At 51.7% G+C, this 133,120-nt stretch overlaps 9 protein-coding genes and 2 long non-coding RNA genes across 20 annotated transcripts; 2 read left to right on the top strand and 9 right to left on the bottom strand.

The window, feature by feature from the left end:
- Positions 1-11,577: 11,577 nt before the first annotated feature.
- Positions 11,578-12,939, bottom strand: HOXB1 (homeobox B1). Its single transcript, XM_049858933.1, has 2 exons — positions 12,363-12,939; positions 11,578-11,906 (listed from the first exon to the last, which is right to left on the bottom strand). Exons 1-2 carry the CDS (start codon positions 12,937-12,939, stop codon positions 11,578-11,580), a joined length of 906 nt encoding a protein of 301 aa, XP_049714890.1.
- An 8,974-nt stretch (positions 12,940-21,913) lies between these two features.
- On the bottom strand, positions 21,914-24,096 carry HOXB2 (homeobox B2). The gene is made up of 2 exons (XM_049858932.1): positions 23,712-24,096; positions 21,914-22,942 (listed from the first exon to the last, which is right to left on the bottom strand). The coding sequence occupies exons 1-2, from the start codon at positions 24,094-24,096 to the stop codon at positions 22,260-22,262; spliced, it is 1,068 nt and encodes a 355-aa protein (XP_049714889.1). The 3' UTR covers positions 21,914-22,259.
- A 4,627-nt stretch (positions 24,097-28,723) lies between these two features.
- Positions 28,724-30,378, top strand: LOC126061989 (uncharacterized). The gene is made up of 4 exons (XR_007513942.1): positions 28,724-28,790; positions 29,059-29,110; positions 29,518-29,580; positions 30,202-30,378. It is a non-coding gene; the product is annotated as an uncharacterized LOC126061989 (long non-coding RNA).
- Positions 28,782-83,768, bottom strand: HOXB3 (homeobox B3). Of its 8 annotated transcripts, none has more exons than XM_049858926.1 (5): positions 83,437-83,768; positions 52,830-53,007; positions 34,713-34,800; positions 31,213-31,813; positions 28,782-30,356 (listed from the first exon to the last, which is right to left on the bottom strand). In XM_049858926.1, exons 4-5 carry the CDS (start codon positions 31,658-31,660, stop codon positions 29,512-29,514), a joined length of 1,293 nt encoding a protein of 430 aa, XP_049714883.1. In that variant the 5' UTR covers positions 31,661-31,813; positions 34,713-34,800; positions 52,830-53,007; positions 83,437-83,768; the 3' UTR covers positions 28,782-29,511. The 8 variants fall into 8 exon arrangements, 7 of the variants coding, with proteins under 7 accessions (XP_049714883.1, XP_049714887.1, XP_049714884.1 ...); XM_049858930.1 differs by lacking the exon at positions 83,437-83,768 and adding an exon at positions 82,686-82,761; XM_049858927.1 differs by lacking the exon at positions 83,437-83,768 and adding an exon at positions 61,269-61,556.
- Positions 33,739-38,865, top strand: LOC126061990 (uncharacterized). Of its 2 annotated transcripts, none has more exons than XR_007513944.1 (3): positions 33,739-33,966; positions 36,724-36,867; positions 37,203-38,865. It is a non-coding gene; the product is annotated as an uncharacterized LOC126061990 (long non-coding RNA). The 2 variants fall into 2 exon arrangements; XR_007513943.1 differs by lacking the exon at positions 33,739-33,966 and adding an exon at positions 36,378-36,558.
- Positions 55,574-57,444, bottom strand: HOXB4 (homeobox B4). The gene is made up of 2 exons (XM_049858936.1): positions 56,813-57,444; positions 55,574-55,934 (listed from the first exon to the last, which is right to left on the bottom strand). Exons 1-2 carry the CDS (start codon positions 57,267-57,269, stop codon positions 55,636-55,638), a joined length of 756 nt encoding a protein of 251 aa, XP_049714893.1. The 5' UTR covers positions 57,270-57,444; the 3' UTR covers positions 55,574-55,635.
- Positions 70,324-72,835, bottom strand: HOXB5 (homeobox B5). Its single transcript, XM_049858935.1, has 2 exons — positions 72,199-72,835; positions 70,324-71,533 (listed from the first exon to the last, which is right to left on the bottom strand). Exons 1-2 carry the CDS (start codon positions 72,758-72,760, stop codon positions 71,286-71,288), a joined length of 810 nt encoding a protein of 269 aa, XP_049714892.1. The 5' UTR covers positions 72,761-72,835; the 3' UTR covers positions 70,324-71,285.
- On the bottom strand, positions 74,853-77,540 carry HOXB6 (homeobox B6). The gene is made up of 2 exons (XM_049858941.1): positions 76,760-77,540; positions 74,853-75,740 (listed from the first exon to the last, which is right to left on the bottom strand). Exons 1-2 carry the CDS (start codon positions 77,172-77,174, stop codon positions 75,481-75,483), a joined length of 675 nt encoding a protein of 224 aa, XP_049714898.1. The 5' UTR covers positions 77,175-77,540; the 3' UTR covers positions 74,853-75,480.
- A 2,459-nt stretch (positions 83,769-86,227) lies between the features above and the next one.
- On the bottom strand, positions 86,228-89,643 carry HOXB7 (homeobox B7). Its single transcript, XM_049858942.1, has 2 exons — positions 89,152-89,643; positions 86,228-87,019 (listed from the first exon to the last, which is right to left on the bottom strand). Exons 1-2 carry the CDS (start codon positions 89,549-89,551, stop codon positions 86,766-86,768), a joined length of 654 nt encoding a protein of 217 aa, XP_049714899.1. The 5' UTR covers positions 89,552-89,643; the 3' UTR covers positions 86,228-86,765.
- Positions 89,644-91,809: 2,166 nt separating this feature from the next.
- HOXB8 (homeobox B8) lies at positions 91,810-93,360 on the bottom strand. 2 transcript variants are annotated; one of them, XM_049858938.1, is made up of 2 exons: positions 92,916-93,360; positions 91,810-92,134 (listed from the first exon to the last, which is right to left on the bottom strand). In XM_049858938.1, exons 1-2 carry the CDS (start codon positions 93,337-93,339, stop codon positions 91,827-91,829), a joined length of 732 nt encoding a protein of 243 aa, XP_049714895.1. In that variant the 5' UTR covers positions 93,340-93,360; the 3' UTR covers positions 91,810-91,826. The 2 variants fall into 2 exon arrangements, with proteins under 2 accessions (XP_049714895.1, XP_049714896.1); XM_049858939.1 differs by having other exon boundaries at positions 91,810-92,131.
- An 8,208-nt stretch (positions 93,361-101,568) lies between these two features.
- On the bottom strand, positions 101,569-104,923 carry HOXB9 (homeobox B9). The gene is made up of 2 exons (XM_049858937.1): positions 104,407-104,923; positions 101,569-101,812 (listed from the first exon to the last, which is right to left on the bottom strand). The coding sequence occupies exons 1-2, from the start codon at positions 104,921-104,923 to the stop codon at positions 101,577-101,579; spliced, it is 753 nt and encodes a 250-aa protein (XP_049714894.1). The 3' UTR covers positions 101,569-101,576.
- Positions 104,924-133,120: the final 28,197 nt, after the last annotated feature.

Here is a 133,120-nt window from a genome sequence, read left to right as displayed (position 1 = left end):
ACCTCCCAGAGATGTGGTGAGAAGTAAGGGCTAATAGCAAGATGGCACATAAATGCCAATAATAACGACAACAGTGATGACAAAGATAATAACACCTGCTGCCAAGAAGGGGGAGACCCTGGTGGCATAGTGGTTAAGTGCTACGGCTGCTAACCAGAGAGTCGGCAGTTCGAATCCTCCAGGCGCTCCTTGGAAACTCTATGGGGCATTTCTACTCTGTTCTCTGGGGTGCTATGAGTTGGAATCGACTCAACAGCACTGGGTTTGGTTTTGGTTTTGGCCAAGAAGGGAAGTCAGGGTAGAACACTGGATGAGAAGTAGAATTAGCTGGACAGCAATGATAAGGGGGAACAGAACTGTAATAGCTGCCCTAGGCTGAATCATCTGCCTTCCTTCCCTTGAACTAACAGGGCCTCTCCTTCTCACCTGTCCACATTATTTCTTTACATCGACACTCCTTTCCCTTCTCACAAATGACATAGGCTCCACTCAGCAAATGTTTGCTCCCCACAAGTGGTCTCTGGTCTGGCAGCTTTCTTCCTGATCTTGGGATTTGTGTGGATTATGGCATCAGTGACTGACGCAGCCCTAGAAGTCAAGTAGATGGACACAATGATTTGAAAGAAAGAGAGGATTCCTCCTATCTTTCACCAGTCACCAGCCTGCCCCATTGACCTTCCCTGCCTAGACTTTCTTATCTATGTCAATAAAAATATAGTACTCAGACCAAGGGATGTAATATACCTACTCTACATAGAACTGATCCAATCACACTTCATATTTCTGTTAAGTTCTAGACACCTCATTTCATAAAGATATTAACTAACTAAGGAAGGAAGCTGGTTCCTGGATGACACAAAATATTAAACACTTGACTACTATCTGAAAGGCTATTGGTTTGAACCCACCCAGAGGCACCTTGGAAGACAGTCCTGGCAATCCGCTTCCAAAAGGTCACAGCCTTGAAAGCCCTATGAAACCGTTTTATTCTGCACACATGAAGTCACTAAGAGTTGGAATCAATTCTAAGGCAACTAACAACAGATGGGCACTTGTGAGGTTGAGAAAAGTGAGAAGTTCCCTGCAACTGTCTGCTTTTGTGTTGAGATCTCTTGGAAATTCATTCACTAGAAAGAGAAATAAAAAAAAAGGCTTTTGGGCTATGTTCTGGGGGGCCTGTGGGGAAAGGGAAAAGGGAACAAAAGGGAGTTTAGCAATGCAGACTTTTCAGCAGCTAGATGGTCATCAAAATATCCAAGAGCAATGCTAATCTGAAAGATGATTTAGCATCTCATTTTTGGTCAGAAATTTCTCTCCACATCTGCCAAAGGCTGGATGAAGAACATCTCTCCCTGTCACTGGGAACAGATTAACGAGCAACATGCCCCTCTTCCATCTCCATTTCCTTAAACCAAACACCTTCGTTAAGCTTGCAGGGTTGTGTGTGTGCATGTGTGTGTGTGTGTGTACTAGGAGGAGGGGAAAATCCTTGCTTCCCAGGTGTACTTAGCATCATGGTTCAAATTGTGTCACCCCAAAGTATGTCAACTTGGCTTACATGTATTGCATGATTGTCTATCACTTTGTCATCTGATGTGATTTCCCTATGTGTTGTAAGTCCTATCACTATGATGTTAATGAGATGGATTAGTGGCAGTTACATTGATAAGATCTACAAGATTAGATAGTGTCTTAAGCCAATCTCTTTTGAGATACAAAAGAGAGAAGAGAGCTGAAAGACATGGGGATCTCATACCACCAAGAAAGCAGCACCAGGAGCAGAGCACGTCCTTTGGACCTGAGGTTCCTGCACTGAGAAGCAGACCAAGGAAAGATTGACAACAAGGACCTTCCTCTAGAGCCTACAGAGAAAGCCTTCCCCTGGAGCTAATGCCCTGAATTTGGACTTGTAGCCTACCAGATTGTGAGAGAATAAATTTTTTCGTTAAAGCCATCCACTTGTGGTATTTCTGTTATAGCACCACTAGATGACCAAGACACCTAGAGTAAAACTAAATAACTGTGATTCAGACCCAGGAGCCGTGGTGGTACAGTGGTTAAGAGCTATGGATGCTAACCAAAAGATTGGCAGTTTGAATTCACCAGCTGCTCCTTGGAAGCCCTATGGGGCAGTTCTACTTTGTCCTGTAGAATCGTTGTGAGTCTGGATCAACTTGAGGGCAACAGGTTTGGTTTTTTTAGTATTCAGACCCATCAAGTGAGCTTTTCACTGTCCTCACTCCATTCCCAATCAAGGGCTTCATACCTCTGGTAGAGAGTGCACCCTGGGACTCAGGGACCCACCCTCCATTCCACCCCCCCCACCCCCCCACCCCCTTCCTCCTCCGTTTCCAGGTTCCATTGGGAAGAGGCTCTGGATGCTGAGTTAGACCCTCTGTGACTGCAGGAAACCCATCAGAGTCTTGCAACCTGGCTCACTTGAAAGAAGAGGGAAAAGGACTCCAACCAGACTTCGACATTACCTGAGACAAGAATCTGAGTTATGTCCTAGCAACTGAGCAAACATTAGCACTTGTCACCAAAAATAAAATTGAGAACCAAATTTTAAAGTTCTGGAAAGGAAAAAAAGAAGAAAAAGGAACCGGTCTGTTTTGTTTGTTTCCTGAGGGAGAAATCTGACACTGGGAGCAGCTCAGCTGCTCTGAACAGATCAGAGGACATACTGAGCAAGAGCTTTATCATACTTATTACATTAAATTCAAACCTAAGACCCTGTTTTTGCCCAGGAATTTGTGCACAAGAGAGACAAAAGAAGAGAAAGAGTAAATCAAAATTTACACTGAATTTTTTTTTCCAGTCTCTCGTATCCCTTTGACTTAGAAAGAACAAACAGACTTAGAATGAAGGCTAGTCTCTATTGTGGATAAAGCCCTCTTCTTATTCAAAAAGAGGAATTAAAAAAAAAAAAAAAGATTTTCTGTAGTGAAATGGAGTTCTTCAGAATGGTAAGGATTTCGCAAGACACTGAAAGATGATTTTTGGTAGATTTATTTAAGCCATGTTTGAAGGTTTGGCTTTTTTTTTTATGGATTAGGATGTTGAGGAACTCAAAGTTAGGACTGATATTAGACACTACCTATTTTTCTTCTTATTCTTTTATTTGTCCCTTTGTTCTTCATTATTAAATTGTAGGAATAAAGACAAACTTTTTCTTTTTGCTACTCAAGGCAGGGGGACTCAGTTAAGGTAGAAATCTTACATTCCCATCCTACTAAACTCTGGGTCCAAAATATACAAATGACAACCAGAGAGGAAATTGAGCTCTCTGGGTATTTTGGCATTCTGTGAAGGAAATGTAGGGCACTGATTATGTTTCGGATTTTTAGTTTTGTTTTGCCTTGTTTTAATGTTTGCTTTTCCTGCTGAGGGTTTAGCTACACACCACCCGACCTGGAGAGTTGGCTAATATCCTTACCTGACCCCCTCATGGAATTTTGCAGAGAGGGATGAGCTTTAAGGATCTAGCAAAGGATTTTTCCTTTTTACTTCTATGCTGAGAACTCTTCTGTTTTCTACTCACATTTCTCCAAAGTTTTGTTTTGCACCACATGCAGCCAAAATATAAATTCCAAAGAGTGGAAGAAAAAGAGAATCTTTCCACACAGGTAACAATACCTGTCTCCCTAGCTTTCTTTCTCTGGCTGTGTCCCTGCAAAGCTGTGTACAAAGTCAGTTTGTTTTCTGGTCAGGAACACAAGTAACAATACTTGTTTACAGATATGTCTGCAAAAGTGTAAGGGAGGCCAACATGTTTGTGGGAGTATGCCACGGTGTGGGTTTCACTGCAGGTGGGAGACAGCAAACATACAGACTCTTCCAAAGGCTTCTTTGCAATTCTACATTTCCAAGCCTCTCGATTACTGAATTTGAATGCACTGAATAGAAACTTTTTCCATTCTTCTCTATCCACCCACCAGAAAAGATGTAGCCCCCTTGCCTCCCTCCAACTCTTTCTAGTCAGCTTCAGCTCCCTGGATAGGGTCTCTCCTGTCAATCTCGAGTATGGGGATTAAAAATTGAGTTCCAGAAAATGACTTGGTATAAATATGGGGGACCGTGGAGTAGCTGATGGTGGTAGAAGGGGAAAAGGAAGTTCGCTGTCAGGGAAGAACATGGGATAGCTCTTCTTGCCATCTGCAAGCCTTGTGTTTCCTCACGTACTCCAGATTTTGCCTCTCTAGACTCCTCATTCCCGGAGAGCAACAGCTCCTGGCAGAGGCTTCAGCTGGACTCAAAGGGCAATCAGAGAACTCTGGACAAAATTGTTAGTCATGTCCCACCAGGCCCTAGAACTTTTGCCTTTCCTTCAAGCCACTGCTGAGGAATTCCCTGCCTAAGCTTTGTTCTTTCTAGGAGGCCCCTGATCTAGAAACCTAACTCCAGGGTGGAGCAGAGGATAAGCAAGTGACTTTTCCTCTTCCTTGACAGTTCTTGCCTTTCCTCTGCTGGACTCAAGTCAGGTTCCTGTTTCTGCAGTATCAGGATCCATGTGAGTAGATCTACAGTAGATATAAGCAAGAGTATATCATCAATTCCCAATGATTTCCAGTGGTGGTAACAGACCACGCCAGACTAGGCAATCTTGCTGAAGGCTCTGTGAAACCGCCAACAGGTAGCTGTCCTTGCCGTTGAGTTCCAGTAAGTATTGAAAGTAATGCTTCTCTATACTGTCCCCTTTCTTGATCACAAACAAACACACCATGTACATAGCAGTGTGTGAAATCACTTCGTTGGCCCCAGAAGGAGAAGACATCCCAAACTTTTTTAGAAAAGATAAAATGAAACCTTGGTACATTGGTGTACCAAGTCTAGTATGGTGATACTCACCTTTTTTGAGGTAGGTTGGGAAATAGAGAGGAAGAAAGCTTTGTCTACTATGGCCTTCAATTTTTTTTTAATTTCCTAAGTCCTTTTTGCGTTTACACTTGCTAAAGTAAAGGAAGCACACAGAAAAACTCTGTAGAAGAATTTTGGATTAGAATCGCCCTGAAGCTATAAAATGAACTCTGTGTTTGCCTTAGATGAATACCTTTAAGAGATGAAGAAAACGCTTCTCAATTTCCCTTTTATCTCTAACCTACTTTCATTCTCTTTTTATAAATACATTGATTACGGTGACAATACTGGGCTAATCAGGTATCTGAAACTGACATCATTTTAGAATCTCCCATTTGTGATACCCGTTCTCTAGACAGGAAAATTTTGTTTCAATATTCATTTATTCAACAAATATTTACTAAGCACTTACCATGTGCCAGGCATTATTCCGGACACTAGAAATGGAGCAGTGAATAAAACACACAAAAATCCCTGCCTTCATGGAGCTTACATTCTAGAATGTTAGGAGGCAAAAACACAAGGGTCATTTCTTTATAGCATTAGCTCTTTTAGTGTCTTTGGAGAAAAGAGTCCAAACTGTTATAGGTTTACCAAGATTTTCTACCATAAAACATGGTTTAAAATACTACTAACATGCAGATACATGACACTTCACAGTCCTGGATCATCCTTCTGACCCCAGCAGTTCCATTTTAACCAATCTCCATTCACTCCTTCCCCCAAAAGAAAATCATTTGCAGAGTTGTCTCTCCTCTGGGGGCCCAGGCTGCTGGTCCAGCAAGAGTAGAAAAACCAGGGCATGACCCCGAGGACAGGGGTTCCTTCCCCGCCCTTCTGGCCTCAGCAATCCCCTGGACCGGCTGCTCTGCCAGGACTAAGGGGTGGGGGGCTGAAAGTCATTTCAGGGCTGAACTCTCCATGAACCAGGAAGGGAAGGGAGTAGGGGCGGCCCAAACAGAGTCAGCAGGGGTAGGCTCGGGAGGCAAGGCTTCTGGGCAAACCTCTCTGGCTGAGTAAATATTGAGCTGCCTCATCTCCAAGGTGGGGGTTGAAATGGAGCTGTCAGGCCAGAGTAAACTGAAGGGAACATTGGGCCCCAAAGGAGCAGAGGGTGCATACTTTGTGGGGCTCCCTCCCTCTTAGGTCCTTCTCCAGGCTGAAAGGGCTGCTGTAGCAGTTCAGAATTGTCTGGACCCAGGCAAGTCATCTTGGAAGCTGGAAGGAAATGGGCTGGGGGCTGGAGGGGAAAGAAAGAGTTATTCTAATTAGTTCTAACTAAGCCAGTAGAATACATCCAACAGGATGCTGCCCCAGCCCCAAGTTTGACATTCTTTCTTACCTAAGTCTTCTATTCTCAAAGGAAGGGATGAGTCAAACTACAGTGGGATAATTCAGTGTTATATTGGAGGCTGGGAAAGCAGTCCCAGAGAAGTTAAGTGGCTTACCTGAGGATATGCAAGAGGCCCCTGGTAGAATAAACTCAGACCTCTGGACTTCCTGTAAAATTACTTATTTTATGAAGTATTTGATCCATTTCTTTCCTGATAAAGAGAATAGTAGTGGACAAGTGGCAGGTCAGTGTTCTGAACTGAAGTCTGTAGCTGTTTGAACCTCCCTGTTCCCCCAGAAATGGACATTAAATATTTTGCATCTCCAACCCTTGCCCCAGCCAGGACTCCAATCATGTAAAGAATTTAGAGAGCCAGGGAAATAGTAAAAGCTGAAACATCAGGAATACTGTGGTTTGAGTCATGCAAGGAAGCCCTTAGAGGGATGACTGAGTCATTAGAAAAGATCTGTTACAATTCCAAGGAACACCAATCTCATGGACTTCAGTGAGAATGTGCCCCCTGGTTATTGAATGAGACTGCCTTTGCAAGAGGATCTCTCATTATGGTACTGTACTTTAAGCTAGTATTCTGTGGGACTCCCTTGAATCCTTTCATTCATCATTATTTTACTGCCTGGAAACAAATTCCATGCTTATGGTATCAGGTGGGTCTGCTAGTGCTTCAGGGGACTAGGGCTGGAGGATGTCTGTATCCATCATGCCAAGGCCAAGAATACCTCAGTGTAAGAAAGTACTAGAAAAATATCTTATGTGAATATATAAATTAGGAAATACCTACAGAACACTTAACTACATCCCAGGCACTGCTCCAAGCACTTCTCATATACCATCTCATTTGTTCTTCAACATTCTCCATTTTACATCTGAAGAAAAGGAGGCACAGGGATATTGAATAACTGGCATAAACTCACCGAGTTAATGAAGGGGACCACATTGAAAATTATTACCACACTGGTAAGTCATACTCCAGAACCTCTGCTCTCAACCACTCTAAATCAGGGACTTTAGGTGTCTGCCTTCAATACCTTTGTCCAACTTTACATAATGGAGAAGATGAGGAAAGAATGTGGGAGGCAAGAACAATTTTCCTCTTCTACAGGTGGATGGGCTGAGGTCAGAATAAAAGGAAGGGGGGTGGGGTGCTGAACCAGAAGCAGGGAGATGTTCTCAGCTGCTAAGAAGGGAATCCCATCTATCTCTAGTGATTAGTGTGAGAAGTGAGTGTGTGTGGGAATCCTAAAGGGTCATAATGAGCCCTGGAATAGACTGCAGAGTATAGTAAAGGGAGAGGGCATGTCCCCTTTAATAATGATAATTATTATTATAGCTGACATTTATAAACTAGGGACTATTCCAAGCATTTTTTTATTTATTAACTCATTTAATCCCTACAACAACCTTATGAAATAGGTACTATTATTATCCCCTTTTTGCAGACAATGAAACTGGGCACAGGGAATTAGACAACTTGCCCAAGGCCATGAGGCTAGTGAGAGGTAGAGCTCAGATTTGAACTCAAGTATCCTAGACATTTTCCCCAACCCCTTAGCCCACCTCTCTAACTCATCTCAATCCCCCTCCTCTCAACCATTCAGAGATTCCCCCAGCCCCCCTACTTCCACCCTTTCTTACTCCTCTTCCCACCGGCCCAGGGCTAGGCCTGCCCTCCCAGCAGCCCGGTGGTGCTGGCACAAGAAATGTTCATAACAAAGAAACCTGAATTAAAAGTAAGAAGAACTTCAGAGGTTTTTAAAATCTTTCTTTCTCTCTTGTCTGTCCAAGAGATCAAAGGGCCTCACGTTGGGAGGACAAATGCTGAGGAAAAAGGCAAATGAAAGAGGAAAAGTTCACACTGTGGGCTGAGAAACAGATGGTTCAGAGGGTTGGGTGGGATGGAGGCCTGACCAACCCCCAACCAGAGGGCCTGGGGTGGGGGAGACCAAGAAACCTTGACAAACTTTCAACCAGCCCTAAGAAGATTGTCTTTCTCCTGAAGAATCAAGGCAAAAACAATCTCTTTTAAGGTTTTTATTTCAGAACTGGAGATATTTTTGGAGATCTGGTAAATGGAGAGGTGGGATTGGAGGGCTTTCAAACTTCGCAGAAAATGCACTTTCAGATCTCATGGCAAATACAGTTTTCTCCCTAAGGTCTGTGAAGAAGAAAAAAAAAATCAATTTGAAAGGCATAGGGGGGAATGCCTATGAGTGAAGCAGTTTGGCATCTTTTTCTGCAAAGTTTTACAGTGAAGACCTTCAATTCAGTTCAGGTGGAGTAAAATTTGGTGGTGGTAATGGTGGTGGTAGTGGGTATAATGTGTGTGCATGTGTTATTGTCTTCTCCTTTGTCATTTAATATAGGAAAATGCACAGTGATCTTTTCTTTCTCCAAATAACACCTTCTGGTGTATACCTGTCTGGAGGTACAGATTCAAAACAGGATTTAAGTAGGGGAGTACAAAGAGGGAAAGGGGTCAGATCTTTGCATCTAAGGAAATGGGAGGCTCAGATTCACTGCGGGTTATTTTCAGTCTGCCCCGGTGTTAACAGAGAATTGATTTGCCCCTCACCCTTCCCTGGGGGAATCTGATGGTTCTTTCTGCTGTAATCAAAAATCAAATGGGCCAGCCTTCCCCTTTCCTCCTGGCCCCTCCATCACGCCTTCCCCAGGACCTGTCAAGGCCCTGTTCCACTATCGTTGTGGTCCAGTTCTAACCACTGTTCTTCCCTCCATCTCCTGGCTTTCCTGCCTGCGCACTTGCAGGAAGGTTGGAAGACCCCCAAATACCCCCAAGAGAAGGCTCTACTGGCTAACACTAAATTTTTCCAAGCAAGGGCAGTTGCTCTGTCCCTTCTGTCAAAGTGACCCCTTGGGGGAGCCAACTTTGGTAGCAATTTCAGTTAAATGTAGAAAAGCAGTTAATACATTTTTTTAAACACAGGGGGCAAGACAGCAGCCTCTGGGAAAGCTAGACTTCCCCTTGCCACACACTTCTCCCTCTCCAGCTGGGCTGTGCCATTATTGATAATGTTGCCTCTCCTATAATGGCACCAATTTCATTAGGAAGCAAATGTTCAGCGTTTCTTGTATACACTCCTAGCCCTTTCCGCTGTCTCTTTTCCTTTGAAAGGTCACGAATTAAATAAATCGGGGGGGGGGCGGGTTGGATAAGAAGCGCTCCCCTATCTTGGTGGCCACTGCTCCTCCTCGGACTACCCTGGCTCATGGGCATTAGGGAGCCCGGGGTAACCGGAATCAATCAACCAGGACCCAGGGCTTGGAGACTGGGGTCATCTCGACGGCATCACAAGGCGAGTGAGTGATGGAGGTTTGTTGGCCGCCATCGGGCTTCCTGATCCCCGGCCACCACCTCCCCCTCCCCGCCTCCGCCGACCAAGGGCTTGTCAGTGGGACCTGCCCAGAGACAATAGCTGCCTCTGCGAGCGCGCGGTTGGCTTGTTTGGAAAGCCCAGAGGCGCTTCGAGGTAAAAAGGTCAATGCGGAATCAGGGTTTACCTCGGCCTCCGCCCACCCCTAAGCCCTCCACGGTACTCCAGCTTCGTTCGACGCCTCTCCCCGACCTCTGGTTATCTGCCCCTTCTCCCTCGCCCCCACCCCACACTGCCCTTTCTTGACTTTTGCGGCCGCTGAGCAGAGCGGAGAGCTCAGGGGCGGTCACCTCGAGCCCTGGTGGAATGGAATTCTCCAGGTGGGCAGGCTTCAGGCAGGAGTCTTCCAGTGACTGGGGCTCCCTGATGCCTCCCTAGAGTCGCTGGGTGAAAGGGTACTGAGTTGAGGACTTGAGGGAACCTGTGCACCAATCTGGAGTTTGCTAAGGGCCCTTCCTCCAACTTTCTTTGAGCAAGAAGGTGGGGAGGCTTCACTCTACCTCCTCTACCTGCGTTCCTCTCCTTCAGCCAATATTTACTGAGCACCCACTCTATGCCAGTTCTTGCTCTGGGCTAGAAACAGGGAGGTGGGGGTGTAGGTGGAATCCCTTCACCTTCCGCCACACTTCCTTCTTTTTCACGTCCTCTTCTGTTCTCTTCAGACCAATCTTTGTTGTTCTCCTTTCCTGCCTTCCTCCCAGGAAGTTCCCTGAGCTGCGTACTCCCCATAGCCATCTTCCTCCATGTCTTTCCCAGTTTCCCCAATGACCAGGGGATTGACCATGGTCCTGCCTGAATGCCTGGGGCCCAGTTCTGCTTAGGCCTATATACAGTAAGTCATTCTCTTTATTCAGCCTCACCACCCAGCACTAACTTTCCTCTCCTCTCCTCTAAGGCTCAGGAAGGATGAGGCCTCCCACCCCTTGATGGAGGAACAGATGCAGACAGGAAAAGGTGGAAAACACGGATTTTATTGAAATGAGGTAGTTGGAGGTACACAGCCAACCTGGTTTACTTGAGGCTCAGGTTTCCAGAAACTCAATGGTCCCTTGGTTGTCTCCAAGGTTCAGAGAAATGCTCTCTGCTGCTGGGCCTACCTGGGTTTCCCCCAGGGGTGGGGGTGGAGATGGGGAGGAGGGTCCTGGGTTTTCAAAAAAACCAGGAAGCAATAAATAGGGGAGGATCTGGTGGGGGCATGCCTGTGCCCTCCTGGTTCAAGCTCGCTGTGGGCAGGCTTTGCACAGCTTTCCAGAAGTCTCCAGAGTCCCAAGATCCAAAACACTTTGATAGCTTGGCAATGAGGTCGATGTTGGGAGGAGGTGGGTCTCAAAAAACAACCTCTGGAGGCTGCATTAGTGCAATACAAATGTGCCGGGAAGGAAAGAGTTAATAGGGTTAGATAGGGAAATTTTTGGTCTGTCACAAGGCAGCTGGTGCTATTGTAAGGTCTGTGGTGACTTGAGAGATTAAGCACTGGTAATAATCTACCTGTACCCAAACACCTCCTCTCCCCAAAGAAAATTCAGAGCTTTCCCGCTGTCCCAAGGGGAGGTTAGTAGGATAGGAGTTCGCTGCAAAAGTCCTCAAAGCTCAAAGGCACTGAACTGAATAAACGGAAGTTAGAAAGGAAAGGAGAATCCACAAGGATGTGGACTCCACTCCCATCTCCCACCCCCACCCACGTGATGACCAAGAGCTGATCTCCAGATCAAAGGCAGAGGCCCTTCTCTCCACCTTTGACAGGGTCGGGGTCTCTCCTGCCTCTAGTCTTGTAGGGTCCCTAGCCATCAGCTCCCGGCCCAGAACAGAGAACAGTTACACCCCTCCCCACAAGGGCAGCTCTAAACTGGCGCCCCTAGCCTTGAGGAGAATTGATGGGTCGGTGAAGCCGAGGTCTGGAGTTGGGGAGAGCCAAAGAGAAGGGCTGGACTGGGGTGCTTGAGTGCCAGGAGGCCCCGTTGGGTTAGAAGTTTTAGTTCAGGAGGTGACGGAGCTGGGTGAGGCTTCTGGGGAGGTGCATGCCGACTGGTCCGAGGCGTCTCCAGCCACCTCTTTGAGGCAGCCTGGTGGGGCTGAGGGCGCCCGGCCTCCCTCCCTCTCTCGCTTCTTCTGCTTCATGCGGCGGTTCTGGAACCAAATCTTGACCTGCGTCTCGTTGAGCTCTAGGGTGGCGGCGATTTCTACCCTCCGGGCCCGGCTCAAGTACTTGTTGAAGTGGAACTCCTTCTCCAGCTCGGTTAGCTGCCGCGTAGTGAAGTTAGTGCGGAGGCCGCCGGGTGCTCCCAGGCCCAACTCCGACACCTTTGCTAGGGACGGGGCGGGGAGAAGGGCCACGTCATTTTTCTCACCTCTATCTCCTTCCCCTCCCCTTCTCCCGGGCCAGCTCTGCACCTCCATTCATCACTCTGTCCAAATCCAGCTTTCAAAGTTCTCAGGGATCACCAGGCAACCAACCTCCCCCAATCTCCAAATCTAGAGCAACTAACCCCACACTTCCATCCCCCACCCCCATCCCAGATGCACCAGGTCCTGGGCTTGTGCGGGGCTCACAGATCAGGAAGTGTAGACTTACTCTTGGGGGTGACCCGGCACTCACTAAGTGGAGGGAACCCCACCTGACCTAAGATGCTCCATAATGCTCTTACCTGCCTCTAGCTGGGAGGTACAGAGGGAAGTGCCCAGCCCTGGCCCAGGACACTTCAGTGCAGGGGCAGTGAAGCGGCTTTGGGCCCCTGGGAGGGACGGCCACACCCGAGCCCTACCTGTCTTGGGTGGATTCCTCTTGACCTTCATCCAGTCGAAGGTCCGGGCCGTGGGGGTGCTGGGTTCTGATGCGCAGGGCCGCTGCTTGTCCTCGGAGAGGACATCAGCATAGGCCGGAGCAAAGCTCGCAGTCTGCTCGTTCCCGTAAGGGGGCTGCGGCGGAGGGTAAGGCCCTAGGCCAGCTTCCCCGGCTCCGTAGCCGTCGGACAAGCCCCCCAGCTGGGCCCCGTAGCTTGAGGGGTGAAAGTAGCCTCCATCTCCTTCAGGATGGCTCAAAGGGTAGTACTGAGAAGGCCCATAGCTGGGACTGCAGGCGGCTGGGGCGTATCCCGAGGGCGCGGAGCTGGCGAAGGGCACCCCCAGCGCTGAAGGCGGCTGTTGCGTCGGGTAGCCAGGGTTCTGCTGGAGCACTGGGTTGGGCAGCCCCCCGCCATAGCGGGCCTCGCCTGCGTAGTTGTCAACGGCCGGAGCCGAACAAGGGGGAAAGGAGGTAGGGGCGTTGTGGGCGCTGTAGGCGCTGGGTCCCCGGTTACAGAGTGGGTACTCTAAGTAGGAGTTCATTCTATTATAGTCCATGCGTCGAGGCCGCAGGAGGGTCGGCCCGTTTGGGGGAGATACCCTCTTGCCCTACAACCTTTCCGCAGTATGTCACAGAGCCGAGGCTTGCATCCATGGCCCGGCCCAGCTCGCCTGGGCCAGCGATCCTCTAGGAAGGTGGGGGGGGGGGGCGCATGTGATCTCTCCCAGGCCAATGGGCGCAGTGGGCCAGAGTTTGGCAGCCCCAGCGCCCATCCATCACCCCCCAAGCATTAGCATGACAAAGACACTTCAATCACCCGCAGCCCATCCATCTGAGAGCGACATGGAAGCGTCAAAAACATCTTTCTTCAAAGACTTTTGGAAAGAAGGGACCAGAGGGAGAGGGGGGAAAAGTTAGAAGAATATTCAAGACTTTCCTCTCCTCCCAACCCCCAAAGCCTTCAAGAGGCTCCTGGGTTATTAGATTTGGACAAATTCAATCCAGCTGGCCCCCACTCTTCCCAGCTTCCAAATGAGCCTTCTCCCCAAGGCTGTAAACCTGGAAGTAGGGAATCCAGCCTTCTTTACTTTGCCCAGAACTCTCATTCTGTGCTTCTTTCTACCAATTTGTCTTGGGGTGATGTGCTAGGACTGCTGGGTGAAGTATGTTATCTTGGGCCAAATGGATGACTGTGTGGGTGGGGGGAGGGCAAAGGCGCCTAAGGGTGTGAGGCAGAGTCTAGAATCTAGATGAAGAATTCATTAAGTATGGGTGGGAAGCTGACATTTTAGCGAGCAAGGCAGGACTATGAGGAGGATGAGAAACATCCCATTCCTCTCTCCATCTCTCCACATAAACACTCTCTTCTCATTCATACATCCATTTCTCTCCCTCAGCCTCTCTTTATATTCTCTCTGTCTCAATCTATCTCTCCATTCGTCCATCTCTCTCCATGTTTATATTCGTTCCCTACCTATCCATCAACTCATCTCTCTAGATATATTTATCCTCTCTCTAGCCATCCATAGCTGTAGCTGGCTCACTCACTCAGACTTAAATAACTCCCTATATCTCTCTAGAGAGCTACAATGAGCACAGAGCTAGGTGTTTTTCAGGGGGAGGAAGCAGAGGGAGATTTTTATTCTATTTCTGAAGTGTTTAAAACTAGTGTAGACCCTGGATTCTTCTGGCTCCATCCTATTCCTCTCTCCAGCACTACCTCTATTTCCTTCCAAAAAAAAAAAACCCAAACCTCAAATCCATAAACTCCATGCCAGTTAAGTCTTAAAAGATTATTCTTATTTTCAGTTAATTTTCTAGAATTGATAAGGAGAGTTTGCTCAGCAAATTGGAAAAATTAGTGTGGAAGTCCTGAGACTCTGAATTCTAAGGTTCAAGAGTGGGGTCTCAGTCACCCCTTTCTGCTCTGTATGTCTGTTGGGCTAAGTTTTGGGGTCAGGGGAACAGGAAGTACCTCCTTCACTCTTTCAGACCCTGGATGGAACTAGACTAGAAGCCCATTGATTCTCCTCCTACAGATGCCTCAGACAAGAGCTTGGTGCAATCCAACACCCACACTCATTTGTAACCTGTCAGGGTGTCTGCGTGGCCAGAGGCCTGGGGCCGGGGCTAGGGCAAGTCCAGGAGGGCAAGAGTTCAGGGAGTGATCTCTGTAAACAATTGAGCTCAGGAGAGGAAGGGGAAGCAGGTGGGACAGGTCCAGAGAGAACCCTCAAAACTTCTCAGGTTTCACCATCCTAAAAAAGGCAGGGTGAATACTTATCTCTCTGCAAGGGACCCCAAAATTATCTCTTTGTCTTTGTGTCTCTCCATCTTTCTGTCTCTCATTCTCCCTCATTTTTGCCTGTCCTTCTCTATAGTTGCCTCTCCCGTTTCCTGTCTTTATCACACTGCCTTTCCCTTCTCTAGTAACTGTGAGCCCTGCTTAGCTCCCAATTATGAAAGACCTCAAAGCATTTCACAAGACCCCTGCCCCCTCCCCCTTCTCACCCATCCTTTGCTTCAGACTCTGCTGCAGACCCAGACAAGACGGGGGTGGAAGAACCAGCTGGTAACTTCTTTAAGAGAGAGATGCAATGGGGGAGGGTGAGAGAATGTTCACTGCCAAAGGGAAGAGGGTAGACAAAGGAAAGGAGAATTGAGATGGGAGGGAGAGGTGGTCTGCAGAAGGATTGAAGAGAAAAGGAATATTGAGCTTAGAAAAGTATATTTCTTTCTATTACTCCTTTTTGAGTTTATAGATGCTCCCAGCTTCTTAATCTTACTTTAAGATGTCCTCCATACAGGCTGAGACCTTTGGGGATATTAAAGAGAGGCTAGAGATTTTTTTTTAGAGATTAAGTGGGTAGAGTATTAGTGTTTCTCTTCTAACCCCAAACCTGAGCTAGGCCTATATCTGATCTGGCTGCCCTGCTTCTGAGAGACTTTAGATTTCGTCACTTTCCACAATTCCCTCAGTCCAGGCAGCACCTACTCCACCTCATCCCTTGCCCTCCAAATAAAGGGATCAATGTGAGACCCAAAGGAGGTAAATTCCAAATCACTTTAATAAAACAGCATAAATCTATCTAAGACTTGGGGAAATTCAGTCCCCCTAATAACAGAAATAGTCAAGAAAAGGGTGGGGCAAAAGTTCCTCAAGTCATACTGCCAATTGTAGTGACTGCTTTGGCCTCAGTTCTCTAAATTTGCCATGCTCTACAATTCATCCTTGAGTCTTGCCACCTTCCCTTCTGTAGCAGATATATTAGAACTTTCTAGAGTTCCTACTGGCTCTCTCAGCCCCAGCAGAAAGGACTGGGAGGAATCAAGCAACGTGCTTTCCTAGATACCTGAGTTTCTTCCTCCTTAAAAGAAGCTTCTCTGGCCTCTGGCCTGGAGAGTCTATGGAGCCTGTATTTCTTGCTAAATTCATGACTGAGTGCAAAAAAAAAAAAAAAGATGAAGCAATCCACATCTGGAGTAACCTATAAGCTACAGGATTTTCTGGTTAAACAAACTAAATTCATCAGGGAGATGAAAGTGAAATAAAATTGATTTCCTGGTTTGTATGATCTGCTTTGATGTGTAGAGGAGCTAGCTGAACATCGACATGTTTAGAACTGAAATTATCTTTGAGGGTTGCTGGTCCTTACCACACGGAGAATACAAGTAAGGGAACTCTTTTTAACCAGAGTTGGGTATATTAGAAGTTATACCTCAGATTCTGGCTCTCTCTGTAGAAGCTGCCTCAGCTAGGAGTTGGCAGGAGCAATATGAATCTTTCATTAGGCCTTTAAGTGTCTCTGCCTTACTGATCTCAATCCATATCTCTGGGATACATTTGAAGGCCAAGCCCAAGAGCAAACGTTGACGCTTAAGAGCTAAAAAGATATTCAGGGTTACAAATTTTCTCTATAAGAGGATGGATTCTTATTGTTGTTGGGGATGGGGGGTGTGTGAGTTCAGTGGTGTTTCATTTAATGCAAGTTAATTGAACTATCATTAATCTAATAAAGAACCTTAGACTGTGGGTGGTACACATTGTAATGAGAAGAGTACTAGGTTTCAGGCCAGAATACTTGGGTTCAAGTCCTTGTTTGGCCATTTCTTAGCCCTATGACTCTGGACAAGTTTCCTGGCTTCTCTGAGTCTCAGCCTCCTCTTCTATAAAATTGGTGTAATACTACTTACTTCACCACATTACTAACAACAACAACAACAAAAAAAAACCCTTTGCCATCAAGTTGATTCCAACTCGTAGCGACCCTATAGGACAGAGTAGAACTGCCCCATAGAGTTTCTAAGGAGCGCCTGGTGGATTTGAACTGCTGAGCTTTTGGTCAGGAACTGTAGAACTTAACCACAACACCACCAGGGTTTCCACACTACATTACTAGTAGAATTAAAACAAATAAAAAATATAAACCACAGAGGACTTAATGAATGTATGGTAACATTACATGCACATTCTGAAACAGTATGAGTCAGTCTTCTGTTTTTTAAAAAATATAACTAACATATTAAAATACGGAAACATGTAGTAGATGAATAGCATATGTGCTATATTTTCATGTAACATATCACTATATATTTTACAATATGTACTTTATCAAATGCAAATTTAATTGTGAATTGAGAAAGTTGACTGTTTTGACAAAGGGTTTTCTTCTATGCTAAAGAGTATTTTGAAAACTGAAGCCTAGTATTTTATATCTATAAAAGAACCTAAACTATTTCAAATTGCAGCTGAAAGTTTTGAGATTACATATTAGAAACAACCTGGTTTTTTCCAAATATTTGGGGAACGTTTTCTAGGGAAGATGTTGTCTCTCCTTCTTTGAAGACTTTTGCTTAGCAACCGTCCTTCCCAGGGGTAGGGATTGAACTTAACTTCTGTGATCCAGATAGATCAACAGGATGTAAATTTTTATCTGGAGTAAAAGATAAGTCAGAGAATTGGACCACTTTTTAAAAGGAAAGATTAGAGTGGCACAAATAATTGAAATAATTTTCTACTTAATTGGGCTTATCCAAATGGGATAGTTTGTGGCCAAAATACCCACTTTAGAAACCTTATTGAACACTGATCCACCTGAATTTGAAGCAGAATGACTTGTCCAAACTGTGATTTTTCTGTTTCTTTGGGAGTATGAGGAGGTTTTAATGGGGCTTCTTTGCTTTTCACTCTCTCCTCTGAGAAGGAAGCAGTTTGTTGGGTTTCTTTCAGGCACAAAATATCTATCTGCCTCACTACTGCCTGTGGAAGAGAGGGAGGAAGGAGGTAGGGAGCAGAGCTGAGTTGGAGATCAGTGGAGGATCTGGGCCATACCTGCCAGATCAGGCAGAGAGGGAATTTTGGGGAGCCCTGGAGCCTACCTTCTGCAAACTGAGGATATGACTTTGACTGAGAGCACATTTCAGAAGGATGTGCAGTGGGGCCAGTAAGTTCTTTTCAGAGACTTGGCGGAAAAGTGGGTAGCAGAATTCAACAGGACTATTTAAGGAGACCCAGAATTTGTGCCTATGTTCTGATGCCCTGGCAACCAGATAAAACATGACAAAAGAGTACTTTTCAAGTCTGGAACACCATGTCGAAGAACCTGGGTGACTTTTTGGTATGAAATGGCCTACTCTTTTTAAAGCAAGAATAAACATAACCAAATGTTGGAGAAGATGGCAGAGGGTGAAAACCAGAAGAAAACTGGGCTATGACACCTCTTAATAATAATTTTTCTTGAATACCTTGTCCCTGGCACACAGCACTACAACTAATACTTGCTTGCTGGAAAGATTTCTCTCCCTACTCATTTAAATAATGGTTGGGGCATGATTGTTGGTGTAAAGATACAAATTAACATTTGTTAAATGGCCTAACCAGATACTTGGGAGAGGGGTTATTGTCAAACACCAAGAATCACCACTCCCATATAAGAACATATGACACCAGCCATAGTAAATATTTAATACATCGTGAAGACTAACAAATATACTTTTGGCATATATCATTCCAGAGTACATTAGGAACACTTGCTTCTTCCATTTGTTTTACAGATGGAGAAACTGAGGTCCACAAAGGGGAAGGACTTGTCCAGGCATAACTCCTTTTTTTTTTTTTTATGACTTAAGGTTATTATGATTGCAAGTAATTCCTCACTCTAATGATCCTTTGCTTTCACCATAATATAAATGAACCATTCTTCTTAAAAGAATGACTCACCAAGAGCAGGGCAGACTGACCAGCAGCCTTCTGGGCTGCACTGAAACCTTCCCATTCCTACCACAGCCAATTTATAACCAGTCTCTGCTACAGACCACCCACAGTTGATCCCGACCCAAGGGAAGCCCAGCCTGAAGCCCTGCCCAGATCAGGATGGAATATGAGTGTAGCTGCCTGGCGCTGCCCTCTAATCTGCCACTCCAGGGGAGAAGGATCTACTGCCTTACCTTGGAACCACACCTCTTCCCTTTCCTTCTCCATAGCCAGCTGGGAACACTGAGGCTAAGGGGGTTGGCCCTAGGGACTAAAGGAGCTAATCTGGAACACAGGCATCCTAAGTCTCAATCCTTCATGAATCCCACATTCCTAGGCATCCCCTTGAATTTGAAGTTGGGTGAAGAGGTTGAACAGCGGAGTCATTTCCCTCAGGAAATGCATTGCCTCTTTGTTCTGTTGTGGTGGCCTCAGACATGGTACATTTTGTGAATTTGGGAAAGGAGAGAAAGAGAAAGGCTTATTTCCTGTAAGATTTCCAACTCTTCTCTAATAATCAACCAAGGGAAATACTAGATTCCCTGTATTGAGAGCTTCTGACCCCAGGATACACAAGTATCTGAATCTAAACATCTTCATGATTGATCCTTTGGCTGGAAACTCCTGGCTCCCCACTCATACTGCAGGGAGGAATCAGGACAGTTGCAGCTTCAGGCAGGAACAGAGATTCCCTACCCTTTGGGCCACTGGTTTGGGTAGGGGAGGATTAGAAGGCAGTATTGAGGCAAAGTGGGTCAAAAATTCTTCAGCATAGGAGGAAGGCAGGAAGCAAGGTAGCACTGTGACATAGCTATGCTTCTCAAACCTTAATGTGCATAAAAATCACTTGGGGACCTGCTAAATTGCAGATTCTGATTCAGTAGGTCTGGAGTGAGGACTAAGATTCTGCATTTCTAACTAGCTAACAGATAGGGGACTACCAGATTGAGTAGCAAGGCTTAGAGAACTGAAGCCTCAGAGGTTCCTGAGCATTGCCAGAAGCAATCCATGATCTCAGGGTGTGAATTCTCCCCAGCAGGGCAGATCTTGCACTTTTGGGCATTGATGAAGGATACTATTCTTTTGACCAAAGAAAGCCAGAAAGTGGGCAATTTGCAGAATGCTTTTGGTATCCTTGATCTTTTTAACAACCTTGTATAGTGACGGCAGTGGGGTTTTTTTAGGTTATAGTTGAAAGAGCATTTTTAATTAGACCAGATTATCCAGTTTGGCTATCCATAGAAATCAAAGTCTCCAGCTGAAACGTCTATTTCATTTTGCTAGTGTAGAGATAGTTTATATGCTGTGATTTTTAAGATGTGAAACACTGCCTGGGGGCATATTTTATGGAGAAATAAACACAGAGCACAATGAGATGTATAGCGTGGTTTTAATATATTGTATATTCACTTATTTATGGGGAAAATAAACACACAAGTCAATAAGCTGTGTATTATTACTTTAATATCTTGAATTTATTTCATACCTATATATATTGAGGGAAAGTAAACTAATAAGATACATGATATTTTTATAATAACACATCTAATTGTTCTATATTAATTTATTTATGAGAGAAATAAGTCCAATTTAACATGACATAAGATTATGTAGTGCAGGAGATAAATTCTATACTAAGACAGTTTAAGGGATAAAATTTCAGCTGAATAAGATCTGTATACTTCCCACCCTGAGGGGCCCCTTAGAAAAGTACATGCAGTGGCTTGCCTAGTCCTATATGTCACGACATGTGTTGGTTCCTGGCTTATCCTGACACTTCCTGCCTCTCAGTGCCTGGTGCTCCACGTCCCCGTCCTGCTGGTCCAGGGGAAAGTCTGGCCGGCCCAGGAAATAAACCGTTTTTAGAGAAAGGCAGCATCTGCCGCGGAGGTAGTCCCGCGGCGTCTGTTTCTGAGCCGGAGAAATATTAAATAAACCTAAGGAGGATGGATGGCTTTCTGGGGCCGCTTAAATCTCCACGTTCCCGCGGAACAAACCAGGAGGCAGAAGGGGGAGATCTAGCCTCGCATCCCGGGTTTGCAAGGAGTCGAGCAGGGTGCGGTGGGGCGTAGGAGTGAGTGCTGGGGTGCAAAATGAACTTGTCGGAAAATGCAGGTGGGTCTGCATTTGGAGAACATTCTGGCCAGGCTTTAAGTCCCAGAGCAAAGGATCTAAAGGCAGACCCGGAGAGGCAGCCTCCAGGCCTCAGACCCGCGATCACGCCCTCCCCTTCCCGCACCCACGCAGCCTCTCTTTCCAACTTGCATCCTCAGCATCGGTAGGATTCGTTTTTAAAACAAAACTAAAATTAAAGGGAAGCTCCCAGACTCCATTTCTTCCTTCGGGTCTAGAAGATCGGGAAGGGGACAGGGGACGGATCCCCTGGGCTGGACCCCGCGCATCCTAAAGCGGCTGTCATGGCGGCCACAGTGGCTTTCCTCGCCCTCCCCGCCGCCCGGCCCCAGCGCCATTTTGAGCATCTTCCTTGCTTCCCCATCTCCCACCAGATCTCTTCCTCCTCCTCCGTCCCTCCCTGCAGGCCGCACGCCTCCCGCTGCTGTCCGGGCTACCCTGGGCTTGTCGCGCCGCTGCTCCTCGGAGGCTCGTCCAGCCCCAGCCTCAGGATGACAGGGGACAGAAGAGCACTTCTGACCGTCCGAGCGCCACATTCTCAGCTGGCCTTCTTTCTCTCCCACTTGGAAGCCAGTTCCCAACCCTGGACATGGGGCCCTGCTTTTGGATAAATCCCCCTCCTCCACACGCCACCCCTCGGATACCGACAGACCCCAGGACTCAGGCGGTGCACACAGGCCTCAGGATGCCCGCATTCGGAAAACGCCCCTCCACCCCGCTTAGAGCAATGAAGCAGAAGCCGGGGGAGCACTCCCCCTCCTTTCTGCACACCCCCTTCCGGCCTCAGCATACCCTGTCTGCCCACCCGCCCACCTTTAGGTCTTAGCAGAGGCCCTGGAACACCCACTGAGGGTGAAAGGCCGTCTGTTGCGGGGTGGGGAGCTGACCGAGTTTCCAGAAAACTTCCGACTCTTCCCGAATTCGCAGACAGAGAGACGGTGACCAAGTGGAGCCACTTTTGTACCACCCGGGACTTCACCACTCAGGGGGCTTTGTCGCCGCACTCTGCGGCTTGTCCTGGAGGGGAGGGCTGGCCTTGGGGGTTCTAGGAAAGGGGCAGGGTCCCAACACAAGCACTTCCTTGTTTTCGTATTATAAAGACATTTATTTCATCTATGAAAATAATGTACAATAAATACTTTCCCCTCTTCCTATTATTAAAGAATTCCAATAAATAATCTACAGTCTAAAACTTAAAAACAGAGGAAAATAAGTCCCTCTAGTTCTTTTTAAGAAAGTCCCCCCTAGAGTTTAATTATTCCTGAGATTTCGTTGGAAGGAGTCTATCAAACAGAATTTTTCTGCGTAGGTCTTAAAAGAGGCCCAAGCGCCCAAGAGTTTAGAGAAAAAAGGGGAGTGGGTTAAACGCTAATTCAATAATACCTGAATTTTAGCAAAACACTTAAGTCTACGGGACTTGGGGGAGGAGTGCCTCAGTTTTTCCTGCAGGCGCCTGAGGTGGCCTGGGGTGGAAAGGGCGAGGAAAACGGGTCAGGGGAACTGCAGGTCGATGGCACAGAGCGTGCTGGTAAAGAAGTCCAGCTCCTCCTCGGAAAAGGGAACCGGGCTATCAGGCGAGCCCTGCAAGGTGGGCGAGAGGCTTCCGGAGAGCTGGAGACAAGAGTCAGCCGCGAAGAAGTTGAGGTCGGGCAGGAAAGGCGAATCCTGCGGCTCAGGGAAGGCGTCTTCCAGCAACAGCTCCGGCTCCAGCCCGGCAGCCCCGCGCAGCGCGCAGCCCGGACTTGGCGCCCCCGCGCCCTCCATGCGAGCAGCCAAAGGCCGGGGGCCCGGGACGCCAGCGGGCCCGGGTGCCACCTCGGGCGGGTGACAGCAGGCTTCGGGCGCCGCCCGCGGGGCCGAGGTACGGCCCGGGCTGGCCGCGGGCTCCTTGGCAGGGTCGCCGGTGTCGTCCAGGGCGCTCGGGCAGGCTGGCTCCCCGTCGGACGGCTCTCGATGCTGCGTCTGCCTCTTGTGTTTCATGCGCCGGTTCTGGAACCAGACTTTGACCTGCCTTTCGGTGAGGTCCAGCAAGGCCGCGATCTCGACGCGGCGCGGCCGGCACAGGTACTTGTTAAAGTGGAATTCCTTCTCCAGCTCCAAGAGCTGCGTGTTGGTGTAAGCGGTTCGCAGCCGGCGCGCCCCGCCGCCGCCGACCTCAGGCAGTCCAGGACCATCTGCCGGGAAAGCAGTCTGGGCGTCAAAGCCGGCCGCAACCACCGCCCAGCCTCAATGCAGCCGAGTTAGAGGCTACCCCTCCGCCAAAAACAGGATCAGCAATACCTTTCTCCCTCCCCCACCGCAGCCGCTCTCACTGCTTTTCTGCCGGCCCCCCCCCCCCCCGTCTCTCCCTTCCTGGCCCGGCAGACCCTGCCCAGGTCAGGGCAAAGCATTCAGAGAGCCGCCCACGGGTCGCACAGGGGGCAGGGAGCCGCTTCTTTTCGCCCCAGAATCTCAGAGTTCCCCTCCCAAGTCCTCCGAGTGGACCCCTCAGTTCGATATTTTCCAACTCAACCCGGGGAGAGGGTTCATAAAGAAAGATTATTCTTCACCCCATTTTCTCTCTAGCTCTCAAATTCCCCCTCTTCTCCTAGGACTGGGGGAGGGGGAACCGCGTCTCCTCCTGCCCCAGATGCAATCCCAGCAAGAGCACATTCATTTCCCTACACAGGTACGAGTGAAAACCCCAGTGCAATGCTTTTCTTCTAGCAGAGAAAAAGCTCTTCCCAAACCATCTCCCAGAGTCTGTTGTAAGAAGAAAAAAAAAAAAAAAACGCTGGCAGCGGCCTGGCCTGAACCCCAGAGGGATATTCTACTTCCCCGTCCCTGGAATTGAGGGGAGCAAGGAACCCCAACCGGCTCGCCACCTTTTCTACCTCCCCCCACCGCTCTTTCTCCCCGTCTCTTCTCCATGGCCATCACCCCACCCCCACACCGCTTACCCACCTGCTGGCGATCCGACCCCGGAGGCCGGGACGGAGGAGGCGGCTGGAGAAGGAGACGTGGCGCATTGGCTGGCTTTCTTGGCGGATTTCTTCTCTTTCATCCAGGGGAACTCGGGGGCCGGGGGGGCGACGGGGAGCGGCGGTGGCGGCGGCAGAGCGGACCCATCTTCGGCTCGCTTTTGGCTCCCGGGTCTCTGAAGGGTGGAGGCGCTGGGCTGAAGGCTGGGGAAGGCTTGCTCGAAAGGAGGAGGAGGAGGAATTAATGTCGACTCCTTGATTGATGAAGTTTGAAATGTCTCCAAGACAGCGGGGAAGGAAGTCAAACACTCGGCGAGCGATGGCTGGCTGTTTATAAACCCAATCTCCCTCTCAAATTCAAAATTCATGGCTTTCAATAGTGGGGGAGGGGGCCTGCTGGGGGGGGCGTCAGGAGGGAGGATCGGAAGGGACCCCCCCTCTTGCCCCCCCCCAGGTTTATGTGATGGAGCGATTTTGGGAGGGGGAGATTTCGCTCTCTCTCTTTTTTTTTTTTTTTTAATTTTGGGCCTTTATAATTGTATATTGCTGATAAATACAAGCGTATGGGGACTCTCTCTATTAAACCCAGTACTGTGGCGAAATTGCAGGGAATTCGTGGTCACGGGACCGGCCTCGGCCAATCGCTCGCCTGGGCCTTGTGGAAAACAGAGAGCATTATTTGCTTTAATTGATTCAAAAACTCCAGAGGACCACGACCTGGACACGATGAGCCCCCAGTTATACACCAGTGCTTCACGCCCCCCTCCCCAGTGTCTCCCTTTCTCCAGAAAGCTACAGCAGCCCAACCGCCATCCCTTCCCAGGAGGGCCGATCCTGGGGACCTGGGAACCCAGAGAATCTAAAGAGAAACCTTCCTCTTTTCCATACATTGTTTAATAGAGTAAATTAAGGCTTTATTTACAAGGCCGGCAACAACCCCCCCCCCTCCAAAAAAAAATAACTGAGGATCTTAATGCGGGAGGAAGAGGAAGTTGAAAAAGGTTTCCACTGCCTTGGGAAAGGTCAATGTTAAGGTGCAAATAAGGAAGAGAAGAGATTTACAACTATCAGCACCACTATCCCCATCCCACCACCCCCCCCAAAGCAACAATTAAATCTTGGAAAATCCACAGGCACTCCCAGGCTGACACAGAGGAATGAGATAGATGGTGAAGGACTGTTCAAGGGCCTCTGGCCTCCATAGCTGTGTGGTCTGGATTTCGCTTTCTGCCCAGAGTTTTTGGTGCTGATCGTGCACTTTATGCCCACCTGCCTTCCCCATCTGGAAGCATCTACAGCCCTTTATCTGCCTAAAATGCATATGCACCCACTCAAGCCTCAAGCCTGTATCTGCATCTATCTCCAGGGGCAATGAACAGGAATCAAGAGAGCCACTGGTTTAACTTAAAGCACTCTGGAAGCTCAGCTCCGTGTATTTGCACAAGTGCATGCATGGGGAGGGGTTTCCTCCTGGACAAAGAGACTCCTCCACCCTCATTTTTGCCGTTGTATTAAAAAATATATATATATTCCCTGGCAGTAAAGAATTCCCTATAGATGAAGAGGGTGGAAGTTATGACCAATGAGATGGTATTCCGTTTCTGGCCCCTAGGGGAAAAAATTTGTTGTTTTATTTGTTTTGAGGGGAGTAAGATAGTTTCAACTTTAGAGAGCACTGCAATTTACTGGTGGGGAGAGAGGCACAAGACTCAAAGCCCCAAGCAATTGGTGGGAAACTAGACCTCAAAGCAGAAAATGAAAAGTCGATCTGGGGGAAAATTTTTAAATAAGTGGGTCAGAGGGACCGAGAGGAGATGAGGCGATCAATCTTAGCCCCCCTGACAGCTCCCTCCGATTGCATCAAAGAATTTGGCTCTTTGGGAAAGCAGAGGGAACAGCCCGAAACTCCACAACCCTTAAAAAGGCCCGGGAGAGGGGGGGCGGTTAGCAAAAGAGAAAGGTGATTCTGGGAGAGCAGGGAAACAGATGGGAAATGGGGACAGAGGGAAGGGCGCTAAGTTGGGTGGCAAGTTTGTCTGGAGAACTCCCACGGCTCTGGCCTCCCCTCCCCCTCCTCACTCTGCCGCCCAGCCAGGAGGAGAAGGCCGGCTAGCAGAGAAATGGCAACTCAGCCGGGGCGCTGGAACTAGAAAGTTTCTGTCAATGTAACATCCGCGTGGGTGGTGGTGAGTATTCAAAAAGGACAGCGAAGTCTGAGGAGAACGGTGGGGGTGGAAGGGAGCCAGGATGGAGAAAGGGAAGTTGGAGGTGGGGGCTGCAGGGGCAGGGGGAGGCAGGCTCTGGAGGGCTCAGAACTCGGCCAACTGGTCAGAAAAGGCTGTGTTCAATCTGGCTTCAAAGAAAGCTACTTTTGCCATTCACAGATTTTCTCAGAAATAAATTTTTTTTATTTTTTTTTTATGGATAGGAGGAGGGGTACGCACAGAAGTTGAACAGTAAAGTGAAGTGAGGCCTAAGTGGGGGCTTCCCCTCTGGCCACCCCCTTGAAAAGCCCTGCAAGTTTTAACAGACTCTCTCAGCTGGCTGCAGAGTTGAGCGCTTCTCTTGGCAATTCTGGCCAGCCTAAATTGTCCCTGCAGGAAATACAGCTCTCTGTAACCCTTGCTGACAGATTTTATAGCCAGATTAGAGAAAAGCAGAAAACTTGGGTGTTAAAAGGGGCTAAGAGAGACCTCCTTCCTAGAGACGTGGCTCCGTTGTTCCCTCCCCCCTTGCTGTGCTACAAATGTTACAGCCGGGATATTTCATCCATATCTTTGGCTGCGTAACTGAGAGCCTGGAGAGAGAAGTGTGTGGGGACACCAAGCCACGTCGGCTCTGCCATTCCAGCTTGAGGCCATAGCTCTGGTTTTCAAACTCCAGCTAAATTCTTCCTCTTGGCCTGCCTCTCTTCCGCTAGATAAATAATCAATCCACCCAACCCCCAGAGTCAAGCATGGCGCTTCATCTAGTTACATCATCCAGAAAATGCTATTCAGGGTAGAGGGAGAGAGGGAAAGAAAGACAAAACCCTTGAGCGTTATTTGATCCCAATCAAACCTTGCACGCTCTTATGCCTTTAAATTATAGTCTGACCCAATACTAGATGGCTTGCTGCTAAGATGCCTGAGTCCAGTGAAAATCCTACTTGGTGGCGATGGTGGGTGGGGGTGGAGGGAGTAGAACTCAGGTTGCTTTTTTATTGTTATTTATTGTTGCATAAAGACTGTAATTACTAACCTTGGACTGCCAGGATGCAACATAAAAAATGAAAATCAGCTCGCTTTAAGGCTGAGGGCCTAGAGCGATTCTTAAAGGGCCCTCCCATCACTACCACCAAATATATGTTCCTAATGAAGCAATGGAGCGCATCACTTACAATTAGAATTATGCAACTCTTCAGCAAGCAGCCCCCACTTCTCTTTCAACGAATTAGCTCCATATTTCAGCCGCCCTGTCTCCCCGCTCTTATCGGCTCCAGCGACGAGGCGGTGACATTTCATCTTTGACAGACCCTCTCTATTCTCGCTCCAATGTGATAAAACTTTTATGGAACCACGACTAAGAAATGAAATTTTCCCAAGGATTGTGGAAACAGAGCCGCACATTAGCCTGGGGAGCATTTGATTTACGCTTGGATCCAACAGCTTCCTCCTCATTTCTCTGGCAAGGGAAATCAAATGTGTCTCCTCTCCCTCCACCCCAAGTTTCATTCAGTAATTTCACTTTAGTTTTAAGGTTTGACCCGAGAAGTCTAGGCTTCCGATTTTTTTTTTTTTTTTAGATTAATCATTTTCCTTTGTTTTCGTTTTAGACCCAATAGTGGTTGGGCTTCGGGTCACGTGACAGCTTCTTTGTCGCTCCGGAAGAGGACTGTGAAGTTTAGGTTGCCTGGAAGAAACAGCAAGCAGCCAGATTTTTGTTGTTGTTGTTGTTGTTGTTTGGGGTGGGGGTGGGGGAAGAAGCGCGGAGTTAGTGGCCAAAGGAGGAACAGACAAAAGGTCAATGAGAGAAACTGAGAGGCAAAGAGGCAGAACAGAAATACCTGCAGAGCACGCCCAAGAGCCTCCCTCCCAACTTGTTACTTAAACCTTAGCTAAAGAAGTTGGCAGAGTGTTCCAGACGTGTGAGCGAGAAAAACTGGATTTAAACCTGAGACAGAAAGGGGGAGGTAGGACCTGAGTGGTGCGTAAAAAGACCAGAGTAGGGTCTTTCAATGTCCTTCTTTCCTCAGGGGGAAGTTTGACGGTGAGCAGTCTTGATCTGCTAGCTAAATTGGACCACTAGGACAAGATAAAATTGGTAACAGAAAGTTTATTCAAGAATTGTCAGACAGACAACCCTTTTGAGTGAGGAAAAAAAGTAACCACGAAGAACAAAGAAAGTTCTGAGAGGGAATAACTCTAATTCTACAAATTCAGGACTATACAGTGACAATTAGGAGCTGAGTTCATGCCTTTTAAACTAATTACAATTGCTCATAAGTACAAGATTAACATAAAGCTACAGCTCTTTTCTAGAGTACAATAACTAAAATAGCTGGTTTTACATGACAGGAAACACAACGTCCTTTATAACAAGTAAATACTAAAAAAGTACAATTTTTTTTCTTTTTTCCCTCATAAATACGTAATGTAGGGGGGATAAATAATACAAAAAGAAAATATTTTAACTGGCTATAACCAATAAATATATATGAAAATGTTCACTAGAACACACGCTTTTTGAGCGATGCTGGGCTCCTGCAGGCCCAGGCACCTCTCACAGTTGTTTTTATAGCCATTAAAATGTAAACTCTAAGTGCAACAAAAGTGTCCTGTCAGGAGGTTGAGCAAGGCTCACAGGCCAAGCTGTAGCCCCTGCCAGGGACAGACAGTTTGTTCAAATATACCCTGTTTTCACGTTAAGTCAAGAGAGTAACAGAAGAAAAGAAAAGAATGTAGAACCTCGTGTCGCCGATTGTTTTCTGTGGAGAGAGGGGGATGGACCCGGAGCTGAGATAGGAGGTGGCAGAAGGGGCAAGCCTTTAGTCTCGACCACTTGCCTGCCTCCCAACTTCCATGTAAAAGAAAAAATATATATATTTATAATATAGGCAGCTCTGACTTTCAGGATCTCTCACCATCCCTGAGCCCTCTGAAAACTGTAATCAGTGGGGTGGGGTGTAGGTAATAATGTTCTGAAGCAGAAAATCTGGTGCTAGAAATGGAGGGGGTGCCCCAATAAGCCTCAAGTAGTTGGGAGCAAACTTTGAGGCTTCTGGGAAGCAGGAGGGGAGTGTGTTTTGTGCCCTTGGGTTTGAAATGTGTTTTGTTTTGTTTTTTAAATAGAATTAAGAGGAAAAAAGTCAAGGTTTGGGGGAACTGCCCACAGAGATGGAAGGTAAGTTGGTTGGTGGGTGATGGCCTAGCCATCTCCTCTGTTGTTTAAAATGTGCTTCTCTGCCTTGTTTTCCTAACCCCTCTTGCTCTACCCCACGCCTCATCATGGAATTCCAACTGGTAGTGCTGGAGCCCTGGGGTTGATGGGGTCATCTCCAATCTGCTGTGGATTCCTTTCTGATGGGTTGGCAGGCAGATGGAACGGGGGGACCGGAGGACTGAAAAGCAACTTCTCAGACCAGGGGGAGGAGATGGGGCTCAGGCTCCTTCTTCCTAAGGAGTCTCACTATCGCCTCCCTGCCTCCTCCTTCACACCTCCCGGGTTGCCCTCCAGAGCATCTCAGCCCAACCGGCTTTCCCCGCTTCGCCCCATCACCTCGCCCCTTCGTCCTCCCTCTCCCTTCACAGGTGTGTTAATTTGGGCGCTTCTTGGATTCTACCCTGAGGAGGAGGCGCGTGGTGAGAGGAGAGGTCTGTGTAGGTGGGGTGGGGGTCGCAGGGTCCGTGGTGCTGGCTGGGGGCCATAGGGGGCGCCCCGTTGTAGTCCAGGTTCCCCGAGAGGTGGTGGGAAAGGTGGTTGAGGCCGTAGAGGGAGGGGCCGGCAGGGGGCGGCAGCGGATCTGCGTAGCCGCCCCCGCCCACGTACACCGGGCTGCCCTGCATGGTGGGTGTGCCGTACGCACCCCCGTTGGCTTGGAGGACGTGGGGCTCATAGTCGGGTGCCGGGGTCGGGGGGTACTTCTGCGGGGCGCCGCATCCTTTAAGAGGGGGCTGGTAATTGGAGGGCAGCGCGTAGGCATTCTGGTGGGCTTTGCCGAAGGCGGGCGGGGAGGGGCTCTCGTAGCTGGGAGTCATGGGGTGTAAGGCGTTCATGAAGCCGGTCGTGGACTGCATGGGCTGCGGGGGGCTGCCGGCGGGGGACGGGCCCCCAGACGACGAGGCCAGCCCCTTGGCCTTCTGGTCCTTCTTGTACTTCATGCGGCGGTTCTGGAACCAGATCTTGATTTGGCGCTCGCTGAGGTTCAGCAGGTTGGCCATCTCCACGCGGCGCGGCCGGCACAGGTAGCGGTTGAAGTGGAACTCCTTCTCCAGCTCCACCAGCTGCGCGCTCGTGTACGCCGTCCGCGCCCGCTTGGATGCCGCCGACCCTGGGGGGCTCTTGTCCCCTCCCCCGCCGCCGCCGCCGCCACCCCCGCTGCCACTACCTCCTCCTCCACCGCCGCCGCCACCACCGCCGCAGCCCTCTGCTGGATCCGAGGGGGAGGGGTGGGAAGGGGAGAAAATGAAATAAAAGATAATTACTGAACACGCTGAAATTGAATGCATCGTTTCTTAATAAATCCAGGCCTGGACTTTGAGCGCCCGCCGCCCTCCCCGTCCCGTCCCCGCCTCCTCTCAGCCTATCACACCCCCCCCCCCGCCCGTCGTATTAGCGGACACTCTATAATAGTGGCATTTATTAAGAGACCTGTTCTCCTCTCGCTGCCCCAGCTTATGAAAATTTGATCATGTCACGCAGACAGAGCTGCGAGGCCATTTATTGAGGGCTGTATTTTCTCGCGCGCTTTCTCCCCCTTATCCCCAATTCCAGGTCTGGGAAGACACACTGGCCCCCCATCCTTGGGGGGTAGATAGGTGGCTAAGGAGAACCCTTGGGGGCATCTGGACACTCGTGGGCAGGGTCCGAGGTATGGCGCAAAGGGGACACCGTGCCTAGAGGCCGGGACCCCAGGGCCGCCCAGACAATTATGATTAACGCTCATAGTAATCATACTTAATAATAATCAGTCGTTGACGGGCTGCGTCCTCCCGGCAGCACCTCTTGAATCTGTGGCCTCGCAAAAGGCTCTGAGGCCCAATGCCAGGCCTCCTGGACCCCTCAGAAGATGGGTGGGAGGTGGCTGGGAGGAGAGGGTGTTGGTGCGGTCAGGGGTCATCAGGTGGTGGAGGTAAGGGAAATGTGTTGCTGACGCCACGACCTGATATTGCTCCCAGCCCTGCACCCCAGGCCGCCATGTGGGCGCCGAGGGGCTGGATGCTAGAATAACAGTGACATTCCTGGCCCAACAAAAGCTGACGAAGAGGAAGTCAGAGAGCTGGTACCTGTGCCGGGAGAGCTGTTTTTCAGCTTGGACGTTTGCCTCGACTCTTTCATCCAGGGAAATATCTGTTTGGTGAGGGTGGAGTTGGAGCCGGGGCCGCACTTGGGGGGGCCGCTTTTGCTGGGCCCGCCCGCATTATTGCTCTTGCTAGTGGTACTGGTAGGTGCGGCGCTGGGCGGGGGTGAGCCGGGCGGGGCGGGCAGGGGCTCAGAGGCCAGACCGGGCCTCATGCAGCTGCCGTTGAGCTCCTTGCTCTTGGCATGTGGGGTGGCGTTGCCCAGGGACTGCAGCGAGCACGCCGAGCGCTGATAGTCGCCCTCCAGGTGCGTGGGCGCCTGAAAGGGGGGCTGGGGGGGCCCGTCGTAGCCGAAGCCATTGCTGCCTGGGTACGAGGAGTAGCCTCCGAAGAGCGCAGCTGCGGTGTTGTCGTAGTAGGTGGTTTTCTGCATCGCTGGGCGAGGCCCGGGCAGTGGGTGGCAATTTGCAAGGGCCTGATACCCTCACGACCGGACATTGGCACCCCTGGGGATCATGTGACAGGCCGGACACCCCCCCTCCCTTCTCTGCCCCCCTCCTCCCAGGGTCTGTTCCAAGCGGCTGACCTGCGGGGTAAGAGAAGAGACAAGGGGGAGAAGAGGACTGGGGGGAATCCATCTTAGGAACTGAAAAGGGAACTGACATCAATAGTTTTTTTTCTCCCCCACCCCAACACCTCCAAAGCCAATACTGAGGCTACTTTTCTGCCCTGAAATGGGTTTTCCTTATTTCAATGCTTTAATTTTAAACAAAAAAGCCCACCAGTTTTCATTTCCACTTACAAAATAAGGATGATACTCCTTTGAGCACTGCCTAGGTGTAAAATCTTATTATCAAAAGGGCCACTGCTTCTCTCCTGCCTGCACACTAGCCCCTGACCTCTCCTCCCTCCCTCCCCCCAACTCTGGGATAGGGTGGTTTAAAGGGGGGGGGACTAAGAGACTCCAAAATAAAAGCGCCATCAACAGTCTCCTCCAAGCTGAGAGGCCTCTCTGCCTCTGGCCTCTTTGCTTCTCTCCATGTCCATCTAGCTCTCTCACCCAAGCAGAGTCTAGCCTAGAAGACAACCAGAGGACCACTTCTGAAAGAGGAGGGAGCAGCAAGTTCAGCAGGGGACCTTCTGTGAGGGATCCTCTCCTCCCGCCCCCCCCCCAAAGACAACAGCAGCCTGACCTAGAAACTTCCTGACGATTTTTAACCTCCAGAGCCGGCGGAACCAAGTCTCCATGGCCCTACCACAGGTACCACCACCTCCAGTTGGAGTCTGCTTAGCCAAGTCTGGGCTCCCGGCAGCCAGAGGCCCCTGTGGGGCTCCCAAATGGAGCTGGATTGTTTCACTTTCCCTGACCTGGCCCGGTTGGTGCTTTGACCATTTGGCCCAAGTCTCTCCCTAACCCCCTCCCCTTTTTTTTTCCAGCAGACTTCATTTTTTCCCACCCTCTCCTTGACAATGTGTTTTCTTAGGATTCTCCGAAAGAAGAAAGGATGAATGAATTGTATGCATAATTGCTGGACTTTTCTACCAAGAGTTGGGGAAAGTGCTTTTTAAGACAATATTATTCCCTAGGGGGGGAAAAAAAGTTAACAAAACAACTTGAGCAATGTTATTCCCTGGGCTGAAAACAGAGGATACTCCTGCTTACTGAAGTCCTCCAAGGCAAAAAAAAATAATAATAATACAATCACTATTTTAATGCAGTTTTTTTTTTAATGTGCCAGGAAAATAAAGATTCAAGCTACTGTAGGATTCTGTGTATTGTTCTGAAACTTCTGACAGCATTTTTTCCCCCGGTCTTCCCCAACTCCTCACCACCGGACTGACCCTCTTTTCTGACATGTGTGTTTGGAATACTTAAATCTCATTCAGCCCAGCTGGTCAACTTCAAAGAAAACTAAAAATAGAAAAATAAAATGAAAGAAGTACAGGTGAAGGAAGTCCCTCCCACACATAAATCCCTTTCTTAACAGGCACAGATTTATACTCAAAAGGGAGCCGGGTAGCCCTGAGTTCCTATTGGTTTCTGGGAAGAATTTGTTTCTGGGAAATACACAGGAGTCTGCAAAGCAGCAGGTCCTTCCAGGGAGAACTGGAGTTCAATTGACCAGGCTGACCCAATCCTTTTATTATTATTACCATTAGCCTCTGATGATTTAACCAAAATTAGCTTCCAAGCAGCCCTGGCTGAAGGGGGAATTAATTAACAGGCATCAGTTGAGTTTGTTATTAATAGAGAAGAGAATGAAATAAAAACGTTGGAGGGGGTTGGCTGGCTGGGCCCTAGCTTTATTTAGTCTAGATGATTGTTACACCAATAATGATGATGATGATGATAATAAAACAATCATTTGACTAGACGCCTGGGGCTGAAATCCCTGTCGCTCCCCCCTGCAATAAACCCCAAACCATCCCAAGACCGAGGCCAGTGGAGTGTAGGAACCAAAGGAGCCAGAGACATGATAGGAAAGAACCGAGACTCCTCTGGCGGCCAGACGGAGCCAGAAGGTTTGCGGACAGGGTTCGCCCCTGGCTGCAGCCGCCGGGCTGTCTTGGCCGCTGCTGCCGCGGTGGCTGGCAACGAGCTGCCAGCCGCCGACGCTGGCTCCAGGAGGCGAAGAGAAAACGATCCCGGCGCCGAGACGCTTAGCGGCGGCCGGTTCCAAGCGCACCAGGCCGGCAGAGGACCGATCCCCCAGGCGGCAGCAAGTTTGGGCGCCGAAGGTAACCGAATTAAAAGGCGCCTTAGCAACTCCGCTCCGGGACTTTGCCCGGCCGCGGTCTCGGCCGGTAGGTGCCGGGACCTGGCTGATGGGACAGTGAGAAAAGGAAAAGGTGCTGAGGGGGTCGGAGATCTGGGGATCCAGGAGAAGAGGGGGTGGGGAGCAGCTCTACCAAGCCAAACATGTCTATTTTCCTTGCCTCCATGTTGGAAAAATTCAGGCTCCATATGGCTCCTCGGGAGAAAGGGAGGGAGACGGTGGCTCCCGGCTTCCCCCCAGGGTCTTGCTGGTGAAGAGAGGTGAGCTCCCCCCAAGAACCCCACCTCGCCAGGCACACAAACCCATGAGAACCGGGGAGGATAACAATAGCTGGGGGAACCCCAGGAGAAGGACAGGCCACCTTCCAGGATCTAAAAATATTCATGGAAGTAAGAAAAATAAAAGAAGAAAGGAAGACAGTGAAAGGTTAGGCTCTTCTTAGCAGCCGGGGGGGGGGGGGGGGTGGAATTTAACGCTGGATCTGGCTGCTGAAAGAAAAGAGGGGGAAAAGGAGAGAAGCAGGAAGAGAGGGAGAGAGAGAGAGAGGGAGGGAGGGAGGGAGGGAGAGAGAGAGAGAGTCGCTGCGTGGAAGGAAGCTTAAAGCTTGTGAACTCTTCTTGAACCGAGATTGGAGTCATATGGGCCATAAATCATTGAGACATACTCTCCGCCATTCACAAACTGATAGCCTATTTCAGTCCAGCTTACCTTAGCCACCGACGAGGGGAGAACAGGCAGACATAATATATATTCACATCGAGCCCCAGCGCGAGCGGCAGGCGAGAAATCTCCCCTCCTTGAAGGCAAAGGAAAAAAAGACCACTGTTTAATGCTGCGACGCCCCCCCACCCAATAGCCACCCCGGCTGGGGAGCCTGAGGGGCAGAGCGGCCGGAGGAGCCGCGCGGCGTCCGCTTCAATTCACTCGGCTTAGGAGCGGGGGTGCGCAGGAGGGAGGGGGTGGGGGAGCGGGAAAAAAATAGAAGAAGAGCGGAAAGGTGCTCCAGCGGCTCAGCTTGCCGAGAATCCAGCTCCAGGCTCCCGATCGGCCAAGCCGCCACAGTGTGGTTGCCCTATAAGACTGGTACGCCCTACTCTCCGTAACAATGGCCTCTGCTTTTGCACAGGGAAAAAAAAAAAAAAAACCACACACACACACTCACTCACTCACACACAAGCTTACACACACCCCCACCTCTCCCCCTTTAGCAAGCTTAGATGTCTGATAAGGAAAGGAGGTGATAGTGGTGATGGAAGGGGGGGATTTTAAAATATTCCCCCTCCCAAAAAAACAGAGCAAGAAAGGAAAGTAGAGGGTTTGTTATTTCTTAAAAAAACAAAAAGTAAATGTTTAAATTAAGATTGGGGGGAAGAGCAAAGGCAAGGCAAAGCTGAAGGAGTTCACAGCTCCCCCCAGGCATACTAGTAAACCATTATGCTAATTCGAGAAGTGGCATTGGGAGGCCTTGTCAAAGGTGCTGGCCTGCCTTGGGGTGGGGGTGCTGGGTGCCCCTCTCTGTTCATTGCTAGTGGAACACCAGGATTTCTTTTCTTTTTCTTTTTCTAAAGTAGTTTCGCTCCTCCGGGACTTGTGGCTGGGTCTCCCGCCCTCTGGCTGTGGCTCCCTCCTGCGTCTCCCCTTCTTGTCTCCCCCACACCATCTCTATTCCTCCCCTCTCCTCCCAAATCTCCAGGCTGACTCTCCAACTTCGGGAGGGCGGGAGGCCAGACTTTTTTTTTTTTAACACCACACCAACCCCTCTTCCCTCCACCCCCCACCCCCAGAGCAGACAATAGGCGGTGAGTGATGATTTTAAAAACCCAACACATTTTGCAGGGGAGGGGAGATTGAGGAGAGGGTGACAAAAAGAGGACCTTGTGTTTAGGTAGAATTCCAGACGTGGCTGGCAGTAGAGGGCTAGAGGAACTTCACGGAGAAGTTTGAGATTCTCACCTCCGGAGGCAGAAGGGGCTAAGGGGTGATAAGGCCATTTGTACTTCTAAGAAGATGAGAAGAGCTAGTGAAATGACTTAGAAGACACTGCACTAGCAGAAGAGGCAGAGGATAGTTATGATTCAGAACAAGCCTGTTTGTTTCTCTCAGCTCTGCAAGATTTATGACTCTTGGCACAAGTGTGGAAGGCCAAGAAAGCTAAACTTTTTTAAGGGTGTGTTTGAGAAGGGCAGGAAAAGGCAAAGAGGAGGCCTGTAGGCGGAAGACAGGAGCCAAGAATGTTCGTGTCTGCAGATCTGGGGCGGGGGTGGGGAAGAGCCATTCCCAAAGGAGGAAAAAGACAAAAAAAAAAAAAAAAAATCACAGGACACATCCAAAAGCAAGAGTGCTTGCAACTCTGCCTAACTGCCGACTCCAGGCTTAGGGGATGAAATAGAAAGCAGTCTTTCTTTTTACAAAGACAGCTTGGGAAACTGGTTCTGTTAACCTGGTGTAGACAGAGCCAGCCACTACCCTGTGATTTCTGGATTAGGATACTTGCCTGGCTTTTGCCTTCTGCCATCTGGATGCATCAGGAGAGATGGGGCTTGGGAGAACAAAGGTGAGATGGTTTCCAGCTATTGTTCCCCTCTAGGAGAGGCTGGCTGTGTCTGGCAAAGCTTCCCTCACACCCTCTTGATCCCCGCTCACAGGTTCTGCTTTGGGCTGAGAAAGGGTCCTACTCTCATGAAGAGTGGTCCTTGTGCCCCACCCCCATGTCTTCCAGGGCTCCTGGGCCAGGCTGGATGGGCTGGAGCAGCCAGTTTCCTGGGGCCCTGCTGAAGAGAGGTACTCTTTGGCCTCCGTACCCTCCAGCAACAGGAGCTGCACGCAGAACTGAAGAGGATCTTACCGTCTGCCCAGAGAGTTGGTAGCTGAGGGGAAGGGGGGAGAAGAGATGGGGTTGGAGGATGGGAGCCATTTTTTCTGTATTTATTAGCAGTACAAAAAAAAAAAAATGCCCAGGCCAGCCCCAGTACTAGGGCTTAAGCAGGAAACCCAGAGAGAGCTTTTACGGCTGCCAGAGTATGTGGCTGCAAGAAGTCTGTCCTGAGATCTCCAGACCCGGGTTGGAGACATACAGAGTTAGTTAAACCATGTAGATTTGGACCAGGTCGGGTAGGGGACTCAGGCCAGGGAAGCTTCCAGTGGCTTGGGGGAACCAGCACTTTTGGGTTTCTTCTCTCACTCCTCCCTCCCCCGCAGAAAAAAAGTCAAGAATGCACTTCTAACCCTCCAGCTCTCCTGGCTGTTGATACCACTGGCTAAAAAAGGTCACAGTAAAATTGAGAGAAGAGAACCTGGTTGCTTCCAGAGGACATACAGCTTTGCCTTGAGGAATAATAAAAGCCTGGAAGGCACCCAGCGAGCTGTAGGCCTGTGAGATGGGGGCCTCGGGTGGAGCTGGCCTGTAGCTGAGCAGAGGATAGAGGAGTTTTCCAGAGGCAACAGCAGACTCCATCCCTCCCGGAGCCACCTCAACCCCATGTGGTCCTTTCTGGTTACACAAGGTGGTGGGGTGGGAGTGAAAAGGAGGACTGGGAAGCAAGAAAACTAACCCGGAGAAAATTTTCAGAGGACATGCACTCCCCAAATGCGGTAGGAGATGGAGTGGGGTTTCTTAGTTAATTCTGGAGAACAGAGCCTATTTGAAACACTTGGGAGGCAACTAGATCCCAGTTTGATTTCTGTCTTTCCTTCCTTCTTCCTTTCTCAGAGATTTCAGGCTGGCCAGTTGCCCCTAATTGGGGCTGGAAAGCTGAGAGCTGAATGGTGCAGCCCGGAAGGTGCCCGTTTCGTTCGAGGTCCTGCTGAGGGTTAGGGTCCTTCACGGGACAAGGTGGGCTAATGAGCAGCTGGCACGCACCAAAGGTGTCTGAGGGACGACTCTGGGGTCCCGACTCTGGGGTCCCAGGAGAGACAGGAAGAGGAAAGTTTATCACCCCTTAGAGTGAAGTCATGATTTAGGGGCATACTTAGACAAGAAGAGGTAACAATTTCTTCCTGGGTCCAAGGAAGGAAACTTGGACAATGTGCTGTTTGTGCGTGCGTGTGCGTGAGAGAGAGAGACTGAAAAAGAGAAAGATTAAGAGACAGAGACATTAGTGTAAAACAATAAAGGGAAAAATTAATAGTAAAGATAAAGATTAGAGAAAACAACCCCTTCCACAGATGTCCCTTCCTCTCCGACTCAGTCCCCACAGAGCTGGGGCACTTGCTCTTCTCCCTTCCCCCACTCCTAGCCAGAACCCCAGGAACAAGGAGCGCTCTAAACTCCCTTGAGTAATCCCTGAACGTCCACTCTTCGGGGCCTTGGTGGGATCATGCATGTTTCCCTCCTCTTCCCCCAAAAAGAATCCATCAAAGAGCAAACGAAAATTCTCCTCTTGATAAGGGCAAAACAACTGGCTCCTTTAAAACGATTTCTGACCCCATACCCCAGCTTTGGGATCCTGCAGCCGTTCCTCTAGCGTAAAATCCGCCTGGCCCACGGGCCGAACTGGGACTTGGAGGCTTGGGGCGAAGTGTTTAGTGATTTTTTTCCCCCCTTTCTGATCTTGTCTGTGTTCCCGGCCTCACACTCCTTTCCGGTTTCGCTGCCCAACTCTGTGGCTGCGGCGGAGCCCTGTAAGTTCACACAGGCACCGGAATCTCCATTTCCTCTTAAATATTAATAAAGATTTCAAAGCTAGAGGTTGTAAAGTGGGAATTGCTAATGAGGACAGCTCTTGGCGTTTGGATCCCCAACCCCCACCTCTCTGATGTGCTGGAGCGGGTAGGGAACAAAGGGGCCAGGGAAGGAGAAGATCGCGCCTCAGCGAAGGCCCGCATAGACCGGCTCAGCAGAAGTGGGGATCCAAAGAAGAAAAAGGCCGCTATAGTAGAAGAAAAAAGAAAAAAATTCCAGCTGTACTCTCCCCCCACCCCGGGTGTGTGGGCGCTGACCCCTTCCTGGGCCGATTCGGATTGGGGGGAGATAGAAAAAAAATACGGCAGCCAGAAGGGTTTGCAAAGTTTGCTCCGGTGATCGTGGAGGCCACCTGAACGCGCTCAAGATGGGATGGTGGTGCTGTGCCAAGAAGATGGTAGCCACCAGCAGGCGGGTGCTGGAGCGCCCTGTTGGCGAATGAACCCATTCTGAATCCAGTCCAGCCTGATCTAGAAGCTGAAGCCCTGGTCTAGCAAATCTTGCCCCATGGGTGGTGGGTACTGAGACAAAGGTGGGCAAAGTTGAGAAGTCCTGAGGGCCAGGGAGGACTCCTGGACAGCTTTGGGGGAAAGGGAGGGAAGAAGCAAGCAAGAGAGGAACAGGGCCCAGTAGCTGTGCAGGTCTCTTCTGACAGATTGGATGTCTCTCTAAAAGTGACCTCTGTTTAGCAGACAATAACTCACCGGATTAATGACCAATCAGTGGAAGGCCTTTGGAATTGCCTCCAAACATAAAACTCCAAAGTCAGGCTGGGATAGAGCCAGAGACTGGGCCTGCCAGCTCTTTTGTTTTTTCTCTTTCTCAAAATAGAGTTTGGAGTGAAGCTTTAGGAAGTGGATTCTCTGGCCAGAGCCTCTGATTTCCAGAACCCCCAAACAAGGTTCTTTCTCATTTCTTCCCACTTCTTCCAACAGAACCCACATTCCACACCACACTTTCCAAGGCAGTCTGGAAACCTCCCATCCTCTCCTGGCCTCCTCATAACCCTGATCCTACAGCAAATCCTCCTTCCCACAAACAGTCCCATGTAATTAAGAAGTCCCCACCCTTTTGAATTTTACCTTTCCCTAAAGTGGGGGAGAAATGGAAAATAAGAACAAGGCTGGAGTTCGGAGATATTCATCCACCTTGCAGGATTTATGTCCTGGCTGCCCTGGGAGGAGAGCTAGTGCAGCAGTGAGGGTGCCCCTTCCTAGAAGTAAAGGGCCCAAAAGCCTAGGAGTCAGGGTGGGGGGTGAGGGGCCACCTGCTGTCACAGAATCTAAACTCTGAAACCATAATTCAGCCCCTGAGCTGGCATAGTTCTGCATTCTGAAGAACTCCAGCCTTGGCCCAGTCAATGCCTGGCAAGGAAAGAGCCTTGCTCAGTGAGGCTGAGCTACTTCTCCCTTAGCCCCACCCCCAAATGTCAATCCCACCCCAGCCCAGCCAGCTTGGCCCTCTCCGTTGCCTTCTATCTCCATTTATCTAGGCCTGGGCTCATCTGCTGAGAAGGAGGAAGCCTTTGGAAGGAGGAATAGTCCAGTTTCCCGTGGATTTCCTAGAGCCAGTCTGATTAATCAACCACTCTGGGTGTTAACAAACTCTGTGTATATTGCAAATACATATGCAGTAACTTCTATGACCAGATGCCCACAGAACCCCAGGACACACTGTCTCACCGAGGATGGATATACAGTATGGGGGTGTTAGAGAGGTACCCAAGGTCAGATCTGGGGAGAACCCAGGGAGTGTCCAGTCCAACCTTGCCATTGTTACGGACAGGGAAACTAAGACCCAAAGTGGGGAAGTTATTTGTCCAGTCATACTTGGGAATCAGAGGGCTTAGACTCTAGGCCTGGCTGTGTGATCTGAGGCAGGGTACTCTTTGGGTCTCAGTGTCCCCTTCTGAAAAGCCAGGGTATGTGTGTTGAAGGGAGGGAATGGACTCAGTGATCTCCAAGATCTCTTCCTGGACTAACAGTTTATGGTCATCTATGTGCTGACGTAAAAGTAAATGACAATAAACAGTAATAAACAGAGTTCAGACAATAACAGGCACCATTATGCCCAAACACAAACTATTTCTTGAGATTTAAATGCTTAACTGCCACCACTGAGCTCAAACCCCACTTCTGGTTCATTCACAGTCATACCCACACACAGAGGCTCCCTGTAACTCACTGATTTTTAATGCTCTTCTCTGTATGGGATGAATTGTTCTCTACCCTTGTCACCAAGTCAAAAGTGCTATTTTTGGATGTACCAACCTGAGCAGTAAATAATTAATTTGTATAATTAAATGAGGAAGCCTTCAACCTGGCAATGTTTAACCAAGAGTCAATGCTCCCATTGTACCAGCCTGGCCTTCTCACCCCACCCCCACCTCTGCCCACACACCTACCAGCCTCCCCAATTACCTCCCCCCAGTTGGAGACCAGCATTCCCAAGATGGTCAGCAGAGTTGAGGTAGGCAGGTCAGCTCCCTCCCCAATAAAGTTTAATTCTCTGCCTTGCTCCCCACAGAAAGTGGTCTGCCTGCAGCTGCACCTGCAGCTTGCTCTCCCTACCCCCAAATCTGTGCTGCGCTCAGGGTCCCCACTCAGCTCTTGGGACACATGTAATTCACCTCCCCAGCCCAAGATGCCCCAGCTATGCAGTGAGTTTGCATTTCAAGAAACTCCCATTAATATCAATTTACTTCACTGAAACCTTGGGTTCTTCATCAAGTTGATGATTTATGCTAAAATCAATTAAATTACGGCCACTTAGGGCCCAGCCGCTTCCTCTCAGATTTCATTGGTGCGGGGCCCAAGTGTCTGGTGGAAAATGCAAGTTTAGCTGGAGGCGAGGAAAGATAATTCTGCGGCTGAGAAAATTTAATGCAAAACAATTTCCAGGCAAAGCTGGGCGTCTGGGCAGAAAGGCAAGAGCCACCAGTTGGCCTGAGGAAATACGTATCTGAGAGTCCCAACGTTTTTCTCTCAGCACTCACCCCCCCCATCATCCTGCATGACTCCCTTGCTCTGTTTGCCTTTGTGTTCACTTGCCCCCCCTCCCCAGCAGAGGTTTCAGGGGAATTCGAGCAGTAATGGAGGAGCCCAGACTGCCAAGACCCAGCCTCAAGCCAGTGATCTCCCCCTTCACCCTTTTTATCCTCTCCTCCCCTCTACGCCCCACCCAGGCAGGCTCAGTAATCCTTAAGTCTCCCAAGACAGGGTTAAAACTTCAAAGTGAGGACCAGGCAGCGGGGACAGACAGCACACAAGGAAAGGGCAGAGAAACCAGGGGCCAGGCCAAGTGGGCCCTGCTGCATACGGCCATGGGAGGAAAGAAAGCACAAGCAGAAGGAACACTACCCCCAAGGAGACGGCGCAGGGCAGCTAAGTGTGTCCAGATTCACCACCTCCCAGAGTGCCGGCACCTAAGAACACAAAGTCTCCCTCCTGGCCTCTCAACGTGCCCACTCACAGGGGGATGCTGCAAACCACCAGGCAAACCCCAACCCATGCACACACATGCCCCCTGCCCCAATGTGCAGACACACTCACACAATGCACACCTACAAGTAAGCATGCCTGCACACTCTCCATACACCTCACACAGACATACCACACCCCGTGCCTGCAAAGGGACCATTCCCACCATCTCCCCACATCTGGAAAAATAAATTCCAGCGCTTCAACCTGGCATTGCCTCCCACTCCAAGGAGAGGGGCTTCTCCCGCCTCTCCTCTGTTTGGTTTTTGGTTTCCAGAGCAGGCAGGGAGTAAACACAGCTTCTCCAAAGCCATAAATCACCCCCTCTCCTACCTTCTGGGCTTAACACCCAGCCTCAGCGCAACCCCTTGTAGTTCAAGCTTCAAATAACCCGCTAGGTGCTAAAGCACTGGGCCAGAGTGGCAGCTGGGCGGTGGGAGCAGGGCCTGTGGACCCTCCCCACAGCAGACGTCCCTCAAAACCCACAACTTCCAACTCCCGGGTATAGCCTCTGGGGCCTCCAACACCTTTTCTAAGCGAGCGAGCTCCCTATACCCTAACAACATCTCTGTCCCTCCATCCACGCACACAGCCCCACATTCCTCCACACTCGCCCAGGACCCCTGGATCCCTCTAACCCCTCTCAACCCCTCATCTCCCCTCTCTGAATTGCTCTCATCTTTGTCCTCCACGATTCAGATCCCAACCACTTTCCTAGTACAGAAGACGGGGCGGGGGGGGGGCGTGGGAGATTCAGTTATCCCCTCTATCCCAAGTCAAGCCCCGAGCGCCCAACTCCGCACCCAGCACTTACCTGTGCAGTCTTCCGCTAGGGCGCGGGCAGCTGAGGGCGGCCGGGCGGGGGGGGCGCAGGACGCGCGAGCGAGCCAACTGCCAGGCCCGGATCCCTGGGCCCCAGCTGGGGCTCCGCCGCCGCGGCGAGCCTCATCCTGGTCAGCCAAACCCCAGCAGCCCCGGAAGGTCCCGCCGAGCACGGGGAGAAGCCCGGATGCGCTCGCCCCCACCCCACCCTCACCCCCTCCTCCGCCCCCGGCTTTGTTCGGCCTGGACAGCCGCCCGGCCCGCAACGCGCGGTTTCTGCCCTCGGGGCGACGCCGGCGCCCCCTTTCCTGAGAAGCCCGCCTTCCACTCCCGGAGGGCCCTCGTGGGGCTGCGGGAGGCCGGGCGGGTCCAGCCGCGAGCTGAGGTCGGGGCTTTGAGAGCAGGCCAAATTGCCAGGAGAGGGGAGAAGCGACTGACAGGGGGCACAGCGAGGCACGGGGAGTGCCGGGGGCGCCATGGAGGAAGGCGGGCGCGCGGGCGGCTCTTCAATGTCACCAGCGAAATGGGTTCCATATGTCCGGCTGGGCGAAGAAAGGAGATGAGGAGTTCTGGGCACAACAGGACTGAGGGGAGCGCGTAAGGGGGACGATGGAGGGAGCAGGGCAATGGCGGAAGAGTACGCCAAAGATTGAAGAACTGAGAAGGTTTGCATTTTCTAAAGCTGCTCGGTCTGGTAGGAACTTTCTTTCCCCTTTTTCTTCTTCCTTTTCTTTCCTGAAAGATGGGGGAGGAAGGAAATCAGTGTGAGCGGCAGGCAGCCGTTTGCTAAGGCTGGGGAGTTCCAGGAGGAAGTGAAAGGGAAAGTTCCTAAGCGCTGGAAGACCAACTCCTTCTCCCTAACCCTAAAGAGGGAAAGACAGCCGAATCTACAAAGGGGAAATGGAGGCCAAGGGAGGCTTCCAGGGTCCAGGCGTGAGAGACAGACCCCAACACCACCTTCCACTGCCCTCTTCCCCATGGTGGAAGTCTGTTTGGCAAGGTTCCAGCTTGACTGATTTCCCGATGGTGGAAAGGAGATGGAAGTAGTGTCCAAGACATCTTGGCCATTCCCTGACACTTCAGTTCCTACCCCTACTGCCTCACAGCGAAGTTAGCATCCTCAAGGGCCTATTCTAGAGGCAGTTGCTTCTGAGATGGCCTCTGCTGTGGGCAGCTGCCTGTAAAGAAAGCTGGAAAGGTGAGATGAGCTTCCAAGGCCCTGCAGCCCTCTCCCCTCTGTGCCTGCCCAGCAAAGGGTTTGGACACCGTCTTGTTTCGGTCTTTATTTGTGTTTGCTCTTTTCTGTCTCTTTTGATCTCTCTCTCCCTTTGCTTTTTGTAACCGTCTCTGTTATCTCTGTCCATTTCTCACAGCCCCTTTGTCTTCTCACACTCTGCCTCCCTCAGTGTCTTAAGTGATTTTGAATTGAGCCTTTTGAAGGACTTAGGAGTGTCTCCAGAAATCATTTCTGGGCTTGATCATTAGACTGCCTCTCTTTCCCCTCCTTCCTCTCTCCTTGGGGTGACATGGAGCCCTTGGCTTCAGGACCCTTTCATCTGAGGGGAAACCTACTCTTCTATTATGGAGACACTCTCTTCTAGAGAGAAGAGGGTAAAGAAGAGACTCCAGCTCTCTCTGAGTAATTTCCTTTCCACTTCCCTTCTACTCACTGAACCCTGAGTGAGTGTGTGTGTTGTTCCAAATTGTGGGTCTCCTTCTTCCAGGACAGCCTCCCTTTCCCCTGACTGGTCTTTATCTTCATTCTCCCTGTCATCCCCTCCTTGGGCTCAGCCTGGACTTCTTATTCCAGAAAGGAATCCTGCTGCCTGTTCTATCTCTGTGCCCCTTTCCTTTTCCTTCATCCTCTCGTTCCTCTTTTTTGTATCCAACTCCTCAAGTCATTAAAGCATTGCCTGCCTGGCCTCTTATTGGCACAAGGATAAACACTAACATTATATAGAAAAAGAAGACACCAGCAGGAGGTGTGGGGAGAAGACAGAGCCAGCAGCTTTCCTAGACCCCTTCCATCAAATGCATTCTACCTGGACAGCACAAAAGCAAATCAAGTTGGAGGGTGCAGGATGGTAAAAAGCAGAGGTGCTTCATAGCTAAATGAGCCAAATGTATACATAAAAACAACAACAAAGTCTTTTCAAACTTGCTGATTTGAGAGGCAGGCCTGGTTGCCTAGATGGAAAGCATCAGATCTCACATGGGGGAATTAACGAGGGGCCCAGGGGCCCCTGACTAAAAGATAATGGTGGAAAGGGACAGTCTTCTGCTTTTGTCTCCTGGGGAAGTCTGTGTTCGAGTTGGGGAAAGGGAGGGGAAGAGAGTATCATTGCCACCTCCCCTCCCCAGGGCCAGAGGAGACAAAGGCCTGAAGGGGGTTAAGAGGAAAAGGGGGGAGAATCAGACCTCTACATCACAGGCAAAGGCAGCTGGGGGAGGGGAGATGGGGAAGGGGTGAGAGCGGGAGGAGTTGGACACAGTGGGTAGGGGCCTCTGGGACCGGTTCCCAGCTCTGTCCTACTAGCTATGGTCAGGTCCAAAGAGCAAATCCTTCAGCACCCCCTTTGTTCCCCATTCTCCCAAACAGGGTGAACTCAGAAGCTAAAAAATCCATTCTACCCTCTTCCTTGTCTTCACCTTCCTCCTACTCTCCAAGGAAGAGGTGATCCTTCCTCCCTCTCCCTGGAATTCCAAACCAGATTTTGGCCTAAATTCTGGATCACCAGTTTGGGGGTGAACTTACCCTCTGCACATTAAGCTACCCCTCACCACCCGCAGCCACTTGCCAGAAGAGGTAGAAGAGGAAATGCTCACCTTTCACCCTAAGAGTGTGTATGTGATTCTCCAACATTCAAGGAGATGGGGGGGTAGACAAGGAAATAGACTGAAAGGTTTGGAGCCCACTACCCTTCAGGCCTCTTTGCTTCCTCCCCCAGTCTACCCCACCTCTCCACCATCTCTAGCCCTGTCAAAGCTGCCCCTGAATCCAGGATCTTCCCAGCCCCTTTTATCCGGGTCAGCCTGTGCCCCCACCTATCCTAGCCTAGGATCTCGGCCTTCTCCCTAAATCCTTATCACCCAGACTCTCAAACTGGGAGGCTTTGCCCACCATCCACCCACAAATCTGCCTGCCAAAAAGAAGGGGATCAGCGCCCACTTGGAGCAAAGCATGGGAGCAAGCTCCTAGTTGCTACGAAGACTGGGACCCAAGCCGCCACTTCAGACGGCTGATGCCATGAATAATTAACACCCCGCACGGCGTCACTCTAATTTCCCTGCTCAAAGGTTTACACTAGCAGGCAGAGTTAAATATCACAGCTAATAGTGGCTATAAAGTCAGTTGGCTGGGCTCCAGCCAGGGAATGAGCAGCCCGAGACTGGACCAGACTTGGCGAAGGTGCTGGCCCTCTAGTCCTCAGCCATCACAACTTTGGGGCACAGAGCAGGATGTCCCCAGAAGTCACCTCTAGCCTCACTCTTGACCAGCACAATCTTCCCTAAAGAGGAGAGATGGCGATCTCCACATGATACTGGAGGTGACAATTATCAGCTCTCCCCTTCCCAGTCCGCACCCCATCTGCTCCCTCCTGGGACTGGGACTTAGGGAGAGAAACACACCCCATGTTCTCAAACACACCAAGTTCCAGGGACCATCTGGCTCCTAAAAATTTCTCTTCTAGGAAAACTTAGGGAACTTCTCCCCTTTTTAGATCCAAACACACACATTCCATGTCACAGGAAGACTGCTGGGGTGTGAATTCATTTCCTTGTTTTGTTAGCCAGGAGATGGGGAGCCAAGGCTTCCAGCTTCTCTCCCTGCCCTTCACCCTCTGCCTCCATTGCCTCCGCCAATTTGGGTAGCTCCTTCTCCACTCTCAACACTGCCCCCCCCATACACACCAGTCCTATAAATTAAGCTTTAATACTATAACTGAATCCCTCCCACCCCTCCCTATTGCAGAGGACTTCGATTTGGTCTCGATCCATTACAAAAATCTTTGCTTTCAACTCCAGTAATTTCTTCCTCTGCCTCCACCTCTCTTATCCACAGGTTCCTTCTGCCTCCAGAGTTGGGTTCGGTCACCCAGGGCTGGAGTCAAACTCCTGGAGGGAAGCTGCTGAAAAATGAAGCTCTGTCTGCTGCTGCAGGAATGTTGGCTCTATCAAGCTCACAAATATAATTTTTATATTAGGTCGTGGTCTTTGACTGGGTTTATATGCCAATGAGGCATTTCTGGTTTACCAAATTTATACAAATCTCGACTTAATTGATAATCACAGATGCTGTAATTTAAGACCTCCAGCTATAGAGCTTTCATATTAACTGCTGATATATTACTGTAAATTGTCTGAAATAACCAACTCCCGGGAGCAGAGCGGAGAGGGAGGAAGTGCCTCTGAGAGCGACTCTCTCCCGGCCGCAGAAACAGCCCAGCTTCCACATCATTTTCCATGAGAAATGATTTATCGGAGACATGGCCATAAACAACACAACTTGCTCACAAACACACGCAGACGCACAAGCACGCGCTCACACACACACACACACACACACAATGGCTGGCATGCCGGCCCAAGAAGCTGACACCCATATTGCTATAAATCAAGAAAAAGGTTGGAGGAGAGTGAGAGGGAGAGAGAGAGAGAAGAGGAATATTCCTAAAATCTCTATGCAATGCCTCAATGGACATAAACACACAGAGCACCGTGTGAAGAGAAATGGCAGGAAATGAAGATGGCTATTTGTCACATTTCACGACAATAACATTAATAACAAACAATAAATTTACATGGACATATAAGACGCGGTAGGTAGTGAGAAATCCCTTCTACTTACAATACCCCAGCCCGCGATGTGGCTCCGGCTGCGGGCGGTTTTATTGCTGCCTCCCTCTCTTTTTCTCTCTCTCCCTCTCTCTCTCCCCCTCTCTCTTTTTTTTTTCTCGGGGTACAGGCTTGTTTTTCAAAGGACAGTTGAATTGCACGTCAGAAACAGGGAGACCAAGCCTGCAATTTTCCTGACGAATACATATCTATTCTGCAACCTCGGCATTAATTATTTAATGAATCACGTGACCGGGAGGGGGAAGGGGGTCTTTCGATCTCAGGCTCAAAGGACCACTATGACCTTCCCCTTCAGGAGGAGAAATTTTTCTGCAAAATAGGTTCCCCCCAACCCACCAATGGAATACTAGCAAGGTCTTCTTCTCTCTCCCACACTCACACCCATATTTACTGTATCTACAGCTCTCTAAGCAGCCCCCCAGATAGACACTTACCCACAGCCCACCTCTCCTCTCTCCCTTCTCCTCCTGCTTCTGCTTAGTTCATGGAGGTGCAGAAATAGTCTGCAGGGGCGGCTGGGGTGGGGGTGGGGTGGGCACAGAGCCCTTCTCCAAGCCCCTAGATTCTCAGCTTCCAATTCTTCTCTCTGCATCTTTTAGGATTAAGATCCCCCAACTCAATTCTCCCCCCAGCTCCTGGCATATTTATTTTAGTAGGACCCACTCCCCCGCCTCCAACATAAATAGAATTTCTAAGGGGACCAGCTTGAAAAGAAACACTTTATAAGACTATATATATATATATACACGGAATGGGGGCTTCTGGCTTTAATTCTCTCTCTAGTCCTTTGCGGTACCTTTTGAAGGAGCAGAAAAGAGACAGGGTGAAGAGATGACTCTGGAGCTTCCAGAGTTGAGAATAGCCGCAAGGGGGACTTTTTCTCTCGTTTCCTTGTGAGCACTACGGGGAAGCAGAGCCTACTGACCATTTGAGAATATGCTCTAAAGACAAAGACCAGGAGGAAGGTTTCTACACAAAAGACATGGATACTCAGCCTCTTTCTACCTATGTCATACCCTGTCTCAGCTTCCCCTCCCCATAACGTGCCAGTGAAAACAGCTGCAAATGTGAACTCGAGGGGAGTGAAAGGGAAGAAAGAGGCTTTGAAGTTAGCCTGGCAGCCCGGTCCCTATTTCCCAGGTGTTAGTACCCCTGAGCTTCCAATTAGCAGACAATGGAACCTGATCAATGGGAAAAAGATGGAGGTGGGGGGGGTCCCATATTACAGTCAAACACCAGGGATGGGAGAAATTCATTCCCTAAGCCCAGAGACAGGAAGGTACACAGATGCCTTCACCTCAAAAATCAATAAAACATAAGCCCCAAATCATCACACAGAGCTTAGCCACAGAATGGGCAGACCAGTTACAACCAGCATGGGAGTCCGTGGCCACAACATGTGGGTGGGGGTGCAAAGGGAGGCAGAAAAGACATTCCTAAAGAAGCTCCTGGCCGCACATTCCCGGTCTTATCTTCAGCAGCTCTCCGGTCGCCAGGGACCACAGACACCGAGGCAGGCGGGCAATCGGGAAGAACAAATGCGGTTTGGGGTAGAGGAGCACAGGGCCGGCCGAGGGGCCACCACTGGTTTGTAGTTTGGTGGGATCTGGACCAAAAGCAGATCAATGGGGAGAAGGTTCAGGATCCAGATGCCTAAACAAACCCCAAAGAAACAGCCAGCACCGAGTGGCCTCACAACTTTCCAGCGGTGGCAGCGGCGCCGCCAGTGCCAAAGGCACTGAGCCCGCCTGGCCTCCCCTAAATCCTGCTCCTGCGGCATGGGGCTGGGGCGCCATTGTGGCCCAGACTCTGTAGGGGGGTCGGGGTGAGTTGGCTTTAATTGTCCAGATACAAAACCCAGACTGGTATTGAATTCAGCCTGCTGTCGGTGTGGGTCCTGGCTCCGTGCTGCAGCGAGGACAACCCCGTGCAAGGTTCGGGCCACAAATCCATTAAATGCCCCCCACCCACCCCCAAAAAAACTCCACTCCACTAAAGAAAAATATGAGAGAGAGACGAGTATGAGAAAACAGCAATCTCTGAAACAGAGAAATTCTTCAAGAACAAGAAGAAGAATAATAAAATGACAGGGAAAGCACACAGGGCAGGGTCTGTTAAAATGCCCACACTCTGTTCGGATCCTGGGAATGTCCATGTTCAAATAAACAAGCGCCTGAGCTCGGGCTCCGCGCTTTCTCGCGGCCGATAAAGCGAACGTTTATACTGTGAGAAAGGCGAGATTGATTTACGAATCCGAACGCGCCGGTTTTACGGCCGATCACAAATCCGTCAGCGCTCAATTCACGCTGGGAAACTTCCCAACTTCGTCTTCCAACCAGAATCCCCTCCCCAGCCGCCTCTTCCCAGCGAGACACACCATCGGCGCTGGGGCAGCCCCAGTGCGCCCTGGCAGGACTAGGCAGCCCCAGTCTGGCTTGAGAGGTTGGCAGACTGGTGGCAGTAAGGAGAGAGCGTGGGGAGGGCTGAGGAAACTGGAGGGAAGAAAGGGAAAGAGATCTAAAGATGGGGAGGCCTCAGGTGGCTGCCAGAATTGCCAGAATTGTACAAGGTGAGCTCACAGGGGCCACTGGGCTGAGGTCACCGCCGCCCTGTGAGGGGGTTACTGGCAGCACTCACCTCTGAAAGGTTGAGGTCAGGGAGCAAGAGAAGGGGAAGATCTCATAGTTTCAGCCGGTGGGGCTAAAACCCTTTAGTGAACCCCAACCTTCCCTTTCTATTGGGCCCCTCTTCTTTCTCTTTGGTGGACCCCTAACTCCTACAATGCATGGAACTGCTTATAAAGTCTCAGGTGACTAGGTCTTTGTCACCCGGGTCTATACAGGGGTCCACAATTGGTTGTGATGATTGTACATCTCCCCTGAACTCCAAATATTTACAGCTCAGGAGTTGTTTAGTTTCCCTTCCTGCTCACCCTCTTTTCTTCTTGAGGCCTCCAGCCTTCTATTTATGCTCCTCTATCTTTTCTTTTTTGATCTCTGGCATATTTATTTACACCAAACGAGAGGATAAAAGCCAACTCCAGTTATTTCTTGCCTGACACAGAGTCCCTCAATTTATAGGAAACAATTTATGAAATGCAAACCAGCACTTCATATATATCCCAGCAAGGTTCTAGCTTCCCTAGTCTTCACCAGAGGACAGCTTTTCCTTTGTCCAGTCCATCTGTTTGTCTGTATCTCGCTCTGTCTCACCTCTAAGTGGATAGCTGCTGGCGTGGATTTTTAAGATACAGCAAATAGAATACAGATTTGGAAAGGCTCTATGTTTGGGGTTCACTTCTTTCTAGCAAACTCTCCACTCATCTGTTAAAATAAAAAGTTGCTGAAAACTTTGGTTAGCACAACAGAACTGGCCCCACAAAGGAGGTGGTCAGAACAGCCTACATCAACCTTCCTTCCATTTCTCTTGCTCTTCTGCTGGGCAAGGTGGTCTCTAAGCCCTGTGAATAGCTGGGGTGGGATTGGGGATTTAGAAAAGGGGGTGAAGGCGATTATATGAGGCTTCAGAAAATGGGTGGAGAGGCTGTGGATTTGAATACTGGACCTCGGAGAGATGGTATGTTCTTGATGGGAGCCTTCTCCTCCTTAGGACCAAGGGGTTTATTCCTCTAGCCCTGTGAATCCAGCCTCTCTAACCTCTCCTCTCGCCTCCCTTTGTCCTTCTTCCCTCAGCTCCTTCCAAGCAAAACAGGCAAGGAGGAGAGAATGGAAGGGGGTAGGGTTGGAGCCTGACCTAGGGAAGGGACGCCAAACAGAGAAATAGACCAGTGCCCTACTTTCTTCCCCCCCACTGGACCCCCTGGCTAAAACTTTTATTCCTTTTTCTCTCTAATGGACAGTAATAGAAAAATGATTTAGAAATTCCAAGATAGCAAAGCAGAGGTTGTGAGCAAGTGGGGGATGGAGAAGATGGACACACCACAGCCCAAGGACCCCTCCCTGCGGAGGTGTGACTTTCCCTCCTGGGCAGGAGGCAAGAGTCAGCACAATGTCCAGTCTCAGAGAGGTCAAGGGGCTTCCGAGGTCATTTTGTGGTTCTAATACCGAGCTAATCGCCTAGAAAACGTGGCCTCTCCATGAACTCTCTCTCCTGCCAGCCTCCTGCCTCCAAACCCTCAGTGAGCCCCAGGGAAAAAGGGCCAGCGCTTTCAGGTCTGAGGCAGAGCCCACTGGCTCCCTCACCCTAATCAGAGGAGGGAGCAGAGCCCCCAGTGAGAGAGGGCAAAAGAAAACCAACGGGAATGCTCAGCCTCCAAGAGGAAGATGAGGGAAACAGAGCAGAAAAGAGGAATATCCCAGTGTCAGCAGAGCCACGTCAACGGAACCTCCAAGCTCACTTCTGAACCGAGTAGTTGCCTGCTCCAGAGAGTAGCCAATATTTGTCTAGAATCCCAAAGAAGACACAAAAAGAAAAAACGAACACAGCCACCTATATCCCAGCTCCAAGGCTGGCAGAGTCTAACCAAGAACTAGCTGGATTTTTCAAGGATGCAGCAGAGACATCTCACTGGTAAACTAGCACATGGGACACAAACTCCCAGAGCAGACAAGAGAGTCACAGGAACACCTTGGTCACACGTGTACCTTGCTATATACACGCATGTATACGCACTTGTATATACACACACAGGCGGAGGCTCCCAGGCCCACCTGCATTTCCCCAAACCAGAAAAGCACTTCTGAGCTGCCTGGCAAACAACCTTCTTGTCTGGGATTTTTCAAGGCCCCTGACACCTCCGTCCCAACTAGTTCAAACGCTCTCCAGGTGCCGAGGCCCCTCTCTCCCCCTGACCCAAGCATCAGTCATCATAAAAGGCGGCAAACCTGACCAAGTGTCCACCATAAAAACTCCCAAGAAGATAGTTGAAAAAGAAAAGGAGGAGGCGAGAGAGTGTTTCTGCTTTAGCTTGTGAAAAGGGCTCATAAAAGGATCAAAAAAATGCCAGCCCAAGCTCGGCTTTGTTACCTTTGCGTCTCTCGCCTCCTCTCCACCGAGCTCCGCTGATCCCATTCATGACGAACGGCTTCTTCCAAACTGAGAGAAAAAAGTTTTCAACTTTATGGCTCCAAATTTTTGCCCCCTGGCAGATCCCGGAGAGATGGCTAACACTTTTTTCCCCCAACAGCCGGTCTGCAGAGGTTTGCTGTTGAATAATAACAAAGGAGAGAGGATACGTATTTAAAGAAAAGAAGTGATTAATGGTTTTCTGTATAATTCTCACATTTTTCTTAGCTCTTGTCTACACAGAATGGCTGTGAACTTTAAGCTCCATAGAAATCTTTTTTTTTTTTCTATTCATACCTTCCAAGGAACAGCTTTGATTTGGTTCTATAGAGACATGGGGGGGGGCATATGCTTTTTAAGAACTATTTTTCCCCTCTATTAAGGGCCTCCATCCGCATCCACTTGCAGCTAAACATCACGTTGAGATTCCACAGAAACAAAGCTCACCCGCTCATCCCTCAGGTCCCCCAGGTCCAGCGCAGCATGGAAATGGGCAGTTCAAACTCCCTTTCCCGCTGTGGACACGGCCCCCGCTGGTTCCCCAGCCTCAAACACCGGCGCTTCTAGCCAGAGGCATAAAAAGTAAATCAAAATAAAAGTGCCGGTGGATTTGGTTATTTTTATTTTCTGAGGGGAGATGAGACCGAAAAACAACTTTGAATTGCATACACTTTTCCAAGCCCCGGGCTTTTGGGAGGCAGGGTGGCTGGACCCTGGACCACCACAGGGCTGGAGACCCTGAGGCTGGAGCCCCCAGAACTTAGAACATCTAATGGTGCTGCACAAAGTGGCCCCAGCCCCGAGCGCTTCTGAGGCTCATCCACACCCCTTTTCCCTTCCCCTACCCTATTCTAGGGGTGACTGGGACCTCAGAGACAGAAAGCTATTTGGTCCCCAGTCGCACTTTCGATACTTTCTATGAAAAAGAAAATGAAAATTAATACAGGAGCAGGGCTTCACAAAAGAGGCCATTTGTCTTCTTGATTATCTATTTGCTTGTCAGAGCTTGAGCTATGGCACCAGCTAGCTCCTTTGTAATATAAAAATACTCTGAAAACCTGCAAACACCCAGAAACATCTGTGCAAAAAATTAGACTCATTAAAGCCTTAAACACCTCAGAGGAAAGCGATACCTTCTTATTCGGGAAGGAAAGAGGCCGGCCTCATGGAATCCTCTCTCGGAACTTTAATAACCAAAGAGCAGTCTGTCTAGAAGGAGACAGCTTAACCTCATTTTATTTGCTTATGACAAATAAATCACGATATGAAAGGCTTTGCCATACTTAAGCCTCTTGTGTGCTACAATGAAACATTTTTCCCCCATTAGGGACTGGAGTCAGCCCTCCCAGTCCTTTCAATCCATTTTTGGACTGGAAGAAAAAAAAATGAAAGCACCAGACAAAACACATCCACCCCGAAAGGAAAACAAACCACCTTCCACAATTTGGAGTCCACTGAGATAGAAATTCCCGTTGGACCCTTTGAAAAAATCTTCGACTACATACAATGTGAGGCAGAACCCACTGGGGTGCTTCAAGTACAAACTAGGTGGCATTTGTCCCTATCTTTACATCAAGGTTTCAACAAAAACACGCTGTGTTGGTCACAAGAAACCAAACATTTATTTCTCTATTGTCACTCCGTACAGGAAACACATTTTCACGCCTGCAAAAAATTCTAGACTCAGACAGCCCCAGAGATAGGAAGGGGCCTGGTTTGGAATGTCAGAAAGAGAACAAGAGAGGACGAACATGACATAAAATAATAGTAATAATAATAATAATAAACGACGCAACAAGGATAAACTATGGCAGAGGGCTCTGCTGCAACATGGTCCTCCCAGACCAGGAGGGGCACAACTCTTTATTTCCCAGTTTCACATACGTTTTCAGTCTAGGAGAGCAGGCCTCGCTGTAGCACTCCGGATTGGCGAGAGGGTTGTGCCCGGCTCCAAGAACTCAACCGGCCCCTCACTCTGCCAGGCCCTGCTTGGCCTTCCAGAGGAAGGCCCTCGCCCCGGCCTGAGTCTCTTTTTTTTTTTGCTCTGCCTCAATTTCCCTGCAGGCTCCTGCGTTGCCAAGGCTGCCTGCCCCCCTACCTCACTTGCCCCCTTTCTGCCCCCACCAGCCCCAAGGTAGAAGGGGGCGAGCAGTCAGTGTCCCGGCGAAGGGGCACCGGCACGGAGCGGGAAGAAGTTGTGTGTGTGTTTGTTACCGTGGCCACAACACTGAGCTATCTGGCAGTCAGAGGGTGCTTTCGTAGTAGGGTGTCTGGAGTGGGGGACAAAGAAAGAGAATCCAGGCCTTCTTCCAGCAGCGACAGCAGCAGAGGCGGCGGTGGCTGAGCCGGGCCTCATTTGTTAGCTGGGTGTCGAGGTAATGGTCGCCACCGAGGCCCGTCCTCTCCTCGGCGTAGTAAACAAGACAGATGGGTCTGGGCCTGGAGTGATTAAAGATGAAACGTGGATCCATCTTCGCCAAAGCTGAAAACGAGGAGCTGGAGCCTCTTATTTCTCTGTCTCTTTTTTTTTTTAAGGAAGAAAGCAGGAGACTTGAACCTTGCTTCTGGGGGGGCCTCGCCCGGCTCCCCACGGTCATTTCTATAAATAAAGCTTCCCCTCCCCCTCCTTCTCTGCGTTTATTCATATATAGATAAAGTGGGGGGAGGGCAGATAGGTTTCTCCGGGCCCAAGCCCCGGCCCCTCCCGCCCCCCTCGCGCTTGCCGCCCACCCCCGCCCCGAGGTTCTAGGCTCCCGCATGGGGGGCGCTAGAGCGCGGGGGGGCCTCCGTTGGGCCGGCCAGGGGGCCCTCCGGCTGCGCCTGCTGCGCCACCCGAGCGGATCTTGGTGTTGGGCAGCTTGTGGTCTTTTTTCCACTTCATGCGTCGGTTCTGGAACCAGATCTTGATCTGGCGCTCGGAGAGGCAGAGCGCGTGGGCGATCTCCACCCTCCGGCGCCGCGTCAGGTAGCGGTTGTAGTGAAACTCCTTCTCCAGCTCCAAGACCTGCTGGCGAGTGTAGGCGGTCCGAGAGCGCTTGGGCTCCCCGCCGGCGTAATTGGGATTTACTGGACACACACAGAGAGACGGAGAAAGAGAAAGTTTTATTGCCCCCGAAAGGGAGGAGGGAAAGCCCTTTCTTCCAGCTAACAACACAGTGTCTCCCTCCTTCCCGCCCTCCCTCCTCCTGCCACCTCTTCTTCCCCAAGATTTAAAAAAAAAAGAAAAAGGAAGAAAGAGGGACCCAAGGAAAAGAAAGAGCTCAAAGTTTTGGAGAGTGGTGGTGTTTGTTGTTTGGATGTCATGGGGAGGAGTGGAGTGGGGGGGTGACGATTCTTCATCAGGTTTTAACCTCCCTCTCTCTCCCTTTGGTCTGGGGTCCCAGAATGGAAGAATAGAGAGTGGAGGGTGGAAGAGGGAGGGGGCTTCCCTAAACCTTTCCTCTTCTGTTTAGTTCCCACCCTCCCTGCTCCGATTCCAAGCAGTCTCTGTCCCCAATAAAAAAACTTTTGCCTACTTCCCGGGCCAAGGAGCCTGACTAGAGGAAAGAAAGGAAAAAATAAATACTGGGAGTTGACTCAACTCTCTGCTTAAATACAAATTCCCTCCTCCTCCTTCTCCTCCTCCACTCCCCTACGTCCCACACCCCTCCCCAACTTTAAACTTCACTAAGACTGCATCTCCCTGACGAAAAAGTCGCTGGTGAGAATGGTGAAGAGGATGGGGAACCGACTTCAAAGGCGCGGGGCCCACCAGGCCATAAAAATTTATGGGGGATGTAATTACGTGGCTCTGAAAACAGGCGACCGTAAATCTCCCGCAATGGCGAGTTTACTGCGGGGACAATTGGCTTCCCCCAGCTCTACCCTACCCACCCCCATGCCTCGGAGGTCCCTGGGTGTAAAGCGCCCGGGGCGGGAGGGGGAAGGGGTGCCCACGCACTCACCCGTGCTCACGTGAACTTTGCGCATCCAGGGGTAGACGACGGGTTCTTTGCAAGCGGAGTGGGACGGGCTGGGGTGCAAGGGGTTCTGGGCGCAGGGAGGCGGCGGGGGGCTGCTGCTGATCGCCTCACAGCGCTGGCCGGGCTCCTGAAGGAGGGCCCCGGAGGGCGGCGGCGCAGGAGCCCGAGGGGACAGCCCAGGCGGTGGCGGGGGCGGCGGGGGTAGTGGCGGAGGCGGCGGGGGCCCAGGGTCTCGGCAGGCCGCGTAGCGTTGCACGGTGCACGCCGCGCGCCTCCCGAAGCCCGCCTCCGGCTGGAAGCTGCTCTCTCGCCTCTGGCCGCCGGCGTAGTACCCGGGCGAATGGTCGCTGGGTAGGTAATCGCTCTGTGAATATTCCTCGCAGGGAGGGAACTTGGGGTCGACATAGTTTGAGTTGATCAAAAAAGAACTCATAGCCATTAATTTCTGGGAATTGCCCACAAAATATACTAAAATTTATTCCGACCCCTGACTCGTTTTCCTGTTTCCGAAAGCCCTCCTACTTACTGTCAAGTGAACAAAGTTAGGGACCCACGTGATCTTCGGAGCCAATGGCCGCCCCGCCTGTGATTCCCGGATAAGGAAATCTGCTCACCCGAACCCTACTCCAGCCAAAGAGGTTTATTTCCCCTTCTTCTCTTCCACCCACCCACCCACCCAACCAACCAACACCAGGATTTACATAGTGCTGGGGGGGGGGGGCGGCGACCGACTCCTCTTCTTGATCTCTGAGATACAACAGAGAGAAAGCAGGTTTCAACTGGAGGGCCTGTTGGGGCTCTGGGCAAAGCCCAACGCCTGGCTCCCCTCAGAAGTTGAGACTCCCGGTGTAGCCCCTCCTGTCCTGCTTTACCTCCACCCAGAATTCTCTGGTTCCCACAGTCCCCCACCCTTCCCCATGGCTGGAGGGAGCCCACGCACCGTGCATCTGTGTGAGAAGTTGAGTAATGCGAGGACTAGGGGCACCGCCTCGAGAGGGGAACCCATATGAGGCAGGGGCATTGAGCGTGGGGCTTTTCTCTGTAGCTGGATGGGGAGGGGCAGGGGTGAGAGAAGACGCGTTGGGAGCAAGCGGGCGGGTGCGCGGAGGGACTTGTCAGAGATGAATGGAACTCCGGGCGGATCGATAGGAAATTCATGCACTAATTCGGGGAGACCTCGCCTTCCAAATCGCATTTAGCTGCGCTATTAGCTTGGCTGTGTCATTCAGCCCGTCAGTCCCTCTCTCCTATCCACTCCTCCCCGTACCCCACATGGCCCAAACCGGGAGAAGCGACTCGGTTTCGCACATTTAAGATGAGCGTTGAAGTTAAAAACCCTGCAACTTTTGAGAGCAAATTTAATAGCAATTTGCTAATTCCAGAACCACCCGAGCAATACTAACCGTAGGCGCCTAGACATTCTAATTGCTGCTAATGTCGCCGCTTCTGGAGCGAATAGAAACCTCGCATCCTAGTGATGCTGGGGAAAGGCGCCCTAGACGTGACCCCCACACACAAAAACACCCCTTGATAATCGCGTATTCCCAGGGCATTTCGTTGTGAGCCCAAACAGAACGGCAACCTCAGCATCCGTTTGAAAAGCGAATTTCCTTTGGCCTCGCACACTGAAAACATGTATTCGGGATTTTCAATAAAGCCTCCTTGAGCCGAGAACAGAGAAAAGGCAGACTTGGGGCAAGAGAGTAAATTAAAAATATCATCATCAACAACATTAACCTCTTAAGAGAACGGAAAAAGGACAAAGGCTCCCCGGGGCGAGCGTCGGGAGATTGCAGGTGGAGGATTCCTCTGTCTCTAACCAGTAAAGTCAGGAAAAGAAAAGGAAGAAAGAAAGAGGAAGGAGTCTTCGCGGAGTCAGTCACCGGATCGTCCTTATTTAGAAGAAAATATTTTTTTTCTTCTGGAAAAAAAAATGAGCGGAGTGTTTATGTCAACTACATATTCCCCTAGATACGAATTTGTGATCACAAAATTCCTTACACAAATTCGGATCTACAGGGTATATACAGAAGACAGACAGATCTTCTTGGCCCAGAAATTCTCCAGTTCTCCTACTTTTCGCGCATTCTTCGTTTGGAGTGTTGTTTGAGTGCCTTGCTTTTATTTCGTTTTGTTCTAGTTTGAACTCTGGGAGCAGGAAAAAGCGCTGCACTGAGGATTCATTCTTGGGATTACAAGGTTTTCAATTCTCCTTTCTAATAGAAAGAAACAGAAGCAGCCGGTCTGTGAAGGGATGCGAACCTCTGGGCCGCCGCACAACGCTCGGTGGCGGTGGTGCATGAATTATGAGATGTAAACATTGAGCACAAAAGGAGGAAGGGTCATTCTGAGGCTGCCACGAAGTCAGCATCAGGCCCTTCTGGGTGCCCTCGTGCCCCTCCCCTCCCGCAGCACTTTTATTTATTTTTTTTAAAGAAAAACAAAACCCCAATCGGCTCCTCAGTGCCCCTCGACGAAGCCTTTAGTTTTCGATCAAACGAATATCTCAATATTTTCCACGGCGCCTCTCAGGGAATGGAGGAGGGAGAGGTGGCTGAGTGTGAAGGGGGTGTCATAAAAGTCCTCTTGGAAAAATTCAGTGGTAAAAAGAGAGAAACAGCTGTAAAGAAAAATGCTGGGAGACCAAGCAGATGGGGCCCCGGATATTTAATGACGGGCAATTCCGTTTACAACCTGAGAAAAAGATCAAAGGCGTTTCATTTCCGAATGAAGGGCAATGAGGAACCATAAAAGATCCAGCCAGACGATATGCTGGCCCCTCCCATCCTCCCACACCTCCTGGGAGCCAGAAGAGGGGGACTACCCCGGGAAGGTATAGGGAGGGACCCCGCGGTTCTGCACCTCCCACCTCCCTAGCCCCAGGCGGGTCCTCTCTGTCTAAATGTACACACTGGCCCGGCCTAGCCACCTGCCTGGGTTGCTGTCCATGGGGCTAAAACGGATGGGGGGTCCGAACTTCCTGGGGCTCCCCTTAACGCAAAATTGACTAAGCTGGGAGACTGGGGGTTGGGCTGGAGGGACCTGAGTCCTAGACTGTGAAAGCTGAGGGTCTCCACGGGGTCAGAGGGAGAGTGCTCAGAAGCAGCCTCCTTCCCACTGAGACTCCCTACCCAGCTTCCTAAGTCTGAGAAACACTTGCATCCCTTAGTAAACAAGTCAGAATAATAACAATTGCAAATAGCAATAACGAATACAGCAATAGCACAGAAAACAAACCTCCAACCACCACACTCCAGGCCTTAAGGGTCTTCAGAGGTCTCTGCCCATATCCCAAGTCCTGGAACCCGTGCAGGTGGGTAGGAGGAGATCCCACCTGCTGGTGCAATAAGGTCCAAAGCCCCTCTGATTTTCTATCCCAAATTCAGGCACTGCCAAATTTGGCCTCCCAGCCTGGTTTCTAATACCAACACTCTCTCAGCCAGGCTGGACTGAAACATATTTAAAAAAAAAAAAAAAAAACTATCATATTGTAGTTATCATTGCCAGGAGAGCGTTCACTAGGTAACATCAGACCTCATCTGGGCACCCAGGCAAACTGGAATTTGGCCCTGGGCCCACAGACAAAAGGCCCTGGTAGGATCCACCCACGTCCCAACCCCAGTTCCCCAGCGTCAAACAGGGACTTTACTTGCTAAAGACCACTTAGCCAGGGCCTCCACGACCCACTCCAACCGACCAGACCCCTCCCCCACTCCATACCTCCCGTTTTTCTCTACTCGCCCGCTCTCGGAAACCCGTCAAACCCGTTGGCGTTTCGGAAGTTTGGGAGGGCCGCTGGGCTGGCTGCCGGGCCTCTCTGCGGCTCTACACTGCACAAGGGATGCGGCCTAGGTGCCTGGAGCACCCCAAGAGAGAGGAAAGCCGCTGCAGGGCTGGGGATGGCTGATCCTTGGGACAGAGCGGAGATTTTCTCCTCTGCTCGTTGGAAGCCACCACCTGCCCATTCCACCGAGGCGCCGCACCCTCTACCCTAGCCGAGTCCAGTCGCTAGGGATGTAGGACAGGGTTTATCAGCGACTCCCAAGTCAGGTTTCACGAGAGCAGAAGCCCCCCCCCCCCAGGAATACTAATATCAAGCGCATAACGACAAAAATAAAAGCAATCAAGGGCTCCGCGCGCAGGCGCGCGTTTCGAGCCACCTCCCCTGCGATCCTAGGTCGTTCAGCGGCTCCCCAGGCCGCCTTCTCCTGGCAGCTACAGGTTGCTAGCGTGACCTCTTGCTGCCCAGCCCCCGCGGCCGCCCCGGACGTGCCCTGCCTGCGCGAAATCATCCACCTTTTGTCGGCGGGGAGCGAGGGATGGAGCGAGGGAGGCCAACCGAAAGGCGGAGCCGAGGCGAGTCCCCAGCCGGCCCAGAGACCCGGCAGCCCGGCGGACGACAGGAAGGCCCCGACGCACAGCGGACAAGAGTACTCACCCGGCCGCTCCCCGCGCCCTCCCGGCCGCCGGCCCGCCCGCGGCCCCGCTCCGCAGCAGTGGAGCTCGCTCTTGTCCACTATTGTGTGTCCGGAAAACCAAACCGCAGCTGCGGGCGGAGGAGCCACCAGCCCTCTCGGAGGCCCAAACAAGACTTTTGGGGGGGGGTTGTTTTTGAAGCGCAAGTTTTCGTATTAATCTCATACTTTGGCAGTCTTTGTTAAACAGCTAGGCGCGTCACGAGGCTCTTGACCATTTTAATAATTTTTAGACGCCGTGACCTGCGGTTCACCCCTCTCCGGGCCCCCCCCCCTCCACGAGCAGGCAGTTACTATAATACGCTCGCGCGGTTCGCTTGGTCATATTGAATTTTGCGCAGGTCATTATTTGGGAGCAAAATGGCAGACCAGGAATTTGGTTCAGCTCATCCTCTCCAGCTAAACTTTTCCCCAGAACCCTCTTCTTCGCTTCACCCAATCCCCATCCTAAAAAAGTCCCATTCGGATAGGATTCTGCCGGCCCCGCCCCTGCTTTGATTTTCCATCATTCCTATATTTTTGTCAGTTCTGGTTGGGGCAAAAAGGGAGAGGGTGGGATTCCATGTGTGGGGGGGTCTTTTGTGGCCTAAGAAGGAGGCTGGCAGGGGGAGAAATGGAAATGCGTCCTCGCAGATCTGGGTCCCAGACAGCAGGCCAGAGAGAGAGCCCCTCTCCTTCACTCCTCCCCCTAAATGGTCACACTGGCAAGGCCTCACTGCTCACTCTATCCCCCAAGTGCCAGAGATACCCCCATTTCTGCGGAAACTTTGGAGGCTCCAGGACCCCAGGAATGACCCCTCTGCTTCATCGGATGGGAAGTTTTGTGCACAACCCAGCATGTTTGGAGAAGATGGAGAAAACCTTGAGAGAGGGGCTAGACTGCGGTGGTCAAAACTGGGAACTTGGTTTTCAGAGATTTTAATCTTCATTTAAAAACAAAACAATATCCTTCTTCTCCCCCTCTCCACGAAAAAAAAAAAAAAAAAAAAAACAGTTCTCATCTGTACATTAACTTCTTTTCCTGCCCCATCATCACCACATGGAAGACAAGAGCTAATCAAAGAGGCATTAAATATACCCAGAGATCTTCTTTGCATTGGTCTCTCTAGAATTAGAAGTGGGTGGATTGCCTACAATGCAATTCTGCCTTTTTCCACCTTCCAAGGGACGAGCAGAGGCAGATGAGGCAACTTTCCTTCCGCCTAGTTCAAATCTGGAGATTCAGTGCTCAAGCTCAGAGGTGGTATCCCCTTGTATGGGAAAGTCTGGAGGGAGCACCACAGGGCACCCAGCTTGGTTTGGGATCACAGAGGCCTCTTCTTCCTTATCTTGAGACCCCTCCAGTCCAGGACCTTGGGCTGCTCCAGTCTTTCCCACACAGCCCTAAATTGAGTCCATGTGAATTTGGTAACATTCTGTCCTGGAATGGAGGAAAACGAGACCAAGGGGGAACGGAAGGAGATAGATTTTCCAGCTTAGGCTTTGGCCTCCACCTCTTCTGGAACCCAGGAATTCCTCCCTGGTCTGACTCCCCAGAGGAACTCACCTGAGGACTGAGTAAAAATGGGGACCAGTTGGTTTGGTCAAAAACTGGGTTCAAATCTGATTTGAAATTTGGCATTAAACCTTTGTCTCTTCTGGTCATATTTCAAAAACCATCTTTATGAAAACTCTCAGGTTATGTGTTTTCAGGCAGGACAAACACCCACAGTGCACCTCCTACATTAAATGCTTGGAAGAGAATATGATGACATCTCATAATGTAACAGTCATTTAAAGACCCAAAATAGGCATATGCCCTGGTGTTACAATTACAGAGTCTCTCTAAGCATTTTGCTTATGAGCTAAGATTAATGCATGGATTCAAGGTTCATTTCAGGTCGCTGTTTCAACTCGAGGTAAAAAGATCTCCATGAGGCCATTCAGTATTTTTCCTTTGCATTTCTCCTCCCACCTCCAAATAGGAAGCAAGGAGCTCTCAGGATGAATATAGAAGCGGAGGTTTGGGAGAGAATTAACTAGCTAACCTTCTTTCTTTCTTTTTGCTAACCTTCTTTCTTTCTGCTAACCTTCTTTCTTTCTTTTTGCTAACCTTCTTTCAATATCCAAGTTCTTAAACCCGAAGGATTTCAAGAGAGGGATGGAAGTTTAGGAAGTCTCCAGTCCTTGTGCAGGGCTGTAGACTCCAGCTGCCTGGACCCAGCTTGGGGGTTAGGGTTCCCTGAACAATAAGCCTGACTTTGGAATTGGGGGGGCAGCTGTTTAGCCCCTTTAGGGCAAGAAGGGAGGGGCTGATGGTGGTGAGAATCAGGCCTTTACCTTGGAAGCCTTCTCTGGGCCCAGCCAATGTCCTGCAGGACGTGTGGGTAATTGACGTTCTTAAACGTGTGCAGCTGGGTTTAGGTTTTAATGAAATTTTATATGGTGACTCAAAGATTATCTTCGGGAGAAAACATTGCATGGAGCCTTCACCACGCCCAGGAGCTCTCTTTTGTGCACCTCACCACCACCAGCAGCGCTGTTTTTGGAGAAGGGTTTCTTCCTCAGTTTCTCCTCCCTGAGATGTCTGCCTCTTCCCGTCCCTAGTTCTGCTCCAACTTCTCCCAGCCCTTAAGCCTTCCTTACCTCGCACATCCCTCGCTCTCTCTTCTCTCTCCACACACAAAGCCCCCCCTCCCTCTCCCACTCCCCCTCGACGCCACCCGCCTCCGCGGCCGGCTCACGCACGCTGTAAACTTTTGACCCTCCAACTTTGCGACCCCTCTGGCAATAACACTGGCCTCACCGCCCAGGGTCTCATTCTGCAGCGCCTGCAGCAAAAACGCAAGCACAAAACGCATCCCCTGCCCCTCCCCCTCACCAACATCCCCACTCCGGCTCTCAAGCCTGGGGAAGAGAAATCTTTGATTATTAAATAACTCCTTGGAAAAAGACTCCTACGCCACTTCCCGTATTTTCACCGGTCTCTTTCTCTGGAGTGCCTGGAAGGGCTTTTAAAGACTTGTCCTCCTCCATTCTTGTCCCCTTGAGTGGGACTGAGGTTACTGGGCGAGGGGACCTATGGGAGCAATAGAATGGGCTAAACTTGAAGAAGGGTATTTTGGGGTGAAGAGTGGGGAGAGTTTGGACCAGGGGTTCTTTGGGAGAGCGAGGCCCACTGTCTCCATGGGACTGGGGGAATGGGAGAGCGCAGAGCCCAGGCAGCTTGAGGCCGAGCGGGGCCCGGGACCACCGTGCGTGGCCACTCGCTGGCGCCTCAGAGGCCCCAGCCTGGCTGTGAACTTGGTCTAAGGCGGACTCTACTGGCAGCTCGAGGGCGTTACAGCCTCTGCCTTGGCCAGCGCGGCGACTGCACTGGCGACCCGCTGCGCTTTCGGTTTCCCTTCCGCCCAAATGTCGCTTCCCAGGCCCCCCACCTCTCACTGGGAAGGTTTCATTTCTCCTTCCCTAGGGGGCTTTGGGAGTCAAGAAACAGAAAAGAGCGAAGTAGAGAGAAGGGAACAAGACTGCAAAAGTCCGGTACATAGGGATTATCCTCCGTCATGCCTCCAAACCCTCAAGGGGAAAGGCCCCCATACCCTTGGACTTTTCCTCCACGTCTCCCCTAAATGTTTCTTCGGGACGTTACCCTCCCTTGCCCCTCTTCCATCTGACCTGAGTCCTATCTTGGCTAGGCAAGCAGGCCTGGGGCCTGTGAGGTACCTTTCCTCCCTAGACGCATTCATCCCTACCCCAAATAGCTCCAAGGTCAGGTATAGCCGCAACCAACACAGCCGCTGCTCTCTGAGGCCGCAGCCAGGGCAGGAGCTGCAGCACTCAGCCCGAATGCACTCGGAGAGCAAGGCCGGAGCACGGCCGGTTGGGCAGCCTGGGAGCTGTTTCCATAGGGCGGAAGCTAGAGGATGCTGCAGAGGGAGAATGAGAGAGAAAGAGGGAAAGCAGTTTCCTTTCCAGTAGGAAATTTACGGAGAGAAGAGACACTACAGAAGACGCCTAAACCATACAGAAAAGGTGCAAGGAGGAAAAGAAGGATTAAAACTTGGGAAGGAGGTGAGAGTCGGGGTCCACCGGGTCCTGAATTTCCCGAAGTCCAAAGTCCAGTCCACTGCAGTTCTCAAATCCCCCACTTCTGCTTACAGCCCGCAATTCAGGTCTCAAGTGAATTCGACAAAAGGAAAAAACGAAAAATCCGCTTAAACCTATCTTCACGCCCCCTCCCCCGGAGCGGCGGCGGTGCGGCCAGCGGCGCGTAATGTATGCGGCAGCGGCTCGGAGAGCCCCACGTAGGCCAACGCTCCGGCCCCGTCTGCTGACCTCTGCGTGATCCCGGACTCTATGAATTATTGATGAGATATGAGCGTTGATTTCCCCTTTCAGGATGCAAACTCCATTATATTGTTAAAATGGCGATTTAATCGTTGAGAATAGCTTTGGTGTGGGTATTTTCCCCCAACTCATTTGAGCCTCCTTCCTTTTCATTTAACTCTCTTAATTAAATCCTTTAACAGATTTTAATCACTTTTTGGAGGGAGGGGTAGGAGGAAGAGGAAGGCCATAATACCATCACTATCGCCACCAACAAATGGGACACTAAAATAAAACAAACCCGAAAATTATCAAGAGCATCTACCTTTGTGAAGTTGGAAGGAACGTGGCTAGGGAGGTTAACCCCTCTAGAAAAGTCTTCTGGTAACACCCACCAGAGACAGATCATCAGAGGGCTGGGGAAACCCAACTCTGGCAGGCCGGAGTCGGCAGCGGCCTCCAGGAACTGGGTGGGCAGGTGTTTCATTCCACCCTGAGACTTGTGTGTGATGTCCACTGTGGAGAGGAAGTCACACCTACCCCTGCTGAGAAGTCCAGGGACTTCGAGCTTGGGGAAGGTCACAGGTTTCTTGTTGGGAGCAACTCTCCAATCTGGGCCCCAGGGGCCCTTATGGAGAAATGTCCATTCTCCTTAAGGGGTCCCTATTTCTCCCCTCCCCCCTTTCCAAACAGCTCAGTTTCCAGGCGGGTGTCTTGGTTAATTAATACGGATGGGTACCAGCACTGCAGTAATCGATATTTCCTGCTGTGGGCAGATCCTAGCCTCCAAATCTGATTGCTCTGATACACTCCAAAAATGGGGTGAGGTAATGAGGGGATCCTTCCCAAAAAGAGGGAAGTGTGTTCTTGTAGCCCTTTTGTCCTAAGCTGGCCGGGTTGACCCCCAAGCTGGGGAGTCCATGCAGGCAGGAGCCTCTCCTTCTCTGCCTCAGAAGGGACAGAGTTTGGGGAATCATCCAGACCCCAGAGATAAAGAAACCAGGCGAGGAGAGGCACTTTCTCTTGGATCCCCGTATCCTGCCCCACCAGCCTGTAGTGAATAGGTTCTTGCAGCCAAGGAAGGGTTAAGTGTCCCCGCAGCAGTTACGGAGAGGAAGCTGATGAAATATGGGCACTCGGAACTCCAGGCCCGGCTGGCTTTCCTGTTTACACTTCTTTATACTTCCTCCCACCCCGCTGCCGTGGAGAAACAAAACATAACCAAATAAAACAAAACCAAAAAAAATCAAAATCAAATTGTCTACCAAGTGACGGTCAGGCTGGCCTTGGAAAGAAATGAGAAACTGCAGCCTAAATCTCCCTCTACCGCCTCCTCAGCCCTGCCCCAGGTTGAGGGTACACCCAGGATCAGCGTAAGAATTTGGCCAGAGGGTGTAGGGATAAGTAGAGGGGCATCCCTGATGTTGGGAGCAGAGTCCTCCAGAGCATAGAGCAGCTTTCTGGAGAGAGAAAGTCTCGGAGATGGTGGGAGGAGAGGGCTGGGATCTGGGGTACAGGAAAGAATGCGATCGCACCGTAGACCTCTTCACACCACTTATCCCCTCCCTCAATGCTTCCTTGTTGGGATTCAAGGAGAATAGTTGCCCTGAGAGAGTGGAAGAAGAAAGCCCAGCTGGGGCATCTTCCCTGGGATCTGCTTGGAGCGGCGGGAGGAGATCGTCCAAGGGTTTGTTTGGCCTCTCTGGTGCCTCCCTGGCGGAAACGGGCACCCCCGCCCTAGCTTCTCTTGGATATTCCGGGAAATCTGTCCAGATATGCCCAGCAGATGTCCCTGGGCCGTCCGGCCACACACTGTTTATCAAAGTTTGCAGAACTGACATGGCAGGAGGCAAAAAAAAGAAAGAAATAACTTCAGGGACAGGCCTGGTGGTCTGAGATTTTGGGCCCCTGGGAAGGCTCTGAGAGGGAGGAGCATTAAAGCAAGGCCTGGGGCACAGTAGGAATGGGGTTCCTCTGGAGGTCCCAGATTGTGTTCTGCCCCTGTGACTTTCAGTCTGCCCCTCACTCCACTCCTTTTCCTCGTCCAGAGTGGATGTCTTTGAAAGGTTTATTAGTATCTTAAATGGTGGTTGGGGTCCACTGGGAGCTGACAGCAGTCTCCCAATGGATCCCCACCATTCACAAGTGAGGAGATGTGTCTTAAGAGTAGAGCTAGGACCCCAAGCTCTCTGCCCTCTCCTTATGCTCTCAGAGCCTGTGAAATGTTTCTGTAAAACAGATTTGAGCAGAGACTAGAAAGCAGCTGGAGGAGAGAGAGGCCAGGGAGAGAAACGAGGGACAGAGTCCGAATGCCCCTTAACGGCAAACAGGGGGAGTCCTCCCCTTTGTCCCAAAGGTCAGATGCCCCTCAAGATACTACACGTGCAATCCCAGGGATTATCTGTGGAAGCTGGTGAGCGGAATGGAAAGATGGCAGACTGGCGGGAGCAAGAGTAACGGGGATGGTCGACTCCATGGGTCTTAAAATTGGGACATCGACTCAATGAGGAAGAGGCCTCTGGCTTTTAGAAGAGTGACTTTTACTTAGAAAATAGCAGGCTCCTTCAGAATCAAATCCTGAAGTCCCTCTGGTTGGTGGTGCCACAAAACAAAGAACCTTTGAGATTCTGATGGGGAGAGAAGAGGAGAGGGAAAAGGAGCATCTTTCCAATTTTGTCTCCCAGCTCCTATGTTTCTTTTTTCCTCCCAACAGTCATCATCTATGTTCCTGAGCAATTTTTATTTATAAAGGGGTTGCCAGGGGTCTACCTAAATCCTAACTCCGCTAGGCAAGGGAAGAAGCTCTCCCCTTCCCTCCACTCCTAGCCAGATATCAGGTTTTAGACTGGAGGGGATTGCCCCCTGTGTCCGCCCGGCACTCTGACCTTGGGACCCTATTTAGAACCAAGCCGAAGGGTCAGCTTGGAATCAACAGGCTTAAGTTGTGTGCACAAGCGCTGTGCTCCCCATCCTGGGAGACTCAGATAAGGCCATAGAGAACTGGAAGGGACCCTTTCATGGGATGTGAGCATCTGAAAGCCTGAAGGTGCCTTCAGTGCAAGGCAGACCACAGCAGTCTCCCTTCCCAGTGCGTTTTCTCAGCTCAGATGTATCCACATAAAAGTGCCCAGCGGCGCGCCCCACACACCCCTGACAAATGAATGTCATAAAGTTTCTTTCCTGGGGGTGGGGAGATGTCTGTCTGAAGATATCCAGCAGCGAAGTGGCCCCCCCACAAGGGGCCCTGCTCTCAGCAGCACACACCCCTCCTTCTTGCCACCCTAAATTTCCAAGATACTGAAGAAATAAGGCTCTCACGCGGCCCCCTTTTCTGCACACAGAGTCAAACATTCTTGCAAATAAAACCAGGTACCCCCGACGGATCACTAGAACCTTGTTCAACTGAGTCACCGCACTTCAAACACCCAGCTTCTCAGAACTGGGTACGGAAAAAAGGTGAAATTCCTCCCTCTCCGCATCTACTATCACCCCACAGCCCTGCCAGAAGCAAGATTTCCTTTCCCTAGCCCCAAGCCCCAAACTGCAAAGGGAGAAAGCGAAAGCTGGAAGCGACTTACTTCGGGGAGTGCTGGGCCTGGCTGCTGCCGCCTCTCGGGCTGCTGTAGGCAGGGAGAGCGCTCACCTACCTCTGCCCCCTTCCCCACCACAGCTAGCAGTTAAAGTGTCACTTAACATTCTGGAGAATGTGAAATATACCGCACGGTGTCAACTCCCCAAAACCATAAAACTAACTTTATGGACCTCACGTGACTTTCTCGAGCCAGTGAGGGGTATCTGTCTGACTTCTCGGCGATTTTTACGATCTAACTTCGAGATAAAACCCCTATCCATTTGACATCTAAATGTCATAGCGACTTTTGGGATAGTTTGCTATCGACAAAGGGGGACAAAGTCAAGGGGTGAGGGGGAAGGAGGGCCCAGTGGAGCCTCCACAACCCTCCACGGCCTCCTGACCGGCTCCCCCTCCCCCCAGGTCCTGTAAGAAGTTGGGCCAAGCTGGAGGGGATTGACCACCGGGTAAGTGTCCAGACTTGACTCTTGTGCTCAGGGTGGAGGCTGACTTGGACAGAGAAGGACTGGGCCCTCATCCTGGGCCAGTCCAACTGGAGTGGGGACCAAGGGTCTTCCAGGAGGGACCCAACTCCTAATCAAGAGGGAAGGTCAGTTGGGCCTCTGGAAAGAGGGAGCCCTTGAGAAATGTCGAAAAGTCTGAGGATGAGAGAAAGCCTTTGAAATCAAGCAGATTTTGTTGTTCTTGTTTTGCCTTACTGGATGGCAGAGCTGAGGGGGGTGGATTTGGAGCAGGGAGCAGGGGGGCTGGGCAGGCCTCTACCACTCCCAAAAGGCCAGGAGCCTCCTGCTCAGGGCTTAGGCCCAAACTACTTCCCCTGAAGAGGTTTCCAGAGGCTTTCCTGGTCGGCTGGTGGAAGGCCCAGATGGGGCCCAGAGGCAGCCTCTCCTCTGCCCCAGCCCCAGGTGGGGTTTCTCCCAGACCTGGAAACCTGTCCCCTGGCCCAAGCACTGCTGACCAAGACAGGGACTTAGGTGGCTGAGAGGGGCTGCTGGTGAGCACCCTGCTTTCCCTTCCCTACACTCCAGATCTACCGAGAATGGTCCAGGGTGTGCCTGGCAATGGCAGAGGCAGGCAGGCCCCCAGAGAAAAGACGAGTGGAAGGGCAGTAGAGTGGGGGAAACATTTATTTGACTTCAGGGAAAGCTACAAACAAATACCAAAAGCGAATCACTGAGACAGGCCCGGCAAAGACAGATTTCACACATAGCACAGCATCCACTCACTCTCTACAAATGGTCTTGGAAGCGAAATGGGTAGGGGGGAGGGGATGGATCTGACCCAGTCTATCCCCCTATTTACAAGCTTTGGGCCCTGTAAGCCAGACCCGTAGATACACAGAAACACACAAGACATTTTACACTGAGGGTTATTTTTGTTTCCATTCACTCCCAGATGAGGCCTGGTGGGGCCTACTCAGGCAGCAGGAACTTAAATGTTGCTATTTTCCTTTTCTTTTCTCAGCATCACCCTTTTGGTCCTCCCTGACCCCTTCCCACTCCAGGACCAAGCCACTGTGAGACTTGGGCCTGGGAAGTGGGGAGAGAGGAGGAAGAGGAGGGAGAAAAGACACACAACCATCACACAATCATGGACTCCATCTACTCCGAGGCCAGCTCAGCTGGGCCCGGCATTGCGGCACTACCCCGCCTCGACTGCTTCCCCTTTGAGAAGTTTCCAGCTGAAACTCAAAATACAGCCACCATTCCTTTATAAATAAGTTAGAACACAGATGGGGAGGGGAAAGTTCACATTAAACATGCGAGTTCTTTTTTCCTGGGGGAAGGAGTGCAACCACAGACACGAACATTGAGAAACACTGGCGCATTTGGGGTGAGCGGGGAGGTGTAAGGAGCATGGAGGGAAAATAATTATTATTATCATTATTATTAACAATAATAACAAGATTAACCAGTCCAGGAGAGAGGGAGACACAGGAAGACCTAAGACCAAACGAAAACTCGTAACGCAGAGCTGGGGCAGCAGACTCCTTGGAACCGGTCCCCAGCCAGCGGCAGCAGCGCGGGGAAGCTCGAGGGGCCGGGGCGGGGGCAGCGCGACTCTTCGGCCGCCCGGGGGCTCCTCAGGGCTGGAAGGCGCTGCCGGCCGTCGCTAGGCTCATACTTTTCAGTTTGTTGTCTTTCTTCCACTTCATGCGTCGGTTCTGGAACCAAATCTTAATCTGGCGCTCGGACAGGCAGAGCGCGTGGGCGATCTCGATACGCCGCCGCCGGGTCAGGTAGCGATTGAAGTGGAACTCTTTCTCCAGCTCCAGGGTCTGGTAGCGGGTGTACGCAGTCCGGGCCCTTTTCCCGTCCGGCCCGGTCATATCTAGAGCAGACAGAGTAGAGCCGCGAGGCAATGTTATTCCGGTTAAGGGAGGGGACACTGGGTGGGAGGGGGGCGGGGAGCAGGACCCAGGCGTCCGGGGCACCCAGATCACTGCAGCTCCAATCCTCCCCAGCCCAGATGCCCCGCATCCAGACTCGCTTTCTGCACCCCCTTCTCTTGCAGCCCCCACTTCTGCCAGCAGCGGAGGCGCCCGGCTTTGTCTCTTGCTCCCTCCCTGTGCCTCACCCTTCACTGGGCTCAGGCGGCCGCTCACCGCCCCGGGAGGGTGGCGAGCGGCTGCACTTCTGCCCTGGAACGCTCGTTTGCCTGTTCACCCCTCCGTTGCTAGCGGCACTCTCAAAATTTTGGGGATAAGGAGGACCCTTCCCCAAATGACATAAATCCCATCTTTCAGCCTAAAGCTAGTACGGCTGGGCGAATAAAATCCAAGCCGAAGCTGGAACAAATTAGTAAAAATACACCATTCTTGCAGCTAAAGACCTCCTCTGGCTCTCTCCCCGGAGCTGTGAGGACCCACGTAAGGACCTCTCCCCTCTGGAAAAAACAAATCTGTATTTGAGGAAAAGCCAAGCTGTCCTCACCTCCCCCTCTCCAAAGGCAGGGAAGGAAAGCCGAGAAGACAAAAAAGAGAGAGCGAGAATTACCATGGCTGATGTGAAGCTTCCTCATCCAAGGGAATATCTGCGGAGTCTGCCCCTCGGGCGCGGCTGTGGCGGGGGCCATGGGCTCCGGCTGTGCCCGAGCTAAGCTCGGGCTGCTTAGCTGGCTCGCCGCTTCCTCAGGCTCCGAGGACGCGCTGGCCTCGTCTATTTCGGTGAAATTGGCGCTGGAGCTGGCCGGGGTCGCCTGGTCGGACGGGGACGAAGCAGAGGGCTTGGCGCCGTGGCTGTCGCCGTTGGAGCAGGGCAGGGACTCGGGCGAGGACAGGGAACAGCTCGACGCCGCTTGCCTGAAGCGGGGCTCCTGGGCGGGCGAAGGGAAGGCGCGCGAGCTCTCGCCCACCGCCCCAAAGTGGCTGGAGGAGGCCGAGGAGCGGTTGACGCTGAGGTCCATCCCATTGTAATTGTAGCCGTAAGAGCCGGTGTGCATGGCAGCGGGATCCCTGTAAGAGCCGCTCAGAGAGCTGCCACTGCCATAATTTAGCAACTGATAGTCCGGGCCATTTGGATAACGCCCCGAGAAGGAGTTTACAAAGTACGAGCTCATTTGGGTGATTTTGGAGGGCTTGATTTGTGGATCGTGGTCGTTATAACCCTGTGCTTCACGATTTATGATGTATTAATGAATTATAGCGATGCACTGTACTTCGTTTTGCTATGTATGCGGCCAAATATGGGGGGGGGCCTGGAAGGGGGATGGGGGGGCGTTAGGGAATCACGTGCTTTTGTTGACCAGTCGTAAATTCTCGCTGATGACCTCAAGAGGTAATTCATGCTCTATGGTTACAAATAATGACGATCTGAGAATCGTTAGGGCCGATTCAATGCGAGCCTCCGAGAGAGGCAGAAAGAGAAGGGGGAGAAACCAGGAGAAGGCTGGCAGTGGCCTCTGAGCAGAGCGCGCCACCTCCCGGCGATCGGCGGGAGCGCGGGCCGCAAACCACCATGGCGGCGGAGGCCGCCTCCCTCCTGGCTCCCTGCAATCGCCTAGAGAAAGAAACCCCTGGCCGAGGTTGACCTGCAGGGTTGAGCGTTTTAGAGAAGGTCCCCGGCTGAAACTTTTACTCAAATTCTTGGGGATGGGGGTTGGTCTTTCTATTTGGTGTCCTTCCTCCTGTTCTTATTATTAAAAAAACAAAAAACAACACCACTCTGGATGAGATCATCAAAGACTGAGTAGCTTTTCCCTTACTCGGACGTTCCGAGTCTCCAAGTTGGGGGGTGAAAGCTGGTAGTGGTGGGCCACAGGACTGGAAGGTGTGTGTGAAAACCAATTATTGCAACGGGTTGTCCGCGCGAGCTCGGGCCTGCGCGCTTCCTGGAGGGGCTGCGGTGGCCATCCCCAGAGCCCAAGCCGAGCCGGAGTGACTGGACCAGAGGCTCCGAAGGAGCATTCACCTCCTCTGGGCCCTTTGGAAGTTTGGAATCCTCTTGCTGACCTCCCTGTCCTTAGCCCAGGCCCTCGGAGTGACAGAGCAGGACAGGGACCCAGGAGGTCGAGCGCCGAGGGGTGCTAAGTGGCCTAGTGAAGGAAGACGGAGGTGGCAACGGCGGCGACAGCTGGGATTTAGGGAAAACCACGTGTCTGAGAGTTTGGGGTCAAGGCGGGCCCCTTCACCTCCTGGCCAGATGCCTGCTATTGCTGTCGGAGGCCTCACTCGAGGCCCCTTGCTCGGTGACTGGGCAGTTTCAGAGTTTGCCAGGCGGCCCACCGCCTTCGCCGGAAGAGGTTCCGAGGACAGGCGGCGCCTTGCTGAGCACATTGGGCGGCCAGAGACCGCCACAGCTGGGCCCCTTCTGCTGGGGCCGCTATTTTCTTTAAAAATAAAAAAAAAAAGGAGAGAAAGGGAGGAGGAAGAAAGGAAAACAGTATCGGCTGCTCGCTGCTTGGGTGAGGGTGAGGATCGGGGTGGGAGAAAAGGGGCAGTTTGGATTGAGGGGATGAGACCAACGCCCCCATCACCTGGCCCCCTGCCTTTAGGTCTAGGCAGAACAAGAGAAAACCGTGCCCTCCGCTCCACGCCAGCCGGCGGCTTTAGATTTCCCTACTTGTCGCTGAGCTCCTACTTGGGGCGCCTGGAGCCTTCACCTGAGGGCCCGGGGATACACGGTGGCTCTGACTCAGTCTCCAGAGCCACAGGCCGGGAGCCGAGGGCCAAGGCCTCCGGAGGCCAGGCCATGTGGGCGGGCCAAAGGCCAGGGGCCTCCGCAAGCGTGAATGAGGATAGAAAAGCGCTGCAGAGGCGCAGAGAACCACCGACTCGGTTTCTGCAGGAGCTCGGGGTACAGGACCTCAGTGGCGTCCCTCGTGCTGCGGACAAACGAGGAAAAGCTAGAGAATACGAGGGAAACGGCCCCCGTCGTCCCCCAAGTCTGCACCGGGAGAGGCCGTTCCTAGCCTGCGCACCGCCAAGGCGCGGCGATGGGGCCGGAGCGGGACCGCTCCTGCCTTTATCTCAGCTGTAACTTCCGAGTCTTGTCCAGCCGGCCCGCTAGGGAGGCCTAGGGGCTGACCAGGGCTCCCGCCTCTGCTACGGAGTTTCCGGCACAGGGCAGATAGGGTGGCTGGGCGGGGGGGAGGAGGGAGAAAAAAGTGGCAGGGGAGGAGCGGAGATGACTGAACGGCGAGTTTTCATGTCTTTATTATTATTATTATCATTATTAATAATATTAATATTATTACCGAAGTATTTCACGTCCAGAGCTAAGACAAGACTACAAACACAACACATAGAAAATTAATAAAATAGAACTTTGTTTTCTTCTGAGGCTCCTCTTCTTACTTCTAGGTAGTATGTGCTCCTTCCAGTGGCTTTGGGGAGGGGGTGGGAGAAACAACAGGTCTGGGGTCAGGGAGTCTTCGAGGCCCCGCTGAGGGGACAGCGAATCTACCATTGAACCGTGCACGGGGGACATAGACGACATGAGGAGACGCGACATGGACAAGAGCATTTTGCTCTGCTTCCAGGAAACATCAAGTGAATCAGGTCCTTGGTTCTCACGAGGGGTGCCAGATTCGGCCGCGGCGGTCTCCGCGGGGAGGCAGGGGGCGCCGGGTGCGGGGTGTGCTGGGGAAGCGCGACCTCCGAGCGCCTGGGCGGGACTTCTGTGGGCGGGGGCGTCCGGGAGAGCTCTGGGCCCGCCGGTTGTGGCGCGGGGAAGCAAACCCCCGGGCTCCCCCGCCTGCAGAGCGTCCTCGGGACTCTCCGACGCCGTGGGCTCCCTAAGTGCCTCTCCCTTCGCGTCACCCCTCCATATCCAGCGCCTTCACTCGGCGGGTTTTTCTTCTTCCTCCTCGGCACTGAGCTGAGACGCGCTGAGCAGTTTGCTCTCCTTTTTCCACTTCATGCGCCGATTCTGGAACCAGATCTTAATCTGCCTCTCTGTCAGGCACAGGGCGTGCGCGATCTCGATGCGCCGCCGCCGCGTCAGGTAGCGATTGTAGTGAAATTCCTTCTCCAGCTCCAGCGTCTGGTACCGCGTGTAGGTCTGGCGGCCTCGCCGGCCGCTGGGCCCAAAGGAGGAACCTGTTACGCAAAGAGGAGATGCTGAGGCCTGGGATCACCGGGCCGGAACCCCCTCCCCCATGGACCCTCAAACGTGGACTCCAGCCTGTCCCGGCATGCCCTCCACGCTCCTGGTCCCTGCCCCCTCCCCCAATCCTCCAGCGCCTCCTCCAGGTTCCCTGGGGGTGTCCCAGGCCTACGCCCTCCCTGTCTAGACTTTCGGTGGAGGAGCGGTTTGAACTCCCACCTGAGCCTAGGGGGAGGGGCTGGGAAGACGCTGGCCAGGTGTGTGTCTTCCTAGCCCCATCTTTCCTTTCCTTCCCTTTCCATCTGTCTAGCTCTCCCCCGCCCGCGCTGTGATAGATTCCGGCCCTTAATCTGTAATGACGTGGATCGATCCATAGGCAGCATTAACGGCTCCTCACTTTGGTGTCGCGCTAATGGACATCAATTTGGGACTTAAGGCGAACAAATAATCCAACCTGAAACCCAGGCGCCTGTTTCCCCCTCTGTCCCCCACTGCCCGCTCTCGTCCTTCCTCCTCTTCTCCCTCCTTCCTCTAGTTACCCCCCTTTCCTGGTGCCTCATCTTTCCCCAGCCTCCCACCCCCAGGGAAACAGTCTGGGACAGACTCCACTCTCCCTTGCCGGCGTCACGCCGCCCCCCCCGCATGACGCACGCCGTTTCTAATGGAGCGGTCCTTGGGTGGGGGACTCGACTAGGGTCTGGGGGCGCAAAGGAAAGCAAATCCAATGGCTGTGGCCCGGGCCCCCTTTGCTGACCCGGCATCCCCGTTCTGGCCTGGCGCTCTGGGAGAGCCCACTGCTCCTCCTGGCTCTGAGTCCAGCTGGGACTTTGCAAACTTTTTAACTCCTGAGGGGCGAGAAGACAGAGTGCAAAACCCGGTGCAGGCGCCCACCTTCCCCTATCCTAACTGAGATGCCCACCGGCAGCCTGTGGGGAAGTGAAAGGGACCTGGCTAGTACTGTCCCGGGGGTGAGGGCCCGCGGGTCCGGGCGGCGGCGGGCAGTCTCACTCACTATTGCACGAATTCATCCGCTGCATCCAGGGGTAGACCGGAGCGGAGCACTTCTGCTCCTCTGTCTCGCCGAACACGCTCTTGTCCTGCGCGCAGTCCGACTTCCGCGGCTCAGGGTGGAACGGGGGCTGCTCGTCGGCGCCCGAGAGTGCGCAGGCCGACTCCTTCTCGCGGTAGAAGGCCGGCGCCGGCCCGTAGTCGCAGGGCGCCGCGCGGCCATAGCCGCCGCCGGCCGGCGGGTAGTAGGAGGAAGCCGCAAAGCCCTTGTCCTGGCCCGGCCCCGGCCCATAGGGCGTGGGGTAGTGCCTCAGCGGATCTGCATAGCCAGACGAGTAGAGCGGTAGCTGGCCCAGGAAGGACTCCTGCCCGCTGGCCAGAGTGACTGGGAAGGTGGAGTTCACGAAATAGGAACTCATTGGGAGGGGAGGCGCGCGCGGCCGCTGCTGCTCCGCCGGGTTTATGATTTGTTGTGTTTTATAGTCCGAGCGCCGCGCCTATTAGTAGTATATCCGAGATTGGGTTTTAGCTGAGGGGGGATGGCGAGGTGCCAGTGAGGGCCAGAAGGAAATACAACCATCTGATCCAACACTGACCAATGGCAGAGGCAGGAATTGTCAAATAGCACCCAGGAGGAGCGCAGCCAGCACGAGGGACCCGCGCACAAACCTATCAACCTTTTTTTCTTCCTTCTTCTCCTTCTCTTTTCTCTCTCTCTCCCTCAACAACACAACGCGTCCTGTTCCACCTACGTAGGATGTGCGAAAGAGGCGTCTGTGCGTTTGAGGGAGGAGGAAGCATTTGGATCGAGACCACCCCATCCCCCAGTGATTAAATAAATATATGCCTCCCCCCCCCTCCACACACACACACACGCAGGATAGGAAAAAGTTCATTGTGTTTTCAGAAAAGTTAACCCCTGCGTTGCTTGGGGCCGTTCCCTCCAAGTAGGATTGGGTAAATGTCCCCAGTCTCCTCCAGAGCGAGATACAGGTTTGTTTCTAGGGTTTAGTGTTGGTAAAAGGCAGAAGAGTTCTCCGCTGTCTAATTAGCATCGCTTTCGGAAAGAGAGAGAAGAAGAAATACGCTTCGTTTCAGGTTTTGGAAATCTTGTCCCCCCCCCCCCCGCCTTGTTTATCAGATCTGCTCTCTCTTCTCCAAGCCCAGATTTATTATCATTCCTGCTTCCATAACTCTTATGATTTGAGGGAGACAGGCCAGAGCCCCCTGCCCAGAAGACTGGGAAATGGAAGGAGGGTCTGAGCCCAAGCTGCCCTCTCTGGGTCTGCTGCAAGACTAGGAGCCTTTTGGATGCCTTCAGATGGGGCTGTCGCTGCCCAAGACATCCCGCTGCTGTCATCAGGGGCAAGGGTACTGGGGAAAGGGACTAGGCATTCTCCCCACTTGGGGCTAGGGAGAGGAGGAGTGAGATGCCTTTATTTATTTGATCTCTATTCTGCCTTCTACCCTCACTCCACCCCTCACTCCTTACCCCAAATGACATGGGAATATTCTGGGCTACAGAGTCTTAGGAATCAAGACTGTCCCCACAAGTCTGGGTACAGGAAAGAAATTGCTGCTCCTTCAATTCCAGGTCTTCAAATCCTCCCAATATCTCAGGCAATCAGACACCACTGGGAGGAAAGTAGCCCTCACCCCTTTTCCAGGTCTCTCTAGAAGCTGGAAGTTCTTTTTAAAATCAATTCTTTCCTAAGACTTAGTTTTGGTTTAGTTTTATAAGGAGGGAGGAGTCATATTTCTCCCGGGGGACTCGGCAGGCAGCCACCAACTATCAGCCTGAATCCCCTCTCCAGACATTTACAATCCTTCTGTCTGCCTCTCAGCATCTCTACAATTCCCTCCCACACCCTGTTTGTATCACCAAGTTTGTATCACCAGATTTGCTGCTCTACAAGCTTAGAGGTGAGAGAGAGTGTGTGTCCCTGGCTCTCTCTCTCACCCAAGGAAAATGGGCATTGAGGCCAGGTGGGGGGTCTGGGCCATGATGCACTCTCAACATTCTAATATGAATGCAGAAACCTGGCAGTGAAGGGTGACAGGCTTATGACCTGGGGACAGGAAAGTGGCAAGGTGTGGGGCAAAGTCCACTGCTGGGCTAGACTGCCCCTCCGCTGCCTAGTTCTTTGGGCTCCTTTTTGTGGGCCAACTCTGCCCGCCAAAGATGGCACAAGACACTAGGGAAGGTGGTAGAGGACTGAGGTTGGGGAGACCAAGAATGGGGACTCGGTTGACTGCAAAGCGGTTTCCAGGGCTCCCTGAACTCAGGGCAACTTCTAGGCTGCAACTTCATGGCCAAGTGGCCATCCCTGGGTGGCCCTCCACCACTCCTTAATACTGGCTTTGGGGGTTTTGATGAGGATTTAAGAAAAGAAACCCAAACCCTCTAACGATGGAGAAGCATAACTGCTCCAATCTAGCTGTGCTTGGGCCCACTCCTAGGGAGGAATAGGGGCCATTTGGGCAGGGGGAGCAAGTGCCTCGGTGTATGTCCCCCCTCCCCCACGGCCCCCCACCCCTCTCTGCCACTGAAACTGGGCTCTGAGCCTCAGTCCTGCCTGCCTCCTCCCTGGCCACAATGCCCCCATCCTAGGACTAGAAGTTATGGGCTTCCCTGTGGGCTCTGGGCAAAGTAATATAATATATATTTGCGGGAGGGGACCTTCCCTTGTGGTATAAGCACAAAAATAATAGCCTTATCCTAAGAGTCGCAGCCCCCAAATTAACCTCACCTCTGCAGGTTGCCTGTCGCGAGATGGAGCCGCGTAGGCAGGGCTAAGGCGCCTGGAGTCGGGCATGAAAGGAAATAGCGCCTCATCGCTCTTATCTAAGCCCAGAGGTATTTATGAGCGTTTATTCGTCTGATCCGTTTGTTTGGGAGAAAGAGCAGGCGGGCAGGGCCCAGCCAGAGGCCGCCTGGCTTCTGGAGCCAGATCTCTACGAATCTGCCTGTGGTTCGGTCCACCGCAGTCAGTCTGTCTCCGCAGAGGAATATGTAAATACACAGTGGCCACTGCCGTCTGCCCCGCTGGGGAGCCTCTCCCTGCCTTGACTAGGAAGTGTGTGAATGGAGAAGTGAATATAAATGCATACCAATTCTTGAGTACACAACAGAAGGATTGTATAGATAGCCCACAGGCAGGATTTATAATTGTAATTTTCTGTGCTGCAAGTCCTGTGTGGCCCATACACATTCCAGCTCCCAGGGAAATGTCTCTTTAGTTGTGTTCGGCTCAGGAGTAAAATTCTCCTGTCCGGGTAACCACAGGGAGGTATATTTGCCTGTAAGTAGTTGGGGGGGGGGGTGGGTAGAGACATTTCCAGCCTTCCCATTTTCTCTGGCCTACAAAGCCCCCCCCCCAAGCTCTTTGGGTTGTGGTCCCTTCTCCACCCCACCCCAACTCCGGCTGGGGTGGGGAGATTAAAACCCATCAACCCAATCCTCCCCGAATTCTGATTCTCTGGTTTGGGGAACATAAATGTTCCCAGGGGGGAACAGTGTGCCTCTCTTAAAGGTTAGGATGCTCTTTGGATGGGATACTTCGCCTTAAAAAAGGCCCATGGAAAGAGCTGTACAAAGATCCTATTTCCATTATGCAAATAGGCGGCAGCATCTCAGATCTTCAGGGAGGAGCAGGCGGTGGCTATAGGCCCACTCACCCTGTCCTCTCCCCCTAGGTCCATGGGCACCTTAAAAGCCCTGAAGTGTTTCAAACCTCTGTACCAGCTGGGTTACCCCTCCCCACCGTCCTGCTGATTGTCCACAAGAAATCACCTCAGAGGGGCCCAAGTCCTTTCTGGCAGGCTCCCTCGGGGCCACCCGCAGGGCGCCTCCCTGGGCCGGTCTTCTAACTGCTATAAAGTCATTCCCACCACGGAAAAGCTGAAAGGGCTGCTCCTGCGGCCCAGACTCAAGGAGCGGCCGCGGGCGGAGGGCCGAAGCCGCTGCTCTTGCCCCCAGCACTGTCAGCTCCTGGGTCTTGGGAGTATCTCTAGCTCCGGCCAGACCCTTGTAACACCTTAGCCTGCCTGGCACCGCAGGCAATCTCCTGAAGCCCCCGCCCGGGACCTGAGCCACTGCACCTTGAAAGGAGCAGCCAGAGCTTGGTCTTGCGGCTTGAAAGCCCGAGCTAATCAGTAACCCGTGAGACAGGGGCCAATATTCAAACGCGGCACACAGGCGGGTATTCCCGCGCTCACCACCCCCTCTGCGAAAGCAGTCAGGTTAAGTGAGTGTGAGGGGTCCGGCAGGAACGGAAATTGCAATGGTTTGGTTCCTGAATAATTTCTCCTCACTCTCACTCCCAATTTTTTCCCATAAGTGTATTTGTGTCGATTTCGCTGGAAACGATCTGGAATGGGGGAGGGGCCGGACACTCACTCGCAGATACCAACAGTTTCCAGAACACTCGGTTCAATTCCTTCACCAAGGACCCACCAGCCAAGTAACTGGCAAGACCCGCCAGCCAACAGGGAGAACACAGACCTGGTTTGTCTTTTGACAACCAAGTGGAACTGCCGGGCCGGCGCCTCCCCTGCCGGCCCCTTCCCTTGGCCGAGAAGAAAACCAAATAAACCTTGAACAGCCTTGGCCTCGGATCTCCCCAGCGGCCTGACCCCCTCTCGCGCCCATGGGGGTGGAGGTGGGGGGACTTGCCACTCTTATCCCCAACGCTTTGGTTCAGGACCCCGCGCCCGCTGGATGTTGTATTAGACCTTTTTAAATGTGTCCCAGAAAAAGCCGCTTCCCCTGCCAGGTTTGGAGCTGGGATGGAGGTGGGGGTGCCTGTACTCCAATGCGCACCCAGTCGGCCAGGAAGCAAGATGCAGCGGAAAGCATCGCTCTGGCCCCGAAATCCCCGTAATCCGCCAAACCTGCCCGGCACCGGCTCCAGGCGGCGGGCGCCACTCGCGCAGCGTCGCGGGTTTGCAGCGCCGAAGCCGCGTGTCTCGGCACGGACAGTAGATGGCAGCAAACCGCATAATTTGGGTCAGAGAGCAAACTGTCTAAGAGACGATTTATAACCCACCAAGACTACAGGAGAAAAAGACCTTTAGTCTGGGTGGGTTTGGGAAATTTGTCCTTTGAGAATAGGCCTGAGAGCCGTGGGTGCTAGCCGAGAACTTCTCTCGCTACGCAGCCAAGGGATCCCTCGAGGCGCCCAGTCCCAGCCAGCGAGGAAGGCATCCACCTGGGCCCCCAGGTCCCCCTCCCGCGCTACAAGTGGCTGCGTCCCTCTCCGCCCACCTCTGCAATGAAAGACCAATAACCCTGTACACACACCCGGCACCCCGCAATCCTGGGGAAACCGGAATCCCGAGACTGAATGCCCTGTACCTGGTTTTAAGAAAGAAAAAAAGCAATCACCTATTTGTGCAAACCGAACTAAACCGCAGTCTCTCCTGCCCTCAGCGCCCAACGTCGCTTATCTCTCGGCTAGCAGCTTCCGCAGGAGCCCTTTCACCCCAGTTTTTAGTCCACAGCTCAGGCTTCCACCTCCTTCCATCCCATCACCACCCCACCAGCTACTTTAGGAATCTCTGTCCCCCGCCCAACGCTTCCTCTCCTCCCCGCCTCCCAGGAGGCCTAGCTGGGGGATGAAATCAGGCGCCTGAGGGACAGGACTAAGTTGCCTGAGCCCAGCATAGGCGGCTTTCCAGCCCGGACGCCCTCAGGACCCTGAACTGGGTTTTCTTTTTATGTTTACAAGCCCAAAATAACAACATGTTAAACAGCTTCTTCACGATGACCACGTTTGGATCCAGGAAAGTTTGCAAAAGAACAATGTTTCTACATCAGACATACACACACATAGCATTTTTCTCCTCCACTGAAATCAACACACCCCCGTATCAAGAAAACAGAAGTAATAGAAGCAATATCGCACCGAAACCAACACGCTGTAACCTACCGCGTTAAAACCACAAAATTGTCTCCCTGCAGAGCGAGGCTCCCTCCTCCGGGAGTGGCGAGGGACTTGGGCATTCTCTGGCAGCCTTCCTGGAGGGTCGCCCTAGCTTTGGGTGCCTCCACCCACAGCCCTTCAATTCCAGAAATGTCTTGGAAGGGAGATGGTGAGCATTTTTCTGTGAATTGTCCTTTCTGTGTTTCTCTAGCCGCTGCCTCCTGTCGCCAGCCTCTGCGGAGATTCCGGGCCCTCCAGAGACCAGGACGCCCCTGAGCGCCACCGCCCCTCATGCCCATGATGCCGGGGAAACCGCCGGGACCCGCACCGGGCAAGAGAACTGCGCGGGGGTAATTGGGAAAGGCCAGGACAAGGAAGGGATGGTGGGAGGGGGAGGGGGAGGGGGCCGCAAACTCAGGGAGGCCATAGCCACCGTCTTCTGCTGAAGCCCAGACACCCCCATCCGCTGTATCGCAGCCCCCTCGTCTGAACCTCTTCTCGCAGCTTAAAAAGGCGATTTAGAACTTGCCTCCGTGGCCCCTTTCTGTTCCTCCTCCTGTCTTCCCTGCCTTGGCTCCCCCTCCAGGAAGCAGCCACCCCTCTCTCTGCCACCGAATTTCCTGGGAAGCCTCTCCCTGCAGCGCCCAGAGGTGGGGGTTCAGCGCTGTCTTGGGGGGAGGAGGGAGTCAAGCCCAAGCCCCACCCCCTACAAAATCGATGTAAAAGAACAAGAGGAGAATTGTAGAAGCTCCCTTACCTTTGCAGACCTTGGGATTTTTTTCCCCCCCTCCGGATTGAAAGGGGTGGGGAAGGAGAAAAAACAGCGTTCGGTTTCTTCTTCAGCTTCCAGATAATATTGTCCCAACCTGAGAGCCGTTGCTTCCCCTTCTCTGACTTGAGAGAGAGGGTGTTTTCGCTTTTCTGACATTTGCATAGAAAATGGAGTAAGTTCTGGCTTTGAAAAATGGTATTGGTCTGCTGTCCTGGGCAGCTCTTCCATCTACCCTCCATGATGACTAAAATCCCTGATCAGCAAGCAAATTAATTTAGGAATTAAAATTATTTTTGGTTCTCTCTTTTGTGTAATTCCCACCCTTCCTTCCCTCTCTCTTTCTCTTCTCCTCTCCCCCCTCTCGCTTCCTCTCTCTTTCTTTCACTCTATCGAGCTGATACTGAAGTATAAAAATATCAAGAGGCTGGAGCCCTGAAGGACGACAGTGCTCCGACCTAGGTGTGGTGTCCAAAAGAATGCTGCATTATAACCACCAGGGAAATGATAAAAAGTTCATGTTCACGATCGCCCGGCCACATGACCGGCGCCGGCCAATCGCTGGATTCAACCACTCATAAACTTCTATCACAAAGTTGTAAATTTTCATAAAACAACAAGGAATTTATTGCATTTCTTCATGGCTGCTCCACCAGCAGCCCTTTTCTCAGTCGCCATCTTCTTTTCTTCTCCTTCTGGCTTTTTGAGGAAACCCCGATCTGAGAAGGGGTGAGATTTGGGGCGCTGGGAATCAGGGCGAAGGAGCCACCAGGGGCCAGCTGGGAAGGGGGTTCTTTTTGAAGCCTCCTATTTCCCGCAGGAGCTCTGTCTACCTCTGCTAGTAAAATTTCACCCCCAATTGCTCCACATAGGGACTGTTCTCAGGCAATTTGTGGGTGAGGCAGAAGCAGCAGTCCAGATTCAGAGTTGCCATCTGCACCAAAGCAAAATGAAAGCTTCAGTGTTTCCTCTCCCCCTCTGAACGGCCCCCTCCTTCTCAGCCCTATAGCTGGTGGAACCCCCACCTGTAAGGCTTGCAGCATTGGAGGTGTGAGCGCCCCACATCCTCTTAGGCCTAGCCATTGTCCCAGGAGGGAAGGTTGCCTGGGCCGAGGCCAAAGTGGACAGTACAGCAATCCTATTCCCGCCTCCACACCCAAGATTGGAGGAGGGTAAAGCCAGATCCTGGCCTCTCTGCCCAAACCTGTCCAGGTTCCCCAAGACAACTTGGCGAGCTCTCCTGGAGAAGAGCAGTCCTGAATAGGGGAAACTGCAGGTTTTACTGCCTTTTACTTGCAAATTCTAATCAGACAGATTCTCGTAAAACGCACTTCCCTCCCAACTCTCCTCCCCCTTTCTGTCCCGATGCCTGTTCTTCAAGTTTAAATAATCCAGGGTTTATAATCGAATAAATACTAAAAATCAGCTCTGTAGGTTTAACTGTGTTCACGCTGTTTTCCAGGTTTTTTTGTCCCGCAATTAGGGGGTGTTTGGAAGTAAAAAATTCACCCTTTGTTTCCGAGGTTCCCTGAAATACCCCATATTTTGAGTTGACCAGCCACGGCCCGATTATAGAAAACGAAATAAATCCAAAAAAAAGTTTTTCTTTTTCTCTCTCTCTCTCTATGCTCCGGAGAAGGTTCCAGGTTCCTGGCGGCATGAAGAGCCGGCAGAAAGATACAGAGGAAGCCGGCAGAGCCCGAGCTCAGAGCGGCCAGAATCCGGCCACATTACCCTGGTAAACTTGCACTGTTCAGCCTCTCACACCTGGGAGTAGGTTTTGGGGTTATTTATTTTATTTTATTCATATAAAAATGTTATCTTAGTCAGTTGTGTTGATTTAGAATGAGAAAAATTGAAATAAAATAACGGAACATAGCGATTGCGGAAAATGTTTGCCAAGCAAGCGGGAAGCTGAGAGCGCCCTGGTTTTAGAGGCCGCTTGGTCTCTGCTCATGGGCCTGCCTCTGCCATACGCTGCCAGGAAGGGGAAATGGATTTGGGTCTTCGCCTTATCTTTCTTACACCCTTCCTTCGCATGGAGCCTAGCATTTCGGATTTCAGCTCTTATTTGTGCCACCGGTGGTGGCTGCAGGGGCCCAGACTTCTCAAGGGCCCGCAGCCCGGTTTGAAGGCCTGGGTGGGGGAGATGATTTGTGAAAGTGTGGGGCTTTTTGTTTTGTTTTGTTTTGCGAGTGTGCGTGACTGAGCATGTGGGCTCATGGATGTGTTTACTTGGGGGCAGATGTGAATCTGTGTGTTTAGAAGCCAATGTGTGAATGTACATTTGTGAGTATGTATAAACGTGCCTGTTTGTGAGTGAGTGTGAATGTGTGTTTACTTGTGTGTGTGAATGTGAATGTATGTGTTCCTGGGAGTGGAGGTGGGATTGTGTGAATGCCTGTGTGTTTATTTTGAACATATGAATATTGGTATTTATTCGGGATCTTATGTGACCCTGTGAATATTTATTCGTATGTGATGTCAGGCTCTAAATAAATATGTATGATTGTATGCATTTGTATTGTCAAGGTGTGTAAAAATGTGTAAATGGAATGCGTGTGATAGTGAGGTTCGCTAGTTAGCAGCTCCCAGGGCAAAGAGCATCGGGAAAAGAGACCAGACCTCAGCACAAAAAGAAATGCCTTGTGCCTGAAGTGGGAGCAGAGGGGTACTGGAACTGCACCACCCATCGCTAACCCTGACAACCCTCCCCAGCCTTAGAGAGACACAAAATAAGGCGCCTGTTTATTTTTAATTATGTTTTATTTTTCTATCCTTCAGATACACAGAGAACATAAAGAGGAGCACAGGGGCTGCCAAGAGCAGGAACACTGGGCAGGCACACAGCGGGGACGTGCGAGCTACTCGTTCTGTCCTTGGGGCTCGCTAAGGCCCTTTGGCTGCTACTGGGAAGGCAAAGAACCACACACGTTGTTAGTCCAGAGCCACAATCCACAAATACAGTGTCAAAGGGGGCTTACAAAAACAGCAAGATTTTACAAAGACCTTACAATAGACACATAGAAAAGGGAGGCAAATTCCAAAAAGCTACAGAACAGGTAGATAATGTCCTTTGCATGTTGTACAAAAACAAACCCAACGGGACTTTCCTATAGGTAGTATTTTTTTTTCAGTGTTAAGAAACCAAAATTTCCTCTTTCCCTGTCCTCTGTTTTGTTTTTGTTTTTTTTTTTTTTAACTGCTTTCCTCTTAAATAGGGTTTTCCCCTCTCATTAGAGTTTCCTGGTTCAGTTCCCAGAGCTGGGTTTCTCCCTCTCTCGACTTTCTCCCTTCACCTGCCCTTTCTCTGTCCCTCACTCTTCCTCTTCCTCCTCCGCCTCAGCCTTGTCTTGGCCGGTGGCTCCGGGACTGGCGGCCTTGTTCTCCTTTTTCCACTTCATTCGCCGGTTCTGGAACCAAATCTTGATCTGTCTTTCGGTGAGGCAGAGCGCGTGCGCGATCTCGATGCGCCGCCGTCGCGTCAGGTAGCGGTTGTAGTGGAACTCCTTCTCCAGCTCCAGGGTCTGATAGCGGGTGTAGGTCTGGCGGCCTCTCTTGCGGTCGGTCCCTGCGCACGGTATTTAGAGGAGAAAAATAAATGAGTACGGAAATGCCAAGAGAGTGCCCATCTCCACCTTAAACCTTGTGTGCGATTTTCTGGAGTGGAAGAAGCCCATTCTCCCACTGAAACCAAGTTCTTGCTTTCCATACTCCAGCCTATATAGACCTTTTCCCTTAATGCTGCAGGCTTTTCTACAGGTTTCCCAAGATAAACATTCCCATTTTCCATCCAGAAGTCTCTTCCAGCCTGGGCTTCTGAACCCAGGAAAATGGAACCTGCTGGTTCTTGAAGATTCTTATCTGAAAGGATGTATGTGGGATGAGGGAAGGGTAATTCTCTTGTCACTCTCTGGAACCAGGGATCCCAAGCCTCCCCCCTTTGGATGCTGGCTGTCATGATCCTTGGGGTAGTGGGCAATGAGCACCATGCAAGCGACCCTGAAGTGGGGCTCCAGGCTTTTCCTAGGTACATTTCCAAAGAAGAAAAGAAGACAAAGGAACATCACAGGCCCAGCCTCACACACTCCCCACCTCAGCCTGTTGTGGAAAGAGGAGGAGGTCAGAGTTTGCAGATTTCCTTGGAGCTTGGAGTTGTTCTGGGAGCAGCTGCCCTCTGATGATTCTTTTCCAGTAAGTGGATGAGGCTCAGACAGAGCCAGGCTGTCCTGCCAGTTCGCCTACCAGACAGCCCAGCTTTCCAAAGCAATCTTTGGTCCTCCAGGAAGGACAGGGTGAGAAGAGAAACAGCAGCCTGGGTCGGGTGACACTTGAAGAATCTGGGTAGCAGGAACTGAAGGGCAGAGGGGAGCTGCCCAGGTTAGGACCAAACCCTGAGGAGGCTAGGGGGAGGGTTGTGCTGGGGGAGGTGCTGGTGCCAGCCCTCCTGGGAAGGAGACAGGGGAGAGGAGAAATTAGGCAAGGGGCCCTAATTTCAAGTCAGATAAAAGCCAAGCTGAAATGTTTAGGAGCAGAAAAATTTGCACTTTGATAAATCAACTGGAAAGGTAGTTGAATTACAGAGCGGGTAATGGGGACTGTGATCACCAATACCGATGGTGCAGGAGCTGGCTCCTCCAGGCCCCCAACTCTGGCTGGCTGGGTGGGAGCCCCTGGCCACTGGTCTTGGGCCTTCTGGACCCTGAGACTGGCCCCCAAGTCCAGCTAAGGCAGTGCTAAGAAGGATGTCTGGGCCAGGCTTGGCAGGAAACCCCCGTGGAGCCCCTAGACTCTTAGGGTTCCTGCAGCAGCTGGACCCTCTAACTCCTGATTTGGCTCCATGGATTCCTGGCCCATCCCCCCACGCAGGAGCTTCACACTTCTAGAACGGCACCTTCAAACTTGTTGGCCAGAACTCCAGGGGCACACCTAGGAGTCCTGGCAGGACCAGCACCTGAGGAAGCCAGCTGTACTCCCACAGGCCTCTGACCCTTTCTCTAGTTCTCCTGCCAGCACCCCAAGTTCACTGGGGGGGTTAGAGGACTAGTCTTTTTCATCCTCAGCCCCCCTCCCTCTACCTGCCTCTCTGTGCTCAGTGTCCCCGGCTGGGTCCTCATCTCTCACACCTCCTCTCACTGGGCCTCTAGGACGCACCTCTAATTGTCCTGATGGGAATAATGGGGGAGTGGGGTTGGTTGGCAAGGAAGGGGGAGGGGAGTGTTGCTCAGCGCTGCGGCCCCCTCCCCCAGACCTTCTCCAAGCTGGGGCTGGGGGACACACCCAGAGCTGAGATCCCTGGTGGGGACGTGGGGAGGGAGGGGGAGACCCTAATGGCTATTCTCTGCAAACCCCAGCCTTCCTCCGAAAGACAAACGGCCTCGTCTCCAGCCCGTGCCCGCGCGGCTGATAAATATTTAAAGCTAAAAGGCCGGGAGGAAGGGTGGGGGGCGGGCCGGGGGCTAAGAGAGCCGCGGCGTCGGCGGAGAGAGATCGCCGGGGAGCAGAGCGAGCCTGAGAGCGCCGAGCAAAACCGGGGTGGGGGCGGCCCGCCCGGCCGCCGGCCGAGGAGTGCCGCGTCCCCAGGGCCCGTCTCCGGTCCGGAGCACTCTGGACGCGGAAAGGGGCGTCCGGCGGGCCAGGGGCAGCCTTCCGGGGAATGTTCCCGGCCGCTGCGGCTCGAGACGGCTCGGCGCGCGGCGTTACCTGAGCTTCGCATCCAGGGGTAGATCCGGAAGTTACTCTCGGCCGCCAAGTCCGAGTCCCTCTGCTCCTTGGCGCCCGCCGCCTTGGCGGAGTCTCCGGGACACACCCCGGAGAGGTTCTGCTCAAAAGGCGCGCAGTGCATGTTGAAGGAACTCGGTTCGAGCCCGTAGCCGGCCGCGTAGACGCCGGCCGCGCTCTGGCCCGCCATGCCCCCCCCGCCAGGGTACAAGCCCTGCATCGAGGCGGCGAAGGAAGCGCCCGAAGCCGCTCCATAGCCCGGGCGCTGGGGGTTGGAAGCAAACGCACAAGAAGTTTGTTCGGGGAAGGCTCCAGTAGCGAAAACCGAACTTGCGGCTGGATATTTAGAAAATAAAGCATTCGCATAATACAATGAACTCATAATTTGGCCGGATGATTTGTAGGCAGGGACGTTTTAGTGTCGGTTTTACGAGATTCCTTGATATATTACAGAATTAGAGTCCAGATTTACACCAAAAAGGACCCCCTTTTTCCTCTCCGGACCACGTGACCTCCGCCCACGTGACCTCCCCTCCGCCAATGACCGGGCAGCCTCCCCGCGGCTCCCGGTAACGTGGAAAAAATTGTGTGGCGTTGGATTTATAAAATATGATCAATAATGAATGGCGAAGCCGAGCTCTGTGGATTGGGGCTGGGGGCTCAAGGGTCGCTGTCGACCCCTGCGGGCTGGAGGCAGCTTGCAGGAGAGATTTGGGAAGGAAAGAATCGAGTGGAAGGGAAAATAAACCTCAGAGCGATTGGTGTTATCACCGCCCCCCACCCCCCGCCCCAGCCATCCTCCCCAGCCTGTTACTGAGCGAAATACAAACGCAGGAATTGAATGCGCGCAACTGGGGGGAGGGCAAGGTGGGTCTTTATTAGTCCGGGCCAAATCATCCCGGCTGGGCCTTTGGGAAAACTTGGTCCGGTTCCCCCAAGGTGAGGGACAAGTGAGCCTGGCCTCTCAGTGTCTTGATGCCCCAGACACACAGGCGGGAATGGACCGAGGCTTCGTGATCCACGCTGACTTCGGTACTCCTAGAGGCCTGGGATCCAGCCCACCGGCGGGAACGCTGCAGTATCTGCTGGCTAAAAAAAAAAAAAAAAAAAAGAGGTTTGAAAATAAAAAAGGAAGGGGGTGGGGTGGGGTGGGTGGGGAGAGAAAGGAAGGGAGGAAGGCGGCTCAGGGCACGCTGCTCTCCTGGTTCCGGGAGGCGGATGCCTCTGCCAAGCAGGGCTGCCTGAGAAGCAAAAGCAGCAAAGGAAGGAAGGCGGCGAGTCCTGGTTGGCTTCGGAGCTGGGCGAAGAAGGCCAAGTCCCAGGGGAGAGGCGAACAGCATCACCCCCTCCTCCTGTTCCCCCCACCAGAGTCCGAGAAAAATAAAAACATAAGCGTGTTCAACGGCCCTGCGCTCCACCTTTAGCCCCCACCCCAAGCACACACGAGAGGACATACACAGAAACAAAGGGGGAGGTGGCGCGGTATAGCCACTAACCCAGGCCCATCTCTCCAGCGCTGCCTGGGCGCTGAGGTCTCCCGGGCTAGAAGGCCTCGGAACACGAGGGGAGGGGGTTTCTCTTAGCTCCCCTCCCTCGTTCCCCTCTCCTCCAATCACGTGCAGCCGCCTCCCTCACCCTCCGAGCCCCTGGGCCGAGGGACTCGCACCACCTGCCTCCAACCCCCGCCTCCTCCTCTCTGCGGCCTGGCCTCGGCCGGCGGCGGGTGCAGGGAGCCCGGGAACCAGCTCCCCCCAGCTCTGCAAGGCGCCCGGGAGCAAATGAGGCAGCGCAGGCCGGGCCAGTCTCGGGTTCTTGCTTGTAAACTTTATTGTAACTCTTCCGCCCTTTTCAGGCGCAGACAACAGAACAAAGTATAGAGGAACAACAAAATATATAATTAGCCCCCCTCCCCCCCATAAAGCAATTCACGGATACAAGATACATTCTCTTCACAGTAAACCTAAACACTTTTAACAATTGCCCACAGCGCGCATGCTAACTAAAGTAACCTCTTTTGAGAAACACTTAAGACGAAATTGTCAAACCAAAGGGGGGGGGGAGCGGGGAGGAAGAGAGAGAAGCCAGAGAGAAAGCCAGCGGGCCGGGGAGTGCAGCGCGGGGAGAAGGGTTGGGAGGGGAAATGAAGATGCAGCGAGAAAGAGAAAGACAGAGAAAGAGAGGGAGAGGGAGACAGAAAGAATTATGGCGTGAATAGGCAGTTTCATGTTGTTGGGAGAACTTAGCAGAAATCGGTACCTCGCTCATTACAAAGAAGCACGTTCAAAGGAAAAAAAGACCATTGCACTAGGAAGGCTTTTTACACGGGCGGGGGCCTGGGGGGAGGGGAGTCAGCCGGGCCGCGGCCGCTCATCCTCGCTGGGCGAGGGAGTCCTTGCTTCAAATCCTTTTCTTTTCCCCCGGCCCCCAAAAGAAGGGAAGGAGATCCACGGTAGCTCACACACAGAAGCTATTACGAGATACTACCACTAGCGGGGACTGGCGCGGCGGGGGACGCTGCGGTGGGAGGCCCGGCTCCCGGCCCCGCTCGCAGGGCCAGAGCGCTCTGGGGCGGGGGGCGGGGGGCGGGCGGCGGCGGCGCGGCGCGGGGACCCGCCAACCGGCGGGCGGCCGCGGCCCTGGCAGTCCCAGGCTGGAGCCTACTTCTTGTCGCCCTTCTGCGCGTCGCCCTCGTCCGCTGCCTCCGGGGCCCGCTCCAGCTTCTGTTTCTCCAGCTCCTCCTGCTCACATTTGCTGCTGGGGAACTTGTCTTTGTTGTTCTCTTTTTTCCACTTCATCCTCCGGTTCTGAAACCAGATTTTGACCTGTCTCTCTGTCAGTCCCAGCGCATGCGATACCTCGATCCTCCTCTTGCGGGTCAGATAGGGATTAAATAGAAACTCCTTCTCCAGCTCCAGGGTCTGGTAGCGGCTGTAGGTCTGTCGGCCTCGCCTGCGTCCGGCGGCTGCTGGGAATGGGGGAAAGGGCGAGACAGAGGGGAGGGGAGGGGAAGGTGGGGGAGGGAGCAGAGATGGAGAAGGTTGGAAGATTCGTGAACCAGTCTAGGAGACCAGTGTAATAAGGGCAGGGGACCTTCTACCTAGCGCGGGGGCGGGGGCTCGGGGAGGCCGCGGTTAGCGGAGGGGGGGGGTGGGGGGATCATACACCACCGAATCTAAGGTAGACTGAAAAGGGGGAGACCCCTCCCCTGCTAACCAACACCAGAGAGTTAGGGGTGGTGGTTCAAATCTATTAAAAGTGCCATAAACTTTAGAAGGAAGGATGTGAAGGAGGTGGGGGGGGGGGAGGAGGAGTAAAAAAGACGGGTGGGGAGGGATGGACCCACCTTGAAAAGCCCCCAGAGCCTCTGCCCCAGAAGAAAAGTTTCTTCAGGGTAATTAAACTATAAAGCAATTGAGAAGTGCAAAAGTTGAGCGCCCCCACTCTCACCACCCTATCTCCACAAGCCCCCATAAAACAGTAAAAGGGGAAAAAAGGAGGGGAAGGAGAAGAAAAGTAAGGCAGGGTGAGGGGTTTATGGATTCAGGAAATGTCGCTTAGCGACTCCCCTTCAAGTGAAACAAAAAAAGAAAGAGAAAGAACGAAAGAAAGAAAAGGAGGAAGCAGGAGGCGATCGGTCCTGGAGACAGTCGGTCTCCGGGTAGCTGGAGGAAATGCGCCCTGGCCTGCCTGGGCCCCCTGCCCGACCTCGGGCCCTCCCTCCTCGGCCGACCCCGCCGCGAGCTCACCTTGCGGACGCATCCAGGGGAAGAGCTGTGTGGGCGATGGGCTCTGCTCTGAGCCCTCGGCCTCCTCTCCCAGGCCGCTTGCGGCGGCGAGCTTGCAGTCTGCGTACTGCACCAGGTCTGGGTCCTGCGCACCGAACAGGCTCTGGCGCTGCAGCGGGTCGTAGCCGTAGAAGTTGCCCGGGTCCCCGTGACACGCCACGGCGCACGGGTTCTGCTGGTAGGGAGCCGTGGACAGCGACGACGGCCCGTGGTAGAACTCCTGGATTTGCGATGGGTGCTGGAAGCTGCCGCCGCTGCTGGGACCGTACACCACGGTGGGTCGGCCGCCCAGATCCTGGGCGAAGCCGCAGTCATAATAATTGGGGCGCAGGGACTCCCCGGTTTTGTATTTGGAGAACAGTGAGTTGACGAAATAAGAGCTCATTTTATTGAATTTTGAGGCGGCGGCGGCGGCGGCGGCGGCTGTAGTTGGGGGCTATTGGGGAGGGGGTGGGGAGGGGGAAAGGGAGGGAGCGAGAGAAAAAAAACGCGGATTCGCCGGCTCCTAGTCACCCTCGCCAGGAAAGGAGAGGGAAAGGGAGGAGGAAAAAAAAAAAAAAAAAAAGGACGAAAGAAAGAAAAGGCGAAGAAGATCTCGAAGCCACCACACTTTTTGTGATTTCCAGGAATAGAAAAGGACAGAGAAGCCTCCAAAAGACTAGGCTTGCATGGCAGCCGAGGCTCGCTTGCCCTCCCCCCACCCCCCACCCCCCAAACAAAAATATACCGCCACTTAAAGAGGTCTTCGCTTTACATTTCGAAGAAGGGACGCCAGTTCATAAACAGTTTTCGGTGATTTACTTCCCTGCAAATGAGTTGTTTCATATTTCGCACTGTCTTTTCATGATCATTTCCATCCATTAGAGACCCAGCATCCTATTGGCTTCTCCGTACTCCTCCCGGACAGAACGCAGAGCAGGCGAGGGCGAGCGAGAGAGAGAGCTAGAGCGAGAGAGAGCTGAGAGAGCGAGCGAGAGAGAGAGCTAGAGCGAGAGAGCGCCAGGGAATGAGGAGAGAGCGGAAAAAAAAAAAAAAAGGAGGGGAAGAAAAAAACACCCAGGGAGAGAGAGCGGGGGAGAGGGGGAGAAAAAGGGGGAGAGGAAGAGGGGGTGAGCGAGAATGAATACGGATTAAATCTGTTTAACTACCTACATTAATGAGATCTCTCGCCTCACAACAAATCAAATACCTTCGCAGACCACCCCCAAAGACTGATGTGGGGGAGTCATGGAAAAAAACAGGCGCGCGCACACACATACACAACGCGCCAGGCGTAGGCACGCTGTTAATTTCGCGATTTTAACGAGGCAGTTGGAGTCTTTCTAAATGTCAGGGTCGCTTCGGAAAAATGTAAAAGAACACGGTTTAATTGCACAGAGTTTTAAAAGGTCCTATAAATGTAATTGGTATTTTAATACAAGTTATCAAATCATACAGCTTCCTCTCCTAAACATATTTTCAAACAAACGAGGTAGTCATATTTAAAGCTTTAATGATCAATTTCCTTATTATTGATAAAGGTTTAACTATCGTGCAGAGGGAATTGACTGGGTAACCGGCCCCCAAAAACGGCTGTAAACTCTTTAACAAACTATAAAACGCAATAAAGCCGGAGTCTGTTGTTGTTTATGCCGCAGCGCATAAAAGCTGTTAGCATTTTACGAGTTCTTTCCTCTACAGCTATAAAACTGCAGCTTCCATCGCCCCCGCCGCCCGACTGCAGCACCGTGGGGGTGACGAAGCCGAAATGACAATGATTATGGGGTTTTTTCCGGCACAAAAAGGTGACTTTTTAGAGATTTTCACCTCCTTTGGCTGTGGCAAGCACCTGCCCCCACCTTCCTCTCTGGAGCCCCCAAACCAGCCCTGTCTGCCCCACCCAAGCTACTCAACTTTCTCTTATTAAACAAATATTTGAGGATTTTCTGTTGAAAAGGGGTTGGAAGGGCCTGCGGAGGGGGCCAGGTGGGGGAGAAGAAACTTTTTTGTTTAATGGGCAGTGGTGAAGCTTGGCTCAAAGTTCCCCTCACAACTGCCAAATTTTGCAGTTTTGCACAATCTTCGTTCACTGAGGGGGGAGCAGGAAAGGGGGAGGGGGTCTCCAGAAGGTGCTGGAGCCCAGTCGGTGCTTTGGGGACCCGACTTTGTGTGGGGGAAGAGGGGACTGATGCCATCAGTGGGATGACATCCAGCTGGGCTGCCCCGCTTCAGAGCCCAGGCCTTGGGGCCCAGTAACCAGGTCCAACTGGCTCCCAACCTTCCCTGGCCAGTCCTCCACACTGCCCTCCGGCAAGAGGAGGCAGCCAACTCCATCAGCATATCAAAGCAAGGGAAGGGCAGTCCAGGCCCAGCTGGGCACCTCAGCCCAGGCACCTGGCTTAGGTGCCCATGACCTGTGCCCTCCCTTGTGTGGCTGCAAGGTGTGTATTGAGGGTTGTCTTTTAGTCCTCAGCATCCTCAAGACCCTTTTGAGCCATTGGCACTGCCTAAGCTGACCTTGGGGTGGAGAGAATTCAGATGGAGCAAGTCGATGAACTCCCTTTTTCTCTCCTTTTCCCTTGGGCAGCAGCTAGTTAAACCCGGCTCTCCCTCCAGGCCTGGGGACCTGGGACCTGAAAGACTGAAGGTGGGAGCAAGCTGGCTGGGTGCCACGCTCTTGGGTCTGCTGCCCTATCTGTCTAGTGGGCCTAGCCACTGTGGTGGCTAGGCTATGGAAGGCCCATCTGACCGCCAGAAGCAAAGGCCTCCTACAGCAATTGATCAACCAAGGGAAGGAAGGAAGAAATGAAAGAAAATTTTCTGGTAACAAAAGTGGAGGCTTTACAAATACATTCAACCCAGTGTTTATACAAGGGAGGGTGGTTTGCTTTTGGAGGGGTGACTTTTGGGGATCCCACTGCACCCTAACCTTTATAAAAATAAAACTATCACCTTCTCCAAAGGGAAGCCCTCACCCGCACCAGTGGGGCCACCTGGTCCTTCAAAAGTGAATCTGGAGAATGGGAGAGGGGCTGAAAGTGAGCAAGAGAAAGGCAAAAAGGAGGAGAGAAGGCAGGGGCTTGAATTTTCAGCGCGTGGCTGAGGGAGCGGTGCGGCGTCAGAAGGCAGAGTTAAGTTGTTGGCGAAGCGAACCTTTTTATCAAGTGCGGGGAATTTTATGGTCATGATTTGAGGACTCAGCGGCGAAGTAGAAATTCAATGGTTTGTTCTAAATCATCCCTACACCGTGCCAGAAATTCCTGATGGAAGGAAAATGTTTCTATTATAAGAAAAAACAAGAAAGAACGAGGAGATAATTTATAAACACCCAACGGACTGCAGATTTATTAGAGAAACTCAAGTTGAGGAGGAACCCCGCTTGCCTGTTTGCATTCGGTCTTGGGGGAAGAAAGAGGCTGCCGCTGGGGTGGTCTTGACAGTGTGTGTGTGTGTGTAGGTGGGTATCTATTTTTCGCACAGGTTTGTCCGGATGGAGGGCACGAATCGGGCCGGACCAGGAAGAAATGGGGGACTTAGAATCGCGAAGAAGGTGGGCAGGCAGCGCGTGAGTCTCACAGCCAAGCGTGCCCCAGTCCAGACCTCCACTGCCAAGTTACCAAACGACCCGCGCCCCCCGCCCAGGTCTGCCTGGGGCCCAGAATCGGGCCCCGGGACGCGCGGAGCTGGAGCTCTCACCTGGAAGCCGCGGGACGCGGGGAGAGGAGAACCAAGTTCCCGCTTCCTGCTGCGGTGCCTGCTCCCGCACTCAGCCGGAAAACGTTTTTTTTTTTTTTTGGCGGCCCGGCTTAGGGCGCCCAGAGCATCCCGAGGAGGCGACGTCTGAGCCTTTCCGCACCTCGCCGCTCTGGGACTCCCTGTCCGGCGCAGGGTTTGCCAGGCGCGCGCCCAGCCTAGCTCCCCGACACGTACAAAGACTCTGCATCCTCCGCCCGCGCGGAGCGCCCCGCCAGTTTTGGGCAACTCTGAATCTGCAAAAAAGCCCTAAAACTGGGGGGTGGGGGGTGGAGTGGGTGGGGGGGTGGGGTGGGGTGGGGTGGGGTGGGGGGAAAGCGGGGCTGGCTCTCCCGGTTGCCTTCTCCGGCAGGTCCGGGCAGCCGGGTCCGGGAGCTTCCTCTCCCTCTGACCCTCTGGCTGCTCGCCCGGCTCACCTGACCCGCAAGCCGGCAGCCGGAGGCTTTCCTCTTGTCCCCTCCCAGGAAAATCTTATTCTTTATGACTCAATTCTTTTTATTTGGGCCTATTATTCCCATTATTATTATAATTCTCCTTTTTTCCTGCATTTATTGGCCCACCGAACACAGCAACTGGATGAGCGCTGAGCCCTCCTCGTGGGGAAATTTCAGAAAATTGACGGTTTGAGGAGAGGAGGGAAACACTGCTATATCTGAAACCTATAAAACGGGGGAAGCGGCCATAATGAACCCTATATTTTTATTACGGACAAATTACTCATCAGTTTTGGTAGCGATAGTTCATAGATTCCTGGCTGACCCAAGTGCTGCGCGGAGCCGCAGGCGCAGGCAGCCGCCGCACTGGGGATTTTCACGTGGAGCAAGAGTGCCATCTAGCGGTCGCTCTGCGAAAAGGCGCCACCGCCAACGGCTCGGCCAGGTTCTCCGAGAGCGATCGGCCGAGGCCACAAGCGAAACTTTCATTATTGGCAGAAAAGAGGGGAGGGAAACCAAAGCGGGCGAGAGAAAAGGCATCGAAATCAAGAAACCGTTCATGAAATTTTGAAGATAAGCTAAAATAAGCAAAAGGGGGGGGGGGGAGAGAAAAGAAGCCATAAGCTTTTTTCTTTGGTACTTAACTCCCCCACCTCCCAATCCCCTAATTTCTGGCTGAGACCGCCAAGCAGTGCGCCTTTTATGGCCCATAAAAAGGGGAAACGAGCACTTTGCAAGCCTTACACAATTGTTTCAAATTTCGAAGAGAAACAATTGGGCTTTTTGTAGGGGGGAGAGGAGGCCTGAGAGGGTGGGAAGGGTCTGTAAAAGGGTGAAGAGGCTGCCCTTGCCCAGACGTCTGGCTCCGCCAGACGTGTGTATGTGTGTGTGTGTGTGTGTGTGTGTGTGTGTAAGCCCCGGGAAGAGGGGGGGCGTCTCGTTTATGACGCTCGGTTCTGGAGGGGGTGTGAAGAACAAAGACAGGAGTCCCAGTTGCGGTCTCCAAAGGATTTGCGACAAAAAAAGTGTCTTCCTTCCTCCTTCCCTCTTCTCCATTCTTTGCCTCCTGGGGCTCCCGGAAGCCCCAAGCCCCGCATCCTGGGCGGGTGAGGGTGGGGGCTGCCGGGTCCACCCAGTCCCAGCCAGGCCCAGCGGAGCACAGGCCCAGCTGTAGCTCTCAGATCCGGAAAGTTTCCCCTCTCAGTTTGCTTTGCTGCTGTTTAGTTTCTTAACCTTCAGAAATTTATACGCTATAAAGTTTTATAGCGGTCATATTCTTTTATTGCTGCGCACACGGCATTGAATTCCTCTCCCGGTTTCTCTGCCTCGCACTCTTGCGGTCTCTCTGTGAATCTCTCCTTTATGACAACTGATTTCCCCATCTCCGGCTTCCGAGCCTCCGCAACTTCGCCTTTGTTTGTCTTTAAAGAAGCCATCCCGGGCTCGGGACCCAGACGCCGCCGCCGCCAGAGGCCCCTGCGGGCGCTCTCACCCGCTACCCCGCAGCGCTGCGTCCGGCTGCAGCCTTGCTTTTTGCGTTTCCCTTTGGCGGAATCCGGCCTTCTCCACACACTCTCAGCACCGGCTGGGCCCCAGGAGCCCAGGATGGGGAGAGACTAGGCTACACAACCGCTAATGCGGATTCATTTGATGTCCCTAACGGAACTCTCCTGGAGCCTGCGAGTCCGAGGTTCGGTCTTGCCCGCGAGCTGCGCTTTCTCCTGGCACCTCTCTGATCGGTGCGTCCTTTCGTTCGAGGGGGGTAGGCCTTGGTTTTTCATTTCTAAGGTTCTGTCTCTGGAGTCAGGCTTTGTCCTCACCTCTAACCAACCCGCAGGGTCTCCGCCTGCTGCCGCGTCGCTGAGGTGGGTCGGGTGGACGGCTGGGGGCGGGGGCAGCTCAGGAGAGCCAGCCCGGCAGAGGCGGAATCCCAACGCCTGGGGGAGAAAAGCAGGGCTGCCGAGAAGCCGCAGTCCTCCTAAGGGGCTCTGCCGGGGACACGCAGGCTGGAAGGGACAGAAAAGTGCCTCTGGGGTCCGACTGCAAAGGGACTTTTTCCCCTGGAACACTTCTGTTCCTCACCCAATCCCCTCTCCCGGCCTTTGCCAACTGCCTCCCCAGGCCTCAGCCCCTGCTAAACCAACCCACCTCAGACCAAGGCTCAAATTGGAGCCTCCAGCCCCAAGTGGGGGCTGAAAACCCTAGGAGCTCACTCCCTCTGAGCAGAAGAGAGAGCCCTGCCCTCCCCAGGCCTCCTTCTACAGACAGCCTCCCCACTGCCTGGAAGAGCAGAAGAAAGTCTCTGCCTTCCTGGCTTGCCTGGCATTTCAAGTGGCCAAGCCAGGGTGATGTTCTCAGGCGGCTGAGAGAGAAATTGCTTCCAGGAGCTGGTGGGGAAGCTGCCAGCACAACTTTGGGGGAAAACGCCATTGTTCACCCAGAGACCCAAACCCTTTCCAAACTGCATAGTTTCCTGTCCTTGCCCTTCCAGTCTCCCAGTTGTCCTTTTGGAAGACTGGTAGTGTAAGCAATAATCTCGGGACCTTGGGTCTGGGACAGAGGGTCTCAGAATCAGCAGTCTGTTCCACAGGGAAGTCTGCTCTGCCAGATCTAAGGAGGAACCTCTTGGGCACAGGCATTTCCCTTTTTTCCAAGCTATTCTCCTGGCAACCAAGATCTCAACCTAGGGCAGGTGGGGAGAGCCAACACAGAATAAGACACGAGGAGAGATTTTTTTTTTCTAGAGTGATATATATTTTTTGTTATTTTTCTTGGTTTTTTCTTCCAAAACGAACAACCAGAGCTCTAAGTCCCTCACCCTACCCACCCCCACCCACAACCCTCCCAAATAAGCGACAACTGAAAACAGGCGAGACAATCACCCCAAGGAAACCACAAAACACAAGCACAATTTCACGACAGCCACCGACAAAGCAAAAACTTCTACTGAAATGCCTGGAGGAGCGGGAGCAAGAGTCCATGGAATTGGAGGGGACTGACGAGGTGGGGTAGCCGGGGGAGAAAGGGAAGCGGAGTAAGTTTCAGCCTGAGGCTTAGGTTCCATTATGCCTCTTTACTTTGCACGCGGGACTGTTCCCGAAAGGGAGCGCGCGCGCGCTAGTCTCGCAAATCGCCATCCAAGCCGGAGTCACCGGGGGCAAAGTCCAGCACTGGGGCCGGTCCCGTTCTGCGCTGGTGCTGGCGGCTCCCGGGCCCGGGGGTCCTCCGAGTGGGTCGGGATGCGGGCGCGATGGGGAGGAATGCGCCGTGCTCCACACGCTAGCGCCGCTGCTCCTGCCTCTTCCCAACAACTTCCCCAGGAATAAAGCACTTGAATCTATTCACAATAAATTCTCAATTGGACTCTCCTGGCTTGGCCTTCCTACCTACAGCTGGATCGAGCTAGCGGGGGTAAAGGGTGAAGAGGTTTTTCTACAAGGGGTGGCTTGACTGGCTGGTGCTAGGTGGGTTTGGCCGCACGGAGTGAATTTGGAGCTGGGGAGGATGTTGAAGGAAGCAGGGCCGGTGGATAGTAGGAGAAGCTACAGTCTCTGTCAACTAGGGCATGGATGAGGGAGAAGACAACACCACCAAGGGTCTAGGACCCACTGTGTGAGTTCTTTTTGTTGGAAGGAGAGGGAAGCATCATGCAGAATTAAACATTTCCTGCAACAATGTGTGTTGGGGGTAAAGCCCCCACCCTTTCCTTGCCCTTCCTTGTCTACCTGGCTTGAGAGCTGGGTTTGCCCCACCTGCCTGTGGGCCTGTGCCCCTGGGGGTAGTTGGGAGTTCTGTGGAGGTGGTTTTGCAATGCTGAGCCCTTTGGGCTGCACCACCCCATTCAGAAGGGCATCTGTAGTCATCTCCCTGGGGTACATTAGCACCAGGGGTAACACCCTGGCTTGCCCCATGGTCTGTGCGCTGTTCTGTCAGGCTTGGGATGCACCAGGCTTGGGGGGTGTGATGGTCTGCATTTGGGGTGTTACTTCATTTGAGTGAAGTGTTGCCTGTGTGCATTCCCTGTTATTACTGTGGAGTCCAAGCTTTGTGTATGCAGGTGTCTGTTAGGCTGGGTGCAGTCAGAGCATCCCTGGGTGACTTTTGGATAGGTCCAGGGAGGGAACAGGCAGGCAGGAAGTGAGGGGCTGGGGCTCTCTAGAAAAATTAAGGACGTGCTAAGGGCTTGACTAGGGCTTCTCTTGTGGCCCACCACCTTCTTAGTAACCAACTACTTCTACTTTCTAACTCAACAAAACTTCCTCCTGAGGCCAGGGGAGAAGAGAGAAACAGGTGAGGGCAAAGGAAACAAGAGAGACCCTGGGTGCAGAAGAGGACTTTGACAAGAAAGACCCTCTTCCCCGTTCACTGGAATACATCCCAGACAGCACTGGCTTTGCAGCTATCACTTATAAATAAGAGTGAGATGGGGAAGGGGTGGGAGGGCTGGTGGTAATCTTTACTCTTTGCCCTGTTCCTTATTCATTTTCTTCATTTTCATCCGTCGGTTCTGAAACCAGATTTTGACTTGTCTCTCACTCAGATTGAGGAGTCTGGCCACTTCATGCCTACGGTCCCTGGTGAGGTACATATTGAACAGAAACTCCTTCTCTAGCTCCAGCGTCTGGTATTTGGTGTAGGGGCAGCGCTTTTTCCGGGAAGAGCGAGCGTGCAGCCAGTTGGCAGAGGGGTTGGCTGAAAGAGAAGCAGCGATAGAATCAAAGAAAGGCAGGGGGTATGAAGGGTCCCCAGTGCTGTACTTCCAGGAGGGTGCACCCCTGGTCTACACTCCCCATCACACATTGGAGAAATGGGTGCCTGGGCCTTCAGGCTCCCAGAAACTGTCCCAGACATGGGGCAGCAGTTGCCATAGACATCTTCAGGTGAGAGGCCCTTTGGAGAGGATGGAGCCAAATGTGTGTCCAGTATTCCTGGGCACTGTCAAAGCCTTGCTTGCCTCTCGATCGATCATTCTCTTTGCTTGGATTCAAGCTGATTAGGACTCAGATCAGAGCCAGCATGAAGCCCCACAATCAGCACCACCGAACTGGCCAGGGATGGCTGACCTAAAGAGTCCTGCCTCCAGGTCTGGGAGGCGAGAGGAGGGGCTGGGGGGTGCTTCTGTTAAGCCACAACCAAGAGACCTCTCAACCCTCCAGTCTGAATACAACCCTGTCTTGAGCACAAACTTGCTTCCCTTGGCCACATGGCAGCAGGCATGTGTGTCCGTGTAGATACCCTCCCCACCACCACACACACCCTGCATATATGGGCCTACACTTAGAGACGCAAACATCCAGCACACTCCAATTCACATGCAAGCCAATTGCAACCATTTATCAACTCCAGCCTATGGACAGGGGAGCTCCGGGGGGCTCACAGATAACTTATGGTTGCAATAGTCTTTCTTTTCCGCTCCTGCCCAGCTCGCAGTTTGGTTAACGCCAGTTCAGGGAAATTGGGGAGCAAGAGTGCTCCAGTCCCAAGGTGAGGTGCCACAGATGATGTGGGGAAAACTGGCCCCAAGTGGGAGAGCAGAGAAGGGGATAACTGAGTAGAGGAATGGAAAAAAAAAAAAAGAGGAAGCAGAAATCTATATCAGCATCTCTTCTCCTTACCTTCTCCCCCTCCCTGGAACTCAGAAAATTCTTCAATTAAAAGCCAAGCCAATTAATAACAACATCCACCCTCTGCTAGCTTCCTTCTTCCCAAATGAAAAGCATTGAATAGTAAAAAAACAATAATCTGGCTCATCCTACCCTAAGTACCATGTCTTACCAATTTGCAGAGCTATTTCCTTAATGTGATTGCTTGGGATAGGACCTGGGGCCGCATTAATTATGAAAGAGGGAAAAAACTGTTAATAATTGATCCTGGCCAAATGGTTGCCTTGCAATAATGGGCTTTCCAGGCAGAGTTTGGGGTTTGGGGTGCGGGTCTGTTCCAGTGTGTCTGAGAAGGATTTGGAAGAGCCCTGTTCCCCAAACACCAACCCTTGTGATTCAACCTGGCAGTTTGGAGGTAGCGCAACCCTCAGGGGCCTCAGGGGAGAGGGTCAGTTCTCGCACCCTCTAGCAGGCAAGGACAGCCCAAAGGGCCCACGGGCCACTGTGTTGGTGAAAAATCTGGCAGGGTAAGCAGAGGCTAAAATATCTGACTCCCACTCCCCAAGAAGAGAAAGGAGGGAGGACTTGTCCCCGACAGCCTGTGGGTTATTATTTGGGGCTAAGAGCCCCCTCACCGATTTGCCCTTGTCAACTTTAAAAAAAAAAAAACTCTGAGGAACCGCACCCCCCCCCAAGGAGTACCACCTCCTGGACATTAGCCAAACCGGGGGTCCTAGCCAGGGGTGCTTTTGCCGGAATGCGAAGTGAGGAGAAACTACCGACTGAGGGTAAAGTTCTCCGCCTCTCCGCAAAGCCTCGCTTTCCCCAACCACTCCTCTCCCCAGGGTCCCTTCGGGATCTCGTCTTCTCCATTCAGGCGGTCCGCCCCGAAGTTCAGAAACGATTCCCGAGTCTCCGCGTGGCGGACAGCTCCGGCTGGGGCTAGGGAGCGCCGCAGAGAGGAGCAGGGGCCGCAGAAAAGGCAGCGTCAACCCAGGGCGGGAGGGGAGGGGACCACCGGAGGGGAAGACTCCCGGGGAGGGGCCGGCGCATCTGGGAGCGGGCTCAGCCACTGTGTCCTGGGTTTCCTCCGCCCCTGCCGGCGCCCGCTCCGGACCCCGCGCGGCTACTGCGAGAGATCTGCTCAGAACGATTCTCCGCCGAGCTGTTGCCTCGCAAATAAAATCCTAATGAGCCCCCTCCCCCTTGGCCGGCTTTTACGGTCTGCGCGTGGCGCGGGGAGAGCTGCCAGGCGCGCAGTCCCGGGCAGCCCCGCGCGCTCCATCCCTGGCCCGCGCGGGCTCTCGGCCTCGCCGGCAGACGGCCTCAGGCCCCGCCAGCTCCTCTCCCCGCTGGCCCTCGCTGGCCTCTTCCCGGGCTTTCAGCCCGGGCCTCGGAGAGAGAGGGACGGGAGGGCGAGAGTACCGAGTTGGTCCCTGTGCCCCAGTTGCCTCCGGGATTTGGAGTCCTGAGGGCGGCCCTCCTCAAGCGGCCTCGATCTCCCCTCTGGGGGTCCCAGCTAGCTAGCTAGCTTCCTTCCTTCCTTCCTCGTCCCTCCTCCCCTACTCGCTCTCCGGTGACCGCCGCGGTTTCCCTTCACATTGTCCGCGGTTTATTGCCTCTCCCCTCCCCTCCCCCTGCCTGGCCTTCGGCCTGGGTATTTCCTCACTTTTTATAACTTACTTTGATCCGGCCTCTCTTTGTCCTCGCTTCCTTCGCAAATTTTATTGTCCCCGAAGCCGGGTCTTTGATTAGACAGGACGGCCTCCCTGCCAGCCGAAGTTTCCAAACTGTACTCGGGTGTGCCCTGTTTGAGCAGCTCCCCAGGCGCGCCCAGCAGCGGCTCCGCCTTCACCGCCGCCTGGCCCTGCCCCGGGGCAGCCTCGCCGCGCGGCGCCGGCTCCAGCCAGGTGCGGAGGTACCTGCTTTCAGCCGGCGGGACGCCCTGGGGCTGGATGTAGGGGTGGTAGACCGACGGCAGGCTTCCGGACGCGTGCGGGCTCAGCGGCGCCCAGGAGGCGCCGAACACTGGCGCTTTGGGCTGGAAGCTGCACGAGGGGAACTCCAGGTGCTCCGCGTGGCCCGGCTGCCTGGGGCTCGCGTACTGGCCGGAAGGAAACTTGGCTGGAGGCGCGTCCTCACTCTCGTGACTTATGATGGAGTCGACATAATAGCTGCTAAGCGTCCCAGAAATGGACATTCTCAGACATTATCCGGGCGCTCGCAGGGGGAAGGGAAGCGCTCGCGCTGCGGCGCCCAAGCAGGGAGAGGTGGCACCCGGACCAGGGTGAGGGCTTTCGGACGCGACCCCCCCGGCCCCCCACCCTCCCACCCCCACCCCCTGCTCAACTTCTCAGCCAACAAAGTACAGTGGAGCAGCCCGGCTCAGCGCTCCTTGCAAAATGATTGGTCAAAGTTTTTCCGACTGCCTGATAAAGCGTCAGCTCCGACATAAATCAATCGGGCGAGGGGGCTGCGCTCTCGCTGTCATCCGTCCTCACCGCATTCCATATCGAGGATGGATTGTTTTATGCTGATGCAATGTGCTATCACGTCAGGGCTCCGGCAGACACGTAACCTCAGCCCGAGCTGCCGGCCGCCCGGCCCCCCCCTTTGCAGTAAGGGGGGGTTCTCGACATGGGGCGGCGGGGGCGGAGGGGAGGCGGAGGGAAAGCAGCGGGCTGCCTCTGGAGGGACGCAGGCTGTGGAGCCCTCTCCCCAAGCGGGTGGGGAGGAAGGGAGAGAGGGAGGGAGAGCAGGGGCGAGAGGGAGGGAGGGAGCCCCAGCCCGGGGACAGCCCGAGAGGCCCGACAGGATAATTAAGGAGGAGGTGGTCCTGCCCCCCCACCCCACAGGCCCTCGTTTCCTCTCCTCTGTCCCCTTGACAGAAGATGTTTATTAAACAACCACACCAGCAACAATCCACTGGAGAGGAAGTAAAGGGGATAGGGACAAGTTGGGATTTTATGGAATGTTATCAGCTTTGCAAGGGCTCTCTGCGCACTATTTTGGGAAGTTTACAGGCCTAGGCTCTCAGCGGGTCCCCTGAGCCCCCGGCAGGGAATGGGGGTCTGAGAATCCACCTCTGTCCTGAAATTGGAACCTGTTTGAGGTTAAGGGGATTCATCAGGTCCTGGAAACCTGAGCCTCTAAAAGAGTTTAAGACAACTAACCAAGGGCTCCTTTCAATTTCTTGGGCCTCTCTCTGGCCTTGGTCAGAGGGATTGGGGTGGGGGCAAAACCATTTCTTCCTTCCTCAATTGAGTAACTGCCTGGCCCCTAAAATTGCCCAGATGGTGAAGCTGACCATAAGAAAGGCTTAAAAGAGCCTCTCTGAGATGTCTGCAGAGCAGAGGCATGGGAAGGGGTCCGGAGTTATCTCCACCTCCGCACCCCCCCCCCCCCCCCAGCTTAAGGCCGAGTCTTCATCTCACCTGTCCTCTCCTCTCATTGGGGATTGCTGCTTTCCAAACCAATTTCCAAGAACTGACTTCCAAATACAAGAATAGGGGCTGTGGACGAGGAGCACAGCCGGGTCACAGTCTCTCGACCTTCCTCTGTCTTCCCTCCCAAGGACCCCATCACTAGAGCTTCCAAATAGCCTGCTTTACTGGTGTGTACTATGCGGCCCTGCGCTGAGACTCTCCCGGGGCCAATGCTGGTTTCCTGGCTCCTCTCCCAGTGTTGCTCCTCCAGCCCCTTTCCTGAGTGCAGCCATATCCCTGGTGTGGGGCACAGGGTGAGGCACGTCCCTGGAGAGACTCGGTTCCGCCTGGGTTCAGCTGGGTTTAGGGGTGGATTGGGGCTGATTTTCTCGTGGTTCTCAGATGCTGGGCCGGTACAAAGCAGACTGCCCTCAGAGTCCCAACATCGCCCCCAGTTCAGTCCTTTTAACAAAGGAGGGGCCATTGTAACTTGGGGTTTCATCTTTTGGGCCATACCCCTCGGCCATGTGGAAGACTGCGGATCACCTCTGCACACGCACACACTCCCGCCCACTTTTCTTTCCAAATGAAGCCATCTCGTGTCATTACGTGTGAAATACGAGGGTGAAGCGCCATATTTCTTCACATTATGGCGATTTCAAAATGATTTTTTAAAGATCAATGCCGGCGCCCAGCCGGCCCCCTCCTTCTCCGCCCCCGCTCTCCAAGGGCGACAGCCCGGCAGATCCGGAACCAAACAGCGTGAAGAGCTGCTTTTTCCATGGGACCCAAGTGGGGAAACAAGAATCCGATGCAATTCTTCTAAGTAGCAGTTGGACGCTTGGGAAAGTCGGGAGAGCTCCCCGGCCTCACCAGCGAAAAAGCAGGGAGCAGAGCAAAGGAATCACAGTTAGGCAAAGCACCTGTTCTCGATTTGCCAGACGTATGGAGTCTGCTGTCGGCTTTACCTGTAATAAATATATTCTTTAGGAAAAAAAAAATCTCCACCCGTGCCATAAATAATGGCGTTATGAAGCTTGGTGGGCTGAGAATATGATTTTGTGTAGTATATAAATTAGGGCCCAAAATGATGTGTGGACTGTGGGCTGGGGCTATTTTTATTCATGAAAAAGTCACAGCACTGGGCTTTGAAGGCCAGGGCTGTGCAGGCAATGGACTCTGACAGCCACCTCCTGGTTCCTATCCCCTGCTCTTGGCTTTCCTGGCTGCTCCTCTCTCTGCAACAGGCAAGTCAAGAGGGCCACTTCATTTAGGGAAAAGGTTACAGGAGGAATATTTGGGATCATAGCTTGTGCCCTACCAGGGTGAAATGTCACAGCAGTCAGAGTTCAGGGTTGTGGTCTGTTGACTCTCTGGGGAGTTGCTCCTAGCCCCTGGTGGCCTCTGGGTGCTGGGTGAGGGACTCAGGCCTCTTTTCTGAGATTAGAGTTTAGACTTTGCTCACAGAGATGCTAGAGAGTGGGAACTATGTCAAAATGATAGGTTTGGAAGTCTGTCTTCTGGGAAGAGGTGATTCTGAAGGGAAGGAAATTGACTAGCTCCCAAGCCCTGGAGTCTGCACCTCAGCTAATCTCCCTCAGGTGGGGGTACGGATACACCAGGCAATGAGTCTCAGCCCAGCCAGGCTTTCTAGAAAGTGTTGCTGCCCCAAATTGAGGCTCAGCTCCAGCTCAAATAATTAAAGGGTCAGCTAAGAGGGGGCTGCTTGCTTGTGTGCTCTGAGGGCCTGTGGGCCCCCCCCAAAGACCTTGTTTTCTTCCCAGACAATGGTACCCATCATTGAGGAGGGGAGCAAACAGGATTGTGGCTCCTGGAGCCCAGTTTCTAAAGATGCGTAATGGAGGGGCCACTTCAGTGGGGGTCACTTTGTCCTGAGAGAGCAAAACTGCTCCCCACCCCACCCCCAATACTAAAGAGGAGAGAAGGAAAACCCTGCCGTCCCTCACAGCCTCTTGCCATTTCCTGAGCAGGAGCGGCTTCTGAGCACAGCTGGGGACGGTAGCACGGAAAAGGGCAGGCAGTAGGGAAAAGCGGCAGCCCCTGGCCACACTGGAGCCCTGAGCAGCCACAAGCAAGGCCGAGGTGGGGAGAGCAGAGGCTGACTCTGACCGAAACTAGCCGGTGAGTGCTTGTGCCTTGGGGGTGGTTTTTGGAAAGGTTCTTGTCAATACTCAGGAAGAAGAGAGAAAATCTAGAAGGGAGGGAAAGAAATAAAAAAGATAAAAGGAAAGAAAAACAATAAATGGGAAAAGGGAGTATTTGTTTTTTTTTAATTAATAAACTAACAAATAAATTTGAATAGATGTGTGTATCCTGTGTGTATATTTTAAATCAATATTTCTTTATGGAGAATCCCGTGTGCAAAGGTGATGTAATCTATACTATGTATAGGATATGTAATAAATAAACCTGCCCAACAATAATACTGGATGTGTTTGAGTGTTCATATATAAGATCTAATCATGCGGATGTGGATGTGTGTATAACTCTTGTGTGATATGGGTTTACGGTTCTGCTCCTATAAGAAGATCTAAAACCCAGAGGCTTGAGCGTACGTTTTTATAACCATCATACACTTATGGAGAGGACAAAAACTTGTGTACTTGAATTGTGGCTACAAAATATTAGCTGATTTGGGAGCCTCACTTGAAAATCCGCCTCTCGATAATCAAGTGGAATATATACTGTATCCTCAAACAAATGCATGTCTTAAATCCGGATTTGATTACAACTTCCTTCCAAAATCTTTCTCTGGAAGGTGAAGCAAATGTTTCCAACTGGCTCAGGAGAGGTTATGAAATTTTGTGACTTTTTTGTCCAACAATGAATTCCATTATTGCAGACCTTTACCTAAACTGCAGGGACAGTGTGTGGCATATGATGCTTATTTCATGGTGGTGACAGGCACAGGAGGAAGGGGGGGCCATTACCTGTCCATGTGTGTGTCCTGCACAATTGTGGAGCGGAAATGGACAGAGAAAAGCTGAGTGTGAAAGCCCTCCGCTAACTGTGGAGGTCATGTAAAAGTACCGCTGTGTGTATGATGAAATTAGAAAGTCCCCAAATCTAAATCCCCAAGCACCTAGAGGTATTTCTTCTGACCCAGAATCAGAGTGCAGACCTACTCTGAGAAAAAAGTGAGGTATGGCAACACTTGTTCCAGGAGGAGGAAACCAAGGTCCCCAGAACTCTCGCCCGTTACCCAAAATGGCCCCCAAAACAGGAATCACATCGAATTTGCACACATGGGTTCAACCCTTGGTGCTTCCACGCCCCCTGAGTAGAGATCTTAATTGTAAAGTAACGAAATTTTCTGCCAAACCACCCTACCAGGATGTCAGAGGTGAAAGGAAGGGTGGAGAGGTCGGTGGCCCAAGCAGACCTTGGGATCTTCTTACCAACTCGCAGCCATCAGGGATTTTGAAGGCAGTGGTGGTGACTGACTCCTTTGGAGAGGGTATCCAGGAGGCCAAACGGGGTGGGTGGCAGGCGGGGCGGAAAGGAGCCAAGCAGGTAGAAGGTTATTACAGAATTGCTTCCATAAAACCTGTGGATGTTGTAAAACTCTCTGCTTTCCAAAGACTTTATTTCCTCTTTTCTCTCTCACATCCCCCTTTTTTCTTTTTACAGCACTTTTCCTGGGAGGGGGTGGTGGTCGTGGGATGCCAAGTATGGAAGACAGTCAGGCTTTTCTGAGTGGCTGGGCAGGTTTGTGAGAGGCCCAGGGAGAAGCAAGGTAAGGCAGCAGGGCTACTCCAGGCCATCTTCACCCAGACCCAGGGCAAGAGAACTCAAAGGACAGCACTGTTGGCTTTTGCTCATCAGGACATTGGGTTGAAGATTGCATTTTCCCCGGGCTGGGGGTGGGTCTCCTGAGTGCCTCTCTGCTCTAGCAGAGTTCCTTGTTGAGAGACCTCTCTTGCTCTCCAAGTCAGCCTGGCCTGGATCCCCATCTGCTCAGGCCCCTTTCCACATTTCCTCTGCCTTAAGCTAGCAGGGAGTTTGGGAACAAAAGTTAGCTTATGCTTCTGAACTTCCCCTTATTTTTACTAATGTTTCTAGTTATTCCTTTCCTGGGCAGAAAGCCAGAAGCCTCAAGAGGACTGTGGTCAGAGAGGGTATCATGGGCTTTGTTCCTGCCTCAGCCCCCTGCTCCATCACCTGCTACTCTATCAGCCCAGGCCGAAATGCTCAACAGCCTGGGCTCCCCACTAAGTCTAAGAACCCATTTGAGGAGGAGCCTGAAGCCTGGTTCAGGGGTCTATGGGGGAAGCCCTCGGTCATTCAGTGGGGGAAGGAATCAACTAGGGAACTGGAAAAGGGGAGGACTCTATGATCTCCCTCAGAAGGTCCTGCCCCACTAGAGGGCCCTGGAATGGTCCCTGGTGGCCTGTAGGCTGAGACTGCAAAGGACCTTGATGTTTGCCTCTCAGAATGGGGTCTATTGAGCTCTCTCCATGGACCTGGAGCTTCCTGCTGAGCTGGAGCTCCATTCCCCAAAGGGTTACAAAGACCTCCCTATCCCTGTTGGAACCAAGAATTTGCAAAGTTGAGAAGACTTTCTCAGCAATGTAGACAGGAGCCCAAGGCCCTAAGGTAGGAAGCTTGAAGCCTCAGCTGCCATCCTTGGGTTCTGCAAAGCAGCTCAACAGCTGCCCAGGAAGGTACCTTTGGAGAGCCGAATGCTCTGCCCCCCGCCCCCGCAAACATACACACTAAAAAAAAAATAGAAGTGGGAGAACACCCCAGACCTTCCCAGATCTCTTTTTCATCCTTGCAGCTCCTGGGCGAGAGACCTCAAACTTCTTTCCACAGTTTTGCAAGGTTAAGACACCAATCCTGACTCCTATTCACACCCCTCCCCCACTCCTCCAGCTAAGTGAGGAGCAGTAACTGCCGTGAATCGGGTGGTTTGATGTCGTTGTGTTCAGAAACCCAGGCCCAACAACATGAAACTACCTAATTCACTCAGCAGTTCCAGTTCATACTCCAGGTCAAGGACTCATGGGGGCAGGCCCCTGCGGCTATTTGTGGGCTCAAAGGGCCAGCTAACTTCATTTTCTCCACCTCTTCCCCAACAGAACTCAGTTGCTAGAAAACATTATCTGAAGAATTGCAGCTGGAACTCCCAAGCAAAACCATTCTGAAACTGGCCTCGGCAGCTCGGATCCCAAGAACTTCGGATCCCTTTCAGAAGCCTTGGCAGAGAATATTGAGGCCCAGCCTCAGGCCTGGTCAGGGCTTCCTTGATGTTCCTGCTTGATCACCACCTCCTCAGCCTCTGTCCCCACAGCTGAGGGTCTCCACAGGTAAAAGGAGTTTTCACTTCTGTTATCAAGGTGCGTCTACATTCACCATCTATATTCAGGGTCACCCAGCCTCCCATATAGCTCTGTAAGGCCAAATCTTTAAGCCCTCCACCAAGCCAGCTTTGAGGCTAGGGTGTAGACAGGAGAGTGGGAGGAGTGCAGGGAGAGGAGAAGAAAGCCACAGAGAGAGACAAGACAGAAAAGCAGAGGGTCAGAAGTGTCAGGCAGATTAGAGCAGCCAACTCAGGAAGGTTCTGAGGGGAAAGTGGCGCTGGCCTGAAGAGTCGCTGTGAAGCCACCCTGTCCCAAATGTCCGGGGGACGTTGGATCCGCAAAAGGTTGATCTGCCCCAGGTGAGACAATCCATTCCGAATTCACATCTGGAACCTGGAGGGTGATGACTTGAATGGAGACGAAGTTCCAAGAACAAATTTGCTTCTTTCTTCCAGACCTTCGGTCTAGGCCCTTTGCCCCGGCCCTATCCCACCCCCTCCCATTCCACCCCATCCCTCCAGACACCCAGGTTTCTACACCTGTCCCCGCACGCGGGCTCGGACTCACCTGGCGGGCGGCGGTGCTGGCTGTCGGAAGGTGCGGAGCCAGCGTTCCCGGCCGGTAGGCCCGGTTCCCTCCGTCCCTGGCCGGGGGACAAGCGTCCCAGTGGCCACGTGTGCGGCGGGGAAGTCGGAGGTAGCCAGGGAGTCGGCCGCCGTCTCTCCCCCTCCCGGGTGGGACCGACGTATAAATCTTGGGGACCGGAAATACAATAAAACTTCACCGTGTTGATGAACTTTAAACGGTTTACATCCCCTCACGTCCTGAAAAGAAAGATGGCCGGGGGCGGGTTAAAAGGAAGGGGAAACAAATTTACGAGCCACAGAAGCCCCCGCCTCGGCCCTTTTCTTTTGCGAAGACAGACTCTGTCCGCGTGGAGAGAAGCGACCTCGCCTGTCCCCCGGCCGCCAGGCGCCCTCTCCGCTCGGAGGACCCTCGCCGACCCGGCCGCGCCTCAGCCAGGCGCCCTGATGGCAGGAGAGGAGCCGCCGGCCACACGGCAACCTCACAAACCCCGGCGACACCCGCGGGCGCGCTCGGCCGGCCGGGCCCAGGCTCCCAGCTCCTCGCGAAGGCAGAGCCGGGCGCCCTAGTCCTTCCTGGCTGACACCCCGGCTCTGCCAACCGCGCCCTGTGGCCTCCATTCTCCAAACTTTTCCGCAGAAAGCGGGTTCTTTGTTTTTTTCACCAATCAAGCGGCCAGACCTTTGCCTTACCCCACCCGTTTATTGCCAGGTACTTTCCAGAAGGCGAGAGGGGGTCAGACTCAGGAAAACGCCCAAGGCCCGAATGGGGGTAAAGCGCCGGGGCTACCAGAGAAGAAACCGGAGAGCAGAGGAGCCCGCCTTCGCCGGCATGTAATGCCGGCCAGCGCTGAGGGGTGGCCAAATCCGCCTCTGCTGAGCTCCGCCACGGTCTCCTTAAAAATTTCAAAATCAAAACCATCCGCGTCCTAGGCCTCCACTTTCCTTTCCATAGTTCTTTATACCCTGGACTGTTTCCTTTTTTAAAAACTTTGTGAAAACCGGATTTGGAATTTAGACCAATGTGAACCAAAACTAGGGGAAAAAGAACTTTTTTCCCCTTAAGGTCCGGATAACGGGGAGCAAAATGATTGGTTTCCTGTTCTCTTTGTCCGCTCCAGGGGCCTGGGTAGGAGAGTATTCCATGCTGCCTCACAATTCACAAAAAAATACCGGCACTGGCCTGGAGGACTAGGCTTAGCTCAGGCGGAGGCAGGACTCCATAAAGTATTGAGTCCCAGCTGCAAGCCCCGGAAGGGGTTTGGGGCACTGATGGCACCCCACTCTAGACACACACAGGTGCAGCTCTGACCCGTCCAACTCCACCCCTCCTTCCAGGAAAAGGCGCCCAAACACTGCTGGGGATAAACAACTGAACAGGCAGGGAAACACTAAGCTGTGCTCTGCAGTTCGGGAGATTTCAGAGGAGCTAAGGATGCTCCAGGCAGTCCCACCCTATCCCAGCTCCTGGGGGGAGCCCTGTGGCCTCTTCCTTGGTGCCAAGAGGGAAGAAGGGAGGGCTCATTAACAGCTGGAGAACAGGAAGGCTTTGTTCCTCCCCAACATTCCTCTTGCAGAATATGCCTGGGGAGGCCATTCCAGCTCCCCTCTTCTTTGTGGTCCTGGAACTCTGTCATTTTCCTCTTTATCATGTTATATTTTTATTAAAAATCTGGGATGGCATCCCTTCTGGCACTCACCCCTTCTATCAGGACTTGCCTTTGGGAGCTGTTGACGTTGGGTGGAGGGCAGGACTGAAGGGCCAACTGTTTCCAGACCATTGCAGACTGTTATTCCTCACCCCCACCCACCTTTGGGGGTCTGCTCCAGGCTGGTATTAGGGAGCAGATCCAGGTGCTGGCTCCTAGCCTACTGCTGTCTGTGTCTTGTGATTCCCTCAGCTGAGGAAAGGGGCTCGAATCATTTGGAGCATCTTAGGCTCCTTGGGAAAACTGAAGAGGCCACACACAGCCTTAGAACAACACACCAGTGCACACATACGCTTTGAAGACACGTTTGGGAGGTTTGTGCCCCCCTCAACCCAGGCCATGGATCCTAGCTTAAAAAATAAAACTCTCTTTGGGCACAAAGCAAAGGGCTGAATGATACCTCAGTCCTGGCCCTCAAACCGGTTCCCTCATTTCCAAATCACCTGGCCCTAAAGAAGTCAACTTTCAAATGCTCAGCAGACACCCACCAACAGGGACGCTGGTGCAGTAAGCACCTCTTCCAAACCGTACACTAGTTAAGCCTATAGTCCCTCAGTGAGTTAATGACCATGCAGGCGATGTTTCTCTTCAACCACAAACGTTTTTCAAATGCTTTTCCAAAGAACGTTGATCTCCAATTATTCAGAAAATGGGACCATGTGGATGACCAAGCTGTAAGACTTGGGGGCAACTTCTCCCTACTCCGTTTTCTCCTTGAAGATAAAGCAGCATTCTCGCATCATCAGAGGGGGCCGGATAATTGGATGGTGAGGAGGTAGGATAGGCACAGACGCAAAAGACAAAATTCTCAAAAAAACCGAAATTGAGACTGCCTTCCATTTCGGGAGAGTCACAAGAACAAATATTTCTGGTGTCCTCCTGGTCCCTCTCCCTTCCAGGGATTCATTTCGGGAGAGTCACAAGAACAAATATTTCTGGTGTCCTCCTGGTCCCTCTTCCTTCCAGGGATTCATTACGGGTTGGGGGAGAAGTCAGAGGTGCCAGGAGCGGCATCCCTGAGACCCAAGCTGGATTTTTTGCAATTTCTGGCTTGGGTTGGAGGAGAGGCTCGGTGATCTCTGGCGGGGGAGGATGAGGCAGCGGCGGACCTCTAGGCGGCGCCCTGGAGTTGAGTCCGCGCTGACCAAAAAGATCCCTGCACAGCTCTGGGCCCCGCGCCGGGTGAATGGGCCGGTTCTTGCTGACACACTGGGCTTGGCAAGGAGCTGGCCGCCGGCGCGTCGCCTTTGGCGCCCTCTGCCAAGCAAAAGAACACGGTTAAACGAGTGCGGGCTGGGAAAGGAATCAGCAGCTAACCATCGCCCCCCTCCGCCCCACCTCCTCCCCATCCTGAGTGAAGAGAGCCTTCCACAGTCCAAATTTCCTTTGATCTCCACAGCGGCCGGCTTGAGGACAGCGCCAGCATCCTAAGCCCCCTCCCGCAACTGGCAAAAGACAAGAGGCCAGAAGAAATTAGCCCAAGACCAGAGCAGCTATTAAAGGGGGTAGAGCAGGACTGGAAGATGAGTCTTCTACTCCGATTGAACGCTCTTACCCCAAATCATTATGACCATCCCCCCCCCCGCCCCCCAGCGAAAGTGTCTTTCTTGTTAGCCAGATTTATTTCCGGAAAGGTAGCCTTTGGGAGTTTTGTCTATTGGAAGTTTAGGGCTTTCTGGATTCAGGATTTGGGGGAACATATTCCTAGACCAGAAACCCTGGTAGTATAGTTAAGTGCTACGGCTGCGAACAAAAAGGTCAGCAGTTGGAATCCACCAGACGCTCCTTGGAAACCCTATGGGGCAGTTCTAATCGACCTAACAGGCTACATATATATATATATATGTAGCCTGTTAGGTCGATTACCAGACCAAGGTATAGGGGAAGCTCAGCCAGGATTGGGAGCCAAGACGAGTATACCCCCCTCCCTTTCTGTACATCGCAAGCTATTGCTTATCACCTTCCTAGCTGTCTGATGGTGGGCAAGTTCCCTAGGCCCTCAAAGGCCGGGATGAAAAAGACCCGCTGGACTGCGATACGTGAGCTTTGGACATTTTGTGAAAGATGTCCCAATGACTAAGAGAAAGTATCGCATATACGACTGTTTCATAAACGCAAAAGGGAGGGGCAGTTAGGGCTCAGCAGTCCTTCTTGGCCTGAATGGAGGTGAGGCAAAGAAAAAGACTCCTTGTTTGGGACCTAGCCGCTCGGAGTCTGAGCGCAGAGACGTCTAGGACCTGGGAGGCGCCAGATACAAGAAACTGGGGTTCCTCTTCTTTTTCCCCCATGGGAGAGAACCCATTTTATACTGTGGAACCCTCTGCGAGACGTTTCTCCAAAGTTACTCCTAGGACCGAGGTTCCAGAGAATCCCCTGCGGGGAGAAACGGACTAAGAGGGGCAGAGGAGCGGCTGGGAAAGGGGCAGCAAAGGGCCCGAGCCTACGATGGGCCGGAACCCGGCGCGGCGCTTGCCCGGGTCAGAGCCCCGCGAGACACGCGTTTCCCAGCCGGGCACCGGCTCTCGAGGACGCCTAATTACCAAGCGCACATCTGGAGCAGCTGCCCCTACCCGGCCTCGGGAGAATCATTCCGCTGCAAACCCTATCTTCATTCCCGAGGCTGAGTCAAAAAGGACTCTGGAAGCAGTGGAAAGCCGGGTCTGTGTGTGTCAGCATTCCTGTGTGCGTGTGTGTGTGTGTGCGTGCATGCGTGCGTGCGTGCGCGCGCGCGCGCGTCCTGGAGGAAGGGCGTCTGTGCGTCTCTCTGTGATTGCCCAATCGATTCGCGAAAGTTGGGGGGGAGGGGAGCAGCATCAGGCAAATTCAACTGCGAACATACTGTCGGCCTCATTATGCCCGCATTTCAAGGGAAAGCATTTGGGGCTTCAAATTAGCCTGTTAATTGCATCACTTCTTTGTTCAGTTTAGGGCAGGAGAAACTATCTGCGTTCTATTAGAACATTCTATATTTTAAAAGTTCAAGATCTTTTCATTATCAATTCTCTTTATTTCTACTCCAGTTATACTATTTGAGCATTCAGCTCCCCCAGTATCACATAACAGCAATCGTATTGAACACACACACACATACAGGCTTCATGCTCAGAAAGTAACTCTTACGTTTCGCCTTTACAAAATCTGGGTAGGTCTTAACTCTTAGGGTTGTTGTAAGTTTTAATTGACATACTATGTGGCCAGAATTCGGCACAATGCCTGGGGCATACGGAGCATTTAGTAAATAGTAACAGCTGTTAATAACAAGCAGAAGGAGGAGAAATAAGAGGAGGAGGAAGAGAAGGGGGGGGAGGAGGAGAAGGCCCGCTTTGTTCTCACAGAACTAGTCTAGATGGGCGTGTGTGTCTCAGCCGGTATATGTATAATGTATTCTTTTGACTCAGACCAATGTCCATAAAAATGAGGCCTCTTGAACCCCTTGGCCTGTAACTACCTCTTCAATAAGACACAGAGAATTGGGGCAATTATCTGGCTCATTTCAGGTTCAAACTCCCTTAAGCCTGAAGTCTCTGAATCTTGAGGGGGAAAGGTCTGGAGAGTGGTGCCACATTCTTACTTGGCTTCTCAATGAGCCCCTTCTCTTTGCTACCCTGAGCAAGGTCCTGCCTTAGAGAATAGGTAGAAAGGAAGTGGAAGCCAGAACACTGGGATTCCAGAACATTTGAGAAACGCTTGAGAAAAACCAGGTCTTGCCTGTTTCCTTGGGCAGAGAGAAGGCCTTGGTGCTCTCTGCATGCTCGTCCCAGAAAGCTTCCCAAACAAGTCACAGGCCTTTGCTTGGTGGAGGCTTTTATTCCACAAACATTTTGTAGGCACCTACGCACTGGGCTGAGCTCTGGGGCTCCAGCGGGAGATGTACCCCACAGGTTGTCAGCTCTGACTTGGCAGCCAGTGAGAGGTCTCTGCTCACAGAAACAAGTCCAGGCACCCGGGATGGGGGACAATCCTGCTGGGCAAGAACTTCTGGCCAATCACAGCGTTGCCTTTCCAGGGCCAAAGTCCCAGTGTAGAGGTGGAGCCAGAGGGTGTGCAGGCACCCCTCCCCCTATTGTCTATCAGAAAGAGGCCAACTCCACGGTGGGGATGGCCCTGGGGAGGGAAGGGGAGTGTGTGAGGGAGAGAGGAGGGGCGAAGAGATGACTGGAGGCTTATGACCCTCAGTCGGAAGTTCCTGAGAACACCAATTAGCTCTCCTTAATTAGTATAGTAAGGAGCAAATGGGCATATATTTCTTCTGCTCTGATTAAAGACATTTAGGTCAGGTGTTCACAGCCAGAATTATTCTGTTTAAGCTGTCCCAAGCAGAAAAATGTTTATTTTTTTTCTTTTTATTTTCAGGCAGGGGTCTGAATCCTATTAGCCCACCATTGGCTTCTTGTCACAGTCCAGAACTGCTGGGGCTGGTAGATGGTAGCTGTGCCAGCTCATAGAGGGGCAAACAAGAAGGAGTTGGGATTTTTGCTGTCCCATCACATTCGCTTGAGATGTGTAGGCAGTTGAGGAACAGACAGTAGGGGTTGAGTTCGGAGTGTTTCCTACATAAATGAGGTGTGATGGGGGCACAATTAAGTCAGATAATTTCCAGATCCCCTAACTTGTCTGAACATAAACGCATAACCCACTGCCATCTGAACATAGTCCTAGAAAAAGGAAAGACCCTAAAAAGCCTGAATTTTCTTCTGGAAGACCAAGGTCGCCAGACCAGCTAGGGAGAAGGCTAGGAAAGTTTTACTGGGTGGAGGAGGGGGAGTTACATCCTGAGATCAAGTCCTTCTTAACTTTGTGTCTAAACAAGCCAGAACACAGAGGCTGGGTAAAACTAGGAGGCCCTCAGGTTGTCAGGGGCTACCTGCTGTTTGACTCCTACAAACAAAATTACAAAAATGTTTGGGAGTAATCCTCCCCCTTTTAGCTCAGAATTCAGTATCCCCCAGCCTCCAATCTTGGCTGAGCCCTCGGTCCCGTGCAGTGTTAGCGTTCCAAAGAAACCAAATAGGTGGCTCTGTAAGAGCCAGCGAGGCACAAAGGAGCATTTGATTTCCGGATCCAGGTTTGCTTGGCTCACAGATGGCATTAGCTGGGAGTTGTTCCCCATAGCTCTCCCTTCCCAGGAGTTTCCAGTAAGGGTTTTAATTCCCCAGAAGGCTGCCGAAGCCTGACCTCCTTCCTGCGGCTGGTCCCACCTCCTGTCAGTCCAAGATCAACTTTCCCCAGCAAAGCTTTTCCCGCTTTCTCCAGCACCCTGGTCCTGGGAAGGAAGGCCTATCTCCCACTGGGCACTCAGAGTCCACAGGTAGTGGTGGAAGAGAGGAACACTGTCGCCTGGGTGTTTAAAAGCGAAGCTTGGACTGGCATGCACAGAGATATTAGCCCCAGGAAAAAAGACCTATACTAACCAGCCACATTTGGTCTCAGCATTTTTCCAGACAAACTTCTCTATCAATCCCAAAAGGAGTTTTTAACCTGAGGTTCAAGGGGTCTGAGACTCCCCAAAATTGTGGGATTTGGTGAGTACTACAAGTGCATTTTTTTCTGGGAGGGGGCAATCAATAGCTTTCACCAGATTTTAAAGCATCAGTGAGTGATCCCAAAAATGTTAACAACCCCTTATTCACCATTCACATCCAAACACCTCAAATATGACACTGAGGGAAGCAGTGAAGTGGGCTTAGTATCCCACAAGACAAATTCAAAGGGATTACAAGCAATTGTATGTATCACAAGAATGGGTGGATATAATCACCTCATCTTCCCCCAACAGCCTAGGAGATCAGAGGTACTGAGGACTCCAGGGCTAAGACAAGGGAGCCCAGGAGCCCAGTCCCCACCTCTGCACACTACCCATGAGGAGGGCAAGTGTGCAAGACCTCGGTTCCTCTAATCAAAATGATATAGGGCTTTGCTCCACCGAGGCCTGGACCTTCTGCAGTTTGCCACCTGGCCCTGAGTTGTCTATATCCAAGGAGAACCAAGTTTTGAGAACCGTTTTCCCCAGGCAAATGCCCCACCACTTCACTTGTGTGTGGGGGGGGTGGGGGGAGGAGGGCAGAGTGTTTCAGGGTCTCCAGCTCCCTCAGCTCCAGCCAGGCCTGTGGAAACCAAGTCTGAGAAAAGACCTGGCAGCCCATGCCTCCAGCCCGGCATTGCACTATGACCTTAAAACTCTCTTGGCCCCTGTGGTTGCAGAAAAGGGCGTGAGAGACAGCTGGACAGGTAAAGGCAGACACAGAGAAACGGGTATTTGACGGTGGCCAGAGAGAAGGTAGAGGAAGACAAAGAGAACAACGAAAGAGCCAAAGGGGAGGCAAGACGTGGGGCACCGGGGGCAGGTGGAGCGGTCAAAACCCCTGTGCTGAGAAGGGCCCAGAGGGGCCGCGGAGGCGGGGGTGGGTAGGTGGGGAACGCTTCTCTTTCCCATCTTTACAGGGAGGTTAAGGACTTCTTCATTTTAAACCGCCCCATTACAACTCCTCGGGCTCCTTAATGCTCTCTGATTAATTCGCCGGCTCGGGGCATTTGGAGGTGCCCCTCTGCCGGGGACCTGGCGGGGTTTCTCTAGACCTTTTGCTAATTTTTTTTTGCTAATTGGGAGGAGGAGGGTTGCATCGGGGAGGAGATCCGGGGCCCGGGAATGGGGTGAGCTGTGCTGGCGCCGGCGGCCCAGATTGGGGTGGGGGGTAAATGAACTGTTCTTAGGAGCAGCTAAGGGAGTCGGGGAAGCTGAGACCCAGACACTAAGGCCCACTTTGATCTGGAAAGGGGGAAGAAGATGCTCACTCGGAAAGGGCGGGAGGGCCCGCGTGGCGCCCGCCTTGGGCTCCATAGATCCCAGAGACTGCTGGGCTCCCTCTCTGCTCGCGCCGAGATTCCGAGGGGGCGAGGCACTGGGTGCACTTTACACCCGTTCCCTGAGCGGGTGGCTAGTCAGAGGTGACGGCGGACGTGTGAGGCCAGAGGGCCTTGGCGTTGCAGCGTCTGAGGAAGCACTTGTGAGTGTAACAGCGACCTCCTTTTGCCTCTTAATTACCGCTTCCGGATGCGGAGGCCGGATTTGAAGGTCTTTTTTCTAATCCCTCTGTCAGTCTCCCGCCTCCAGTCTGCCGGGGCTCTGAGCTAGGGCTCAGGCTTCCAAATTCCACCCTTCGGCGCCAACTGGTGCTGGGCCGTCGCGGCTGGAAATGCAGGCACGCTGAGCACGAAGATGCCCCTGACCCTCCAGTGGCCGACTCTGCGGCTCCATCTGGGTCGCTGCCCTGCCCTGACAGCCCCGGCCTTCCAACCGCAGTGTGTGTGTGTGTGTGGGGGGGGGGGTGCAGTGGCATCCCCGGCCAGAGGCTTGTTGGGAGATCTGCACTTTGCGCCCAGCCCCGACCCGAAGATGCTCACTGCGGGCGCGCCGTCGGGGGCCAGCGCAAGGGCATCCCAGACTGAGAACTTGGGTACGTTCTGCGCAGCCCCAAACAGGTCTGTTCTCGGAGTCTCCAAGGACACAGCCGCTCCAACACCTCCTCACGTCTTCCCGGATCCCACTTCCCCGCCCCTCAGGACCTGGTCGCATGGTGCTGGCGCGATCTCCCCCGGAACACGTGCAGGGACCTCTCAAGCTCCAGAAGGAGCCCTGGAGATAGAAGGTTGCTGCGGGGAGCCCCTTTCCCTCTGGTTTCCCTTGGAGCCCAGGAGCCTGAGTCCCCAGCCAACACGCAGACACGCAAAGAGGTAAGAAAAGTTAAAAAAAAAAAACAAACCTAGTGCCGGAAAAGGTTTAAGGAGCAGAAATTTGGACCCTGTCCTCTTTTGTTCTGTCTGTTTGTTGTTTGTCTTTAAGGGTGAGGCCTGAGACATTGACTTCTCTCTCCATAAAGGAGTTTCTGGCGTTCTGGCCAATCATTGTGGGGTCTCAGCCGGCAGCAGCGCCAGCCCTGGAGATGGTTTAAGGGAGCATTGTCGAGGCTTGGGAGTGCATGGTTATTTTTCTCACTAGTATTACTTACTATTCAGGTTGTTTTGGACTAAGCCCTCAAATCCACCCCAGTAAAGTTTCATCCTGGAACAGTAGCTGGGAAGGAGGTGCCTCAGATTGGCCCCAAGATGGGCGATGGGGTGGGGGCAGGGGACTTTGGCCCCAATTATCCTTGCAAAGTAAAGGCTATTATTCCCATTATTAGAGTTGGAGGGAGAGGACGGGGCTAAGAACAGAAGGTGGCATGAAGGTAGCCACTTGGACATCTTGCAAAAGAAAGGACATCTTGCAATTTATGCGGCCAGAGTAGTATTTGCCCTTTACAGGCAGTGGTGGGGAGAGGAACACTATTGCCTGGGTGTTTTTAATGGTGAAGGTTGGCCTGGTAAGCACATTAACTGGCCGATTTGGTCTCAGCATTTTCCAAATACAAACTTCTTTGATCATTCCCAATAGGTGCCCTTAACCTGGGGCTCAAAGGATCTGAAACTCTCTGCGATTGTGGGATTTTTGTGGTATTTCACAATTCCACAAGAAAGCCCAAGGCTTATAAGAAGCCCTGGGAGGGGAAAGAAACAAAGAGAGATTCAGGGAAAGGAGGTAAGATCCCCCAAACCCTGCTGTCTGGCTCCCTAGACACTGATCTCTGAAGCCTGAGATGTGAAGCCTTAAGCTGACCGGGCCACACTTGGCCAAATGGAGGAGTGGGAACTGGAAAGCCCATGAAGGAGACATTTTCTACTGCTTTTAGGACAGGCCTGGGTGTCTCAGCAGATTACAAAACTGGATGTTTCCAGTTACAGTTCTGAGTGTCGACTGGATGGGTCAAAATTTTCCCTTGTTTCCCTCTCCATCTTTTCCCTTCAAACCCAGAAAAATCACCGATTTTCTGTTTTTCTATGTTTGGGAAGAGAAAGAAAGAGAGAGCACAATACCTGAGAGAGAGCAATGAGAGTGGAGAAAATGAAGGAGAGAATTCCAGTAGACTAAAACAATTGCACTGTCTTTCTAACCCAACAGCATTTGAAGCCTGATATTTGTTTTAATCCATCCAGGAAGAGAAGTTGGAGGCAGGGTGGGTGGGAGATTAAGGTCCCAGTCCAATGGAGCACCAACCACTCCCATCACCAGGTCAGTCCTTTCGGAGGTGGTGAAGTGGTAGAACTGTCTTTCTAATTGCAGTATGAAAGGTGGGAGCTCTTCCTCAGGGTCTCCCCACAGCATCTTGCTTGCATTTCTGCTCGTTCAGTGTGTGTGTGTGTGTGTGTGTGTGTATGTTCCTGTTTGTCTGGGGGAGGGGGTGTAAACCAAGGCAGAGGGTAAACTCGCCTCCTGGGGAGCCAAAGGCAATGTGGTTGGGAGTGGAAGGATGGTTGGGAGTGGAGGGATACTTTATCCCTTTTGGGCTAGGGGCTTGAGGAAGCCTCTCTGGACTTGCAGCCCAGTGACCCAGACTCTGGGGCAGGGGGGGTGAGCTGCAGTTCCAAAGGGGGATGTGGAAGGAAGATAATATCAGGAGTAGCCCCTGACTTTTCCTCCAAGGCTCAGGGAAGTGTGTTGAGAAATTCCAACTTTACTCAAGTAACACACCTTCTTCTCTATTATGGGTCTTTGTGCTTCTCTTTCTACTGGAAAGTGCAGTCCTGTGCAGTACATTGCCACACTGAGCATATGTGGAATATGTGAAATACCCTTGTGCACTGTTCTGCTTTGGTGGGGAGAGAGAAAATACATATGTGCAAATACGAATTTCCCAACGGCTACCTTTATTATAGAGCACAACTGGGAGCACGTAATTTTACGTCTCTTTTGCAAGTTTGTATGAATCCTCAATCTTGACACAGTGCTTAAATACTCTGCAAGGCACCACTGTCCTCAGATATGATTCCTCACTGGCTCCTTCGAGGTCACTAATTCCTTGGAGACTCCACAATATGCACCATTCACGATGCACGTGCCTTTATGCCTGCCTCTTCCTACATGTGACTTCAAAAATGGGTAATTTTTGTATTGACCCATGAGGCAGTCCATACAAATCCAGATCCTCTCCCTGCCTTCTGCCGCATCTCATAAACAACACCCTCTCTTCAAAATACGCACACACAGTGTTCTTGCCAGTGTGAGTTTCAAGTTAAGATGGCGGTGCCTGGCAACTCTTCAGATTCAGATGCCGGCTCTCCTGAACAAGGAGGCTGTCCCAAGCCCAAGCACAGTCTGGAGGGCAAGGAAACCTAGGTCCCCTTGCTGCACCGAGAGGGGGTCTGATGCAAGAGGCTGCCCCGTGCATTCTCTTCTCATCCCCTCCAGTGGCCAGTTAGAGAGAGCTGATTCTGCACTTTGGGGACCTGGGGGATTCCATTTGGGCCCAGAATTCCAAGTCAATTTCGAATTTCCATTGGAAAGAACAGGTGTTAGTCCCTTTCAAAGTGTCCCCCTCCCCCAGGCCTCTCAGGGCAGCGGAACCCTGTCTCTCTGGCTATATCCACTTGGAATTCGGGCTTCTGAGTGGACACACTGCATAGAGAGGGCCTGAGCTGGGCCAGAGTTCCAAGTGGAACGAGGAGAGGCAAGCCCCAACTCCCATACACACAACCTTTCTGGGAGGGTCCAACCTGAGCGAACAGAGAGGCCAAGGTGTTGCTCCCCCACCTCCACTCTGGGCCTCACTAAGGAACCTGGATCCGTTCGAGCTCAAGGTTAAACCGGTGGTTCGGGTAGCACACACTCTTCACTGCCCAGTCTGTCCTGAAAATGTAGGTCCAGGGTCTGCGGGCCCCGAAAGGGGTCTTTCACACTGCAGTTCGTTCCTGCATGGTCGTGGCCACGAGCAGCAAGAAAAACGGCAGGGAGTGCCTTACCTACCTCTTTGAACCTCGCTGTCCTCCTCGAGTCCTCATCTGCTACAGGAACCCGGGGCGTCGGCCGCGATAGGGCCTAGGGACGGCGGTGACGGCTCAGGGAGTGAGGGGCGAGGAGGCCCCGGGTGGCCGCCACCCACTCCTCACTTTGCGGCCTCTCCGCACAACGTCTGTGTCTGGGGCGGAGGCGCCTACGGTCTCGGGGGCGCAAAGGGGCTCACGTGTCCTCCGTCCTCCTGGCGGTTGGCGGGTGGGGGAGAAGGACAAGGCCCAGACGGATCGGCGTGGGGGCCTCCTTCTGCGGCATCACCGGGAGGAGCTCCCGCCGACCTCGCCTGCCCCAGCCCGGGGCGCCGTCGGATCCGGGCGCAGCGGGTCCCAGAACTGGCCTTTCGCGCCCCTGAAAAGCAGAGCAGCGGAGGAAAGGCGCCGAGACAAGGAGGGGTGTGTGTGCGTGTGTGCGCGCGCGCGCGCGCGTGTGGGTGTGTGTGTGTGTGAGACAGAAAGAACAGAGTCCGAGGAGCCCTCGCGGAGAAGCCGTCCAATGCAGAAACAGACAAAAGAAGCGGAGGAGGAAGTGGAGTCCGGGGGCAGAAAGGAGCCCCGGGCCTCTGAAGCGAGAGACAAGTTGTCCTTGGAAGTTGGGAATGTGAGGGGGAGGGGCGAGCCAGGAGGCGTTGAGAAGCGGAGGGGTTGCGCAGACCCTCCGCTGAAAGCGACCGACCCGCGTTTAGGACGCAGACCAGGGAGGAGAAGATCACGGGACCCTCCCCTGCCCCCGCCCCCCAGCCCTGTAGCTCTCCAGCTCCAAGCAGCAACTGGGCTCCTACCCGCCCTCCACCCACGGCGGAACCGCTCCCTTCCTGCTGCCCCGCTGAAGGGGCTCAGTCCTTCCTGGGGGACGGCACCAAGGCTGAAGGCTGCCCTTCCGTCCGCCTCCTTTCTTCTATTCTCCTTAAATGGAATTCTCCCCCATTGAATGAACAGAACAAGTGAGACCAGAGAGAACGACCTTGGTCAAGGTCAATGGAAGGGCTTGGAAACTTCGCTTTCTAACGTAGCCCTCAGGACCCCTTTGCGTTTTGGGCCCCCAGGTTAGTAGAATGTCTTCTCTTTCCCGCGGAAACTCAAATAGATTTTCAAACTTATTTCGGTAGGGCTGGTGTCCAGGAGTTGCCCGCCTGGTCTGACACCTAACACCTTCCATCTCAGGCAACACTGGTCTGGGGACCGACCAGACTCCTAATCCAACCCCTTCCTGCAAGTCCTTGTCTGATACAGGGATGGGGTGTGCCTGAGATCTGAGTTCTAGGCCTGGCTCTGCCACTAACTTACTGAGGGACTTGGAGGCTGCCATTCTCTCCACATCTCAGTTTTTTCCTCTGTAAAATGGGTGGAACAGGCTTGGTGATTTATATTTCCCCTCTGCGGCCTCTTAAACGACAGAGATCTAGGCCAGCCAGCACTGCTTTGCTGAGAAAAAATCTCCGAATGCCGATTCTCTTCTACATCCTGTTAACCATAAATATAGAAATATGACAAAATTGAATTTTGTTTCCATGAATGAGTCCTTTTTTCTATTTTTCTTTTCTGTACTTTTTATTGACATATAACATACCTGCAATCAAGGGACTCATATTAAGTGTGGCTCAATGTATTTTTGCACATGTGTATAACCACCTTCTGGCTGGTGCAAATGGTTAACACCCTTGGCTGCTAGTGAAAGGTTGGAGGCTCATATATACCCAGAGGCACCTTGGAAGAAAGGCATGGCGATTTACTTCTGGAAAACCAGCCACTGAAAACCATGTGGGAGCACAGTTCTACTCTGACACACGTGGGGTCTCCCCGAGTTAGAACCCACTTGACAGCCTCTGGTACTGGTGTAATCACCTCTTAGATCAAGATATTTCCAGCGTACCAGAAGACTGCCTTGTAATTCCTTCCAATCAATTACCTCCCTAGTCAATCCCCACCCCAGAAGTAACCATTGTTCTGTCTTCTATCACCCTAGAAAAGAGCCCTGGTGGTGCAGTGATTAAAGCACTCGCTTGGCTGCTAACTGAAAGGTCAGCAGTTTGAACCCATCACCTGGGAGAAAGTTGTGGCAGTCTGCTTTCATAAAGATTTACAGCCTCGGAAATCCTATGAGGGGGGCAGTTCTACTCTATCCTATAGGGTTGCTATGAGTTGGAATCCACTCAATGGCAACGAGTTATCACCCTACATTAGTTTTGTCTGTCCTTGAATTTCATATAAATAAAGTCAGAGTATGTGTTCTGTCGTGTTTGGCTTCATCTGCTCAATATTATATGTGTGGGTTTTGTCCACATTGTCGTGTGTAGCAATAATATATGCTATTTTATTGTTGTGCAATATTCCATTGTATGAATGTATCACAATGTATTTATATATTCTGCTGTTGGTGAGCATTTGGGTTGTTTCCAGTTTGGGACTATCATACAAAAAAAGCTGCTATGAACATTCTTGCACATGTCTTTTGGTGGATACCTGCACTTACAGACCTAGGTGTGGAAACTCTGGGTCGTGGGGTAGGGATGTATTTTTCTTTTTTTTTTAGACAAACAATTTCCAAAGTGATTGACCAATTTACACTCCCATCAGCAATGTATGAGAGATCCAGTTGCTCCATAGCTCTTCCAACCCCTGATGTTGCCTGCCTTTTTATTTTAGCCATTCTGGTGGGTATGTAATGATTTTGCAATGTAGTTTTAATTTGCATTTTTGATGACTAGTTGAGCATCTTTTCATGCATTTATTGGCTGTTCAAATACCCTATTCTGTGAGAGTCTTTTTTCATTAAGGAATTGATTCATCCAGAAATCATTAACTGCTAGACATTGGGTGTATGGTGGTAAGACTTCAGCAGGGCTCACCATCATACAGCCCACACTTTAGAGGGAAGACTGGAAGGAAGCCAGAAGTCACTGTGGAAAATGCAAGGAAATAGGTCCTGAGACCCTGGGGAGCACCTTACCTGGGGGGTGGGGTTGGCGATAGAAGAGCGGAATCTTTCATTCATTCAAAATATGTTTATTCTTTCCACACAGGAGTGAACATTTTTATTGTGCATTTTAAAGTTTGTGTGTGTTTTAAAATGTCCATTATTTGTTTTTTTCTCCAAATTACATTATTAATGTTGTGGCAAGTAAAAATAGGATTAAAAAAAAGATGAATAAAAATTAAGCTAATCCTCTCCACTCCTTGGAGATAACCAATGTTTGTAGCCTGGTGTTTTTTTTTTTTTTTTCATACCTTTCTCCCTTGCTCTTACAAAAGTAAAAACACACACACAGAGAAGTTTTGTTTTTCTGCTTTTTTAGAGACAGCAATATCATCTGTATTTTACTTTTCAGCCAGGTTGTTCTTAGGAGTTGATCAAAGAGTAAGTATGTTTTAAACTTAAATAGCTCTTGCCAGGTAACTTTCTTAAAAGGCTGCAGTAATTCTCATTTCCACCAACAATGTTATTATTCTTTACCATATGTACCAGTGTGACAGAGAAAAGTTATCTCTTTTGTTTATTTCCGTTGCTTTTACTTGAATATTGAGAAAGCTGCGCATGTTTCTGTATATTTACTGACCATTTGCATATGATCATTATGTAATTTCTTTCAAAATCCCCCTTTTTAAATTTTTATTGTGCTTTAAGTGAAAGTTTACAAATCAAGCCAGTCTCTCATACAAAAACTTACACACACCTTACTATGTACTCCTAGTTGCTCTCCCCCTAATGAGACAGCACACTCCTTCTCTCCACCCTCTATTTCCGTGTCCATTCAGCCAGCTCCTGTCCCCCTCTGCCTTCTCATCTCCCCTCCAGACAGGAGCTGCCCACATAGTCTCATGTGTTTACTTGATCCAAGACGTTCCCTCCTCCCCAGTATCACTAAAACTCCCCTGTTTCGTACTGACTTGTTTGCAGTTCTCTTAGAAAATCTCAAAATACCTTTGTGAATTCTAGTTACCAACCCTTTGTTGGTCACCTGCGTTGCAAATATTTCTACCGATTAATCGATCACTATTCATTTTGTTTAAAGTATTTTTTCATATGTTTTAAAAATAAGATCAAAGATGATTATCTTTTCTTTTAGAAAGAACAAAGATGCTTGCATTTCCTTTTAGAAAATTTGGGCATCTGGTTTTATTTACAAATTTCTCTCCAACCCATGGGTTGTTCATATACACACCCGTATTACTTTTCTACTGCTGCCATTACAAATTACCATAAGCTTAGTAGCTTTTACAACATAAATGTATTATCTTACAGATTTGTGGGTTTAGAAGTCTGACAAAGGTCTCACCAAGCTAAAATCAAGCTGTTGGAAGGGCTGCTTTAAATGGAATCACTCAGAATGTAGTATTTTGTGTCTGGCTTCTCTTACTGAGCATAATAAATTTGAGGTTTATTCATGTTGCTGTATGTTTCAGTAGTTGATTTGCTTTTTATCACTGGGTAGTATTCATTGTATGGACACACCACAATTTATTTATCCATTTGGTAATTGGTAGGCTTTGGGGTTTTTTCAGGTTGGAACTAGTACAAATAAAGCTGTCATAAACATTCATTACAAGTCTTTGTGTGGACAGATGTTTTCATTTCTCTCAGAGAGTACCTAGCAGTGAGATTTCTGGGTATATTTCTGGGTGTGTATTTACCTCCTTAAGAAACTGCCTGTGGTAGGCAGAATTCTAAAAATCCCATGCCCCAAGATTCCTGTCCTCTGGTCATTCAGTCAACACTAATCGAGGTACTGCTGTGAAGGAATTTTTTTAAATTGTACTTTAGATGAAGGTTTACAGGACAAACTAGTTTCTCATTGAACAGTGAGTACACATATTGTTCTATGACATTGGTTAACAACCCCACGACATGTCAACACTCTCCTTTCTCAACCTTGGGTTCCCTATTACCAGCTTTCCTGTCCTCTCCTGCCTTCTAGTCCTTGACCCTGGGCTGGTGTGCCCTTTAGTCTCATTTTGTTTTATGGGCCTGTGCAATCTTAGGCTGAAGGGTGAACCTCAGGAGTGACTTCATTACTGAGCTGAAAGGGTGTCTGGGGGCCATACTCAGTGTTTCTCCAGTCTCTGTCAGGCCAGCAAGCCTGGTCTTTGTTTTTGAGTTAGAATTTTGTTCTACATTTTTCTCCAGCTCTGTCTGGGACCCTCTGTTGTGATCCCTGTCAGAGCAGTCAGTAGTGATAGCTAGGCACCATCTGTTTGTACTGGACTCAGTGTGTTGGAGGCCATGGTAGATGTGGTCCATCAGTCCTTTGAACTAATGTTTCCCTTGTATCTATAGTTTTCTTCATTCTTCATTGCTTCCAGAGGGGAGAGAACAGTGGAGTATCCTAGATGGCCGCTCACAGGCTTTTAAGACCTCAGATGCTACTCACCAAAGTAGAATGTAGGACATTTTCTTTATATACTATTTTATGCCAATTGAGTTAGATGTTCCCCGAGACCATGGTTCCCATAGCCCTCAGTCCAGCAATTTGGTCCTGCTGTGGAGGAATTTTGTAGATGTAATTAAGGTTACTAATCAGTTGACTTTAAAGTAGAGAAATTATCCTGGATTATGCAGGTGTGTCCAAGGAGAATACCCATCAGTCTATGAAAGCAGAAGAGGAAGGCAGAAGAGTCAGTCAGAGAGATGCAACAGAGGGGAAGTCAGAGAGAGTCATGCTGTACTGTGTTCAAATCCCAAGTCTTCCTCTAACTAGCTGTGTGAATAGAGACAAATTACTTAACCTCTTTGAGCCTCAAATACAAACTGGAACTAATTAATGTCTATCTTTCAATGTATCTTCATAGAGAAGGCTAACTCCAACCCCTACAGTTTGGAGAGAAAGAAAAGTATTGAATAGACTAACCAGACTAAAAAAAAAAATAAAGTTTTTGTTTTTAACTAGAGGTCCTATCACAAAGAGACCTCTATTCTTCTTCTCCAAAAAGGAATATGGGTGGCTGTAGTATATGGCATGAAGAATTTAATTTAGACCCAAGATGATATTTTTTGTAGCATAAGTAATTTAACAGAAAATTAATGACTGGGGGGCGCAAAGGTTGCAAAAGCCACTTTATTAGGATCTCGGAACATAGAAGGCAGCTTCATCTGGATGAGAAGGCTTGGTCATGGTCCTGTATGGGCAGGAAGATAGCTAGATCAGTGGTTTTCAGACTTTTTTGGTCAATCTCATAGAAATATATGTGTGGAAAGAGAGAGAGAAAGGGGTGTGTCTTTCTTAATATCTGTGTGAGAGAGTACATGTACTGGGTCACTATGCACTCTAATACTTTTCTGATCTATTATATTTCAATTTTTAAAGTGATTGCCACAATCCACTAAATTGTTCACATAACTTATCAATGAGTTACAACCCCAGTCTGAAACACCTTAATGTAGATTCTTTCTTTCATTTCAGCACGAATTTGAGAAAGGCTCATTCTCATTCCATACTTGATATTTTCAGCATAAATCTTCTGGATTTACATAAATTACAATTCTCCCAAGTAACCAGAAGTTTGGCTAGAATTATCTCGGTATTGCCCGTGGTTGTTGCTTCTCTTTGAGAGTAAACCAAAAAAATTAAGAGCATGGTTATGCAGCCTGATTATTTGGGTTGAAATTCTTATTCTGCCTTTAGCTGGCTCTCTCACCTACTTCAGTTTCTTCATCTGTAAAACCCAAACGATAATAATAGTAGTATTTGCTTCTGGATCAGCCATGTAAAGCAATTAACACAGGGCCTGGCATATACTAAGTGTAAAAAATGTTAGAAATTAGTTATTATTTTTTAAAACTGTCAACGTTGTTTTCTTGCAGCCAAAACCAAAACCCAAAACCAGTGCCGTTAAGTGGATTCGAACTCATAGCGACCTCATAGGGTTTCCGAGGCTGTAAATCTCTACGGAAGCAGACTATCACATCTTTCTCCTGGGGAGCCTCTGGTGGTTTCGAACCACAGATCATTCGGTCAGCGGTCAAAGGGAGTCCTGAAAAGTCGGTTTATCCATAAGCAGCGTTAAACTAAGGAAGGAAAACTCTAGGCAATAAATTGGGGATCTTTGGAAGGTTTCGTGTTGGACCTGCCTTACCATGGACAGACACTAGAGGGTGCTCCGCGCTCAGAAAGCCGCATGCTTCCTTGCTCAGGAACAGCTGTACAAGCGAGAGTTAGAGCTGAAAGCCCTGGAACTTTCCTATCCAGTCTGGTGATTTACAGTGAAGTAGCTCCAGTGTTGTTTCCGAAACGAAGAACTTTGGTGGCGGGGGGGGGGGGGCGGTGAGCGGGAGAGGGCGGTTAGGAGGAAGCAGCAAATGGCTTTATAGAGCAAAAAACTGGCTTTCTCAAACTTTCACCATTTGGTTTTCCTCTGGACTGTTGTTACCTTGGTCTAACACATAGATCCAATGGGAGCATCTGAGACCTAAATAAACATAATTACGTATTGACAAGTGCTGGCATGGATGACCATTAAACATTATGGGAGCTCACGGGGGATAGGAGCTGGGGAGGGCTGGCTAGAATGGCTTCCCTAAATTCAGGGGTCCTGGTCCTCTCTGAAGAGTTCCTGGGTGGTGCAACCGGTTGAGCACTCTACTAACCGAAAGGCTGCTGAAAGTTCACAGCCTTGGAAACCATATGGAGTGCAGTTCTACTCTGCAACGCATGGGGTCGCCATGAATAGGAATGGACTAGTGGACGACTGATTTGGTTTTTGTTTGTTTTTTGGTTGTTCCTCTCTGGAATACACAGAAAAGGTCTTTTTGTCCACATCTGGCTTTCGGGTATTTAAAAACAGCTTCATGCTCCACTTCATGTCTCTCATGTGAAATGATTTCCAGGCTTTTCATTAAGTTGATCGCTCCCTTCAGAATTTTAGGAAGGCAAATAAGAGATGGGTAACTACTGGGCTTAAGCAGCTCCCATTATCTCATTTAATTAACTTTTGATTTTCATTTAATCCTCATAACAATACTATGGGGCTGAGTTTATTACCCATATTCTACAGATTTGGATACAGCAAATTTGCTAACTGCCCAAAGTCCTACACTTGGGAAATGGCAGGACCAGAATTCGAACCCAAATAGTCTAGCTTCACAACATATTTTCTGTTTCATTTAGAATAATAAAAGCCACAGCAATGAACAGTAGAGAGGGTGCCAGATATTCTGCTAAGTGTTTTACATTTATTAACTCATTTATATCATTTAAGGGTCACCCCTTTTATTAGTACAAAAATTTTAATTCAGAAAAATAAACAGAATAACAACAAACAACCATGTGCTTATCACCCAAAGTGAAAAAATTATTCACAGTAAAGCCAAAACAATCTTGGAAAAGAAGAACAAAGTAGGAGGAGTCACACCTCCCTATTTCAAAACTTACTACAAAGCTACAGTAATCAAAACAGTGTGGTACTGGCATAAGAATATTTTCAACAAATGGCGCTGGGACAACTGGATATCCACATGCAAAAGAGTAAATTTGGACCTC

The sequence above is a fragment of the Elephas maximus genome, chromosome 19 (genome assembly GCF_024166365.1).
Source record: "Elephas maximus indicus isolate mEleMax1 chromosome 19, mEleMax1 primary haplotype, whole genome shotgun sequence".
Lineage (NCBI taxonomy): Eukaryota > Metazoa > Chordata > Mammalia > Proboscidea > Elephantidae > Elephas > Elephas maximus.
This window is presented reverse-complemented; position numbering and strand designations above follow the sequence as displayed.

What these genes read in the sequence shown, in the direction of transcription:
- HOXB1 (XM_049858933.1), bottom strand. Translation starts at nt 12,939, where the DNA reads ATGGACTATAATAGAATGAACTCCTACTTAGAGTACCCACTCTGTAAC. An exon ending in GAGGAATCCACCCAAGACAG is followed by an intron (nt 11,907 to 12,362) that starts GTAGGGCTCGGG and finishes CCCCGTCCCTAG; the next exon opens with CAAAGGTGTCGGAGTTGGGC.
- HOXB2 (XM_049858932.1), bottom strand. Translation starts at nt 24,096, where the DNA reads ATGAATTTTGAATTTGAGAGGGAGATTGGGTTTATAAACAGCCAGCCA. An exon ending in CGGGGTCGGATCGCCAGCAG is followed by an intron (nt 22,943 to 23,711) that starts GTGGGTAAGCGG and finishes CTTTCCCGGCAG; the next exon opens with ATGGTCCTGGACTGCCTGAG.
- HOXB3 (XM_049858926.1), bottom strand. Translation starts at nt 31,660, where the DNA reads ATGCAGAAAACCACCTACTACGACAACACCGCAGCTGCGCTCTTCGGA. An exon ending in AAACAGCTCTCCCGGCACAG is followed by an intron (nt 30,357 to 31,212) that starts GTACCAGCTCTC and finishes CCTCGGATCCAG; the next exon opens with CAGAGGGCTGCGGCGGTGGT.
- HOXB4 (XM_049858936.1), bottom strand. Translation starts at nt 57,269, where the DNA reads ATGGCTATGAGTTCTTTTTTGATCAACTCAAACTATGTCGACCCCAAG. An exon ending in CAAAGTTCACGTGAGCACGG is followed by an intron (nt 55,935 to 56,812) that starts GTGAGTGCGTGG and finishes GTGTGTGTCCAG; the next exon opens with TAAATCCCAATTACGCCGGC.
- HOXB5 (XM_049858935.1), bottom strand. Translation starts at nt 72,760, where the DNA reads ATGAGCTCGTACTTTGTAAACTCCTTCTCGGGGCGTTATCCAAATGGC. An exon ending in GAAGCTTCACATCAGCCATG is followed by an intron (nt 71,534 to 72,198) that starts GTAATTCTCGCT and finishes TGTCTGCTCTAG; the next exon opens with ATATGACCGGGCCGGACGGG.
- HOXB6 (XM_049858941.1), bottom strand. Translation starts at nt 77,174, where the DNA reads ATGAGTTCCTATTTCGTGAACTCCACCTTCCCAGTCACTCTGGCCAGC. An exon ending in GCGGATGAATTCGTGCAATA is followed by an intron (nt 75,741 to 76,759) that starts GTGAGTGAGACT and finishes TTTGCGTAACAG; the next exon opens with GTTCCTCCTTTGGGCCCAGC.
- HOXB7 (XM_049858942.1), bottom strand. Translation starts at nt 89,551, where the DNA reads ATGAGTTCATTGTATTATGCGAATGCTTTATTTTCTAAATATCCAGCC. An exon ending in CCCCTGGATGCGAAGCTCAG is followed by an intron (nt 87,020 to 89,151) that starts GTAACGCCGCGC and finishes TACCGTGCGCAG; the next exon opens with GGACCGACCGCAAGAGAGGC.
- HOXB8 (XM_049858938.1), bottom strand. Translation starts at nt 93,339, where the DNA reads ATGAGCTCTTATTTCGTCAACTCACTGTTCTCCAAATACAAAACCGGG. An exon ending in CCCCTGGATGCGTCCGCAAG is followed by an intron (nt 92,135 to 92,915) that starts GTGAGCTCGCGG and finishes CCCCATTCCCAG; the next exon opens with CAGCCGCCGGACGCAGGCGA.
- HOXB9 (XM_049858937.1), bottom strand. Translation starts at nt 104,923, where the DNA reads ATGTCCATTTCTGGGACGCTTAGCAGCTATTATGTCGACTCCATCATA. An exon ending in CAAAGAGAGGCCGGATCAAA is followed by an intron (nt 101,813 to 104,406) that starts GTAAGTTATAAA and finishes CTTCTCTTTCAG; the next exon opens with CCAACCCCTCTGCCAACTGG.